The sequence below is a fragment of the Lissotriton helveticus genome, chromosome 9, assembly GCF_964261635.1.
Source record: "Lissotriton helveticus chromosome 9, aLisHel1.1, whole genome shotgun sequence".
NCBI lineage: Eukaryota > Metazoa > Chordata > Amphibia > Caudata > Salamandridae > Lissotriton > Lissotriton helveticus.
In genome coordinates this window covers 64963529-65107707 of record NC_136070.1, presented here as the reverse complement: position 1 = coordinate 65107707, position 144179 = coordinate 64963529, and the positions used below count along the sequence as shown (strand labels likewise).

Sequence of the window (144179 nt, the reverse complement as noted above, 5' to 3'; positions counted from 1 at the left end):
TTTTTTGTATATTATTTTTGGTGCGCTCCCGGGGCGCGGACAGGTGAACGCACGGGTAAGCGCAATCTTGCGGCCCGCCCCGGGCGCGTACTAATGCGCGTCCCGGAAGCGCTATTGCCGCGAACGAAAACAACATCGTGACGTATCGCGTAGCCGCCACGCCTTGCGTCATAAGACACGTATCGCGTAGCCGCGAGATGCGTCTTATGACGCACCGCGTAAGCGCCCCCGGAAGCGCATACGATCGCGCAACGTAAGCACCTCGATGCGCTTACGATACACGCCTGGGACGCGCCCCGGGGCGCGTAGCGTAAGCGCGTCAAACCATGTGACTTTAAAATAACACTTTTCATTGGTTCAGAACTTTTTTTTTTCCAAATTGTGTGAAACCCACCCATTTCTCTCACTATTGCTTTGTACTTGGAGAGAGCAAGAGCTGTTCTGTCTACTCTGTTTATCTCCTACTTTTCTGATCTCCAGCAATGGCTGCAAGAGAGTCATCCAGCAGTGATTCAGACGGATTTTTAGATGAGGACCCTCCTCAGCAAAAGAAAAAAACCCATTTCATCTGGAAATTTTACGACATCCCTGAAGGACAGAAAAAAGTCAACGCTCCCAAAGTAACCTGCAAAATATGTGGGAGTAGTTTATCCAGAGGCAATCCTCTGAAAAAATATAGTTTTGGGAATGCTAATTTGATCAGGCATGTGAAAAGAAGACACCCTAACAACTTTGCCAGGGAGAGTGTCAGAGAGCTGGCACGGAATGTACCCACAGATGGCGGCAGCACCTCCACTGGTGGAGCAACACCTTCGGGTCCAACCCGTGGAAGAATGGTCCCTAACATTCAGCCAGTGTTTGCAGGCATCAAATTTTTGTGCACGGAGTGTGACGAACTACTCTGCTATGGGGAGCAGAGTGTTGAACTCATTGCCCTAAAGAAACAGCAACACCGCTGCTCTTCCAGTCCCTAAATTTTCAAATTTTTTTGCTCCTGTTGAGCAGTTTTGGAATCCTTGTTTTTGTTTTTCCCTTGACAAAAATCCAAAAAAAATATAAAATTGTTTTAAAAAGTCTAAAAAAAATATAAAACAACAAAAACAAAAAAATATATATAAAACAACAAAATCAAAAAAAAGTTCTTTCAGAACTACCTCCAATTTATAAAAAGAAGCTTTTTTAAAAAAAAAAAAAGTCTGTCATTTTTTATCTCCATGGTACGCTCCCCCGTACGCTCCCCGGTGCGCGTACCGGGCTCTCCCCCCCGCGAAAATCGAATTTTTTTAAAAAAAAAATTTCACCCACGGGAGCGTTTTAAGGCCCCCACATCAAAAGTAGGGGGTCAGGGGGGTGTACCCTGCCCCCTTTTGCTCATTTCCCCCCTTTGATTCTTGCCACCTCTTGTGTCTCAATCCTACCGAGACACAAGATGGCGGCCGCTGCGGACTGTTTCGAATGTTTACAGACACCCGAGAACCAATCAGCTTGCCGTGCGCAAGTCGCGTGGCGCGCCTGGAGCGCTCCCCGGTACGCGTACCGGGCGCGGCTCTAGATATATATCTTTTTTTAAACCTAATTTACTCAAAATTCACAGGACCACATATCTTGAGACCTAGCAAAGGCACATCGGGCAAACAATATCTACAATTTTGCCAAGTTTCGTGGAAATCCATTCAGCCGTTTGAGCTAAAAGTGAGGCCAACCGCCCTATGGAAAATTGCATGGCAAAAACACGTTTTGGGACCCCCCTTTTTTCTCGGCCCCCCCTTGACGACCCCCCCCCCAAAAAATTCAGGGGCTGCTCAGAAACAAAATGTTCCATTTTCCTGAAAATTTCAGCCAATTCCGTCCACAAACGCCAAAGTTATTAGACATAGAATTTTCAAAAATCCCATAGAGAAAAAATCCTAACTATATATACCTACTGGCGACCGCCAGTAGGTAATATATATATATATATATATGTATATATATATATATATATATATATATACACACTCGATAAATTATAAAACCATAACAAATTAACTGCAAATTTTAGAAAAAACCAATTTAATTACACATAAAAAAGTAAACAGTATAAAAAAGAACATTTTACTAACCATACATTCCATATTACAAGCATTACTAATTAAAAATAATATCATATGAAATACAAAGAAACATCATTATAATATAAATGTAAACAAGACTATAAAATTGTAGGAATAATAATTATACTAGTCAGATTCCACTCTGTGCAACACTAGGGGAAGCTTTGGGCTCAGGAGGGGTAAAAATTACTATTCCCACTCAGGGTCGGACTGGCCATAGCGGGCACCGGGCGTTTCCCCGGTGGGCCGCTAGGGTGGGGGCCGATTTTGGGCCCCCGGGGGCAGTTTTTGTTACAGGGCCGTTTTTGGAGAATAGGTGCAAAATCGGCCCTGTAACAAAATCGGCCAAAACCGACCCTGGCAAACAGCTCGGCCGCTCCCAGGGGTGCCGGCCGAGCTCTTTGCCAGGGCCAGTTTTGGTTCCCAGTCCAGCCCTGTTCCCATTCCAGTCAGTGCAACAGTAGGGAAAGGGTTGGACTCAGGAGGGCTAAAAATGTACTATTCTCACTCCAGTCTGTGCTACAGTAGGGAAAGAGTTGGACTCATTGGGGTACAAATTACTACTCAGATTCCAGTCTGTGCAACAGTAGAGAAAGCGTTGGACTCAGGAGGGGTACAAATTACTATTCTTACTCCAGTTGGTGCAACAGTGTCAGGAACGAGTTTTCCTCAGGGCTTCCGTGATACTAGAAGGGTCCACCTCCAGGCAGCTCCAAGTCTGATTGCCGTTATGGCACAGACTATTAGAGTGGCCAAGTGGGGGAAAGGGTGTTGGGAAGGGGGACCGCAGGGAAGGTGATCTGTAACGAAATCAAAGCTATGAGTTAGACTAGCTATTTTCAAAGTGTACCTTAAAACCACTAAACAATGAATAACATATTCACCTGCAGGTTGTCGTAAAAGCTTTAGCGTGAAGTGAGATAGAGAAGCTATAAGACAAAACATGTGAATATTTATCAATGATGGGTCAGGATTACCACAGGCATTTACAGATTCTAACGTACAAGAATTGACCGATTCTACTAAACCTACCATAGCTTTATTCTCTTTCTTATTATATGGCGCACACCTCCCAGTTATAGCTGTATGGCAAGAAACACGAAGGACAACTGGTTATGACCACCTTCAAAGTACTATGTTACCATATTCCTGCTATGGAGCGGGACCAGCCACGCAACTTTATACATGCATAGTTTCCTTTATCAAAACTTCCTTTTCTTATTAATATACAAAGTCCGTTTTTTTAATAAGTTTGTAGCTTGGTTCACAAAATGTTCAAAAATGAGTATCCGAACGTTGTTCTACAAACGTTAGATTTTCAAGAAAAGAGAATTGGAAGTAAAGCTCTTACCCGGTAACAGCTGAGCGTTCTCTAATCCCCACTTGGATTGAGTTTGCATGAAATTATTCTTACTGCAAGTGGTCACGGTGTTGGAAAACCTCTGAATCGTGACCTCCAAAGCTGTAGACGCTGCCAAACTCCAGCAGCTTCCAAGCCCATGAAGCAGGAAGAGAATAACGAGCAGTCAATGAGGGGTGTGGCTCCTTTTCATAGAAGAGCCCCACCCATGATAGCCGCCACGTTCAGTGACATTCTGTAGGCGGGGTCAGATGACCATACTTGTGACAAACGGCAAGCAATGATAGGAGAAAGACTGTAATTTAGGGGGGGCATAACATATGTGTTTAGGACTGCTCAACACTTGGCACTTGTTGGGGGATACAATTAGCGTATTGGAGATGCATAATAGATACTCTCATCGGTACGCGACGACTAGCAATGTTAGTGATGACAACGCCACCAGTATCGTGCCATGAAAGAGGCACAATGCATTTTGCCACAGATAGGATGTGTCACAGCACATCTGTGCATGAGGGCGCAGCACTGACGATAAGAATCACTACCAGCTGCGGCAGAACCAACAGTGGCAGTGGTGCCCCTAGAGTAGCAGGCCATGGCAGTACTACCCCCTCCCAAGCGGACTCCAGGAGCAGGCTTACGAGGGTAGGAGCCATGGAACTGACGCACCAACCAGGGTGCATTTACGTTGTCAGCAGGCTCCCAGGAGTCATGTTCTGGTTCATAACCCTTCCAGGACACTAAATACCACCATCAGGACCCCGTCTGCAGAAATCCAAGATACAACGGACTTCGAATTTTTCCTGTCCATCAATCAACAAAGGTTCTGGTGGTGAGGTACACAGTTGCGTCACAGGTTTCAACAAAGAGGTATGAAAACCGGATTAATTTTAATTGCGGAGGCAGTTGCAATTTGTAAGTTACTGGATTGATTTGCTTGATCGCCACATATGCACAGATACATTTGGGATGAAAGGCCTTTTTGTGTTGAAAGTTGATATTTTTTGTAGAAAGCCATACCTTGTCTCCCACAACATACTGAGGACCAGGACTGCGAAGTTTGTCTGCTTTGGCCTTATATTTGGCTTTTGCCAAATCGAGCCGCTGAATTATTTGAGAATGCACATTCTGGATTTGTTTAATCCCTGTTGCGATGGATGGAACCAACATCTGATTATTGGGGAGGTAAATTGGCAAATAGTTTTGATGAAAACCCTACGTTGAGTAAAATGGGGATGTTTGTAAAGATGTATGGTGAGCTGTGTTGTAAGCTATTTCCGCTAACCAAAGCAATTGTACACTTGTGTCTTTTACAGAGCTGACATAACATCAAAGCTCCTGCTTTAAAGTCTGGTTAAGCCTTTCTGTTTGGCCATCTGTTTGTGGATGGTAACTTGTGGATAAAGCAGGTGAGATTTGTAGAGCTCGACACCATTGTGACCTAAATGTGGCGGTAAATTGGGTGTCACGGTCAGAGATGATCTTTTTTGGGATTCCGTATAAACGTACAACATGAAAAAGGAGTAAGTCAGCTAGCTCACCAGACGTAGGTATTTTTTTACTAGCCACAAAATGACCTAATTTAGAAAAACTGTCCACTATTACCAAGATACAAGTAGGACCTTGATCACAAGGCAACTCTGTAATGAAGTCTATTGAACAATGTTCCCATGGTCTTTGTGGAGTTTGTAAGGGTAATAATAAACCTTTATGTTTTCCATGATCACTTTTGTTGCGGGCACAAATTTCATATTCAGTAACCCATTTTTTGACGTCATGAGTTAGTGTGGGCCACCAAAAGTTTAGTTGGATTGCTGTTATTGTTCCAGGATGCCCGGAACATGGATGATTGTGATGCCAATCAAATACTGCCTTACATAATTGTTCTGTAGGTAAAAACAAAGCTTTTTCATGAAATGGCAAGTCTTGGATGATTTGTCGGTTAGCAGCTTGGTCTAACCAGGCCTTCCATGTTTGGCTAGGAAAATGGTCTCGTACTGAGTCTAGGAAATCTTCGGTTGAAACAATACTAATAACTTTTTCTGAGTCAATTATAGCCTGAGGTTTTTATGACAAGGGCAATAATTTTGTATCTTGTTGTGTCATTGCATCAGCTTTTTTATTCTCTGTACCTGGATGAAAGGTGACTATAAAATCATATTCTGAGAAAAAAGAGCATCCATCGTAGTTGACGTGACATTAATACTCAAGCTGTTTTCATAAATTGTAAATTGCGGTGGTCAGTAAACACTGTTATGGTATGCTTCGCTCCGAGTAAGTAGTGCCTCCATTCTTTAAATGAGTCTCTAATTGCCAACAATTCTTTTTCAGCAATGGTGTAATTCTTATCTGCTGGGGAGAGTTTCTTTGACATGAAGGCTACTGGATGCAATTGTTCTGTGGATACATGTCTATGTGACAAGATAGCTCCTATTGCGATTACTGAGGTATTTGCTTCGATAATGAATGGTTGTTCCGGATTCGGATGTACTAGAATGGGCCCCCATTGGAATTGAACATTTTTCCGTAGTAAATGAGTGATGGGTGCTATTGTTTGTGAGAAATGACCAATGAATCGCCTATAAAAGTTAGCAAAACTTAGGAAACATTGGACATCTCGTACTGTTTTTGGGTTAGGCCAATTAAGCACTGCTTGAATCTTCCTTTGAGCCATCTGGAATCCTCCAGGAGTTAATATCACACTGAGGAATTCCACCTGGGGACATGGAAGTCACATTTACTTAACACACAGTAAAGGGCATGGGTTTGTAAAGCTTCCAAAATTACTGTGACATGCCGTTCCGTCTATATAGACAATAACATATTTATCTGAAAATTCTTGTAAAATGTCGTTCAAGAAAAATTGAAATGCAGCAGGGGCATTGTAAAGTCCAAAAGGTATCATGGTATAATCACAAAAGCCCGTACCTGGGTTTAAACGCTGTTTTCCACTCATCTCCTGCTCTCATTCATACTAGGTGGTATGCACCATTCAGATCTAATTTTGTATAAACCACTTCAGATTTAACCTGCTATTAGAGAACCGGGATGAGTGGAAGCAGATATTTGCTTTTAACCATGATTTTGTTCATTGCTCTGTAATCAATACAGAGGCGCAGTTCGCCATTAGATTTCGCTACAAAAAATAAGGGAGAGGCTGCTGGAGACTTAGGGGCCCATTAGGATGGCGGGCTGATTGCCCCCGCCAGGCTGGCGGTGGCCACCGCCGGCCTGGCGGGGGCTATCCACCCGCCATCCTCTCCTGAATGCCCCCCCACCATATTAGTATGGTGGGGGAACCACGGCGGACGGAAAGACCGTCCACCGCTTTTCCGCCCAGTCGCCTTGCGGCCGGGGCGGAAAAGGTTTAATATGGTGTTGGTGTCTATTAGACACCGCCAGCCATAATACGATGGGCTATGCCAGATGCCTTTCCGTGGCGGCATCGCATGCGGTCTTAACTTTGGGGGCCCTCTGTGGGCCCCCAAAGTGAAGGAGGGGTGGGGGCATTTACATAAAGAAAGCGGCAGGCACCTGCCTGCCGCTTTGTTTATGTAAATGCGTCACATGCATGTTTAGCAATGTGGCGGGCGGGCGGTGCTGAGTGCACCGCCCGCCACAATGCTAAACATGAATGATGCGCCCACCACAGTGGCGGGCGCATCCTAATATCCCGCACGGGATCCCTGCCCTTATGGCGGGCGGTCCCAATCACCGATGGGATGGCGGGCAGACTAAGTCCGCTCGCCATACTAATGGACCCCTTAGATGGTGGGATAAAACCGTTGGCCAAATATTTGTCTAGATATTCTCTCAGGTGTTTGTTTTCTTATTCAGCCAAGGCATGAATGCGACTTTTGGGAATGACAGCACCTGGTAGTAACACAATTTGACAATCGTATGTCCGATGGGGTGGTAGAGTGTCCGCTTGTCGTTCATTAAACACTTCGTGGATTTATTCATATTGGGATGGCAAAGAGGTTTCTTTTTCTTCTGCTGTGGCCAATGCATGATCTTGAACTTTTCCTCCACAGGATGAAATAACACAGTTCTGTTTACAAAGGTTTGAGAGGTCCGTGATTTTTCGTTTAGTCCAATTCATTTGAGGGTTATGGAACTGTAACCATGGCATTTCTAGGATGAACCCGTACTGTGGGGCACTAATAAAATTGAAAGAGATTTTCTCCACATGTTGCATGTCAGCAACTTTTAATTCTAACTGCATGCCCACCGTTTGTTTCGTAATAGGGCCAGAGGTTAAGACACGACCATCTACAGTTTGCACTATTTCCTTTTTATTTTTTTGTATACAAGGTAATGATAAGGTCTGTGTGAGGGCGGCATCCACACAATTGCCTGTTGCCCCTGAATCAAGGAGAACAGTAATAGTTTGTTTGGTCTTAGATGGTATTAATAATGTCATTTCCAGAGTAAGATGAGCCACTCGATCACCAATAGTAGTACTCAAGGAGGGGATTTGCCAAGCACTCAAAATATTCCCCTTCATATCTTTTGAGTTAGTCAGTTTTCTGATGGAGTAGTTATGGTACTAATTGTCTTTGTAAATGAATTAGTTATTTTGCCTTCTGGTTTGTTTGGGCATTCCTTAACAAAATGGCAATTTTTGCCACTGTATAAGCATAGCCCATAGCGACGTCGCGTTTCTTTCTCTTCTTTTGTAAGAGCAGGGTGAACTGACCCAATTTCTATGAGTTCACTATGGGTGTCTTGTGTCTGGGTGTTCATAGTGGGTTTACTTCGTTCAAAACGATATCCAGTGCGCTCTGTACGACGCCGATCTCCTTTTCGTTCTGCTAATCTATGATCTAATCACAAGGTTAGGATGATAAGTTCTGTGCTTCCATGGGGTTGAGGATTTATGTGTGCTAAGATATCTTTCATGTTGTCTCATAACCCTTGATAATATATAGCAGTTCTTTTCAGATACTAGACGATTGAAACGTGTCAAGTAGGTAATTAAATCTTGATTGCCCTGATGTAATTCCAGCAGCTCTCGACCCGCCGAAAGAGTAGCTGCTCTTCTATCAAATATTTTTTCCTCAAACTCTTGGACAAAGGCCTTCCAAATGTACAAAATGGCATTATACCCACAAACCAATGGTACTGCCCGTGCAACAGCATCACCTATCAAAGAGGAAATCAAAAAAGCTACTCGAGACTGAGCATCCAGGAAAGAGGTCGGCCTACAGGTAAAATGTAGCTTAATTTGCATGAGAAAAATTTGAATTTTAGTGGGGTCACCAGAAAAACATTCAGGCGTGGCTAAGGGTATTTGAGGTGGAACGGTAACTGATATGGAAGTCAGAGTTATGCCACCCCCTGTAGCCCCTTGACTAGTTGTATGTATTACACTTAGATAATTTCCTAATGGAACATCAAAGAGGTTCCTTTCTGCCTTTTCTCGTATTTCTAGCTTCTGTTGTAACACAGAAACACTGTCTGCTAATACTGTGGTACATGCTTTGGAGTCTAATAACTCCTGTTGCACCTGTCCTAACACCTTGAGGATGTCATCTAACGTAGCCATTCTAGGATCAAGCAAACCGGGAGGAAAATAATCTGCGGGCTCGTTATTCTTTCAGGGACCAGTTTTCCTCAGGGCTTGCCTGGTGCTCGAAGGGTCTACCTTCAGGCAGCTCCAAGTCTGATTGCTGTTATGGCACAGACTATTAGAGTGGCCAGGTGGGGGAAAGGGTGTTTGGAAGGAGATCTGTAACAAAATCAAAGCTATGAGTTAGACTAGCTATTCTCAAAGTGGACCTTAAAACCACTAAACAATGAAAAACATATTCACCTGCAGGTTGTTGTCAAAGCTTTAGCGTGAAGTTCGAGAAGCTATAAGACAAAACGTGATAATTTATCAACGATGGGTCAGGTTTACCATAGGCATTTACAGATTCTATTGTACAAGAATTGAGCTATTCTACTAAACCTACCATAGCTTTATTCTTTTTCTTCTTATATGGCGCACAGCTCCCAGTTATAGCTGTGAGGCAAGAAACACAAAGGACAACTGGTTAAGACCGCCTCCACTGTACTATGTTACAATATTCCTTATATGGAGCGGGACCAGCCCTGCAACTTTATACATGCATAGTTTGCTTTATTAAAACTTCCTTTTCTTTTTAATATACAAAGTCAGTTTTTTGTATAAGTTTGTAGCTTGGTTCACGAAATGTTCTCCAAATGTCCAAAATTTATTGTCTGAACGTTGTTCTACAAACGTTAGATTTTCAAGAAAAGATAAATGGAATTGACGCTCTTACCTGGTAACAGCTGAGCATTTTCTAATCCCCACCTGGATCAAGTTTACATCAAATTATTCTTACTGCAAGTGGTCACGGTGTTGGACGACCTCCAAATTGTGACCTCCGAAGCTGTAGACGCCACCAGACTCCATCCACGTCCCAGCCCATGAAGCAGGAAGAGAATAACGAGCAGTCAATCAGGGGTGTGGCTCCTTTTTATGGAAGAGCCCCACCCAAGATGGCCGCCATGTTCGATAACGTTCTGTAGGTGGGGCCAGATGATGATACCTGTGACAAATAGACAAGCAATGATAGGAGAAAGACTGTAATTTAGGGGGGCATAACATATGTGTTTAGGACTGCTCAACACTTTGGCACTTGTTGGGGGATACAATAACCGTATTAGAGATGCATAGCATCTATGCTCTCATCGGTACCGGACGACTGGCAATGTTAGTGATGACAAAGCCACTAGTATCGTGCCATGAAAGAGGCGCAATGCATTTTGCCACAGATAAGATGTGTCACTGTACATCTGCGTATGAGGGCGCAGCGCTGACGATAAGAACCACTACCAGCTATGGCAGAAACAACTGTGGCAGTGGTGCCCTTAGAGTCGCAGCCCATGGCCGTGACAAACAGTAAGGAAAGCGTTGGACTCAGCAGGGGTAACATTTACCATTCCCACTCCTGTCTGTGCAACAGTAGAGAAAGCGCTAGCCTCAGGAGGGGTAAAAATTACTATTCCCACTCCAGTCGGTGCAACAGAAGGGAAAGTGTTGGATTGCGGAGGGATAAAATTGATTATTCCCACTCCAATCGGTGCAACACCAGGGAGAGCACTAGTCTCAGGAGGGGTAAAAATTACTATTCCCACTCCAGTCGGTGCAACAGTACGGAAAGCATTGGACTCAGAAGGGGTACAAATTACTATTCCCACTCCAGTCAGTGCAACAGTAGGGAAAGCGTTGGACTCAGGAGGAGTTACATTTACCATTCCCACTCCAGTCTGTGCAACAGTAGGGAAGGCACTGGACTCACGAGGGGTAACATTTACTAATCCCACCCTAGTCATTGCAACAATAGGGAATGTGTTGGATTACAGATGGGTGATATTTCCTATTCCCACTCTAGTCTGTGCAACTGTAGGGCAAGGGTTGGACAAAGGAGGGGTAAAGATTGACTATTCCTACTCGAGTCTGTGCAACACTAGGGAAAGTGTTGGACTCAGGAGGGGTAAAATCTACTATTCCCACTCTAGTCTGTGCAACAGTAGGGATAGTATTGGACTCAGAGGAGTACAAATTACAACTCCCACTCCAGATTGACTATTCCTACTCGAGTCTGTGCAACACTAGGGAAAGTGTTGGACTCAGGAGGGGTCAAATGTACTATTCCCTCTCCAGTCAGTGCAACAGTAGCGAAAGTGTTGGATTGCAGAGGGGTAAAAATCCCCACTCCAGTCAGTAGAACAGTAGGGAAAGTGTTGGACTCAGGAGGCATAACATTTTCTATTCCCACTCCAATCTGTGCAACAGTAGAGATAAGTTCACTTCAAACAAATTAAATATTTCAACAACTATGGGGAGAGGGGTTGGCCTAACGGCTAAGGCGCTCGACCTCGGACCTGGGGATCTGGGTTCGAGTCTCGGTAACGACGCCAAAAACCCCCTGTGATTGTGGGCAAATCACTTAATCTCCCCGTGCCTAAAAAAAAGAAAGTGTGTCCTCATGTAACGTAACTTGTGCTATGTAAAGCGCTCTGATAACTGATTCGGTTCGGTTCTAGTTCGCGCTATATAAAACTCTGCAAAAAAAAAAATAATAATAACTACATTAAATAACAAGAAATATAACGATTTAAATATAAACATATTTATCAATTTAAAAAAAATAAACAAATTACTTTTTAAATATAATGTTGAATAAATATTATACATTAAAACAAATATTATAACTATATTTAAAATACCACAGTATGTTCTAGCAATCATAACAACCAACACATTTATTGTTAATTACAATTAAAAACGATAACACAATTAACACATAACATAATAAAAAACACATGTTTTTAGTGAATGAATAACTATTTTTACATTTATTAGTGCTTAAATAACTTCCCACTCTTTATCTCTACAAACTACACAACACACACCTAAAACATATCTTTGATTTTATAAGGATTACACATTTTTTATAATTAATTATCAATTATACAATTAATATTATTTAACTAAAAAGAATTATATTTAATTAATTTCCCACCTTTATCTCTACAAACCCAACACCCCGCACCTAATATACAACTTACTAAATATCTTAATTAATAATTTGCATAATTATCAATTAAACAATTAATAGTAATTAACTAATAATACATTACTTTGATTTAATTAACATCCCACCTTTTACCCCTGCAAACCCAACAACCCGCACCTGATATATAACTTAAAAAAATTCTTAATTACACAATTTACATAATTAATTAATTATTAATAATTAATAATTAACAATATTTATTATATTTAATTTCCTTCCCACCCTTTACCCCTACAAAAACTAGAACCTGCACGAAAAATATGAATCAATTAAATTTATTACACAATTTACATAATTATCTATTAAATAATTAATAATATTTACAAACGTAATTATTAATTAATTATAATTAAATTACTCCCCACCCTATATCCGTACAAACCCCACAACCCTCTCCTAAAATGACTTTAAAAACGAATTACACAATTTATATAATTAATCAGCAATTAAATAATTAATATTGATAACAATTAATTATGGCCTTAAAGTATGGGGGGATCTCTTCTATGAGGGGGATTTGCTTTCATGGGAGCACCTCCAGCAACTCCAACAACAACACAGCAGCACTGGTCGATGCGATGACTAGCTTTGCCCTAACTCAAATAGTTAAACAAGATACACACGCAGCTGGTCATACGTTGGACAGGATCTTTACTTCCAGTCCTAGCATTAAAGTTGCCACAATACTGCCTGTTCCGTGTTCAGACCACAAAGCTATTCTGTTCTCGGTAAACATAGATCAGGGGCAGACAACGCACAGGAAGGAACATAAGCTGGTTACATATCAGGACTGGGCTAACATTGACGCCCCGTTGTTACAAGACATATTAGCAAAGAGTAAACCTGAACCAATATCTAATAGTAATGTAGCTATGGATAGACTCGGTGCCTGGATTGAATCAGCGGTTAATATTGCAGCCCCTACAAAATTGTTCACTTCCAGGAGGAAAAATTTGTCAGAACCGTGGTTCTCGGATTCATTAAGGGCACAAAAACAAACATGCCGAAGGGCCGAAATGAAATGGAGAACCAATTATGACCAAGGACAGAAAAGGTCTTACGTACAATCATTGGCCGACTACAAACAATTGATCATGAGGGAAAAAAACAAGTATTATACTAATTAAATTAATGAGACCAAGAATTCCAGTAGGGAGCTTTTCACCACAGTCAAAAAACTAGCGAACCTACCAACTGCAATACAAATAGAAAGCAGCATAGAGTTCTGCAAAACACTTGGGCAGTTCTTTGTTGTTGACAAAGTCACCTCAGTGTATAAACTTTTTAAGAATACCAATAAGTTTATGGAATCAGTTAAACAAGACACACAAGATCTGGACATTTCAAGTCCTAAATCTGGGTTCTGCTTCTTACCTCCCTCATCTGAACAAATCAACTTGGTAGTAAAGAAGATCAATTCCGGGGGACCAATGGACCCTTACCCACCCAAGGTGATGCACTTAATCTCGGAATTATTAAGTGAACAACTAAACATTGTGTTCACAGAAATAATTTGGTCAAGCTACTATCCAGATACGTGGAAGATAGCTTCAGTACTGCCACTCTTAAAAAAAGACAACTTGGACCCTAAGCAACCCAGTAGCTACCGTCCAATATCAAAAATCCTCTTGGGTCTTTGAAAAATTACTCAATAATCAACTATCAGAACATATTGCTGCGAATGAACTTCTGGGCCATTCGCAATATGGATTCCGAGAGGAGCACGGAACAGAAACTGCATTAGTTCTGGCAGCCGAGGGATTGAGGATGATTCTAGGTGCTGTAGGAAAGGCTGCCCTGCTTCTATTGGATCTCTCAGTGGCCTTCGATACCGTGAACCATGAGAAATTACTTGTACGCTTAGCAGAACTAGGGTTCCATGACTCTGCACTCATGCTAATGGCCTCCTTCTTAAGAGATAGGTCTTTCTCAGTAAAAGTAGGAGAATGTACGTCTGCCCGTTTTAAATCACCAGGTGGAGTACCTCAAGGATGATCCTTGAGCCCCACACTTTTTAATGTGTATGTCGCTCCCCTGGCAGATATCATACGGCAGTACGGCTTTACACCAGTGTCATACGCCGATGACACCCAAATAGTGGTGTCAGTCACTGGTAATGTTGAGGAAACAGCAAGGCGTTTTAATGAATGTATGGCACAGGTTGGTCATTGGATGCAGTCAAACTGCTTGAAGCTAAATGGGGAGAAAACCGAGGTGATGGTACTGGGAGCTGGGGCAGATTTTTCGTCGCCCAGATGTTGGCCGTATAATTTGGGTGATTGACCAAAACCAGTGAATAATGTTAAAAATCTGGGAGTCATTTTTGATAACAGACTGACTTTTAATGACCAGATAAATAACATTGCATCAACCATTTGGTATATATTGAAAATTATTAGAAAAGTCAGCCCATACATTCCTCAAGATTCATGCAAAATACTGGTGACGGCATTGGCTTTGGCCAGACTAGATTACAGAAATGCCTTATATTCAGGATTGCAATTCCAACACCTAGCAAAACTCCAGCGTTTGCAGAATGCTGCCGAAAGGATGGTGCTCATGATACCTAGATCGGAAACAGTAGGTCACAGATTGAATAGCCTTCACTGGCTTCCTATGGGGAAGAGGATTAGGTTTAAATCATTGTGTCTGGCTTAGAAAGCCTTGCATGGGATGGGACCACAATTCCTGAGAACCCATCTGAAGTGATATATGCCGGCTAGTAGTCTAAGGTCAGCCTACTCAAAAACTGTGGAAGTTCCTAAATTCAAGCAGATGAGGTGGAGAGGGAGAAGTTTCTTGTTACGTACTGTCAAGGACTGGAACCTACTCCCCATTACGATAAAATGCAGCCTGTCTCTCCTGCATTTCAGAAAACCGGTAAAAACATTGCTTTTTACCTGCTAAGACAATACATGTAAGCACAATTCCTCATTAAGCATTGGACGTAGCGCCAAGACACCCCAGGGCAATTGTGCTCTTTAGAAATAGCAAATCAAATCAAATCAAATCAAAGCCTGGTGAGGAACATGCACAACCTCCCTGTCTCCATCTGAGCGCCAAACTACGGTGCTCAGACCAATCACAACGCTGCATTGCAGCATTGTGATTGGCTCAGGGGAACCTGGAAGCCCGGGTGCTTCTCTCTACCGGTTGGGACTGGAGACAGAAAAAAGGAAGATGGAGGAGGACGGACAAGAGGCCGTGGCCGGTCGTTCCAGGTAAGTCTTTTGGGGAAAAAAACCAGCCCCTCCCCCGCCCGACCACCCCCATCCGGTAGAAACCGCTTCTGCTCAAGAGTTGAGTGATCATCCTCTATTACTACTCTTTATGAAGCCAACGTCATTAATGAAGAGCTTTCTTCCCCGCTGGTCTCCTCCCACATTGGTCATGGAGATTTATATTGCCCCGTAAGGACCAGATTAAGGATATTATTCAGACAGCTAGAGTCTCTGGTGCCAGCGGCAAAGATTAAATACCTATTACTGTAATAAAGCTGGAAGATCTCTGATTGGGCTGCTTGATTTATATATTGCCATCTCACCGGAACTGTTCCTACCTCATGGAGAAAAAGCATTATTTTCCTGCTACATAAGAAAGGTTTATCCAGTCTTCCTAGTAATCATAGGCAGATGACATAGCTTGATGCGATGGGGAAATGTTTCACCCACAGCATTTTGGATGATCCACAAAGTTGGGCAGATGACAATAACATTAAATCATGGGAACAGTTCAGTTTTAAAATGAATAGTTCCACTCTGGATAATATTACCGTTTTGCAGCTGATTTTGGAGAAATATGTGTTATTGCCGAGTATGCCTATCTATGCGGCACCTATCGACTTTTATACTGTGTTTGATCGCGTGGACCTACACTGTGGGGAAAGTTTTGATATCTGAAACTTCCTGAGCCTCTCCTAAAGTTACAATAGCACGTAACTCTTTTACTTGGTATCATGCTCTGCTTGGAAGCGAATATGGCCTATCCCCAAAAATATTAACGAATAATGGTCTTAAACAAGGTTGCTTATTAGCTCCTTTAATTTTGTCTCTGTATATTTAGGATTTACCTGTGGCTTTGAATGTAAATGGAGGAGATGCCACCGAAACAAGGCTCCCGCTTTATGGCTGTGTTGCTATATGCAGATGATGTCATGATTTTAGACCTTACTTCTAATGGTTTATAAAAACGGTTGGATTGCTTGCATAGTTATGCCGAGAGCTGTCACTTGAAAATTAACATAAAGAAGAGTAAAGTGATGACAAGATTAATTTGTACCTTTACTTGGAAAAAGATTTATTACTTATTTATCAGATAAGAATCCTATCTCTCATCTTCTGAATAAAACGATGGCTCATGTAAATGCCCTTTCTTCATTTTGTCGGCCTTCTGGACAAAGACATTTTAACCACTGAATTTCAGTATACAGTGAAAAGGATCCACCTACCCTGTTGTACACCATTGAAGTTACTGACAATACATACTGGACCTTCATTGATAAAATGGAGGGAAAAATATTTATCATTCCCACTTCACTGTGTGCAACAGTAGGGAAAGAGTTGGACTCATTGGGGTAAACTTCACCATTCCCACTACAGTCTGTGCAACAGTAGAGAAAGCGCTGGACTCAGGAGGGGTAAAAATTACTATTCCCACTTCAGTCGGTGCAACAGTAGGGAAAGTGATATATTACGGAGGGGTCAAATTGACTATTCCCACTCCAATCGGTGCAACAGTAGAGAAAGTGCTGGACTCAGGAGGGGTAAAAATTACTATTCCCATTCCAGTCGATGCAAGAGTACTGAAAGCATTGGACTCAGAAGGGGTACAAATTACTATTCCCACTCCAATCGGTGCAACAGTAGGGAAAGCGTTGGACTCAGGAGGAGTTAAATTTACTATTTCCACTCCAGTCTGTGCAACAGTAGGGAAAGCACTGGACTCAGGATAGGTAAAATGTACTGTTCCCACAGCAGTTAATGCAACAGTAGAGAAAGCGTTGGTCTCAGGAGTGGTACAAATTACTATTTCCACTCCAGTCTGTACAAAAGTATGGAAAGGGTAGGACTTGGGGGAGGGGAGGGGGTTAATTTCCTATTCCCACTTCAGTCTATGCAGTAGGGAAAGTGCTGGACTCAGGAGGGGTAAAACTTACTAATCCCACTCTAGTCATTGCAACAATAGGGAAAGTGTTGGATTGTAGAGGGGTAATATTTACTATTCCCACTCCAGTCTATGCAATAGTAGGGAAAGGGTTGGACTAAGGAGGGGTAAAGATTTACTATTCCCACTCGAGTCTGTGCAACAGTAGGGAAAGTGTTGGACTAAGGAGGGGTAAAATCTGCTATTCCCACTCCAGTCTGTGCAACAGTAGGGAAAGCACTCAAGAGGTGTAAAATGTACTAGTCACTCCCCAGTCAGTGCAACAGTATGGAAAGTGTTGGATTGCAGAGGGTTAAAAATTACTATTCCCACTCCAGTCTGGAAAGTAGGGAAGGTGTGGACTCATTGGGGTAAAAATCAGGGCAACGATAGGGAAGAAATTGGACTCAGGAGGGGTACAATTTACAATTTACTATTCCCACTCCAGTCGGTGCAACAGTAGGGAAAGGGTTGGACTCAGGAGGGTTAAAAATGTACCATTCCCACTTCAGTCTGTGCAACAATAGGGAAAGAGTTGGACTCATTGGGGTAAAAATTACTATTCCCACTCCAGTCAGTGCAACAATAGGGAAAACATTGAACTCATGGGGGGTACAAATTACTATTCCCACTCCAGTCGGTGCAATAGTAGGGAAAGCATTGGACTCAGGAGAGCTAAAATTTACTATTCTCATTCCAGTCAGTGCAACAGTAGGGAAAGTGTTGAATTGCAGAGGGGTACAAATTCCCACTCCAGTCAGTAGAACAGTATTTATTTATGACATTTAATTAAGAGCGAACAAATGCCCTTGTGCGTCTCGGCGCTGCGACTTCAGCAAACAATTCTCCAACTGATATTGTAAGGTTTACTGATTAAACAGCCAAGTCTTTAGCTGTTTACGAAATGACCAGAGAGAATGACTGGTCCTGATTGACTGAGGTAAGGTATTCCACAATTTTGGAGCCGTGACCAAGAACTGGCGATCTCCCCAAGAGACGGTCTTAGTGCGAGGCACCACTAGGTCGTTGAGAGTAGTGGATTGCAGTGATCTGGGGGGGCAGTAGGGAGTCAAATGTTCTTTAAGAAACTGAGGTCCCTGCTTATGCAGGGCCTTATATACGATACACAGGATTTTGAACTTGATCCGGCTTCTGATAGGGAGCCAGTGATAGTTTCTGATTGCATCAGCCGCAGACTTATGTTTAGGAATTCTGGCAAGAAGTCTTGCTGCCGCGTTTTGTATGGTCTGCATTATGTTGATTACCCTTTCTTGAGCATTGGCAAAAAGGCTGTTACAATAGTCTAATGAGGACAACACTAGGGAGCTTATCAGGGTTTTACCGGCACTGTCGGGAAGGAAGGGAATGATTTTCTTTACTAGGCGCAGTTTATGAAAGGCTGTGGACGCTATCTGGTTGGCATGAGTGACAAAATTGAGTTTGTCATCAAAGACTACTCCCAAGTTCCTTACTTTAGGGGCAGGTTTAGGCCGGGTTCCGAAAGACGTGGGCCACCAAGCGGGGGACCAACTTGGGGTTAGTTGTCCAAATATGACAACCTCTGTCTTCTCAGAATTGAGTTTTAGACAATTGGAGGCCATCCAATCTCCGATTGCCAGCATACCTTCTTTAAAGCTCTCGGCCACCCTTTCTCCATTGTTTTAGATGGCCAGGACTAACTGCGTGTCATCTGCATATGAAGTTAGGCTCATCCCGTGCGCTCTGATGATTTTGGCTAGGTCCGACACGTAGATATTAAAAAGTGTCGGACTCAGGGATGAATAACAAAAAGAACGTCTGAGGGTCAGGTTTAAATGAAGATGTGTGGAATGGAAGGTACTAAAGGGTTGGACGAAAGTGCATTAAGTGCAAATAAATAACACAATCCCACAATTGGGAAAAAAGTGCCCATCAGTTCCCAAACGGTTCCGCCCTAGTCATCATCTGGGTTCTCCTTACCCAGGAGAAAGTATATTCTGTATATACAAGTCACTTGATGTTATTGCGACTATTTAACTCTATGTAGATGGTACATGAGTTATGTGATGGGTTGAACCAAGGTTGTTTTGTTGTAGTAAATATGGGTAACTGTTTTGCAGTGCATAAATGTGAAGAAAACAAACGTGAGATATATAAAATTCGGTAGAGATTGAGTAGAAAAAGATTAATTTTAATGATTTCTCTCAACTCTCCCAATATTAAAAATGAGAAGTGTAAATTAACTGGCGGATTTAACAAAATATCCACCTGCAAGTAGGGTCAACATGTTTCAGCATCGGTGACTTCTAATGCGTCACTGCTTTCATCAGGACCTAGATCTATACTGCTACTGCAATAAAAGGAAAGGAATACCTGAATAATTGCAGGATATTCCTTATTCTTCTCCAACCTGTAGGGATAAGAGTACCATACAAGAACCATACATCAACATTACACATAAAAGAACAATAATGATTTGTCCAGATTATAAATGCCAATCACGTGCATTATCTTAATGAATATGGTAAAAATTGCCATTATCCCACTTCACCCTCGCTTACCTAATTGGTAGGAGGAAAAATCATCACCCCACCTGGCTGCAGCTCAGGTGTGTGGAGCACCGCTCTAGTAACAAGACAAAACAGAAACAGGACTCACATAGACATTTCTCAGGTGAAGACCAAATACTGAGCTAGAAGGCTCTCAGAAAAAATCTCATATCAGGTATTAAGAACGTACTTCCTCAGGGAGTAATACAATTGTTACTGCGCTTTCCTGCCAGTCAATTGATAGAAATGTACTGGTGCACTGTATTTGTTCTATCGCTATTTATCAATTTTTTTATATATATATTTTTTTTATTTTTATTTTTTTTTTGTTTTTTTGATTGACTGGTTGGCAATTGTGTTTGTCATGCAAGTTACCCAACTCTGTAATGCTAGCCATATCGAGTATTTTGGAACAGCCTTTGTAATTGGCTCCGAATATTGATAGGAGTGATACTTTAAGCAGAATTGTTATCCTGGTAGGGGGATCTTAGGGATCGTGTCAAGTCCGGTAATTACATGACCCTGATTTACGATCGCATACACAAGGGCACTATTGTCTATTTTCAACAAATTTAAGTTATTTCACTTAGAGGGGTAAAACTTTCCTCAAAGTGGCTAAAGTATACGGACAGAACCGTGAGAGGACTAACCTGTCCGTCGATGCACCTGGCGTCCCTCTGTGCTGACTGGGGGGGCGCCGGTGCCTGCATGTCCACCTTCCTTATTGTCTTTTCGGTCTGCATGATACCGCGTAGCTGCCGGGACCTCGTGAACGCGGGACTACGAAAACTCAAGGAATCATGGGAAACGTAGTTTCTCTAGTGACGTGTCAGGTATTTTGATCCCCTTTCGTGTTTATAGTAGAAGTAGTCGGGTCAGATACTATAAGTAAAATGAACTGAACTTAAAGAAAGTGCCGAAATAACCAAGGGTAGACTGGTATCCATTTCATTATAGCGGATACTTTCATGTCGCTAAACGGTCACGTGACTCGAGGACTACAGGAAATGCCAAACGATGGGAATTGTAGTTTACAGCGGCGTCTTTGATGGTGTTTGTCAATACGGCGCTGGTCTGCCAAAAATAAGAATAAAGATAAATGGTGCACTGAGGTGCAGAAATATATTTTATGTTTTATTCTTTATTTTTGGATTTATAGAGAGTACTTGGTGGAAAGAAGGCGATATTTCATAAAACAAGCCACTCCACTATTTGGGCAAAAACAGGTGTTTCGTTAATGCCTCTTCCACGTTCTCAGCGGGTTCAATAAAAATCAAAATCTGGTGGCGCTTAACAGATTGTGAGAGGCAATAACTCACAGAAGACTACTTGTCACCTACTAATATGAGTCTTACTGTGCGTTTTGTGTCATAAGCCAATTAGAGGGACATCCAAGGAATATCATCGTTGAGGCCCGCTTTGTCACTGTTCATTTTGTAGACCCATTTCTGTTCCTTTTTGAACAGATATTTTGCGACATCTACTACATGTCCCGGAATATTGGGTTGTTCGAGGACAGTCCATTTGAAATCACTCGGACCATGGCCAACCTCCAGAAAATGAGCTGTTAGTCTAGTAGCCTGCTTACGGCAACGTATCGTGCTCTTATGTTCGGATATTCTGAGTTTTATTTTCCGAGTGGTCATGCCAACATAATGTAGCTGGCACGGGCACGTGATCAAATAAATCAGATTATTGCTGTTGCAGTTGGTAAATTTTCTCTGCTGCCATACTCTGTTTGTGCCGATGTCAACTGTCAAAGATTTAGAAGTTTGTGGACAGGCCGCACATGTCCCACAGGGATGGTGGCCTCCCACTGCGGGTAGATCCCACAGGGTCCCAATCTGGCGAGCAGTCTTGTTTCTGGGTCGCGTGTGTACTAACTTATCTTTCAAGTTAGGACCTCTTTTAAAGGCAAATAGAGGACGCTCTATCTGGTCACCGCCGGTGTTCAGGATGGACCAGTGTTTTAAAACGATCTTCTGTACCAAGTTGGATTTTGTGCTAAACGTGATGACACAAGTAATTCTCTCTGTCTTGTCTTTTGCAGGACGTAATTCCAAAAGCGCTTCACGGTTGTTATTTGACGCACGTTTTTTTGCCTGCCGAATGATCTTTTTGGGATATCCTCTATTCTGCAGTTGATTTTCGAGATTTGAGGCATGTTTATCGAAAGTTGTTTTGCTCGAACAGTTCCTTTGTATCCTCAAGAATTGGCCAAAGGGTAAATTATTCCTCAATGACCGTGGATGGCAACTTTCAAAACTGAGAAGCGAATTACGGGCCATTGGCTTTGTATACAGTTCTGACTCTAGACCGGTGGGTGTTGCCAGAATCAAGAGGTCAAGGAAAGGCAATTGTGTCTTGCTGTATTCGATGGTGAACCGCAAAAATTGATTTTGTCTATTCAACCACTGATGAAAAAGAAGGAGGTCCTCAACTGTTCCATGCCACACTGCCAGGACATCATCGATGTAACGCTTCCACACGCGGAGCGAATGTTCGAAGGGATTCCCAGATGTCAAGACTATCTCCTGTTCAAAATTGTGTACATATAGATTTGCTAAGCTTGGCGCGAAAACGCTGCCCATGCTGGTCCCAGCAATTTGGAGATAAAGTGTGTCCTCGTATTTAAAATAGTTTTCTTTCATGGCAATTTCTGCCAAGCTCATGATAAAAGGTACAGGAGTGATGGATTCCGATTCATTCCGTTCCAGAAGTGCTCTCACTACTTCCAAGGTTTCGTTTTGTGGAATAGATGTGTATAATGATTCCACATCAAAGGAGACCAAGATGTCGGTGGAAGGATCAAATTCTACATCAGGCAGTAGTCTGAGAACATCATTGGTGTCCTGTAGGAACGTTGGCATCTTTTTGACCATCGGATTGAGGAAATGGTCCACGAAAGTCGAGAGGGGTTCTAAAAGAGACCCAATGCCTGATATTATCGGGCGTCCTGGTGGTGGTCGTTGAGGTTTATGAACCTTAGGTAAGGTGTAAAAATAAGGTATTGTAGGGTGGGTATTTCTTAGAAACGACGCTTCATGTGGAGTTATCCAGCCTTCAGTAGCCGCCTCTTCAACCAAATGGCCAATCATAGTTGTTAGTCTCTCAGTTGGATCAATTTGTAATGGAACATAAGATTTTGTATCTTGCAATTGACGCAAGCATTCTTTGTGGTACGATGTTTTATCCTGCGAGACAATGGCTCCACCTTTATCAGCCGGTTTTATTATAATTCCCTCGTTTGAGGTTAGGCTGCGAAGAGCATCTTGTTCCGTCTTTGGTAAGTTGACAAAAGACTTGGTTTGTGACTGAAAAAGGAGACGCATATCGTTTTCAACAGCATTTTCAAAAGTGATAACTTTCGCCGGTGTACTGGCGAAGGGTGGAACATAGGTCGAGGGTTTTCTCAATCCTGTGTTCTTGTCAATAATTTCGGAATTGTCCTCATTTTTATTTGCAAAGAAGTAATGCAATCTGATTTTTCTGAAAAACTTTGCCATTTCTGTTTTAGCGAGGAACAAGTCACCTTGTTGGGTAGTGACAAAGCCCAGACCTCTGTTCAGTAGGGTTTCTTCTTTCCCAGTCAGTGTATAAGAGCTCAAGTTAACTACGAGACTGTCTCGTTGCTGGTCCCTGCTCCCTCTTGCGGAATCTTCTTGCCGCTCCTCAGATCCATTGTTGGCGGCTGTGTCTGTGGTTGTGGACCCCAGTGTACCCGAGGATTCGATCCCTGTCTCCTCCGGCCTCTCGATCCCCGACCAAACCCTAAAAAAGGTTGCATGTTAGGGTCATATTGTGGAGGTCCAAACTGACCTACTTGTGGAGGGAATCCTGGTCCTCCATACATCCATGGATTAGGCTGGAACCATGGGGGTACTTGATTATAATTTTGATAGTTGTTCCTCCATGTTCTTCTGTTACCTCTGCCGCGATTCCGATTTGCTTGGCCACCAGTTGCTGAATTATCAGAGTCACTTGACAAGTCATCAGAGCTTGATGTGGCATAAGTTGAGCCTCCTTTTCGTCCATTTCGATTGAAAGGAGTAGGGACGTAAGAATCGCTTGTATAAGGATAAATTTTCTCAAGAGAAAACCTAGCCAGGTCCTTCTTACACTTATCCAACTTGGCAAAGAGTATGGTCTCTTTAAATTCTTTGTTTTGTTTATTGCTCTCATCTTGACTTGTCTTGAAAAGAGGACCTTTTATCGTTGCCTTTATTTGACCCTCTAAGAGCTGGATCTCGACCAATATTTTGGCCGCCGCTTTCTTTGCGGTTTTAATGATTAGGACTAACCAGTCCCGAATGCACCGCCAGGCTATCATGGACCAATCTTTTCAGAAGTCCTTGTCATCCAAGAATAGCCTGGGGGCATTGGTGACAATTAGGCCTGTTGGGGCACTATTGGTGCCGCGGAGGTATTCAGCCATTGTGATCCCATGAACACAAGTTCTGGAATGGCTCTTTTTGAGCATAAGGATTTTTACCCAACCTTCTGAATTTGTACTCACTGTTAATGGGATGTGTTCTAAAAGACTTGGATTCTCATCTAAGATGGATTGTACTTCTGCCTCCTCAAAGGCTAAACCCCAGTTAGTTGCCATTTTGTGACAAGAGCGTCACTGAGAGCCGAGACACCTGACAAAATGCTCAGTGCGAAGTCCGTGAATGCCTGAATTGTGTACCGCAGGCGCATTAAAGACACATACATAAGTCTTTAATTTCTAGAAAAGGACCCGCAGCTTGCGCTGTACATATATACCAAGAAACAAAACATGTGAAGAGGAGGATCCAGGGGCTAGATTAATGACCCTATCAGACATGTACCCCAATTATATACATCAATAACAAAAAGAACGTCTGAGGGTCAGGTTTAAATGAAGATGTGTGGAATGGAAGGTACTAAATGGTTGGACGAAAGTGCATTAAGTGCAAATAAATAACACAATCCCACAATTGGGAAAAAAGTGCCCATCAGTTCCCAAACGGTTCCGCCCTACTCATCATCTGGGCTCTCCTTACCCAGGAGAAAGTATATTCTGTATATACAAGTCACTTGATGTTATTGCGACTATTTAACTCTATGTAGATGGTACATGAGTTATGTGATGGGTTGAACCAAGGTTGTTTTGTTGTAGTAAATATGGGTAACTGTTTTGCAGTGCATAAATGTGAAGAAAACAAACGTGAGATATATAAAATTCGGTAGAGATTGAGTAGAAAAAGATTAATTTTAATGATTTCTCTCAACTCTCCCAATATTAAAAATGAGAAGTGTAAATTAACTGGCGGATTTAACAAAATATCCACCTGCAAGTAGGGTCAACATGTTTCAGCATCGGTGACTTCTAATGCGTCACTGCTTTCATCAGGACCTAGATCTATACTGCTACTGCAATAAAAGGAAAGGAATACCTGAATAATTGCGGGATATTCCTTATTCTTCTCCAACCTGTAGGGATAAGAGTACCATACAAGAACCACACATCAACATTACACATAAAAGAACAATAATGATTTGGCCAGATTATAAATGCCAATCACGTGCATTATCTTAATGAATATGGTAAAAATTGCCATTATCCCACTTCACCCTCGCTTACCTAATTGGTAGGAGGAAAAATCATCACCCCACCAGGCTGCAGCTCAGGTGTGTGGAGCACCGCTCTAGTAACAAGACAAAACAGAAACAGGACTCACATAGACATTTCTCAGGTGAAGACCAAATACTGAGCTAGAAGGGTCTCAGAAAAAATTTCATATCAGGTATTAAGAACGTACTTCCTCAGGGAGTAATAAAATTGTTACTGCGCTTTCCTGCCAGTCAATTGATAGAAATGTACTGGTGCACTGTATTTGTTCTATCGCTATTTATCAATTTTTTTTTTATATATATATATATATTTTTTTTGTTTTTTGTTTTTTTGATTGACTGGTTGGCAATTGTGTTTGTCATGAGCCTTGTGGGACCCCACATGGCAGAGACAGATTAGTCGATTGAAACGTTCCCAGGGTGACAGCCTGAGTTCTTCCTGACAAAAAGGAGGCCAATAGGTCTTTGGCTGCCTGTTGAATGCCCATGTTTTCGATACGATCGACCAAAATCGAATGGTCGACCGTGTCGAAAGCTGCAGATAGATCTAGTAGCACTAGTACTGCTGTTCCTCCTTGATCTCGAATGACTCTGATGTCATCCGCGGCTTTGATCAAGGCAGTTTCGGTGCCATGGAACTTACGGAACCCGAATTGGGTACTATCCAATTGATGATGTTCCTCAATGAATTCAGATAACTGCAAATCCATTGCTTTTTCTACAACTTTTGCCAGGAATGGGAGACTGGCTATCGGTCGATAGTTTTTCAACTCATCCTTATCTAGATGTGGTTTTTTCAGGAGTAGATTTAGGAGAGTTTTTTTATAAGTGTGTCTGGATAGATCCCTGATCTAAACATAGAGTTACAGATTTGAGTGATGACAGTTATCAAGGAGTCCATAACCGGGGGAAGAATTTTAAAAGGGCATGGGTCTAAGGCTGATCCAGATTTGATGGTAGTGATAATGTCAGCTGTTTGGGCCTCTGTAATGTCTCTGAACTGGGTGAATAAGGAGACAGGGGGTCTCGAGTTTGTAATATATATGGGATTCTTAGTATTGGAAGAGAAAGCTGAATAGATATCATTGACCTTTGTGAAGAAAAAATTAGCCAATGCATCACAAAGGGGTTGAGAGGGAGGGGGGTATAAATCGGGGGAGTTCCCTGCTAGCTGCTTGGTGATATCGTAGAGTTGTTTGTTAGAATTCTTAGCTTTCTCTATCTGTTCGCTAAAGTACTTCCTCTTAGCCTCGGTAATCATGGCTTTGTATTTAGCGAACATTTCCTTATAGCGGGTTTTACTTTCTTCGTTGTAAGACTTCCGCCAATGCCTCTCCCTATTCCTGCAAAGTTGTTTCTGATTCCTGAGGTCTTCAGTAAACCAAGGTGCTGAAGGGGTCAATCTGTTTCTGGTCACATATTTAAGAGGTACCAGTGAGTTTGTGGCAAGACCTAGCCAGTCCTGGAATTGCTTGGTGGCTATATTGGGATCAGTGGATAGTATAGGCTGAGTGCTGTCAAGTAAATGTTTTAGGCTTGAACTGTTTATATCTTTCCAGGCATGAAAAGGTTGGCGACTGGAAGAGGATACACTGGCAATTGGAGCTTCATTGGAGGTGATTGTGCCCAGAATTGCATGGTGGTCCGACCATGGGAGCGGGAGGATGTCAGTTATACGAATATCCTCTAGATTGGAAAAAATACCATCTAGGATGTGACCGCCGTCATGGGTGGGGGAATTAACCAATTGAGGGAGCCCGAGGGTTTCCATATCTGATAAGAGAGAGGACGTATCCCTGTCATCTGGTTTCCCTAAATGGAAATTGAAATCACCCAGTACCGTTAGTGATTCTTCAATTGCTAGGGTTTCCAAGATGGTACTTAGGTCACAGAGGAATCCTGAGCGAGCTCCTGGTGGCCTATATAGGAGCATTCCTCTGAAATTATGGGAGGGGGATAGATTAATAGCAAATTGCATGGCTTCACAAGAGCGTGAGGGAATTGGGAAAGTCCTGACTATATAAGTATCCCGAGCGATAATGGCTAACCCGCCCCCTCTTTTGCCCTGTCTGTCCTGTCGATAAACCTTGAAACCATTTGGGACCGCGATGACTAAGTCTGGGTCGGACGTGCTGTCCATCCACGTCTCAGTCATAAACAGTATATCTATATTTCTATCCCTAACCAAGTCCACTATGTCCTGTCTATGTTGTCCTAATGAACGGACATTAGTGAGTGCTATCAAGGTACTCTTTGGGATTTTCTTGTAATTAGAATTGGTTGATTTATTAACCAAAGGAATGATAGTAGGGAAAGTGTTGGACTCAGGAGGCATAACATTTTCTATTCCCACTCCAATCTGTGCAACAGTAGAGAGTAGTTCACTTCAAACAAATAAAATATTTCAGCAACTAAAATTAAATATCAAGAAATATACATATTTAAATATAAACATATTTATCAATTAAAACAAAATAAACAAATTACATTTTTATTACAATGTTTAATAAATAGTATGCATTAAAACAAAATAATATAACTATAATTAAATTACCACAGTATGTTCTAGAAATCATAACAACCAACAAATGTAATGTTATTTACAATTAAAAAGCATAACACAATTAACACATAACATAATAAATAACACGTTTTTAGTGAGTGAATAACTATTTTTACATCTATTTGTGCCTAAATAACTTCCCACTCTTTATCTCAACAAACTAAACACCACACACCTAAAACATATCTTTAAATTGATAAGGATTACATGTTTTTAATAATTAGTTATCAATTAAACAATAAAACAATTAATATTATTAAGCTAAAAATAAATTAAATATATTTAACTTCCCACCTTTATCCATACAAACCCAACAACCTACACCTAATATACAACTTACAATATATCTTAATTAATAATTTACATAATTAATTATCAATTAAACAATTAATAGTAATGAACTAATAATACATTAATTTGATTTAATTAACATCCCACCTTTTACCCCTGCCAACCCAACAACCCGCACCTGATATAATTATCAATTAAATAATTATTAATAATTAACAATAATTATTATAATATCAGCCAGACATATTCTGTCGGGGTGAGTGTCTGAAAAGTTTCAGCACTCCGTCCTTCATCTCCTTGTGTTTGCTTTGTTCGCCCTAAGTTGGCAGGGCATGCCCAGACGTGGGTCCCTTGCTCACTTTACTCCTTGAATCAAGCTAGCCTGGCTGATGAGGTCTGTTAGGCCAAAACCGGTCCCAGGATGCTTGTTTCTGGTCCAAGGAAGGCATGGCTTGGCAGTTCGGGCTGGACTGTTCCCATGAGGCACAGGGTCAAGACTGATTTGCATATAGCTGTCTGAACTAGGGTGGCACGGTGAGCTAAAGAAGGATGATGGATTCCACCCAGATCTGTGACTGGGGGTGAGTGTCTGAAAAGTTTCAGCGCTCCGTCCATCATCTCCTTGTGTGAGCCCCAAAGATGGCACGTCTCACTGCGGTGTGTCTGCGTTCCTGCAATTCTGCTGAACGGCTGCATTTCCTTGAAAAATGGTCAGTAGTAGCTGCAAACACCAGTGCTGAACCCTGAATTCCACATAAAATCAAAGGATGTTGCAGGAGATCCTCTTGTTGCAAACAGCTGCTCCTCTCTGCTTTACGGATGAAGGCAAAACAAAAACTTTAAAACCATGAATAATATTAAGTTATGCTCGCTTAGGTTAAAAAAAACAATGATTCCCAAATCGTCATAAAAATGTGTTAGTAAAACAGTCCATTAGAAGTAGCCAGGCAGCAGAACTGACTTAAACACTTTGTGAGAGCCAGGCAGTACAAGTGACTTAAACACTTAGTGGAATTTAGAACATGGGTAAAACAGAAACACAATGACATCCATTACATTGAGAATAACAAGCCACACGTTATGTTGACCCTGCAATGCACCTACGCTGTGCTAGAACACTCGACAACAAACATTCTACAGGGCAGTCTCAATATATACATTACTACAAATTTCCAACTCAGATGAAGGGAAATGCACATGATATTGTCTGTATGAATGCTCTCCACCAGCTCTCTGTTCCTCCACACATGCACAACAGATAGCCCTCCCCTCAGAGACTTCTAGCACATATCTCTTACATATTTTTTCACCAAGTCCCATTTTGTGAATGTACTGGCAGCTTGCTGTGCGCTGCCACCATTTTACTCTATTATTAACCCTTCCATGTTGTTGCCTAGCAACCATCTATGAGCAATACCCAGGTCTTTATTAATTATCCTGTTGCCTACCCCTAGTGAAAAGAGACTCCATCCCCAAGTGGTACAAAGGAAGTAAGTGTTGTTCGAATTAAAATCATAGTTTATAGTCATTTATCTCAGAAAAGCAAACAGAAAGTAGAGTTACTTACTTTTTAATCTACCTTTCAATCAAGGCAGGGTAGTCTCTTATAAATCCCCAGGTGATGGGCTAAATCTGTGCATGCACATGATGCCAGAATGTGCTTTTGCAATATAAGTTTTCAAATAAAAAAAAGACTTTCACGTGGAAAATGCCAGTAAGAGGCAAACGTGCCTCTCCCTTTTCTTCATAAAACAAAATTCAGTCAATTATATTAGTCACAATGAAGCACAGTTTAACAAAACGCCGCCCTAGCACTCTGTATTTTTAGAATGAAATAGGCAAAGGTGCTCATGCACCTAGTTTGGACAAGAGTGAACTTTGACCCTGTCAATTTAGAAAATCAGGGAACTGCCATACAAAAACATGCACAAAAGAATATCAGCTAGGTTGTTTTTGAATGTCATCTTGAGTAAGGATCTAACATGACCACAAGTGAAAGCTATGATCCTGGTCTACAGGGAGGCAGATGATGACATGTTTGTGAATTCAGAGCGAATACCCATGATGGAAAACTAGAAGCATAAGTAAGGAAAAAGGTCCTCCTTCATCGAGAAATTCACTCTTCTGGTCATAAATGAGAGAACAGAATAGTAAGCTGAACCCAACCCCTGAAATCTAGAGCCAGGAGCATCAAAGCAGGTTGCACTGGGGTGTCTGTCTTGGAGTCAGAGACTATGCAGTATGCTTACCCTAGGTATAAACTGATTTCCAAGTGGCAGTCATGCAATTGTCTGGAATACGTAAACTCCAAAAGATGGCCTGGATGTATCCAGTGAGGGTCTGTTGGCTTCCTGGTGGCAGGTTACAAAGTGGTGTAACAAAACTTGAGGGGGCCTCTCTGAAAAGTACATGGAGGCCCCCCCTTTGAACTCACTCAGGAGCTCTCAAACCAAGGTTCTGTGCTGAGGGCCCACCTGGAACTCGGGTCCACCCGCACTGCGGGGCCTTTGTTACACCACTGGCAAGAGGCTACAGGCTGTCTTGAGGAGGCTTGGCCTGTGTGACCAGCTCCATAATTAATTACGTGTCACTTGGACTGTATGTTTTTAGTTCTGTTTAAATAATAGCAAACAGATCTTTTCAGATCCAGTGGGTTTGATGGGTTTCTGCCAGAGTCAATGGTTTTGGGAATGTCAGAAGTTAAATAGTGTAACTGATATAACAAGCATTTACAATGCAATGGTTTCGCCTTTGGAAAAGTTAGAGCTATTGGCATTGTAAATGACAAAATTTGTATTTATGTGTTGGTTTTGAAAACAGATAAATAAATGGCATTGTCATTTACATTGCCATTAGCTTAATCTCTCCTTACAAGATGTATGTGCACTGTGGGGTTTCCAGGGCTGAGGCCCGCGAGCCCAGACACTCATTAAAACCCACAAGGCGTTTTCATGCAAATCAGGAGGCCTCGGCCACAGAACAGAGCTATCATTTCAGGGCCCGTTTTTAGGAGGCCGGCGTCACCCCACCCCGCTGACTATCTTAAGCTTGCAAAAAATAAAAGCGAAATCATAGATTTGAGACCCCCCTTCTGCTTCAGGAACAAAACCTTAGTCTATTCCACTGAAATGGGGAGGTTTTGTGTGTTGCAACCGGAAGAGCCGTGTGTCAAGCCGGGCCCTTCAAGGAGGCACAGGCCCGTGTGGCAGTGAGAGAGGGAGAAAGAGAGGAATAAAGTACCAGGCAAAGAAAAGCGCGAGAGGGGAGGCAGGAGAGAGAAGAGAACAGAATGATTGCAGGCAAACAAAGAGGGAAAAGAAGGAGTGGGAGAGAAAAAGGCAATAAAGAGAAGGCAAGGACGAAGTAAAATAACCAAAGAGGGTGAGAGAGGAAAAGCGGGCAGATCGCGATTGTAGAGACAGAGGGCAGAGAAGGGGCAGCGATGACAGATGAATGGAGATAGTGATGCACGCGGCAGGCAGTGCCGCCTTTGAACCAAGCTGTCTCAGCTAAGACAACATAGTGGTCTCCCCTCCTCTGCCAGGCCGCAGAGGACGGGAGAAAAACATCCCCTTCTGTACTTCTGGATACGTGTGCGGTGCGCAGCTTTTGAAGAGGCGAAACCTAAAAAGGGCTAGTCCGTGAGCTTGAGCTCGACACGCCATGTAAATAACCAATGGATGCGGTGCCCATGGTGATGGTTGCCAGGCTTATCAGGAACAGCACCTTGCATCCCTGTTGATCCCACATACATTGAATAACGACCAATCTGCCTATATGCAGGCTGCTATGCAGTTCATCTCAAAATACGTTCGGACTACTGTTTGTGCAGTATTCTATTTTTTTATTTATTTCTGCAGCCTTTTAAATGCTATGACATATATCCTGGCCTGTATTCATATTACCTAAAATGTATAAATAACACACGCAAATTAACTGTATTAAGTTTATCGACTTTGCACGGATTAAGGATAGCTCAGCTCTATCGATTATGTGGCTTAAAAATGCACCTTCTACACCAGCCGCTTTACACCAGGCGAGCCACACGCTCGCTGTAAGGTCCAATTATGCCAACCCCCAGTGCAGTCCTCTATATCGTGCGTCACTGCCTACCCGAAGGGGTGCCGCTAGGACAGCGAGTCTGCAAAGCAAAGCGGACCCTTACAATATCTCAACCCATCTGCTGCATCGTATCTGTCTCACCCGCCAGGGAAAGCAACCACGGCATACCATGCACCATCTGATCCTCGGCAGGCTGCCCGCAAACCGGTCAGGCCGGGCCCGACCCCCAACCTTGCGCCATCGCTGCATCTTAGGGTGGGGGGGTTGCTTTGATGAGGGGGTGGAACGCCCCACCGACCATGCGCATCGTCCCCTATGAAGACGGCGGAGCACTACCTCGTGCCATCTACGCTCGGGCCGCCCGGGCAAGCCTCCCCATAACCTCGGAGAAAACCACCTAAAGCGGCAACCACCAGTGATGTGACGCCTGTTAGGGAAGCGACACACCATCCCTGTGCTCCTCGCTGCACGGCCCCCACATGGGACACCAGCTCCCTTCCTCGGCCACACCACGTGCACCAAATCCCCACCGCAGAAGGTGGGGCTTGAAACAACGACCTCGATCATGAGTCGATGCCTACACGCAGAGCTACGCGACACAACAAAACAGTGTGAGTAGCCCAGCGGACACGGGCATGAACCAGCGGCCACAAGATCTGCAAGCCAGGTCAAAACCAATGAACTGGGCCACTGCAGGAATTACACACAACCCAGGCCCAGCCACCCTCCCCGCCCCAGCCTGCTATACAGGAGGGAAGTATGGGCTTGGGAAGCGTTGCTCCTTAACCCGAGAGAGAGGACTAACATCCATTACTCCTACGCATCATGCAGAGCTGGCAGCGAGAACACACGACCTCCAAACCCGGTACCTGCCACGACGCGAGACAACCAGTACAGTTGATCACTTCTCCCCCCATACTCCCTGCCACCCCGCGGTCCATCTCGCCCCTCCCAGGTGGGTAGCCAGAGGGGCCGGGGAGGGGGTAGGGGGTGTTGGGAGCTCACACGCAGGAGCCAGAACTGCTTGCTCTCCCCAGGTACAACCCGCTCCAGGCCCATAGCCACAATGCTGCTCCCACGCGCCAGTGTACACGACAGAGGCAGCGAGGCTACAGTCACAACCCCAGAAACAGGGGACACAAGGAGAGGAGGTGCGGGCCGGCCCATCGCTGTATACATCCAGCTGAGCCAGACACTCATGCAAGGCTAACCCCTGGCAATAAAAGCAAACCTCGAAATAGCAGAGGTTTGACACCCAGCCATTGGGGTACAAATCAGGGACTTCAAACGCCCGCCACAGCGATCATGCCCAAATCCCTGGCCACTCTTGATTCACCCGTCCCCGGCCTGAGGCGGAGCACAAGGGCGGGGGAAGAGTGGCTGGCTGTGCCCGGCCGGCCGGCGGAGCAAAACCCGGCCGCCGGGCGGAGCACAAGGGCGGAGCACAAGGGCGGGGAAGAGTGGCTGGCTGTGCCCGGCCGGACGGCGGAGCAAAACCCGGCCGCCGGGCGGAGCACAAGGGCGGGGTAAGAGTACAGGAAAGGCTAATAACCTTGGAAACACAGATTCCGAAAAAAGAATGTAAATAAACGAACATAGACCTATGCTGTCCCTGAGATGGAATTAAGAGTACAGCACTAATGCAATCTCCAAACAAACGAACAGCCAGGGAAGTAACCGCCGACAATAGCAGTCACACGGAGCACGGACAGCGGGAGGGGGGCGGGAACGGGCACACGAACAGCGGGAGGGGGGCAGGAACGGGCACACGGACAGCGGGAGGGGGGGCGGGAACGGAGAGCGGGACATCGCGCAACCCACCCCTGAAAACGACACTTTAAAAATGGCGAAAACAAAGCTTGAAAAAATAAATAAATAAACAACCGCCCACCGCCGCATGACGATCGCAAAGGGGCGGGATGAGTAAAAATCGCGGGAACGCCCACAAATCTGCTCGCAGAATGACGAGCAGATCTCTCTTCCAATGGCTAGCCTTCATTTATGGAGCTAGCCAATGGAAAGAGAGGGCGGGACAACACACACATACTGTAAACATTAGATTTCGCCTGCGCCGAAAAGCTGCGCGGTGCGCAGCTTTCGACGAGGCAAAACCTAAAAATCAGAGATAACGATTGGAAGAAAAGAAGGATGAGCCCATAAAGTAACTCTATTACAGTCAATCAATCAATCAGGATTCATAAAGCGCAGCTAGTCACCCAATAGGGTATATCCAGGCGGTTGCAGGTCCCATAGGCTTATTCGTACAACCAGGTCTTGAGGGCCATTCAAAATTTTGGAAGTGAGGTGATGGTGGTAAACTATTTAAGGTTCTTTGGTACACAAAGCTTGAAGCTCATGCCCGTTTAAGGTTTTAGAAACAGCAAGGCAACTTTCCAAAATAAGTGCCGCAATTCTGTTTTGTGCATAGACTCAAAAAGTTTACCAATTAATTTTGAGAGTGGTATGCATAGCTCTGTAGAGGGGGGGGCTACTAAATGGAGGAGAAACTGCTTGAGGCCTTATAGGAACATTTTAATCATTGGAATTGTAAGAAAATATATACAAGAATGACATTTATGAGGGCAGTAAAATTAACTCTAATAGTCGAGAACTCTTAGGTAGATATTGCTGTAAACAAAGATAAGGCAGTAGAGTTTCTTTCGGGTAAATTCTCATGTCCACTAGCTTCTCTGGACGCTTGATGCTGAAGGAATAGAAGACCTTGTTAGTACATTTACAATACAATTTTATTTATTGTTCCCTTTAAGAGTATTGTTCTCTTCTTAATGCCTTTGTCATACCAGTTACCTACCTGGGTTTTGAATCTAGAATAATGGGGCACTTGAGAGCTGGATGGCCTGCTTGATGGCTGGTACTGAGCTGTCTCTGCAAATAAATCTTTGGAACTGTACTTGGATTTGAGACTTATTTACAAAATGTGTCCTTTTACCCTGCACAGGACATTCTTTGGACGAAACTATGTGTGCAATGTTGCTGTTTTATGGGCATTTAACTATTCACTGAGGCCAGGAGTGTATCATATTTGAAATCTTTCAACATTGGCTATTCAAATTAGGGGTGGCAACGCTTTTGGAGAACATTTGTCTCATTCCTATTCTCAATCATACCTGTTTTACCCGCACCTGCATCATTTAAATTCGGCAGGCACAGCGCTTTTGGAATTCACTTGCGCTGATCTAAAATTAATCAACATTCTTCAAACGGCATCCAGGATTTGGTGTGCATTCCAATTTCGCAACTTCACATTGGAGACATCTAATTTTCCAACATCAGCAATGTCAACGTCAGTAACGTCAAGAACGTCAGCAACATCGTGACGCTTTCTCCTGCAACCTAGCAACCTTCTGGGCCTTGTGGGAAGTATCTTTTCCCACACAAATGATGTCAGAAATGATTATGACTTCTTTGATGATATACTGGAACTCCTCTTTATTCCCTCAAAAGATATTTGCCAAATGGTTCTAATGAGTCCCACAGAGCACAGTCTTACCAATCCAAAAGAGCTAAACAAGTAGCCACCCTCAAAACAGTAGACGACTTGTAGTAGAAGTTCTTGCTCATTGAATCTGTGCTCCTTCTTTGGAGGTGTTATGTGTTTGTTGATGTGGAGCTGAGAGCCCTGTACATTTTCCTTTTGGCAGCAACCACAAGCGAATCCCAGTGCCAGGCCTTGAATCCACTCTGCAAAAATGCGTGTCTCATTCCGCTCCACTAAATGTCTTCCCTTGTCTCCTATTGACTGGAGGCAGCAAAGGCAGGGTGTAAAGAAAATGACCACTACCAGAATGCTAGGAACCAACAGCAAACCCTTGCCTGTTGCTTTGTCTTTGAAGTCTCAGATACAATAGGTGTTTTGACTACATAAGTAAAGGTTTCAATATTGAGTTTCCTGATTACCCTGTCAGTAACTTTGTTGAAGGCTATTATGTCTTGTACATGAAAGATCTTGAATGGGAGGGTTTCTGGATTTACAGAGCCCACTAATCAGAATCTGAGGCCATGTTCATTGTCTAGATACATCTTCCTCGTGATTTATCCTTCAGTCATAGGGGTAGACCTTTCACTGCTCGTTGTCTTTCCAGAGGACATTCTCTCCTAGGACAATGTTCAGTAGAAAGGATTGAATTTCTGGGGTGCTTTTCTCCACAAAGTTCCTTTCTGTGATGATTGTCTCTTGGTTGTTCTTCCTTAGATCTTCTGTGGTGATGCTCAGAAGGTATTTCATCCATGCCTTTGTGTGCATGCTTCCTATGAGGGCTGTTCTTCCCACTGTGGCTGGGTTAAATCCGATACGATGGTAGAGAAGCTGCAGAAGTGGCACAACTGATCAGTGGAGCGAGAGGCAAGTTGTCATCCTTTTCGGCTTGGATAGGTATAAGCTTCTTAGTTGAATATTTTGGTGAGTCAGGAGACAGAGGGAGAAACCATTACTGACAGGGAAGTTCTCAACATCAAGATGTATCTGGAGCTAAAATGAATTTCAATTTTGAGCATGAGTAGGTCTCAACCTCTCAAAGTTGAGGAAATGCTTAATGTCAAACATGAATAGGAGAGGTGGTGATGTTGAGATTTGGAAGTTGATTCTCAGATAGTATCTGACATGGTACATTCAAGTGCAGAGGAGGGTCCCCCTGAAGAAAAGGATCCCGTAAGAGCAGCTTCAGAGCGTTTCCCACTCTCCGGGTTTGGCTAAGGCAAACAATCTTCTGCAGTGAAGCTCCTTCTATATGTAACTGCCCTATGACAGTCCAGAAAGTAGTTCACACAAATACAAACTGTGGCAGTCTGTCCTTCTTAGATGTTTCACTGCTGCATTAATAACTTCTGTCAAATAAAGCAGACCTAATGATGGGGAGGAGAGATGAGGTGAAAAATACCTTAACAATAAAAAAGAGCTCTGTAAAAAATGGAAAAGGTCGCAAGATATCCAAATTTGTTGCGTGAATACACAAAAAAACTATATTCATGATATGATCAGAGGGGTCCCATGATTACCCATTCTCTGACTTCTTACTCTTTTAAAATACAGTCCTAGTCATATGTATTTCATGACTAATTGATTTGGTTAATTGGATCATGTTTTATGATACAAATATAGAAAGTGTTGTCTGCAATAACATGGGTTCCTGTTAAAATTATGTTACATGTAAAAACATTTCTATTTCACGAGTGTATTTAAAAGTTGAGCCGCTCACCTGATCTTCACCACAGGTTGCACACTTATTGTTTAGGAACATCAGAGAGAGGACCAATTCTGGGTATGCTGACCCTCTCAGCTGAGCACCACCCCAGCTCATGCATCCACTGTTCAGGAATATCAGAGAGAACCCCAAGATGGAGAAAAGAAGCCCAAGGAAAGAAGCACCAATCCGGTAATCATACCCAGATTTTTGCAAATGCAGAAAGGAATGATGCAACTTCAAAGTCATTATGTTAATTGAGTTTGGGGCAAAGAAGGTTCTAGAAAACAAAACATCACCTTCAGAAATAAGCATTGGCAAAACCAACAGATCTTACCTTTGTGATCTATTGGCTTTGACAATGGTTTTTAGCCACACTGCATAGCGTAAAACATGTTGTGCAGGGTAGCTAAAGTTACATTTTGTTTAACGGCCGCAATAAAAGAGTGTGCTGGAAGATTCATCAACATTTGGTATAGACACCATTCAAATATTGAAGTGGATGATAAATGTCATATTAAGGATACACTTAGTTAAATGTATGATATATGCAATATTGAAATTGTAAAGTATTTTGCAAATATGTTAATATAAAAAATGAGTACTTTTTGATACACTTGAAGAAAAAGTTTTAAAACCCTTGTATTGAATAAAATACATTAAAAGCTTAACTTCTATGTTACAGAATACAAAATAAGAAAAAGGCCATAAAAAAGATGTGAGCTATTAAAGTTGGCTGGAAAATACATGGATTGGAATTCAAGGATTTGTACATCGAAGGAACGGTGCCTCCAAATGTACACTTCCTTTCCTTGGTTACCTGAAGCTCGGGCCAAGGTTTTAATGAACCGCACCTTCGCCAAGATGTTTTACGAAGGTGCCAGTGCTGTGCACTCACTTCCATGCCCATCAGTCAGCCTCATGCATTTTGGTTGACTCCTGCTGACGTCTACCCCAGACACAGTAGAATTCAGAAATGCCTCCACATTTTCTTCATTCGAGGCCTCATCTACCCGTTGCATGTGTGGACCTTCTGCTATGAGGACTAGGTGACGCATTCCACTTATTGCACGTGGGAATGGGGATTACAATCTGTTTCATGGCCATCTATATCTCAGGCATTACTAACCCAACTTTAGGCACGTTTACTCTTCCTCTACCTGTTCACTGCCACAGTCCAAGCACCTTATTGTCACAACACTACTTGTTTAGCATCCACTCCTCCCAGGTGCAGCCTGCTATCTTGCTCTTCGATGGTTCTCTGTGATTCAATTTCTGCCTGAAACATGGTCTGTTCATTGGAACGTAAGGTTTCCACAATGCTCGTCAAGGACAGCCATAAATGTCTGATGATCAACCATTGCAGCTGTGCAGAGGAACAACCAATGTAAATATTGAGCCCTGTTCTCTAAGGGTTTTGCATATTGTAATGATAATGTGCAACCAGCACTACCAGGCTGAACACTTATTCTCCTGCACCTAGCAAATATTGTAACACCTTTCTTATTTATTCCACAAACATGTGTTGGTAAACTTACCTTGCAAACAGGGTATGCAAACAACTGATAAATTGAGTTCCTAAGGCAACACCCTGTTTTCCCCTTTCGAAAAGAACTGTTTTCTATTTTGGGTCAAATCCTTGGATCTTAGACCAAATAACCTTTAAAAGTTACTGCCAAATAACTCTGAGGGAACACTCTTAGCTTATCTCAGGTTCTTTCTTGTTATATAGAGCAGCTCTATGGTATTGATGATCATGGTTTCAATTAGTATTTGTATTTATATATAGCATCCAAATACTCATGTGTCGCAAGGTGATCCTGGAGATGCAACCTGTCACTCGTCAACTGGAAATTCCATTCATGAATACAGCTGTAGTAATTGTATTTATTTTGTAATAGGTCGCACATGTATAACATACTTTTTCAATTTTATAAATACATTATATTTTTTTGATGCATCTTGAAGCGGTACCTAGTATGGCATTATTTGTGGTTTTAAAATAATAAACACACATTTATGCATTAATGCACCCGTATAATGAATAAAAAAAAAGAAACATTTTACAAACTTTTTTTAACAGTAAGCAATGGCTCCAAGGATCACTGCCTACTCCTGAAACATATTTTTATTAACATTCAGAAAGAGGAATGGAATACAAATCTAGTATATTCCACATAATTAATTGTTAAGGGGAGAGTTATTTAGAAAACGTAATAAGATAGTGTCAGTGCTTTCTTAATTCATCCTCTTTGTAGCTACTTTCTAGCAAAGTCGTAACCCATCAAATATTGCCTGGGATTGCCTGTCCTCCTCCAATTAAAATCCTGTTGCTCTTAAAGAATCTGTCATTTAATTAGGCTTCCTTTTCAGCCTATGTTATGTTATGTTAATTTTGTCTTTTATAGCGCACGGTTACTCAGAAAGAGTGTCCCGGCGCTTTATTGACAACCTGAGAAAGACAAACACAGCACAAAGATAAAGAAGACGGTGTCAGCAAAATAAAAGAGGGGATTCTAAAGGGCAAAAAGCCAGGTTTTAAGGCCCTTCCTGAAGGCCAGCAAATTCGGGGTGCTGCGCAGCCTAGAGACAATCAGATGTGCCAAGTTATTATGTTGTGTAAGCCAGTGGTTCTTAACCTGTGCTCTGGGGACTCAGGGGGTCCAGCACTGCTTAGACAAATATTATTAACAGATTTGTAAAGAGTACATGAATAAAGCAGCAAAATGTAAACTTTAAAATTCTTAACATTTCTGTAAATGTGAAGGAATTTAAAATTGGAGGCTAAAAATTAAGTTGGTATCCTCAGATTGATTCGTAGGACAAGAGCAAGTGCATCAAACAGAACATAGTATGGATGATGAGTTGCCTCCTTTGAATCTAGGAAAGCTTCAACCTTCCCATTAAAATAAAATAAAAATATTTTTTTAAATATCTGTTTGTGAATCAAAATAAAATATTTCAGCATTTGTGTATATGTTTGATGAATATTTGTTTCTGTAGTATTGTATTGTTTTGCGAATGTTGAAAATGCTTAAGGTGCGGTCCCCGGCTTCCTGAAATAATTACGTGGGGGTCCGCAGAAGTCAAGGGGTCCACAGAAGTCAAAGGTTAGGATCCACTAGTCTAAGAAATCCCTCCACACTTTCACTATCTTCATCTGAAGGACTATTTAAATACATTCACATTTCTCCTTTTCTGCAATATTACGCAACTCTATTATCCATTCTTAAAGCATGAAGGGGACTTATTCTTCAATTTAATTTACTTATCTAGCTGCTGATGTCCCAAAAAACAGAGGAGGTGATCTTGCCATTTCCAGATGGGTACCGGCTGTAGGAGCAATAACAGCAGGTGCATAGCAAGTGTAATTTTTGTCCTTCATTCGCCAAAGCCATGGGGAGAGAATGTGGCCTAACGGCTAGGGCGATCGACCTCGGAGCTGGGGAACAGGGTTTTAATCTCGCAGGGATGCTCAACATTCTGTGATTCTGGGCGAATCACTTAATCTCCCTGTGCCTAACAAAAATGAATGTGTCCATCTGTAACATAACTAGTGCTCATGTAAAGCCCTCTGATACCTTCGGGTCTAGATCGCGCTGTATGAAACTCCACCCAAAAAAACCAAACTGTGAATCTACCCCAGAAGACTCTAAATAAAGGGCAATCATTAATCATATCCTCCCACGTGCTGCATGAGCTCTGGTGCCCACCGCACATAGCCTGGCATCCAGGAATCAGCCATGACCTTTACAACTGTGCCAATAAGTCTGAAGGTTGAGAAGTATAGAGGGCATCTCATATTCGCCCACCGTAATATGGTGTTTATCTTAACACCTATGTGCTGAATTTCCTCTTTGTTCACATTTCTCTCATTTTCCCCTTGAGGTACCACTGCTCTACATAGAGACGGCACCCATCCTGCCTGGACTAACTCAAATAGGCTATTTTGTCCTCCTAGCACACTACCAATGGTCCCTCAGATAACCAGGTATCAATGCTGAAGTTGGAGATCCTTAAAAAAGAACCCTGCATTGACATTCTATACACATTTGGTAGTTTCCTAAAATGCCTTGAGTTAGCCTTCGAACATTATTGTACAACTGTTTGTGCCCAACCTTCCCCTCCTTACGAAATTTCAGATGGCATGCACAGGGAGTCAATAGGCATGAGAATTTATGCCAATCAGGAGTCTTCATAATCTTTGGCAAATCATGCCATGCACATTTTCTTTTCTTAATGTATTGAACTCACAACACGTTACAGGATAATACGAAGGTTTCATTTTATGTTTAACCCCCCCTCCCCCGACCTAAAAGCGAGGAAAAAGAAACAGACATATCTGGTGCCATACATTCGAACACTATGATAAAGTGAGCAGGTACAAAAAAATGAATAATCACAGATCAATTTAAAGGGAACGACCGAAACGCCTGCGCTAGCAAGCACAAGACAGGATGTACGACAAAGCAATCTATAACCCAACGCAGTCGCCCGCACACAGACCCCGCCCACCCATTGACGCCAGGATAGAAAAAGAAGTACGGTTACCAGATACTGGAATACATGCGAAATCAGGATAATACCCCAACGTTATGAAAAGAGAGCAAAAGGAAAGCATGAGATAAAGAAACCATAAAACTTAACTAACTAACAAAGCAATAGACCCATCCCCCCACCCTGCACCCCTGCATGTGGCTTTCGCCTAACCCCAACTAACAGCATGCCTGTCGCCCCGACTAACTAAACTACAAGAAGTAAAAGAAGAATGGAGGAGGAGAATGTCATACAAACTCCCGGTCACCTTTCCCTCCATCCTGAAACGAACAACCCCTGTCCAAGACCACAGAGTACTCCAAAATGTTTTATAGACAGAGCCAGACAGGGGAGACGTTGAATACCGCCCAACCTCCCGCAAGCATTACGTTAGCGAATCCCTTGTCCTCTAAAGCCCAGAAATCAGACCCAGACCAACAGTCTCATCCTTGACCCCTCCGATCTTTCATGCGGACTCTGTCCGGTAACACCATCACCGCCCCAGGAGAGTCAAAGTTCGTTGGAAGTTCAATTAAGATTAGTATGAGACCAGTCGAACACATTGAGTCTCTGCAAGCATCCGCCACCGGTATGATCTCCCTCACCGACATGCAGTCCAGATATCCTTTCCTCCGTAGATGTAAAAGAACCACAAGGGCGGGAAGGGACAGTAGTGACTTTCGGGTTTTGCTAGTCGTAGTCTCAAGGAGTGAAGAACCAGGTAGCTCCCCAATAATCGGCTGCGATGGTGAATGCAGCGATACCCCCAGAGAAACAATTCCGCAAATATTCTGCGAACAGGTCAATGGCATCAAAACTTTATCACGCACGGGGTCTCCATCCTCCTTTAATATGGGCATCGTGGGAGAATCAGTTTGATGAAAGTCATGCAATAGAATAGAGCCCAGACTCGGTCGCCCAGTTTCGATGTCACCAGCGATCATTTTATGGACAATGGTCTCCAGATACAATTGAAGTGCCCCGATGGCGACCATTACGGTCTTCAAGGACGGCTCACAGTTCGCCCGATCCGCCTACACTCGCTCGGTTCCAAGCATGGGCGTGTTCCTCAGAGAGCCGGGTCTCTCCGGGAGAAGAGGCACGAGCGGAGCGGACGGCAACGGAGGGTGCATTATCGGTCAGCAGTACGCCACCGCGAGCGAGGGCCCTGGCCCAGCAGACCCGGGAGGTGGCGACCGGGTCGCCGGGGACGGGGACTCATCCCCACAGCCACAGACGAAGCCTATCACCACTCCTTCAGTATAAACCAGACCAGACGCTCGCCACCAAAAACAGGTGAGGATAACCTCCACTGCAAGAGACCGGACCCTGTCTGAGTCCCACGGCCGATGTTATTCAACTGCAACCCGGCTGGGCATGTACTCGAGGCCCCGGCTCAGAAGCTGGGTTAGGCCGAGATCTTAAACACGACACAACTCCGTCAATCTGGGCGGTAAAAGTCTCGGGACCGCACCGTCAGATTCAGCAACAGTTCATCCACACGGGGGTCGGGCGTAAAATCAGGATATCTGGCAGGATCATCAAGCAGCAGACGGAGGTCGGCGGAGCCGGGAGCCTATGCGGCCATCTTTTTTATTTTTTTTATTTCTTTTTATTAAAACTTTTAACAACGTAAACAAAAAAGAAATAATCAAGGCAATACAGGCAATCGAATGGCGAAGCGTCCTGCGGGGAGGAAAGCATGCGATCATATTACAATTACTGACATTGCAGGATGGGAGGATTGAGGGATACAGCGAGTTCAGAGACAATCGAAGCAACATGATAGCAGGAATGTCGGGTCAAGGGGTGGGAGGGTCCGCCACCAATTGTGTAAGGGGGGCGTGCATATGTCTCCCCGGGTGGAGTTCCATTGACCCCAAGTTTTACCCCACTTGCGGGGCTTGCCACGGGCCACATACACCGTTTTCTCCCTGAACATACACCAGTCCATGTTCTCCTTCCACGCCAGAACTGTGGGTGGCCTCTGAGAGCCCCACAACTGGGCGATATCCCTCTTAGCGATCATATTGCCTAGGGTCACCCACTGAGTCTGCGACAAATCATAGTCATTCGGTTCCCACACATTCAACAAGCATCGTCTGGCTTCAGGCAACAACACGACACCCGTGACCTCTTCCATTACTGCATGCACTTGATTCCAGAAACTAACAACAGCCGGGCCTATGCGGCCATCTTGGTTGTTGCGTAGCTCCTCCTCGCCATGCACATTTTAAGTTTTCAGTAGTTCATATTTTCTGAGGGAGGATTTCCAACTACCTTTCAGGAAAAAATCTTTTGCATCTTTCATAAACCAAATTTGGACCTTTTGAATTATTCTTATTATAGCACCATTACACACCTTACCAGCAATCACAAACAAATATAAAAGAAAATCATGGCCACTAGATTATCAGCAGTGCTGGGGAGCCTGTAGATAAATATCAAGCACAATTGATACCAGGCAGAACCTTGTTTGTGCAAACTCGCTTTCATCTCAAAACGATATCCTATTTACACGCATAAAAAAGGACATTATCTTCTTAGATGCCGGTACTTGATTGGGTGAAATGGAACGTTTTGGGGGTTAAGTCCAGCAACAGCTGGAAGATCAATCTCTGTTTAACAGATCAATAGCATATATTTGTAGTTTATCTTTTACTACACCTGTCATTAGTGGAGAGGTAGGCAACAAAATATTTATGTCCAGAGGGAGAAGACAGGGCTGTCCACTATCTCCCCTTCTCTTCGGTCCGTATACTGAACTGAATTAAAATTATAAGTAACATCTTAATTCATAGCAACCTTCTCGTGTGCCCTAAAATGAAACCACCTTACCCAGATAATCTTTTTTTGCATTTCGCTTCTGAAAGAAGCTATTTAGATTAGGCAAAATATTTGATCTCGTATAACCAACATACTACAGAGGGGTGTTTGTTTTGGACAGAAATTGGCCTACTTCTGGAAGAACTGCGCCTCGTAATCAATGAATCCACAAAAGGTATTCTGAGCGTGGGGTGAGACTGGGTTCAAGAATGAGTGAAACTGTATAAACTAAATGTCACCACCTATGCAGCAAAATATAAGGACAATTGGAAAAATGTAAGATCCCTAGCCTTCATCTTTTATATGGATTACATTTAATTAAATTGATGATCCTTCCACAATGTCTTTTTGCAGTGCTATGCTTCTCAGCTAAGAGGTTCTTTTAGACATTAAACACTCTGAGCTCTAGATTTATTTGGCTTGGGAGTTGACTGGGCCATACCTGAGCTTGAACTATAATCTTTGAAGGGTGCCATAGGTTACCAGAAAAGTGGGATAGAGCCAGACTTATTGAGAGGCATGAAACTATTCACTATCTCTGGTACTTCAGCAAGCACTGAAGGGCATCCTATTGAGACATCAGAAAAATGATTACATACATCTGAATAATAAACTGAGCTAGAAATATTTTAAATATGTATAATTCTTTCTCCTTTTTTGTTAAAAATCTGTGTAGATAAATCTGTGAAACTTCCTTGGCAAACATATTTAAAATATATCCTGTTTCGATCACAAGTTCAGAGGTGGTTACAACTGCATAATATGACTCCTTTGTTTAAAAAGTTATTTGAGGAAAGAGTCTACAAGTGCCTTATAACAATTCTCCTAACTTCTAACACAGGGACACCTAGTTCTGACCTACAAGGGCCGAAACCACAATAATTAAACAGAATTATAAGGAATCATTTACATAGTCAGTGGTTATACTGAAAATCTAGATTAGAGCTAGTCCTTCTGGAATACCTTTCTCCCATTTCAAAACATTGGCTGCGTCATATTCCTGTACTCTTCCACGGCACCTCATATAAAGGAACAGTTGAATTTCTCCAGTCCTCCAGAGATGCAGCCATTGCAGAAGCTTGCATCTTACACCAGTAGTCTCCAAGGTGCAAAAAGCAAGAGTGAGCAGTGAGAGGCAGGTAAAAGGGACCAATTCAATTACTTTACTGATACTTTGAGGAAAATATCAATTAGTTTATGGCACAACATGTTGTGTGGTATGGCAAAATCAATGACTTTACAGAATATGCCAAGTTGATAGCTTGTTACCAAGTCAATCATTTTGCAGATTATCAGAAATTTATATTTTGAAGGCTGTCCCTGCTGTTCTTGAAATATTTGGTGGACTTGTTCTAGGACACAATGTGTCATGAGTATTTCAATGGTCAATTGTAGCGCAATACATTTGTGTACAGGGGTGTATACTGCTTGAGAGCAATAGAATTATTTGTTGTGTTGGGGAATTCATGCTGATTGTACCCATTACCTGTGGTAATTGTGCCAGCATTTCATAAGTGCAATGAAGAGGTTTGCAAGTGTGATTTCAATTTCAAGTTTTTTTTCATGTAACTTATACATTTCACGCTTCAAACTGACCTATCTCTTGGGGCCTCCAGGCCAAGTGCAGCGGGAAAATGGGGCCTGCTTGTCTTCCTAGATGATGGTGGTCGGTGTAATAACTGTTATATTCCATATTAACCATTCTGTGACAAAAAGGCTAGGAATTTTTAGGTATGAAAATTGGCAGGTGGTGGCATTAAAGAAAATGATATTACTTAAGCATATTGGCCGGGGGATGTCAAAAGAAATTATTAAGGGCCTGATTTAGAGTTTGGCGGACAGGATATCCTACACAAACGTGATGATATCCCGTCCGCCATATTAAAAATGCATTATATCCTATGGCACTTGTAATACGGCAGATGGCACATCAGCCATGTTTGTGAAGGAGTATCCCATCCGATGAGCTCTAAATCAGGCCCTAAATTACATGACCAAGATACTGGAGACTTAGAAATTGATGACATGTGACCGCTGACTCGGATGAAATTGAAAAACATGCACCCTGCACAACTGTAGATCCACTTGTTTGCTTTGCCCAGATATTCTTCATATAGAAGCATTTCTTAATATATTATTGTAGCATTCCCTCTAAATATATCACGATGGTGTCTATGTAATATCTCCTCAAACCTACCTTGTCCCAGTCCTTACTTTAATGAGGTGCTCACACATGATAAGCTTAAAAACTATATGTACATAAAATACCTCCAATAACCTCCCATTTTCTCCTCCAGACTCCACCCTTTCATCTGCAGCCTAAAGGGGAGGGAGACCACATCACATCCTGTTTTTTCTGTCCAGTTCACTAATCAGACAACATCATAGGTCATGGTTGGAACCTGTCCTTTTTTTTAGCAGTAAAGCGACTCCCTTAGAAGTTGCCTGAACTCTGCTTCTGAATTGGGGCTCGAATGTTGGATCACTATGCCACAGAAGATACTTCTGAGTGTTGCGGGCTTGCCTCAGAAAGCTGCATCGTTTCTTTCGAGAGTGCGTTGCCTTCTCTGTGGACCCTAGTGGTAAGTGTTGTGGAAGCTCCTGTTCTCTGAGCTGAGTATGGACCACTTCTGCAGGGTGGAGTTGAGCCATAAGGAAGGAGCCATTCATTCCTCTCTGTTTTCAGATCCTGGCACCTGATAAGTATGGTGGTAGCTCCCCGTGTATGAGCTAGGTATGGACGGCCTCTGTGAGGATGGGGAATGGCTGCAAGGAAGTGGCCACTGTTTTTTTTTTATATGTTTATTAGGTTTTATACAAAACAAACACAAGACTCAATACTGCTATGTTACAATATCAATAACACACTGTGTACAAAGGCTATTACCACCATGTGTCCTTCGGTCAGTGATCAGATATTGCCAGTGAAATCATATTTGCGTTCCTCGCTCCTCATTCCACCTATCTATAGCTCCATCCAGAACAATCCTGACAGTGCACAAGAATGTGGTGTATCGTCAGTGTGTACCCCTTGCTACACTTTTCAGTCTGTTTCGTGGTGGCAGCAGGTCACTAAAGTTTTCTGTTTGAGTGCTACAATATAGCATGTCTCACTACCACTGAGCTATTGTGGGAGGTGGAGGAAGTGGCCACTGTGTCCTTTATTTTTTCTAATAACCAGCTTTAGTAAGCAGTGCACATTCAAGTGGGGCACTATTGGAATGGCGTTCCTTCCTTTGAGTTAATTCAAAAACAGAAGAAATTGCCTCACCACTTCTACTTTATCATACACTTAAGGAAAAGTTGAGAACACTGTTTGTCGTACTCAACTAGGTATTTTTATTTATACCAATCACTTTTTGATTTCAAATTATATTTTGTCATAACAACCTACTTATGATCAGACAAACATATATATACACAATATACAATCAACATTTAGTGTGACTTATATACATAACGACATGTTATCACAACAAATAATATTCACTATTAGCAAAGAGATTTAGATACAAAAGCTTTTCACAACAGACAACAATATTTACAATATGATAAATGAAACACAAATTGACAAGTGAAAAAAGACTTTGTGCGAAACACAAAATTGGTGATGAAAAATTAGGAAAGGAACGTGAAAACAAATTCAAAATTAATTGTCAGTCAGCGAATGCTGCTATCCAAATTGTCCTTTCTAATTGGCCATTACCCAAGAAGAAAATTGATCTATTAAGCCAGTGGAACCTGAAGCCAATCACAGGACACCACAAGTGTGGCACCTGTGTTGTGTGCCCCAATACTATCGAGGGTGACGAGTTCCAACATGGAGCTACGAAATGGAGACACCGAGAATTTTCTAATTGTAAAACCAAAAACGTCGTGTATTTGGTGCAGTGCCCTTGCCACCAAATTTACATTGGCAAAACTACCCAACAAGTTAATACACGCATCTGCCAACACCGGTCTCGGATTAAAAACAAAATCACGACTGCCCCCATGGTGGAACATTTTCTGACTACCAAGCACGATGCCAATGAGCTAAGGTGGACGGTACTGTATACATTACGTCCATCAACGACCAACGCGGACTTGGACCGATTGCTCCTTAAAAAGGAAGCATACCTTATCTTAAAATTCAACAGTGTTCGCAAGGGCTTGAATAGTCTGTCTGAAATTGCGAGACTATAGACCAGTTGTGCCTCTAGTCCTAGTGCCTGGACTGGTCCGTCTCATTAGTTCCTCGGTTGATTCACTGCATGTAACTTAACTTTCTTTTCCATGCGCGGATAGAACTACAAGCCCCACAAACCACAGCGCACGGCGGTGTGCTTTTTGCCATGGCAACACCGGCAGCGTCCATCTTTGGATCCACACAGTATGCGGAAACGCTTTCCAAGCAAGACGGAGGTAAGCACCGCTCCCGCGGAGCCATGCCGCCCGCTTTTTGATCACTCTCGCGCCTCCGCGCATTCAGACTAACCCGGTTCCATTTGCCCACAGTAACCGGAGCCTGGGAAACATTGTACGCGCTGGCGTCTGAAGTCAGATTGATCCGTATGACCAGACCCCCCGCGCAGAGCGATCAAAAAAGAAAAAACAAAGGTACGTTTTTTCGACAACTAACTTTATGCTCTATGTACACACCAACTCCAGACACATATATTAATCCCGCACTGTTCTTGCACAGCGCCCGGACTCACCATTCAGTGCAAATTCGTGGAAGGATTAAATTCCAGTTCCAAAGGCGACTGCCCACGTTCAGCAACGAAGCAGCTGGCGGTATGTGCCTTTTTGCATTTCTGCATTTTTGAGTCCTCTCTTCAATCGACTTGGGCACTGTTTATGTTCTATCCGCGCTAATAGTAATCTACCCTATTGCAGGTAGTTCTGCCCCCCTGACTCCTTTAGGAGGAAATCCAGCCTGCACTCCCAACTATACCCCGAATCCGTTTCTGCTGAAGACCCGGTAGGTCCCCCTGCTGTATGTCACTATACAGGGAGCTCTGTCTTTTCAATTCCACAAACTGAAACGCTATCTTTTCTCTTTAAAATTCCACAGACAGAATAATTGTGCCCTGATGAGAATCCGGTACTTAATCACCAGGATTCGAAACGCGGCAGGCCAATTAGAAAGGACAATTTGGATAGCAGCATTCGCTGACTGACAATTAATTTTGAATTTGTTTTCACGTTCCTTTCCTAATTTTTCATCACCAATTTTGTGTTTCGCACAAAGTCTTTTTTCACTTGTCAATTTGTGTTTCATTTATCATATTGTAAATATTGTTGTCTGTTGTGAAAAGCTTTTGTATCTAAATCTCTTTGCTAATAGTGAATATTATTTGTTGTGATAACATGTCGTTATGTATATAAGTCACACTAAATGTTGATTGTATATTGTGTATATATATGTTTGTCTGATCATAAGTAGGTTGTTATGACAAAATATAATTTGAAATCAAAAAGTGATTGGTATAAATAAAAATACCTAGTTGAGTACGACAAACAGTGTTCTCAACTTTTCCTTAAGTGTATGATAAAGTAGAAGTGGTGAGGCAATTTCTTCTGTTTTTGATTTAATTGGGCCCAGCCTCCCCATTGTCCATCAGGGCCAAGCTCCCCTTGTGCCTCCTTCCTTTGAGTTAAGGAAGCCACTCCCTGCAAAGAGCCCATTTACTGCCTGATTCAACAGGACTGCTTGATTGGAGAAAGCAACAGGTGAACAATTCTTGGACATAAAATATGAGATTCACGGTTTTGTGTTGTGTGAAAAGTTTGACTTATCTTGCCTTTTCACTGAAGCATGAAATTGGGCACTTATGGGCAAAGAAGAAAATGAACGTAATCTGTCTGCCTGTCTCTTTGAAGTTTTTTTAAATTTTATAAATGACAAGAGGCAGTGAGTTAGTCGTCTAAGGGTCCTTCGGGCTCTGTATTTAGGTAGTACTTGTTTTGTTTCTTGTGCCTCTTCTGGTACATCATACTGTTCACAAAGCACAACCTCAAATACTCATTACTTACTACCTATGTTATTTTACACATGTAAGTCTTCACTTGCACTGATACATGACATAACCTAGTTTTAATGTTGTTCTTGTATTAATCTGAAGTGTTCATTAACCTTAATATACGCGCTATGCTTCATGATTCTCTTAGGCCATAAGACATTTTATTTATGTTGTACATTTGCACATTTTCTGCATCTCGTAGTGAAGAACAGCCTTGTTTCTGATATTAAAAATTAAAAGAGTGATTTATGAAAATAGTGAAATCATCAGTTTGTTTATGCATCTTTCATCAGAGCCTCAAGGACTCCTCACATTCTTCTCGGGAGAAGATCCCGCCTCCTGCTCATTAGTTAGTTTCTATCACGTGATCCTGGTCCAATTTACCTGTATTGGGAAAAAGTGTATAAAAACCTGTGCAAGTTAAATATAATTTAACAATAAATGCTCACACTGGATTTTGAGTGTATGCTGTGGCCCATTGGAATGACAATTATCAGTTTTCATTTTGCTAGGCTGCTTGCTATTTTTGCATAAACGCATGTTGGACTTTTAGCCGCCTTACTTGTTTTGTTTTATTTTACATACTCCAGCTGAAGAACATAAAACTTACATCTAAGAAGCATCATATGGAAGATAAGGAGAGTTCTTCCAGAAAGTGTCACAGAGGTGATCATTTTTTCCCATTATTCCTTTTGGTGTCATTAGAAGCGTTACAGTCACTTGTTACCTCCCTCTCTGTACTTCTCAAGGAGACCAGGAAGGTTACGGTGTGAAAGCACATGCCAGAGGATCTATGGTAATTGAGCAGATAACCCCACGCACCATCAATGCCTCGCATCCATTTCTGAAGCCTTCGACGTCATCATGGCCATCCCAGGAGTATGACGGGATGCTCTTCTGATCCTAAACCCATTCTCTGAGGCAAGTCTGTTCAGAAATCAGCTGTCTATGGTCTTCACATGTTTGACAGTAAATCTTCATCTGAGCTTTGAAGATCTTCCTAATGCAAGTTACACAGTGTTTCAACACTTAGGGGCCGATTCCGATCTCGGTCGGAAGGGCACCGAATCGGTTTCGGCATTAGCAGATCGGATTCGGAGGCTGAATTTCTGTCCGGTTCGTACACGGACGTCGAAGTACGATGCGAACAAGCGCGAAATCTCCGTCCGAATCGTTTACGGGTCTGAACCGCTCCGTACGTCTCGGCCGTAAGCTAACTGTGGCGCGCAATGGAGACGTTTCACGACCGAGCCAGTACGATGCTCGATTCGGACAGCCTGATCGAGTCGGAGCTTCGGGCTCGCAGTAGCTCCCGGAGATGGACTTTGGGGGTCTGCATCGGACCCCCTGTTACACGCAGCCTTATGGCTCGGACACAGGGGGAGACCCATGGGTCTCCCCAACACAAGCATGTATGGTGCAGATGGCACAGACGCGTACCCACTGTAGGGGGCGCACTTGTCGGCAACGTACCCATTCAGTCAATGGGAGCCCATGTACGCGTCGTAAGACCGGCTCCCATTGAATTCTATGGGAGTCCGACCGAACCGAGTCCGACAGCATACGGCCTGCAGGAGACCGGATCGGTCGGAAAAAAATCTGGATCTGGCACGGTTGGAGGGCTTTCCGACCCAGATCGGAATCGGCCCCTTACGAATTCACCCTCCTTCAAGTCGTTGTGTAAATTGGGAGACTCATGACTTTCATATGAGAAAGTAGAAGGATGCTGGCAAGGCTAACCTTCCCATATTTTTGACAAGAGTTTATTTTTTAGCCAAAGGTGAACTGGACCTGTAGCAGTCAAGATAGATCTAATGTTATCAAATCTAGCTGGCTGATCCATTATGGTATCTGAGGATGTCTTTGGTTTTGATTGCGTGGATAGAAGAATTGATGTTGCCCTTAAAAGAAGCTACACTTTTCTCCAACTGACTACAAGAGCCAGAATTAAATGAATGCAGTCTATGCTTTCCAGTCATTGGTCAGAAGATTCTAGGTGATTGCTACTGCTGCTCAAGTCATTAAAGACTATTCTAGCTTGCAAGCACATATGGAGTTGCAGGCAAAGTTTTTGTCTGACATAACTTGCGACCTTCAAAGGCATCTGCTTTTTCCACTTCCAGATATATTGCAGCACATCATCATAAATGTTTAGGAGATTGAGAGCCAGAAAGGGTGAAAAAGGCTAGTTTGTTGCATTTGCCTTTCCAGGGTTGTCAGCAATTTGGAACTCGTTGGCAGATCTTCTATGGCGAGCTTTTAAATCAAAAGAAAACTCAAGTCTTCAAAGATGAAAATGAGCAAGATTAAACTTTTTGAGCTTCCTTTAAAAACAATCGCCCTTAACGTCCTCGAACACCAGGCAAACACCAGTCCACCATTCAAAACCAGAGCAAACAACCTCTTCTAAACCCTAACAGTCCAGATAATGTCACCTCCACTTTTAGTGGGAGGTGATCAGGGCTTTTTCATAGACTTTTTAAAAATCCATTCAGATTCCAGAATTGTTTCAAGAGCTTGGCTTGGGAATCTAGTCTGTCAACAAGCTTTTCATGCAAGAAATTTCAGATCTAGCCCACAAATGAACCATTGTTCCAGTTTTGTGTTACCACCTACAAAGAACTTTAGATTGACCAAAATCTGAAAGGGCTCAATCAGTTTATAAAGTTCACAAAAAAAGGACTAACATAACTTTGGAAACCTTCCACCAAAGCATTCCGCTGATATCTCCTGTAGAATGTAAAACACCCACAAATGTTCAGGGCCTATACCTCCACATACCGATTCATCCAGACTGTCAGCAGTTTCTAAAAAAATGTGTTCAAGGTTTCCGCTGGCGGCTTCAGGCCCTCTCTTTCTAACTAACCTCAGCCCCAAGGATATTCAGTTCAGTTCAAAAACCTTTATTTCGGTCACTAAGACCTTAAAAGTATACAAAGATAAAAACCGTGACATTATATGTTAAAACATAGCAGACAGTAAAAGAAAGACACCTATTCCATCGGAGGCAAATTGGCTACACATGACAATATGACATTTGCATTGATAGCAGTAACATTGCTATATTGGGTGCAAAAGAAAAAGAGCAGTAATTGGGCAAAAGTACCAGCTAGCAGATCAATTCATTTAGTGTAGATCAACCAGTGCATACAACATGACAACAATTAATACAATAAATAATTAAAACTACACGAATTAGTTAAAACTACATTCCAGATAAAAAGTTTTAAAAGCTGTTTCCCATTATTACACAATAACAGAGTCTATGCAGTGGACGCTTGAATTGATGCTGTTAACTGCCTGTTGATTTTTGTTTGTTTTTCCTTTTCTAAAAATGCCCATCTCCTCCACCACATTGCATTTAGGAATCGAGAAACAGAAAAGACAATAGGCCTGGAGGTGTCGTGCTTCAGAACTCTAAATGCCACCTTACATTGCACAAACCCCAAGTTCCGGCACAATTGTATGAGCCAACACCGCCTTGCTGCTTTGTACCCGGGACAAAAGAATAAATCATGCAGCTCAGACTCCTCCTGGTGATTACATGCTGGACTCCCACGTTGGGGCAATCCAGCCCATTTGGAAGTGAAGGCCCGTAGGGTACTGTATCTGAACTGTACATATAATTTCCTAGCTGTCATCCAGGAAGGGTTCTCGTTTATACTCCTCTTTTACAGTGAGGAATTGTATAGTTGGACACCTAAATTCGGATTAACCTGAATGGCCTCCAATTTTTGGGTTCTGTAGGTTCTCAGTAATTCAGCTCGGGAGACTATGTAGCTAGTTTCTTCAGGATTACTCCAGAGGGTTGGTTTGCCTATCCTTACACATTCATCCCTTACATGCGCAAACCAAGGGATTTTGTTTATTACCCCTGGGTAGTCTAATAGCTCTTTGGCTTCTGCTTGGTACTCTACCAATTCTGGGGTCACCCACAGACTATGCCAAAAGGTTAAGGGTCGTAGAGCAACCTCATCTTCAATCGGACCTATACCTAAGTCTTACCGCAAAGGGGTTAGCGGGGTGCTAAGCGGGAGGCCCAAAATGTGTCTAAGGAAACTGTTTTCAACTTTCCTTAGGGGTGCAGAAGAACAGTGGCCCCAGAGTTCAGCCCCATACAACGTGGCTCCCCTCGCTTGTGCCCTATAAATCTCAATTGCAGGGCCAATAGGTTTGGCAATCGATTCCCTTAGCAATGTATCTATCCCCCCAGAAGTCTGGGCTAATTTTAGCTTAGCTTTTGCTATTTAGGGCCCCCAGTCCATTTTTTCAGTAAGGGTAACACCCAAATAGTCAAATACAGAAACCCTATCCAGTGCAATGCCATTTAGTTGGGGATTTAAGCGTGTTTTTTTGGGTGGGTTGACTACCATAAACTTGGTTTTTGTGGTATTAAACTCCAAGCCCCTGTTGTTACAGAAAATGACAAACCTGTCCACTATCCTCTGGATGCCCATCGGCGACTTGGACAACAAGAGAGTGTCATCAGCAAACATCAATGCTGGTACCTTTGAGTTTGCTAACTTGGGGGCATTGTTGTCCTGAACCTCTATGAGTTGGGCAATGAGTGCGTTGACAAAGAGGCAAAACAGGGTTAGTGCAAGGACACAACCCTGCCTCACTCCTTTGCCAACTGGGAGTCTGTTGGTTAATTGCCCCCCTTTGCCACATCTTACTTGAGCATAGGTGGCGTCATGCAGCTTAATAAGCATGCTAAGCAAGTAAGTGGGAATCCCCAGTTCTCTTAGTACCCCCCATAGTTTGATTCTGGGCACCAAATCAAAAGCCGTTTTCATGTCCACAAAAATCAAATAGAGGCTGCCACCCTCCATTGATACCATTTTCCAAACAATAAGTTGGAGTCTATGTATTTGGTCCACGGTAGAAGTGTTCTTCCTGAATCCGGCTTGATAGGGGCTTATGACATCATTCTCCTGCATCCAGCCCTGGATTCGATCTAAGAGTACTCGTGCAAACAGTTTCTGGGTGACATCGATGAAACTGATCGGTCTGTAGTTTGCAGGAAGTAGGGAAGAACCCTTTTTGAAGACTGGGACAATCTCTGCACCAGCCCAAGTATCAAGGATCGGCATGGCATTCATAATGGCACTAAATAGCCTCGCACAAATAGGGACCCCCAGATGGATGGTTCTTCCCTGAACAAATGCCCTGGTAGCCTGTCTTAACCAGGTGCTTTGCCTGCTGGAAGTTTCTCAATTGCCTTAGTGACCTCGAGAATGGTTATCCCGTCAGCCACCTCTTCAGCGTGCCTAGGCACAGTATCAGGTGAGTCCACTACCCAACCGAAGTCTGCTCCGAAGTCCTCTTGAGGAACGCTATGGTTACAGGAGTGTGGATCAGTGTCATCTTCTACTGTGTGCAATCCCCGAAAGTGATCAGCCCACATTTCTGCCAAAATATTCTGTTCAATTGCAGGGTTACCCTCCCTACTACCTGTTCTGACTATAGCCCAAAATTCTTTCATATCCCAGTTCAGTAGGGAGGTTTTGATGTCCTCCCATTTATTGCCTTCCCAAGACTGCTTCCCTTGACAAACAGCTTCTCTGTATAGAACCCTCCTAGTTTTAGTTAACGGGTTGTTCTTTGCTTTAATGGCCGCTTTCAACGCCCGTTTAGCCTTGCGGCAATTATCGTTAAACCACATGTGGGGTACCGTTTTTGCTTTTTTAGGGCGTACTACCGGGTAAAAAATATTGGCTAGTTTAATTGTCAGACTCTTATGGTGTGCTCCGACCTGTTTGATATGGGCTGGGTTACCCCAATCAGCGGGAATGCTACTAAGTTCCTGCAAGGCTGGTATTACTAATTCATAAAGAGCTCCCAGCTTCTCAGGTGTTTGTTTTATTACCCCACACTTGATTCTTCTCCTGTTGTTGGTGAGGAATAGCCTATTCTCCAGATGGGGAGTACTAGCGGGATAGAATACCTGAATCCGGAACCTTCCACGTCAGTGCCAGGGCATTATGATCACTTTCAAATCGTGGTATGACAGCAAAATCAAGAACCCTATGCCATGATCTGCACTCCACCAAAATATAATCTAAAAGGGAAGCTTGGCCGATTCTATTAAATGTCAATTTACCTGGCCTGTCAGAAGGTGCGCAGCCATTACAAGCTCTCAGTGAGTGATTTAAAAAAGTGGCATTTATTTGGAGTACCAAAGGGGACCATGTCTGAAACGGATGAACTTGTGGGTCTGGAATAGCCCACTGCAAGTCCTCCTCATTGGTGATCATATCATGTATGCCAGGAAGGGGTTCAAAATGACAATTTAGATCGCCCCCAACTATCTGCCTCAAATTAGGCAGCACCGTGGGGATAAAAGCGTTTAGATCATCAACATTTTTTATTCCTGGCTCAGACTTACAGGGCGGGAATAGACATTAATAATGGCAAACTTCAGTTTAGAGGGAAAGCTGAGCATTACACATTGAATGTCATTAGAGGAGGTGGTCAGAGGAGTGGGTAAACTGCCCACATGGGAGGCAACCCAAATAGATAGACCCCCGGACGGTCTACCCCTCTCTCTAGGGATAGCTGGAATATTAAATGTTATGAAGCCCACCCTTGCACAGTCATCTCTTGCCCAAGTCTCCTGGAACAAACAGGCATCAAACTGGTCCACAAAACGTCCCCATTCAGGGGAAGAAAGTTTACCCTTGATGCCAGCTACGTTCCAGGAGAGTATCTTCAGCTCACTACCTGGGATTGAGCCTCCTCCCAGAGAATCGGTGGAAGATTTGATTGTACTTAGACGGTTTATCCCCTTTACGGTGTTATTAGAAGGGGTAAAAAGATTAATGGGTCCCGGTGGGTAGGATGAGCCCACCGGCCCCGGTGGGTAAGATGAGCCTACCTGGCCCGTGCTCCCCTGGGTGGACGGAACAGTGACCCTCATTTCTATACCCATCTCCTCTGAGGGTGACCGCTTTAAGCTCCCCTGATCTAACTGCACACAACCTCTCTGGGGTTTCTGGATGCTCTCAGGATGACCCACGCCCCTTATACTTGCTGGTCGATCCACATCTTCCAGGGCCCCATATCGATTGTTTACAGGCAGATTAAAAAACAAGGGTCTGGTATATCTACGGCCAAGATTCTGTTTATCCTCCAATTGCCTTGCATGCCCCAAGGGAATATTTGCCCTACCAGGATTGAAACAGTGGGAATAGAAATATTCAAGCGGAAGAGCTCTCACCCCTTTGCGGGGATCCCCAGGGGTGGTTTTATAGTTTAATAGCATGCGTACAATCTTTTTATTTATTTTTTAATTAACAACCACACAATCTCCTAGATTGGATTTTTTGCTGGATCCCCCTACTCTCCGCACCAATAGAATTTCCACAGCCCTCTCATAGGGGAGATGTCTATGTGCTGCTAACCAAAATAGGCTCTTATTCCTAAATTCGAACTGCTTCTCCCTCTGGGAATCATTCAGAGGTGGGACCCCTGTCAGAACAATTACATAGGGTAATGATTCTGGGAGAAGGTTTATTATTGGCAGGACAGCATCTGCCTTCTTGCTCAGCTCTTCTCTTTTATTACTTGGCCCTGCTGCACTACTACTAGATTGGTGGGTGCTCTGTGTATTAACCAATGGGGGGATACTCTCATCCACACTGCGGACTGTCCTCAGCGTTGTATTTTAAGTCTGCTCTTGGTCTCGCTGTGTGGCAGGATAGTCAGGGATGGAACTGTGATCACGGTTAGTGATCTGCTGGGTATTAGAAGCTTGGGTGCAAGAAATCACCCGTTTGCCTGGGGGAGCCCTCATTTTGGGATCAGGGTCAGAGATTGAGCCTCCCTCCCTCGATGGAAGTTGTGTTGCGCTGGAACTGGCTTGCGTTTGCCTCGAACTCACCATAGATGTCAGGGAATTTAATTGATCGACTAAGGGGGCAACCTCTTGCTTGATCATGTCCCTGAGTCGGGTAAGTAAATTTGCCAGTACCGATTGGGCCCAGACTGGGTACTTAGGGTCTATACTAAGGGCTGGTATGGGTTCTATTATTGGGTTTTGATTAGGAAGATCTTCTACCCTCAAATCACTCCCTCTTTGCCTTCTTACTAATGGTTGCCCTCCCAACTGTTTGCTTGCTTTTCCCAATATTGCGGGTGGCTACACCCTCATCTCCCGTTCTTGTTGTAGCAGTCATGGCAATAACTTGGGGTGGGGAAGGCGGGGGAACATCTCCAATTAATGACAGCACTACAGAAGGAGTATTGGGACTGGGCAACTCCACTGTTGGCTAAAAAAAGTCAGGAGTAATTGACAACCGCCTTTCGGTGCGTTCAATTTCTGATGTAACAACACCTATGGCCCTTTGGAGCATCTTATCGATTGATGTTGGGGGTGGTGGGGAAGAAGAGTTAGTTTGGGCCCGAGGTTTTTTAGTGATACAAGTGCGTTTCCCCATATTAGGATAGGCAAGAGCACTCTGTTTTGAAAAAACCCTTTGTAGAGTCCAGCGAACCAAATAACAATAAACAGACACACGGGGCTAATGGGATGGACCCAAAAAATGTCAATTAAAGATAAGCATGCAGCATTTACAGTTAATAGCAGTGGGGAGAACACCAAAAGGTGACCAGTCTACTTGCGTGAGAAGGACTTAAAATAAAGTTCAATGGTGTCCTCAAAGGTGCTGCTCGTAGGGCAAAGCTGAAGTACAGGAAAATTCAAGGGGGTGGCCCTGCCCTGTCTCTTCCTGTCAATGACGGGCCCGCCCTTTGCCCAGGCTTTGCCCGTGCGCGGCCCGTGCGCGGCCCGCGTCGCGGGAATTCTGCAGCGCTTTTGAGCGCGTGATGGCTCCTTCCCCGCACCTGTGGCCACTCAGTGGAATCGCTGGGCACCCTGGGACTTGGAGTCCCACCAGGGTCAGCGCAGCTCGGTTCCAGGTGTTAGACACTGACCAGGAGTAGCGTTGCTAGCAGGCACTACACCATGGGACAAAGATCCCACCAGGGTGTTTCAGGCAGTGAGAATGGCCCCACACAAACAGCTTCACGGGACCTACTTTCTATTAATTATGTTTTTAGATTTCTTGTCCTTCTTAAAGTGGTAATTCTTCTTACCACTAAATACTGTAGACTGTTTGATTAATAGTTCTAGAAACAAATGTCTTTGAAGTATGTATCTCCATGTAATTAAAAGTGTGCAATAGCACTTAGTCTTTTTGGTTTCACAAGTTCGCAATAATCTCCTGTTTAATCTCTTTTGATTTCTTAAGTCCGCAAGCAAGAGACCTTTTGCCTTTTTTCTTAGAAATGAAAGTCGTTAAATAAATCACCTATTTGTAGTCACAAAGTAGCTCTTCTTCACAATTCAGAGGTCATGCATCCTTCCCTGGACCACTGGCTCATCCACTCCATGTGCAACAGAGGCGTCTCAGGACACAGTTAAAGTCTGCCAGCTTCTTGTCAATACAAAGCAGTCTCCTTTTTCAGTCCTGACCGACCTCTGCAATTTCTCTGAGCCAGGTTCAAGACAACAGAGGTATTTCATTTGTTTACCTTCCAGAACTGAGAGTGGCAATGTTGAGACTTCGACTATCCAGTCTTCTAGCCAGGGACTGGCTTCAAGTACTAGGAACCATGGTAAACTCCATATTTGAATGATTCTTGTTCAATAAATCTGCAATTTAGCTATGATCGGACTAACAGTTTAGTTTTTTTACTCTCTTTAGATATAGACCTCCAATGTATTTGTGTTTCCTCAGGCTCACCAGAACTTGGGCCTAATGGACACACATCTTACCCATTTTTGGCTTTCTTCCTCTCAGAAGTGAGCCCTTGGCAATTCCATTATCTGCTTTATTGAAAGATTTAATTTCGCTTTCCAGCCAGTGCCGGGGCTTACACGACACATTGGTGTCTGGTGCCAACTTATTTCGTGAATTTTCGCAGACCAGGATTATGTGTATCTAATAGAGAGGACCAATCTTCTTCTGTGTATACCTTTAACTAGTCCGCCAGTTCTCAAAAGTGCTTCTCAGTGTTGGGGTCTAGTGTAGGTCTGTCATCACAGTATTAGCAGGTGAGCCATTACTCCCTTGTATGAGCCATGATCTTACATATGTATGTACTAGAGATGTAACTAGTGGTTGTGTCTGCATGCCCAGGTCACATGATACACAGCGTATTAATTGTCTGTGTCACCAGTCTTGATTCTCTTCAAGACTTAATTGTGTTTCCAATCTTCAAAAGTGAGGACTGATTCCTTAAGTACTTACTGAAATGAAATGAAAAGGGGTTTTATTAAGCGCTACAGCTGCCCTGAGGCGTCCAGGCGCTAAGACTAAAAAACTAAAAGACGTGCCGTCAAGGAAAAAATAAAAAAATAAAAATACAGGGTCTAATTATTCAAAGAGAAAAGTCTTGAGCTGTTTACGAAAACTCAACAGATTAGAATTAGTTCTCAGATGCAAGGGGAGAGTATTCCACAACTTAAAGGCGTTGTAGGAAAAAGATCGACCTCCTGCTCTAGCTCTCTGAATCCTAGGGACCTTAGCCAGGGAGGCACATGATGAGCGGAGTGCTTTATTGGGTTGATAGGGTGAGATCAGGGAATGACTGATTTCTGGACCCGATTTCCAAAAAGCTTGGTGAGCAATACACATAGATTTAAATTTGACTCTCTCCCTAATGGGGAGCCAGTGCAAAGCTCTTAGCCCAGGCTTTATTGGGGTTCTATGTGAGATTCCAAGCAATGTGCGAGCTGCACAGTTTTGAGTCCGCTGGAGTTTTTGCAGACTATACTCTGGCACCCCTAAGTACAAGGCATTATTGAAATCAAGACGAGATTGAATAAGGCCCTGTATGACTATCTGCTTGGCCTCAAAAGGAAGAAGTGGCAGGATTTTTTTAATCATCCTAAGGAGGCCAAAGCTGGTTGCCGCCACCTTGGTAGCCTGTGTATTGAAGGTCAATGATTTGTCTAACCATACCCCCAGATTTTTGATGTCATCTCTGGGAGTGTGAGCTACGCCCATGCTCAAAGGCCACAACAGCTCCAGAGTGGAAGGCGCTGCCGGGTCCAGGAGCATAAGCTCCGTTTTATCGTCATTGGGCTTCAAACAGGACTTTGTCATCCAGCTCTTGACCTGTTCCAAGCATGTTGTTAGATTGGACTGTGATTGGAGGCCACTCTTCTGCACAAGGGAGACCACTAGCTGGGTGTCATCCGCATAGGTGATGATGTTAATACCATGCGGACGAACAATCCCAGCCAGCGGTCTCATATATGCATTAAAGAGCGTAGGGCTCAGTGAAGAGCCCTGTGGCACTCCACAGCCCAAAGGCTTGTTTGACGAGACAGATAAACCATCAAAGACCTGGAAGGTTCGATCAGTTAAAAAGGACTTGAACCAAACCAGGGCTTCTCCTGATATACCCAGGTCGAGGAGACGGTTTAGAAGGATTTTATGATTTACCGCATCAAAGGCGGCACTCAGATCAAGGAGGATCACTGCCACTGATCCTCCCCGATCCAAGGCCCGCCTCGCCTCCTCTGTTACGGCCAGCAAGGCAGTTTCCATCCCATGTTTGGGGCGGAAACCCGTCTGGGAGACATCAAGCAGGTGGTTACGCACGAGAAACTGAGTTAAAACGATGTTAATATGTTTCTCGAGGATCTTGGTAACCCAGGGAAGCAAGGAGATTGGGCGATAGTTGTTAGGGTTGCCCGGGTCAAGAGCGGGTTTCTTCAGCAATGCCCGTACCATGGCATGCTTCCAGGTCGATGGTACTGTCCCACTCACGATGGAAGAGTTCAACAACTCCATAAGTGTGGGAAGGATGGCTTTGTTGGCCAGAGCCAATGCGCCTGGAGAAGCAGGATCGCACGGGGAGCCAGATTTTATTTGAGGTACTAGAATCTCTAGTATTTCCAGGGTCAACAGAGGGAAGTGGTCTAGATTATTTTGAGGGGGGACTTCTGTTTCTAAGGCCAGATCAGGACTTTGAGTGGCTAATTCCACAGCTGGGTCTGGAAAGGAGAGATAAATTGTGTTGACTTTATGAAAAAAGAAGTCAGCCAGCTCATTGCATCGAGAGAGTAAGTTACAATTACCTGCCGAGGAAGATGGAAGCCTTGTCAGAGTTTTTACTATCTGATGTATCTCTTTAGGCTTAGACTTGGCCAATGTTATCTTTTCATTATAGTAGGCTGATTGTATGGTTTTTATTTCGGATTTATAGGTTCTAATGGCTTCCCTATAGGTAGCTTTATCCGTGAAATCATAAGTCATACGTCATTTTCTCTCCAATCTCTTACAGAGACCTTTTTTTCCCCTGAGCTCTTCCGTATACCAGGGCGCAGTTTTTTGCTGTGTTTTTGAGCCAGAGGTACGAAGAGGGAGTATGGAGTCCAAGGAGGTGGTAATCCAATTATTGTATAAGTTATTGTTAACAAGAGGATCACAGGAAAGGGAAGATCTAGTAGTAAGAAGCATATTGGACCAATTATCTACATGAAGTTTGGACTAATTTCGGGTTTTACGGGAGATGGGGGCAGGGGATGGAGATTTAGATGTAGTCCAGATAAAAGGAATCAAGAAATGATCTGTCCAGGGGAGACAGCTGATGGTGCCCACTTTGAGATGTTCACAGTTGCTAAAAATTGGGTCAAGAAGATGACCTTTGACATGAGTTGAAGATGGGACAAGTTGCTCCAATTGGATTGCAGCTAAACTAGCTATCATTTATGTGGCAGTGGTGTCTGAGATGTTATCGAAATGGACATTAAAATCTCCAAGTAGTGTAAAATTTGAGGGAGATGTAACCAGTTCAGCTGCAGCAGAAGGAAGGGCTGTTAGAAATTGTTTAATAGGTCCAGGGGGACGGTAAATGAGAATACCTGTGAAACTATTGTTCGGGGAAAATTCAATAACAAAGGGCATGCTTTCACAGTCAGCGATAGGCTCCGCCAAACAGCGACATACATAAGTGTCCTTGTAAATAATAGCAAGCCCTCCACCTTTCCCCTGAGGGCGATCTAAACAGGCTATCTGGTAGCCTGGTATGAGGGCTTACACCAAGTCAGGCTGAGAGTCTTGGGCCATCCAGGTTTCAGTCAAAAAGACTGCATCCGGAGTATGTTCATCCAACAGCAGGGATATTTCTAAACGGTGCTTTGGGAGGGACCTACAATTGAGAAGACACATGCGGTAATCCCTTGCGTCTGGCTTGGCTGATGAGCCGGCAAGCTCAGTCTTGCAATAAGGGCAGAGACGGAGGATCTCCAGGGGGTGAAGATGATGGCAACAACTTGTTAAAATAGGGGGGCGAAGCTGGTATAAGAAGTCCATGCTATACATCTTCCTCTGTCTCAATAAATGGGCAGGGGGGTGGCCCCTGGTCCCGTTCGGGCGCGGATGGGCGCAGACGGGCTTGCCTTTGGCGCGCCATCGGCGCGCCGCCGGCGCGCCCACTGCGCGGACGGGAAGACATGTGACTTTTATACGGTGTTGAGGAGGATGGGAGGCGTCCTGCAGCTAGACTGCAACCCCTTGTCCTCTCAAGATGGCGGCTGTGCGCCCCTGTCCCAGTCCCTCCACGTCAGCGCGTGATCGGCTGCGCAGGGGATCCGGGTATAAAGTGTGAACGCTCCACAAATGTTTTAAAAATACACCGCAAGTAAGTAGATCTACTTGCTGTGAACAGCGCAAATAATAATAAACAATGTACTCAGTGGTTTAAAAATCAGGGAAAGCAGATAGAGCCCCCGGCTTCCGCCTCAGGGGTTGAATAGGCACAATGTAAATCAGCGCGCTGCGGGTTTCACGCTGTTTAAATAACCCGGGAGGGCGGGAGGCGTCCTGCACCTAGACTGCAACCCCTTGTCCTCTCAAGATGGCGGCTGTGAGCCCCTGTCCCGGTCCCTCCACGTCAGCGCGTGATCGGCTGCGCAGGGGATCCGGGTATGAAGTGTGAACGCTCCACAAATGTTTTAAAAATACACCGCAAGTAAGTAGATCTACTTGCAGTGAACGGCGCATATAATAATAAACAATGCACTCAGTGGTTTAAAAATCAGGGACAGCAGATAGAGCCCCCGGCTTCCGCCTCAGGGGTTGAATAGGCACAATGTAAGTCTGTGAGAGTGATTCCTTTATTTACCCATTCTATCCAGTAAATGGTACATCTGTTTATTTTTACTTCTCATTGTTTCATGATGGGGCATTGGGGTGTATGTGTGGATTTATTTTCATGGATTTATGTACTGCCAGACAAGTTATTAGCAGGGAACTAGTTAAAGGATTCAGTTGGTGCTGGAGAGGTTTGTGGCTTCTATTGTGTAAGTGAGGCCTTTGCTTCCAGTTCAACCCAGAGGGAAGAAGTGTCGATACGCTCATAAGGTGAGTCATTTGGGATATGATGTACAGCTTATCCCTATCTGGGGAAATCTCAATCCTTTTGCCGCTGTGTGTTCATATAATTTGGAAGGTTTTACGTGCCATTGTACCCTGTGCCACTGCATTCTACTCTGCGCCACTTGCAACACTGTACTCTCTGCCACTGAATTCTACGCCACTCTACTGTGCACCACTCCACTCTGTGCCACTGCACTCTTCTATGCACCACTCTACTCTACTGCACTCTACGCCAATGACTCTATGCCACGCTGATCTACTATGCAACAGTGCACTCTATGACACTGCAGTCTACGCTGCTCTACTGTACTCTGCACCACTCTACTCTATGACACTGCACTCAACCCCACTCTACTATACACCACTGCACTCTTCGCCACTGCACCCTACACCACTTCAGTGTTGGCTACTCCACTCTACTCTATGACACTGCACTCAACCCCACTCTACTATACACCACTGCACTCTTCGCCACTGCACCCTACACCACTTCAGTGTTGGCTACTCCACTCTACTCTGCACCACCGTACTGTACGCCACTCTAATCTGCACCACTCTATACAACAGAACCCTACAGCATTGGTTTCCAACCTTTTGACTCCGGAGGACCCCCCGCTGAGTCACTACTGGAAGCCAGGGATCGCAAAGCAATTTGTACAATTTAAATTTAAAACATTAATTCACAAAAAATACACAAACAAGTACACACCAAACAAATACTCGAACTACAAAAGATGTTATTATTTAATAGTGAAAAAATATGCAAAGGGGGGCCTTGAAGTGCTCTCTTCCCAAAAACATTTGGGAAAAAAATGGTGCATTCTACAACATATTTGTCATTATATATTTAATTATATTAGCTTTTAAAGCATAGTAAATGATGACCTTACTGTGCACCAGGATGCAACAATCTTTGTTGGGGCTCTTCAATGATTCCCTCACTATCACCCTCCCAACAGTGCCTCTCTTCTCTCCATTGCCCCTCTCTCACATGTATTTCATTTGTTTTAGAGAACCTCCCAGATCAGTGTAGGGTGTCAGAGTACTTTACATCAAACACATACAGAGACAATGAATCATACACGTGTAAATCAGTGTATACAATATGTTACATAAGGTAAAGGGGACTACAAGGTGTAGAATTCAAATGTCATCCATACTGGTAGGCATTTTTTAAAAGTGCTTGGTCTACAGGAGCACAAACTCGGGATTCAGAACTTAACACAGTGGTTAGCATTCACATTAATAATAAGATTATTTTTTCTACCAGAACAAAACTTTTCTTGCAGCATCAGGATATTAAAAGACTGGGAAAAAACATAACTTACCAACTTGTATCATTCAGTTTGCACATGTCTCTTTGATGGCATTTCATAGCTCATTGTGCTAGATTAGGATTGTAACTTATGAACTGCACAGTAACAAAAGAATCTTTATGACAAAAGCAGTAACCCACCGAGCTATGCACATAAAATACTGTTCTTTAAAATGCATGGTACACAATCTATGCAGCAGGTGTATCAACCATCTGCCCTACCATAGATGAGTCAAAACTGCAACGAGACAAAACCCACATCTCTGTCCAGCAGGTACATTAATCACCGGAGTTATCGTGACAATTTTATTATTGCCCAAAAACTGCTGGTTATACAAGGAAAATTGAGGTTCTTTTTGAAACTGCTGCTTGCGGACCCCCTGGAAATGTGTCATGGACCCCTGGGAGTCTGCTGCGTACCACAGTTTGGGAACCGCTGCTCTACAGAGAAGCACTCAATGGCACTCTACTCTACACCACTGCACTTAACAACATTCTAATCTGCAACACTTCACTCTCCACCACTCTACTCTGCACTACTCTACACCACTACACTCTACACCTCTCTGATTTACTCTGCAGTACTACACTCTATCCCACTGAACTATATGCCACTTCATTCTATGCCTCACTTCTCTACTCTGCATCACTTTACAATATGCTACTGCACTGTACCCCAATCTACTATGCACGATTGCACTCTTCGAGCCTGCACTCTACACCACTGCAGTGTAGGCCACTCCACTCTACTCTGTAGATTCTGGGGAAATCACTTAATCTCCCTACGCCTAAATAAAACATGAATGTGTCCATCTGTAATGCAACTGGTGCTTATGTAAAGTGCTCTGATACCTTCGGGTCGAGTTCGCGCTATATAAGACTGCAAAAAAAAAAAACCTCTACTCTGAAACAATCTACTCCTACTCTACGCCACTGCAAACTATACCACTCTAGTCCACTCTGCGTGGACTAGAGGTTATGTTTATGTTAGGTGTTTTTATTGCAAACTGTTACCTTGGGGCATCCTGGCGCTAGCTCCAAAGAACAGAATTGTGGTAAATAAATAAATAATACCTCTCTTTTTGAATGCATAAATGATTAACAGATAGCTCAATAAATAAGAGTCAAGATTCGAGGTAGTAGGAGTTTTGCAGGTTTAATACAGCATAAGGACAGGAACAGGACAACCTGCACAGGAATAGGATGGCAGGGCCCGACAGCCCCTGGCAGCGCTGCCGGGTTCAGGATCGGGACAAGGGAAGGCAGGGATAATCTTTTAATAACAGTACGTGAGCATATATACATAACGCAAACACATAGCATTACATTGCAATAGGCGTAGCAGTGGGTGGAGCAGAAGGCATGACGCGTAGCAGTCGCGAAAGATAAGGGTGAAAATGGGTGTAACAGGGCGTATACATAGACATGTGATGCAAACGTAACAGAATATGTCATGAATGGGGCGGAACCCATGGAGGGGGCTACCTAAGGAGCCGGGACCTCTAACCTGGTGGTGCGCGCAAACTTGGCAATGACGTGTTACTAAGAGAAGCTGGGGGCTATGAACTCTGTGCTAGGAGCAGAGACTGAAGTCTGGAGAGTCAGAGCGACATGTACCTAAACCCTATCTAGTATCTGATGTTTAGAGAACATGTTGATAGAATCCAAAAGCTATCGGGGTAAGGGCCAACAGACTCTAAGGCTAGAGCATGCATTATTCTACATGTAGTGCGTGATGAGGAATATGAAATGACCATTAAATGCAGTATTTCTCTTATATGGAGACATGAAGGCTAGACAATGACGGAAACTATTGATGCGGTTCAGTAGCTTAGGAATGCAGAGAAGGAGGACTGAACTGATAACTGGAACCATAACATACTCTTGGCAGACTCAGAGGCAGAGCCAGGCTGAACCGGGCACTGCGAAGCAGGAAGTAAGTGAAGGGTCGAGGATACAGGTGGGGGCTGTGTCGCTCCTCAGCGAGGGCTCAGGAGACAGGAGCTGAATCTGATGTCCGGGCCCTTTTGAGGCCTAGAGACGGGGACTTTTCAATGAAATAACGTGCACACTGAGAAACGTGGCAACGTAGCTTTACATAGGCCTGATATTCGTAGTATTCACGAGAACTGGAAACTGGCATACTAGAGGTGGACACAACTATAATTGCGTCTTTAATCAAACATGGGGAATACATATGCATATTAATCATGCACACATAACATATGATGGAGGACGCGTAGGGACACAGAACATGGCAGAATTTACTTTTCCACATTCCCTCCTTGTCACTACGTTTCCATCAGGAAACATCAATATTCATGATACCATCTATCATTTCATACAGTATCATTTGCTCGTCTCGAATTGTCTTGGAACGGGATTTAGAACGGGGCTTGGGACTAGGAATACAAGAGGTAGCACAAATGCCGCAAATCGCAGGGCCACATTGTATACAGAGGCAGCAGCTGAATATGATCGCTACTGCAATACCTAGAAAGGACAATACTTTCCATCCCCAGGCGGAAATTATATTCCAGAACCAACCGGACCATGTCCAGGTGCCTGGATCTTGGTGTAACAGATGGGCAATTTTATGAAGTCTGGTTATAGCTGAATAAACAGACGGCGCGTTATTTGGAATGAAAATGCAGCAACTAGATCCGATGACTCTACAGGCCCCGCCCCTATCGGCCAGTATGACGTCAAGGACGAGACGATTTTGCAAAACTACAAATCTCATAGCAGATTGCTCTTCGGTTAAGTTACCTAGAGCAGAGGCAGTCTCATTCACTACAGCTTCAAGGGTTCTTGTTAACCTACGGATCAGCTTACTATTCTGGATAGGTCCTATAAAGAAGAAGAAACCTCTATTGAAATCTGTATACTGTTCTAGAGCAGTTTCAGTATAATCGACAATTGGGGACTCGATCTCCCTGCTATGTCTAATGTGTACTAGATGTGTGTTTCTATGATAATCAGATGGAGCTAGGAAAACTGGTGGCAGTAGGAAGGCAATGTAACAGGTTCCCTCCCAATCGAGGGGCAGACGAACATATGCAGTTTGACCACAAATAAAATAAGAATGACGTGAAGCTTTGAAAATAGATTTCCCACTGTCACTATAACTGATAATAGTAGTACAATCACTATGTCCTACATGTACGGAACCATTATTTCGGACACATAATTCGCCTTTGACTGGTAGTACTGAAATAGCAGGTAAGTCTGGAGTAGTATCAGACTGAACATTCAGGACCATGAAATTCGAAGAATAGTTACCTAAATTATACACTTCATTTTCTAGATCTAACCCTGTTCTGTGGGGGAGACCTTGCTTGTCAGGAAAACATGTACTGTTAAGAAAAGACATATCTGTTGAGGATGACGTTAACGTGGACCATGCTCCACACGAACCATTATGTGAAAAAGGATAAGGAAAGAGTGGCAGAACTCCCTTCGGCGTCTGGAAAGGGGGGAGTCGACCACACACCCAACAATTAGTGGCATTGCTGGTCTGGTGTGAGTAATGTAACATGCGGATAAAAGAATTATTTCGCATAGCGAGGCGGTAAGAGAGTTCATGAGGAGGCAGATCACTAAACGTGTGCTCTACTGTAACATTAGAAGACTTATTTCCATGGGAAACTGGGAAATACAGGTAAAATGCATAACTGGTGCAGGAAATCATAATACTGAGAAACAATATAAAACTCAGGAAAACGATACATCGGATTGAGTTTTGACTGACTCTCTCACTATGGGGGTCTATTTTATACATGTCTAACCGTTTCACCTAGGGGAGGACTTAGACAATCAAACTGGCTGACTTATTTTACTAGACCGGAGTTTCAACTTATACTCCTGTTGCGGAGTTTTCTCTAACAGGGGGGGTTCAGTAACATTGTTCTTTGCGGGACAGTCCTTAAGAATAGTACTTTGGCAACCCTTCAAATCCTGGGAAATGTTCTTTGAGACCGGTTTCAGTCCATAAAACTTCTTTATATGCGAAAGGTGCACCCAGCCTTTGCGTCCCTCCAACTTCACGGCTGTACGGGTGGCGAGGAGGACCTGTCGGGGCTCCTTCCAGCGAGGCTCCAGCGGACTTGATCGGTCGAAATTTCTCACTAAGACCATGGATCCGGGAACGATTTCATGCGGTGCCACCTCGGCATTGTCTGGAAATGCGGCGGCAACCTGTGAACGACAAGAGTTGAGGGCAGACATCAAGGAAGCTAGGTAATCTGTCAGCATATTACTTGAAACATCAGTAATACTTCGGGGTCTAGGTGTACCCCACATGTTAGGGGGGCGGCCGAATACGACCTCATACGGGGACAGACCTGATCTGGAATGTGCGACCATACGCATGTAAAACAAAGCAACTGGCAGAGCTATTAGCCAGTCTACACCTTTCTCTTGACAGACTTTTGCAATTCGAATTTTCAGGGTCTGATTGTGTCTCTCTACGAGACCGGCTGCTTCAGGATGGCGTACACAATGGAACTTCCACTGGTATCCTAACAGAAGGGAAACGTGTTTCATGAGTTCAGATGAGAATGGCTGGCCGTTATCAGAATATACGACTCTAGGGAGTCCATAACGGGGGAAGAACTCACGAACCAACTGCTTGGCAGTGGTCGCGGCTGTGTAATCTGGAACTGGATATGCTTCTGTCCACCTGGACAAAGCGCATACAACTACGAGGACATACTTGAAACCTCGACATCGCTCCATCTGAATATAATCCATTTGGAGGACTTCAAAAGGGTGGTCAGGGGGCTGGAATCCACCTTGTTCCACCGGGACACTTTTACCTGGATTAAACTGGCAACATATCATACAGGTACGGACTTTCTGCTTGGCTGCAGCTCGTAAATGCTTGTTGAACCAAATGTTCTGGATACTGTCTAACATAGCTTTTTCTCCTAAATGTGCTGGACTATGTGCGGTATTAATAATGACTTGAACCATAGAGTCGGGGAGAAACCATGTGGCTCTTCCCTTCGTCAACCATCCCTGATCTGTCTGGACCCCTCCTTGTTCGGACCATTTCTTGATTTCTTCAGGAGTAGCATGTAACTGTATGTCTATGACATCTTGTGTAGGGTCCTTAACTGTCATACATGTAGTCGGATCTGGAGTATGTGTCTGTGTCGGATTAACTGGAATGTCTGGAGTCTGTGCTGTAAGCTTGGCTGTGCGATCTGCTAGATCGTTACCTTGAGAAATAGCGTCAGTAACTTTCGTATGTGCTTTGCATTTCATGATAGCGATGGATGTCGGTAAATGTATTGCGTCTAACAGAGCTTGAATAAGGAGACCATGCTGAATCTTGGTTCCATGAGAAGTCATGAAACCTCTCTCCTGCCAGAGCACTCCGAAGTCGTGTACGACTCCAAATGCGTAGCGTGAATCTGTGTAAACATTAACTTTCAGGTTCTTGGCGTATATGCAGGCTTGTGTCAGAGCAACTAGCTCTGCCGCTTGAGCGGACAGAGTGTCAATGCGGTGTGTCTCTATAACTTCGGTGTCAGTAGTCACTGCATATGCGGCGACTAGTTCTCCTGTACTAGTTCTCATGCATGAACCATCCACATAAAGTGTCAGGTCGGGATCTGGTAATGGAATATCTGTCAGATCTTGTCTTGGTTTAGTCGTAATGTTGACTACTTCCACACAGTCATGTGTGGCAGGATTTGAATTAACTGATGGTAACAGTGTAGCAGGATTAAGGACGTTGCAGCGTCTGATTTCTATGTGTGGCTGGAATAGTGTCAATTCATAACCTGTTAAACGTGCAATTGTCAAGTGCTGAGTTTGTGTTCGGTTTAAAAGAACTTCCACAGAATGTGGAACTTGTACTGTCAGGGAGTGTCCTAATACTATGGAATCACTTTGTCTGATAGCTAGTGCTGTGGCGGCAACTGACTTGAGGCACGCAGGCAGAGCCTGGGCTACAGGATCTAATGTGCTCGAAAAATAAGCACAAGGCTTGTATTGTCCTGCTTGATCTTGTGTGAGGACGGATAATGCTGTACCTTCACGTTCAGTAACGAAAAGTGTAAAAGGCTTACTGTAGTTCGGTGTAGCTAGAACTGGAGCTTGGCATAAAGCTTTCTTTAACTCATTGAAACTAAGTGTATGTTCAGATGTCCAAGGGAGGACAGTCGATACGGCTGCCTCCTGTGTCGTTAACTGTATCAGTGGCTTAGCTAGAAACGCATACTGAGGAATCCATTGTCTGCAATAAGAAGTAAGGCCGATAAAAGCACGTACTTCCTTCTGGGTCTTGGGCTGAGGAAGACTCGCTATTAACTGAATACGGTCTGGTGTCAACTGCCTACCCCTCTTGGACAGTAAGTGTCCTAAGTAGACCACTTGCTGGACACAGAATTGAAGCTTCGAAGGGGACACCTAGTGCCCCATCTCGGCTAGGAAATACAAGACTGTAAGGGATGCTCGCTCGCAAGCACGTTCAGAACGGGCTGTGATCAGTAGATCATCGACATATTGGAGCAGGGCAGTGTCAGTTGGCATGTGAATGTTGTCTAGTTGTCTCTTAAGTGCTTGACTGTAAATACTAGGACTTTCTGTGAAACCTTGAGGAGCTCGTGTGAACATATAGCTCCTTCCATTTAAACAGAATCCGAAAAGAAACTGGCTGTCTGGATGAATGGGGACACTGAAAAATGCGTTCTTGAGGTCGATGACAGTAAAGAACGTGGCTTCGGAATCAATGGCTGTCAATAGGGATGAAATATCAGGGACAACTGGGTACTGAGGAATAATACATTTATTAAGTTCTCGTAGGTCAATCACTAATCGATATACTGGCGGTGCATTTGGATCAGTACGTTTCATGACTGGAATGATCGGAGAATTACATACGTTGGAGTCAGTCTCTACAATTACTCCTTGAGCTATAAGCTCGTCAATAATTTTGGATAAGGCTGCTACAGCCTCAGGTGGCAATCTGTACTGTCTGATTCGTGGTAACACTACACCTGGCTTGAGAGTCACACGATGGGGTGTGATTTGCATGTAACCTACATCAGTTGGACCTTGCGCCCATAGATGCTGCGGAACATTAGACAATCTCGGATCAAAATCTCGTAATACATAGTGACCTTTGAAGTCACGTAGGAACAATCGTATTCCCTCTGGGGAACAGCATATAACTGCACCTAACTCTTTCAGTGTTTTAATGCCTAATAGATTTTCTGGACATGACTTAGTAAGTAACAGATCAGTAGTGCGGGACAATGGACCTACTTCTAGAGTAACTGGCTTTGAAATTTCATTTACGATAGGCTTTCCTGAAAATCCAAGGGAAACATTTCTTGAGCCTGAGAGCGGAGCCCCTGGAACTTCGGCGTGACTAATTGTGGTCCTACTTGCCCCTGTATCAATCAGAAACTTTCTGTCTTTCCCCAATACTTGACTGTGAACATAGGGACCTTCTTGATCTACAGGTATCTCGATGAGAGGCAAGCCTACCTCCCTCTCTAGGCTGTTTCATGAATATGGTTGATACTCTGGATACTCTGACTGTGCATACTGGTACATCTGCTGTGTAACATGCTGTGTTGCAGCAATAGGCTGCGGTACAGTAACTGTCTGTTGTGCATTCTGTGGCTGAGGAGTCTGTGAAACTTGTTCTTGTCTAGGTGGACGTGGTCTTTCTTTGGTCTTACCGGTAGCTATGTTGTGTTTCAGAACTGCACACTCGTTTATAAAATGACCTGGCTGTTTACAATAATTGCAGTTCCCTTTAACGGGAGCTGCAGGATGACTGGCTTGATTCGGACCCCTCTTCTGGCTGTCTTGAGGAACAGATTGCGCAACTAGTACTTTCATTTTCGTGTCTTTCATACGTTTTCTCTCGTGATCTTGCTCTTCTCTGATTCTATTCTGGTGGTATTGGAGCATCTGTAACATCTGAGACGGGGTATTAGCTTGCCAGGTACTTTCGACTTTCAAAACTCGATTTTTAATTGGTGGACTTGAATTCTCTACTAGTTTAGTAACAAAGAGATGAGGGTATGACTCACTACTGGTCTTGAGGCCACTGTTGATGCTAAAACATTTCTCAAATCTAGAATAAAAATCACTAATGTCTTCGTCTTGTTTCTGTTTACAGGCTGAGATTGCATCCCAGTCTTCCTTTTTAGTTGTTAATAATCTGGGTAAAACTTGAATCAATAATTCAGGTAATTCTTTACATTTATCTCCAAGACCGGTACCTGGTACTCGTATCTTATCTTCAGCTTCTAGAACTGCCCAATCGATCTTTTTCTCTCCCACCTCCCAATCTTTTTCCTTGAGCTTTTCATACACCCCTGCGGGCAACAGAACCTTTAACATTTTAATTATATCTGGATACGTGTATTCTCCCATACGGAGCATGTCTTTTAATTCTCTATGGAACCCTGCTGGATCTTTATCATGACAGGGAATTAATTTTTTCATCTCTAGGAGTTCCATCTTTGTGATCGGAGTGTAAACAAACACTCGTTGCATTTCGCCACCCGTTCCTCTAACTGGGTGGACTTCTCGTAACGGATTCTGTCTGTCTATGTAAAAGGGTTTACTTTCTGGGGGTGAGACATGAACAAAATGCGGGTTCAGAAACGTTCTATATTTGTGGCGCTGTTCTAGGATGACACTAATTAAATCGGTACCTAGACCTTTCCATCTATACTGGAGTAACTCGTTCAGGATATCATGTAACGGACCTGGATCAGAGTGCTGACCCTCATACAGAGTAATGAGGTGCTGGATCATATACATACCCACCAGTCGCTGCTCGGCTGGGGGCAATTTCAGAAACATTTGTGCCACTATTTCGTCTGGAAAAGTGGTAGAATCAGTAATCCATCGGACTGCTGATCGGGCTAGTTCCTGTTCATGCATGGTACTTAACTCACTATAACCGATTCGCGATTTCAGAATGTGATCGGTAGCTTGAAATACTTGTTCTAGGGAACCTTGTTCTGGTGCTGGATGATGGAGAGTAGACTTGTGTTCTAGGCGTAAATGGCGATCTAGAAATCTAGATTTTCCTACATACGCTATTCTGGCGGGATTCTCGTCGTCCAACTCTTCAGTATCAGAGTTACTTTCTTTCTCGCTTACTTGTGCTGCTTTACGTTGTTCGTGTAACTTTATTATTTCTTTACGAATCTTCTTGTACATACTCTCCATAGCACCGATGGTCTTATGCTTACCCTCGGCTATACTATTACTCCACTTTGTCAGGGTTCTCATTTCGATCGGATCTTTGGACGGGTAATCTTGTTCCCTTATCAAACAATTGATCAGAAACTTTAATATCATGAGCTGGGTCTCAGCCTTTCTTTGCGACATGACATCACTAATACTTTCTGGATCATCCCCTGTACGGATGAAACGGTATATTCTGTCTAGATCTTCCTTCATATCCGGTAGGGTGACGAGATACTCGGCCACCTTTCTTACGCGTAATGAATATAAAACCATATCATCCTCGCCTGGGACTGGATCATAGCCGCATTCGGCAAGGGATTTTCTTATTTCTGCAACAGACTGATGTCTGGGCGTACGCTGTGACGCTTGTGCATGTAATTCGGCTAACGCTAAACGCTTGTGTGGCGGTGGGGTTTGAGGAGGACCTCCTCCTGCGGCCCCTAAACTAGAATCGTCAACTGAGGCTCTTCGTGCTGGCAGAGTGGGAAATTGAAATGCGGGCTGGACTGGTATGGCGGGCTGGACCTGGGGGACCGTAGCAGGTACTGCAAAGGGTGCCCCGGTGTCTGGAGGAGCGGGAAGTGCCTGATTTACAGGGACTGGTGGAGCGAGAACAGGATTTGCATATTCTGGGACTGTGTCGTCCAAATAGGACGAAATGAAAATATCAGCTGCGGTCGGTTTGTGACGTAGCTTGGTCGGAACTAGTGGTGGCGGAAAATTACTGGATGCCTCCGGGGTCGCTTTTGGCAAGCCCTCGGCAAGAAGAGGGTACATACCCTTAATGAGGGAATTCCTCTGTCTATCTGACTGTTCAGTTTTAACTCGTTCACCTATCTCGATTAATTCTTTTTCTTGGGCTCGTTCTAAGGATTCTCTACTTAATTCTGACTTTCTGATTTCTTTTTCGGTTCTTTTATGAGCTTCTTTGCGCCATAACTCGATGGCATCTTTCTGTGATTGTCTGGCTTTCTTTTTCCATAATGCCTCTTCTACTCTCATGATGCACTCGGCATCCCACGTACCTGATACGGGCCATCTATACTTTTCTTCCAACTCTTTGGTATACTCTACCCATAAATCTAGATACAATATGGCGCTTATGCCATGCTTCTGATACATAAAATGACCTGGACTGTCCCTAGGCGGGACAGGAACTGCTGCTTCCAGCAGACCTTTTCTGGTTTTTAACTGACGCAGTTTTGAAAAGAGTGGCATGACTGAACTATAATCTGGACACAATACAATACACAATAAACACGAAAATCACTTCGCACTCATACCACGACATTAAAATACATGAAGATCATTATGACATAACAGCTCGGACAGAATTTTACCTGGAATACTGAGAACAGAAACACAAGAATTTCTCGAGAACGGAACAGACTAGAGTTACTGGATGCACTGTTGAAACAGTACGGAACATACCGGTCCCATAAAGGGACGCGTCAAGACCCGTGTCCACCTAGGTGAACACTTCGTTTGTGGGTCTGTGTACCTCCAACCCACGGACCAGAGTCAATTTAGATTGACCCTGTCTAGATACTACCCCAGCGACGGTACTCACCGGGCAGCAAGAACGGAAGGCCTCGGACTGGTCTGGACTGCTACGATGACGGACGACGAACTTCGGACTTCAGTTACGGGTGGACCTCCGGATACCTCGGACCTTGGACTCTTGGCTTGGGCTCTGGTCGGGACTCGCCGCGTTCCTCCACCGCCTCGTCTGGATGCTGGACCGCCTCCTCCGTCTCCTCCGTGGGCCTGAGGGATACTTGGAAAAGTAAATTTCCCCGAAAGGGCCTAGTTGCTAAAAAGATGAGTTTTCAAAACCTTCCTGAATGCAAACAAGCCAGGGGCCGCAAGAATGAAGCGGGGGGAGGGTACCTCATTTCCAGCCTTGGCTGTGCTAATAACAAAGCTGATTCCGCCCCAGTTTGCTTTTTTAAATCTGGGACAACCAAGGTTCTACCGCCTGAAGATCGAAGGGCTCTGTTAGGTACATACCATGGGAACTTCTGTTTGAGATGAGCGGGGCCAATGTTGTGAAGAGCCTTGAACACAGGATTTGAAATTAATCCTGTTTCTAACTGGTAAACAATGAAATTCCTGGATTAATGACTTAACAGAACAAAATTTGGGAGTGCCAGAAAGGAGTCTGGCAGCTGCATTTTGCAGCAACAGCAGCTTCTTCACATGTTAATGCAGTTAAGTATGTGATTCGGCCTGACTCCAGATCCTCGCCTTACTAACAGACGCTCTCCTCCAATAAACTTTACTCAACTCTGACACTACAACACTACTCTACTCCACGACGCTCTACGCAACTCCCTCTGTGCCACTTTATGCCACCTTACTTAATTCTATATGACACTCTATTCCACTCTCTGCCACTCTACTCTATGCCACTAGAGTCTACTCTAAGTCACTCTACTCTACAACACTCTACTCCACATATGCCTTTCCACTCTCCTATACTACTCCACTCTATGCCACTCCACTCTACGACAATCTACTCTGCTCTACGCCACTCCACAACACTCTACGCAACACCTTCTGCTCCACTCTGTTCACAACACTCTGTTCTACGACACTGTACTGCACTCTGACACTCTACTCCATTCAACTCTATTTCACTCTACGCCCTTCTACTCTATAACATTCTACTCTTTCCACAATACTCCACAACACTCCTCGGCACTTCATAACACTCCTCTCTACTTCACTTTACGCAGGCACAAGTCCTTAAAAATTAAATGGGGGGGACTAACCTAATTAATCAGTATGCAAGTGGCATCATGGTGCGTGACATCACAGAGTTTGAGGCGCGTGACATCCGAGCACGTGACATCACAGGAAGTGGCATCACAAGAAGTGACATCAGATCTTAAGCCCTTACATATATGTTTAGCAGGTGTATCAGGGGTACATTTGAGTGCATTTCGAGTGTACATGTAAACCCTCCTGATTTAGGCAGAAGAGTCACAGTTTTGTAAGCTTCACATAAACCAATATTGCCTTTTGTCAGCGTAAAGCTTCCTCTAGCCATAGTGCTTTAAAAGAAAAAATAGTGATATTAAAATTATTAGAACACCTCCTCAGGGGTAGTAAGCGCTATATAAATGCTATTTATTTTGTGCAAATACTGGGAAAGATCAACACATCTGCCATTCTTACAGTGAATGCATATCTCCTAAACAGAGCCTGAACAAAGTGAAAAGCTGCCTCTCAAGTATGTGTCAAGTGCTAACCTCTGTTTCCCCTCTGCTGCATTTGCTTCTAGGTGTGAGGCTCCTATGTGCTGCCAGCCAAGAGACTGAAACAAAAGGAGGACTGATGACCCCTCAGATTCGGCCTTTGCTATGAGCCCAGCAGGAGTCAGAAAACCCTGTCCAGTCCCCGCCTGCACGTTGTTGCGATCGAAAGCAGATAACAACATGCAGGCGCTCCTGAATGTGTCCATGTGTTTGGAAATTACACCGGGATGAATTCAGCATCATTTTCAGTGGGGCCCAAATTCTTGATAGTGGGACAGCGTCCACCCTGTGAAAAAAGTGGGTGGACGCCGTCCACCCGCACGTACCCCCGACTCGTGCCCTGACTTTACAACACTCCACTCCAAGCCACTCTCCTTTGCCCTACTAAATGTTAGGCAGGCTAAACAGTAGCCAAGCTGGTGTACAACATGGCTAAAACATATTGGCAAAGCCAATAGGTCTTGCATACGTGAGATCTATTGGCTTTGCTAAAGCTTGTTCTCATTAGCCATTGGTAAAGTACCTGACCTACCATACACCTAACACAAAGGGTGATGGGAAGAATGTTTGCAATTTGTCTAACCAATGGCAATTGATTGGCTAGCATTCCAGTCTATCATTCATCTGCCCACCATGCCACCTCTGCTTGGACCCAATCATATGGAAATCGACCCTGCTCCACTAAGAACAGTCCAGCCCGAACTGCCAGGCCAGGTCCTTCCTAAACCTGAAAACAAGCAACCCAGGACTGGTTTCATCATGATTGGGGCTTTTCAGCCAGATGTAGCTTGGGACCAGTACTACAAAAAACATTTGATGGCCTCTCTGCATGAGCACCTACCTCAAAGAGACAGTTTCCTGTCTACCTACTCACTCCCACCCTTGCAATGCTCTGCCAGTCCTGGACTGGCCTGATAACCCTCGGGGCCTCAGAAGGAAGGAATGTTTTATTTTATTTATTTTTATTTTATGCGCTTTTATGTAGCGCGGACTTTACCCGAAGGTGTCAGAGCGCTTCACAACAGGAACAGTAATGATACATGAGGAGAAAATTACAAGTGAGCATGTTACAAAAGCAAACGATACGTTACATGAGGCAATAGTGACAATTGTGCATGTATCAAGAGCAAACAAAACACAATAGTTAGCAAACGATACGTTACATGAGGAAAAAAGTGACCTGTGTGCATGTTACAAAAGCGTACAAAGTACAAGTAGAGGTATAAAACTGCAATAAATGGCAGATACGCAAAACACAAGAACAAACATTACGTTACATGAGGCAATGGTCGCAATTGTGCATGTATCAAAAACAAACAAAATAGAAGAGGTAGCAAACGATTCATTACACGAGGAAGAGTGACGTGTGCATGTTACAAAAGAGTACACAATACAAGTAGAAGTATAATAGAAGAAGGCTCCTGAGTCGCCGGCCCCCAAGCCCCATTGCGGTAAACGTATGTTTTTTAAGTTTATGTTTAGAAACTATCACTGCTATTAAATACCACTCACTGCAGTGGTATAATCTAATCTACTAAAGTGAAAGGTTTTCTTATAACAAAATACATATTTGCTTGGTGCATGATTAACATGCTAAATATTTTCATGCTCGGCTCAGCTCTGGCTGTTAGGGCCGGTTGAGGCCCTGGGATGGGCTCTCCCGATCGCTTTGATGGCTTGCATTATGCAGACCTTCAAGAGGGAGTATAAATCCGGGTGCCATGCCGGTGACTGACGTAAGACAATTGGCAAACCATAGGCACGTGCGCTCCCGGGATCAACACACCCCCTGACAAACGCTTCCTCTACCAATCCCGAACCACGGTACTGCCTATGAGGCCATTAGCCAATCAACAGTTGACAGGAACTAGTCTAGCCAATACCGTAACGACCAGCGTTTCCCCTATCATCTCTAACCTACCACGTTTTCCACCACCCGTAGACTATCTCTCCTCCTTCCTGATTGGCTGTGAGCCATGGGCTCCCGACCCCGCAGCTGTGCTTGCTGTATATACGAGACCGTGGACCCCCTGTCAAAGAAAACAATAGCGGATTTTAAACGTTGAGTTCGAACGGCGCTGGGCGTTTTTGAACAGGCAGTCGTTCAGAGCGACCGTGCAGAAGGGGACAGGTAAAATATATAATTATTCGCCTCGACAGGCGTAGTAAGCGCTATGTATATTGAAACAATGCATACATGTGCACACCTGCAGGATCTGTTTACTAGTGGGTGCGACATCCCTCTTGCGTGCATGCATTGCCTTTTATTTATTTTTGTGTTTTTCTATAGCGCGAATTTGGGAAATGAGCATTAGTGCACGTGGTCTTGTTGTGGTGGCTGAACAAGATTCTTGTAGTGTTTATTTAACTGTTGCTTTGTTATCATTACACGCGCAGCATGTTCTCTGCACGCGCTGCCTGCCGGTGCACTATGACGTCAGGGTGTTCTACCTGATCACCGGCAGGCTGACAGTTGGGTGACAGTTGCTTGCCTCTGGCACTTGCGGTCAGACGTACCTTGGTGTCAGGTGTGTTACACTTAATAAAGAATCTTCTACTTACCGGCATTTTGTCATCTCTACAAGTGGCGACGAGGCGGAGAGCTTGACACCACAAGGAACCCACGGGAAATTATTTACGCGAAGTCGGCGTTGGGTACGTCCTGGTCCGTAATCACTTCGTTGGAATTCCATCTTTGGGAGTATGTCTTTGCGGAACAAAAGATTGATCTGCTGACCTTCCGACGTGTGAGACTGGTGAGGAGAAGTGAAACGCATAGCAGCGTTACTGTTCTCGAGATACATCTGTTTACCCTCGTTCGAATCACAGGCGATGGAAGCAGGAATTAAAGGGTGAGCCACAACTACCCTTTTGAATGTTTTATCCTGTGCGTGAATGAGGAAGTTTGTAGGACTGGAGAGTGTCTCGGGGGTTCCCGTTGTACACTGCCTGCAATTTTGAGTTCTGTTTGCTCCTCGTCCTCTCGCTGAATGCTGTTTGCGGAGACTGAAGGGCGGAACTTGTGAGGAGATGGTCTGCCTGTCTATTATTGCCTTCGCCTGCTGAGACGGCGTGTCAGTCTGAGACGGCGTGGAAGAGGGGCAGAAGAAAACGCTTGAGTGAGGAGCGCCTTCGTATGTGGAAATCGATGTGATTCCCGCCCTCCTGCGTATCTACACGGAAAGCCTGAATTCCTGTCAAGTTGGTTGGTGACGTCATTGGAACGCAGCGTGAGGCTACGTCGGCGACCATTTTTAACAGGGCTTTTCGTGTGTGTCATCTGCTGGTGATACGCACACCTATTAATTGAATGGGAAAGCTGTTTTCTTTGCGTCGAGGAGCAGATTCAAGGAAGATTTACCCTCTTAGCAATTAACTTTGCTTTCACAAGGAAGAGTGGCGTGTTATTACTACCGATGATGCGCACATCTGAGTTTGAGGATAACAATTAGACTTTACTGTTTAGAGACTGAAATAAACTGACAGTAAATTTCTGGTTAATAACTTTGTAGGATTTTCTACAGAATGGAATGGAAAATACACTATTCTAATTTATAAAGTGTCCTGAGGTTTGGTTCAGTTAGATAATATTGTAAAATATAATTATTCTTTCGCTATTTTGAAGAGTAGGTAACGTATAGGATGGCTACAGGTAATGTTTGGAATCTATCACCCCCACAACCTTTCATACCATCTACTGGGGATGATGCACTCAAATGGGAGGAGTGGAGGGAGTATTTTGAGAATTATTTATCTACTTTTGAGGGGGAAGAGGAGTTGACCCCGGAGAAGAAAAAGAGAATCCTACTTCACTGTCTGGGAGCAAAGGCGATGAAAATATATAATAAGATAAACAAGAAAACTAGGACTGGAGATGTTTATGAAAATGCATTAGAAGATTTGACTTTGTATTTCAAGCCTACCATCTCTATTTCTGTTAACAGATTCAAGTTTTTTCAACGCAAGCAAACACAGGAAGAATCTGTTGAAGATTATGTTGCTGCGTTGAAAAACTTAGCACTTACCTGTAGATTTGGGGCATTACATGATGAACTTATTCGTGACCAGGTCGTTATGAGATCCTCAAATAAACATGTACAGGAAAAATTGTGGGCTAAAGGTGAATTACCTTTGGAAGAAGTAGTTGAAATTGTAAAATGTACAGAATTAACAGGGAGATGTGCAAGAGCAGTATTACTAGAAGAAAAGTCCTCTGTTGAGGATAAATCTACTGTAGCAAAAGTCATAAGTTCTAAGAGGAGCTATGTAAAACCTGGTTCTGGATACGAAAAAGGTAAAGATACTGTCCATAAAAGTAAACTATCAGATGAGAGAAGATGTTATAGATGCGGCAGTAGATACCATTTAGCCAATGACAGGTCTTGTCCAGCAGTGAGGCAAAAATGTTCTAATTGCAGTATGGTAGGACATTTTGGTGTAATGTGTCCTAAGAAACAGAAGGGCAATACAAATGTAAAAGCGATAATTTCAGAGGAAGAAGAAAGGTTTACATCTTCAGATGAGGATGATATGAACTTATTTGTGTTAATTGTAGAAGACAAGCTAAACAAGAAAAAGAAACCTATCTGTGACATGAATATTGGTGGGGTTGATGTGTCCATTGTGGCAGATTCGGGCTCGCCATATACCATAGTGAATGAGGAAGTATGGATGGAGAAATTTGTACCGGTGATAGGGAAAAAATTATTGAAACCAGATATTTTTCCCAAATCGTTCAATTATCAACCCATTGAAATGCTAGGTTTTAGGGAACTCGAGTTCATATTTAAATCCCGTCAAGCATTTTGCAAACTGTACGTCTCCAAAGTGGGTCCATCCGTGTTAGGATGGATGGATCAGGGAGAATTGGGTATTATTCTAGATCCCAACAGTCCAGATCCTGTCCTCATTTTACAGACTGAAGAAGATTGTAACAATTTCTATAAGAAAAGGTTTCCTGGGGTATTTTCAGAGAACATTGGGAAGCTTAGAGGTTTCGTCCACGAAATAAAACTTAAGAGGGACGCCATACCCTGCATACACAAGTCTAGGAATATACCATTTTCTATCATTGGTGAAGTGGAAAATGAACTAAAAAAGTTGCAGAGGGAGGGAATTATTGAACCGGTGGAATCGGCAGAGTGGGTTTCGCCATTGGTGGTCGCGAGGAAGTCTAATGGCAAGCTTCGTCTTTGCATTGATCTTCGCGATTTGAATAACAACATTTTGGTAGATCAATTTCCCTTGCCAAAGATTAGTGAGATGCTGTCCCTTACAAATGGTGCTAAATGGTTTTCTACAATTGACCTAAGCTCCGCTTACCACCAGGTGGCATTGCATCCCAATAGCAGAAGTCTTACTACATTTGTGACCCCAATGGGGTGTTATAGATTCAAGAGAGTACCTTTTGGGCTGGCCTCTGCTGCGGCCATGTTTCAGAGATTAATGAGTGAACTCTTTAAAGGTGAAAAAGATTTATTGATTTTCCAGGACGACATCATGATAACAGGCAAAAGCAGAGGTGACCATGATGCCAAATTAAACAGGGTCCTAGGGTTGCTGGAACATCATGGGCTCACGGCAGATCTACGTAAATGCAAACTTGCTGCCAATAAGGTCACCTATTTAGGGCATGAAATTGATGGGAATGGTATAAGACCAAAAGAAGAGCTGCTGGCAGCAATTAGGGATGCGCCTTCACCCCAGAATAAAGATGAGGTGAGAGCATTCTTAGGGTTATCTGAATTCTATGCTAAGTTCGTGAGGAACTTTTCTTCTAAAACCTTACATTTAAGGGAACTCATTAAGCAAAAAAATAAATTTGAGTGGAATGCAGTTTGTGAAGAGGCGTTTAGAAGGATAAAGGAAGACATTTGTGGTGCTCCACCCCTTCAAGGATTTAACCCCTCCCTGAAGAGCATAGTTACCACAGACGCTAGCAACAAGGGGTTGGGTGCAGTTCTTTCGCAGGTCAATGGAGAGGGTAAAGAAGTTACCGTTGCTTTTGCCTCTCGGTCAATCACTCCCACGGAGGTGAGGTATTCCGTGATTGAGAGGGAGGCACTAGCGTGTGCGTGGGCACTTAACCATTTCAGACAATACATTTGGGGGTATAACATCACCCTTAGAAGCGATCACAAACCTTTGATAAAGGTGCTGTCCACAAAGGGTCTCCTGGTTGCTTCCCCCAGATTATCTAGGATTTCCATGAAATTGTTAGAGTATAACTATGAGGTTGAATACCTTCCTGGGGTGAGAAACAAGGTGGCAGACTGTCTAAGCCGTTTGCCCCTACCGTATGATGAAGAACAGGTTTCAGGTATAGACACTTTCTGTATTGCAAACATTCTGGAGGAGGTGCAGTGTATTTCGGTTGGGGAATGGGCAGGAATGATGGAAAAGGATGAAACTTTACTTGAAGTGAAAAAATACATAAGGGCGGGCTGGCCGGACAAGAGGAAAATACCAGCTCAATTACGTCCTTTTTGGGAACTCAGGAATGAACTGTCAGTGGAAGGTGAACTGATTTTAAGGAGTGGAAAGATGATTCCGCCTAGGGATTTACGTCCAAAACTCTTAGACATTTGCCATGAAGGACACCTTGGAATTGGTAAGACCAAGAGTAGAGTCAGAAATTCTTACTGGTGGCCAGGGTATGACTTGGATATTGAAAGAAGTGTAAGAAATTGTACGGCCTGCGAAAATTCAGATAAGACAAAACAGACTTTGAGACCACCTCTTCAACCACTATCTTGTCCAAACATGCCATGGGTCAGACTAGGTATAGATTTGTGTGGTCCGATTAGAGAAAGAGATGAACTGTTGTATCTGATTGTTCTTGTAGACCATTTCTCAAAGTGGCCAGAAGTAGAAGTGGTGCAGGAAGCTGATGCAAAAAGTGTTGTAGGGTTTTTGCGCAAACTTTTCCTGAGGGAGGGACTGCCAAAATGCATTGTTTCGGACAACGGCCCACAGTTCATTTCTAAAGAATTCAAGGAGTTTCTGAAGAAACATGGTATTGAGCACAAAACTACATCTGTGTACCATCCGGCTGGTAATGGTGCTGTAGAAAGGTTTAATCGAGTGATTAAAGGAATAATCCAACTGGCAAACCAGAATAACATGTCATGGAGGAAGCAAATAGTAAAGAATCTTTGGTCATTCCGAGTTACACCGTGTGTATCAACTGGCACCAGTCCTTTTGTACTTTTGAGAGGAAGGACACCAATCACAAAGGATAACATAAGTTGGGCCAAAACAGAAAGAGTCATGTGGTCTCCGGAAAAAATACAGGAAAATGTAAAAAAGTCGCAAGCAATTTGCAAGAAGTACTTTGACAGTAAACATGCTAGTAAGAGAATTAGCATTAAAGAAGGCGACTATGTGAGGGTAAAAAGTGCAAGGATCACCAGGAAGGGAAAAAGACAATACTCTCAACCTATGGAAGTAAAAAAAGTGTTTTGTAATTCAGCCCTCTTAAGCGATGGGAAGTCATGGCATTTTTCTGCTTTGTCCTTATGCAAGGAGGGAGGTGGAGAGTGTGTTTACGATTCTGTTATGGAAGACAATGAAGTTTCCTGTTCTCAGGACTACGATTGGATTCTGGACCGTGTTGGAGCTGAGGGGTCTCGACCAGAGGGTACCAACGTTGTATCTTTGGGTACATACGAGGTGTTTTCTGAGATTGAGGACAACTCAGGTACGTCACGGTTGGAAGACGGCAGTAGTGGTCAGAGCAAGGTAGCATTAGAGAAGTACAGGTGTCTGACCAACAGTGATATTGGGTCAGATTCCGAAGATTCTATTTATGAAGATGTCGCGTCACAGGACGACAGTTGTGAGGATGAACCCAGTGTAAGCCGATATGGAAGAGTAGTTAAGCCTCCAGCTAAATTACAAGATTACGTGTGTGATTAGCTGCGGGTTCTTCTCTTCCCATCTGCAATCACTCATGTTATCCATGGGTCCCCTTGTTGGTTAGGAAGGGAGATGTGTAGTGTTTATTTAACTGTTGCTTTGTTATCATTACACGCGCAGCATGTTCTCTGCACGCGCTGCCTGCCGGTGCACTATGACGTCAGGGTGTTCTACCTGATCACCGGCAGGCTGACAGTTGGGTGACAGTTGCTTGCCTCTGGCACTTGCGGTCAGACGTACCTTGGTGTCAGGTGTGTTACACTTAATAAAGAATCTTCTACTTACCGGCATTTTGTCATCTCTACAATTCTCTTGTTACCTTAACCGATGCATGCTCGCTATATGTGCATACACTTCCCAGAACGTTGTCGGACCACTTACTGATTACACTAGGTTTGAGGCCTGGCTCCTGCTACCTCGGACAGCGGTATTGGAGATTTAAAAGCGAGGCTCTAGTAGACCGCGTGTTCTGCAAAGAGGTAGAAGATCAAATAGAGTTCTCCTCTGAGAAAAATGGGCTCTCAATTGACGATAATGCGACTCTGGGATGCCTTCAAATCATAAATTAGATGCTTATGTATAACCTGGGAGTATGAGGTCTGACAGCTCTGTGCAAGAGGCTGGAAAAGGTGTTCAACTGGAATTGTGCATATAATTCGAGGTCTGTTAGCCACATTGAGGAGAGATGTATAGGAATTTGGAGAGGTAGTCAGGAAAGCATTAGCATTTCTTGGCTAATGAAGCAGGGCTGGAAGTTATGGGTAGGCAGGTCAGCCTGGGCACATGCTGGCCTGGCTCCTGCAAAATGAAATACGCAGGCAAGATATCCCAACCGTCACTCAACCAAGTGGTGAAATAGTGGTGGAGAATGTGGGCTTAAAGTGTTTGTAGACTATTCTAGACACCTCTATTCCATTCAGTTGAAACAATCGTGCAGCTGATTAGAAGCATTCTCAGCTGGGTGGCATTGCCATGGATTAAGTGGGAGATGCAAAAACACCTGAATGTATCCTATCATTGGGGGAAATAGCCAAGGTTATTTCTGATTGTGCAGAGGAGAATGCTTCTGGGCTGGTTGGGTTGCCTAGTACATTATATAAGAAAGCGCAGGCAAAGCTGATCCTACACTTACTGGCAATGTTCTAATAGGCCCTTGAGAAGTCCAGACTGTTGGTCATGACTAGAAAATCCTTGATAATTCTCCTTCGCAAAGCGGGTATGCTAGAGAACTTTCTCAAAGAAGTATGGATTGTAAAATCTTGCCCAGTGTTTTGGTTATTAGACTGCTTCTCCTGAAGCCTGTTCTAGCTCTGCCGGACCAGGCTGCTTTATTCTGGGGTTATCTATGTCCCTTGATTTGAAAAGGGTGTTTGCTCTGTTGGAATCCTTTACGTGATAGCCATAGAAACACTTTAAGGTCTTCTGAGAGAGGCATACTCCCACAGGGGACATAGGTTTTACGCACAAAGAGTACGGCTAAACATATATGCATGTGACATTCTGCGTTTTTTTCTAAAGGCCTTAGGTTAATCTGTGCCCTCAAATTGAAGCCATAACAGAATTCTTCCAATACTCTGGCTTGAACATAAATTGGGATAAGTCCAAGCTGATGTTGTTAGCTGACCATACTGCAGAGGTGGCTGGAGATTGGGGATTTAGGTGGGAGGTGGATAAAATAGCACACCTGGAGATAGCTATAAGTGGAGACATAAGTATGCTGTGGGAGAAGAACTGCAAGGTGTCCATGGGAGAGTTCTTAGCACTAGTAACATCACGGATCAAGCTACCGCTTTTTAAGTACAGCGCAAGCTGTCTAGTTGTGAAGGACATACTGTGGTTTACCAAAAACATAGAGGAGCTTGCAGCATGCCCGTTGCTTAGCATTGGGTGGCCTTGGTGTCACTCTACTGTGCCTGCTTCTTATTCGATGCCCTATCTTGTCTCTGTTCCTGCCATTGAGCATTGCCAATTTAGTTGTCTTTCCATTGCTCACTTTCAGGGAACTACTTATTTATTGTGTCTTATCTGGCTATAAGGATTCATGATGGTAGGAATTAATCTCTTTGTGGTATGAAACTGCAGTACTGGACAGTGCCAGGCTTGAAAGGAAAAGTAAGATAAAATGGGAACGTGATTTGGAAATTCATATCAAGCAGATTGACTCGAGTCACCTCTGCAGTCTGATGAAGGAGGATTCCTATTGCTACAAACATAAGTTAGCACACTTTAAATTCCTGCACCAAGTGTATTATACCCCAGAAAATTGAAGACAACATTATCCTGAAAAGCTGGGATGCTGCCCAGTTGCAAACAAGAAGGAACTGACATTGATCATTTGGCCTGGGGCGTCCACGAATATGCAACTTTGGAGGTGATGTGCATGAGAAAAATCACAGAAATAACTGAGATGGGATTACCCCTTGGTTCTGGTAGTAGGTTTGATTTGGAATTGGATAAGATTCACATACAGTTCGTCGGGGTGGCACTAGTGTTCGCTAAGCGGTATATTGCACTACTCTGGAGAAAGAACACATTCCCAGCAGCAAAAACATTGCTGTATCTAGCCATATGCAGTGAGCCGGAGGAAGCCTACATGGGGACCATTCTTAATCAATTCAGACCACAAGACATTTAGAAATCGTTCAAAGAATATATGAAAAATTACAGAAAGATGCAGATGCTAATGGAGGGGAGTGAAAGTGTGATGTGCACATCGTCAGTGTTTGTAGGCAAAGTATCTACGATGGGTTGAAAATATTTTTTTTGTGGTTGTATGTCATTGAGTAACCAAATGCTAAATAATATTATGCAAGTCAGCTGAACTTTGCTAATAATTAAAGGTTTAAAAAAATGATAACCATTGTTAGCATGATATGTTCTGACAGGAACCTTGTAGGGAGGGCAAGTGACTGGACTAAGCTATTGAGACACCAGTGATCATAAACCAGAGAAACTCCAGCAAATATTAATACATCTTTCATCTTGAATTTGCCATATGATTGGCTAATTCACATAACTAGCCAACCTTCCAGTTTGAAGGGAGAATATTATACCGAAGCTGTCTATTTATAAATATTGTATTAATGTTTGAATTACTTTTGCTAGGATTTGCATAATAAATTAAATCAGAGCTTATTGGAGAGATCATAATTTAACAAAACTATGAATCAGAGAATCAGAGCTGACAGATTTACTGAAAAGAAGTTTTGGTTCCTAAATATAATGAACTGATACAGTTGTTGCTCGTGAGTGTTAAAAATGTAAAGATGTGAGAGGCAAAATACAATCGGAACACCATTCCGGGTTTATTTAGTGATTGAATAACAGGTACATTGTTACTCAAATCAATTTTTTTTAGCTCTACTCACAATTCATTAAAAAAAAAACAATTAGAATTAGGATGTTATAACAGCAGCAGAGAAAGGTTATAAAGTTAGACAGAATGTTAAAGATGTTTCTTGTAGTTGAGGACATACCTGTTGTAACACGCCTGTAGAATTTACTTGCGTAATCTGCAGAAGAAATACCCAATCTGTGTTATGTTAGTAAAGATCAGATTCATATAAAGCTCAATATTGAGGAATGAAACATATACTCTGGCCCATCAATTCTCCAAGATCTCCTGGCCGGGGGCGAAATGAATATTGTCTTTTTCAAAACTGAACAAAAATTGTGGGACGATTTGTGAATATGTCTTGACAATGGAGCTTTCTTTGACCATTTGTAGTGCTGACTAAAATATTATTCACAAAGTCAGTTTTGAATCATTTACAAAAACATAAATGCCATTGATCCGTTTCTCGGAAGTTTGATGCAAGCATCCACCATAAGCAGAGACTTCAGTCATACCGAATTGGATTCATGAGACTTTCATTAGAGTTGAGATGTTGTTTTTTAGTGATTATGCAAAAAAAAAAAAAAGTAATTGAATCAGTTGGTGGTAAGATCTTGAGCAGAAATTAATAAAATGGCTTATTGTCTCTTGCTTGCTCTGTTATGATATGTGGCTTCATTTGCAAATGGCATGAGGAGGAGGACTCAGTGATATTTCTGGTTAGGACCCATAATGGACTAAAGAAAGGGGCATTCTAGTGTTCCTTCTTTTTAAATTGTATATTTGCTACGCTTGGTACTTTTCTCCTACCGAACACATTAGTAAAAAAAATCATGAATATATCTGTCCATTTTAACATTGGACTGCAGTACAGTGTAAAATTGATTTGACAGCAGTTAGGTAACAACATGCATCACATCCTTATATTCAGCCACTGTTCAATAATCCTAAAATAAATTATTCTGAAACTAGTGTTCTAAAAGATGCGTTTGACAAGCATGTGGGTTTGATGTGGAAGAATTAAGGTAATTGCTCATTTTGGGGTGAGCATGCGTTGCCTGTTCCTACATAGATTGTCTTACTTCAGTGTTTCAGTTGGTTTAAACACAGATATTGTGCCCTTGCTTTACAGCCAATGAGTGAATTGTACTTTACGTAAATTGTGTAGTCGTAGAGGCAATTGGAAGTCGAAAAGATAAGACTTCTCAAGAGAGGCAAAATGCTAGAATGCTGACACTATTTCCGAGGTAGTCTAACTTTGCTCAACCAAGGCGAGTAGAAGTATCCGTAGTGGTACAGAATGATTTGCAAGCTGCTATCTGATTTTGCTTAATGAAAGTCACTCTAAATACAATTTTTGCCAGCATTGTAACGAGGAATGGTTAATAAGCGATGCATTCACATTTCTGATCTTTGAGAATTTGTCGATTCTGAATGATTTGAGGGTAGATTTTGTTATGGGTCAATTGTCTCCGAAAAAAGCATTTAACGCAATTGGTTATCTAACAAACGTAGGAAATTAATTTTAGAGTGCAAGTGTGAAGCTGCAGAGGTGGGGAGTGCCTGAACTAAGCACATTTTAGTTCTAGCATTTAGCAACAATATTCCTTATGATTGTCCTTACCAACAGCAAGGAGGAAATCCATGCTCTTGAAATTCTCACAAGAATCTGTGTTTGATGGCGAGTGTGTGGCTGAAAATACCCAGTCCGAGAAGATTTTGTAGACGTCCAGCGAGCTCTTTAAGGCAAGAGAAGACGTTTCATTCTTCTGCCTTGAATTTACTAGCTTAGACCTTGTTCAGACCTCTCACATATTGACTAAGCTAAAATAAATGTAGTTTGGGTGACGTGTTAATTAATTTGGGGGCGGAAAGAAAGATAATAGCACATGGATGATCATTTAATCAAGATCCATGTTCAGAATTATTATTATATACAGTACAACAGGCTACCTACTTAGTAGATGTGTACTAGCGGTGATAAAGTAGATATATTCAGGGGAGATACTTCAGAAGTATCGACAGAACACACATTTTTGTACAGAAAAGGTTCTTAATGGAACAACTGACTTTGCAGCAAGTGTGGCACAGACCAAAAAAGGGGTCAACGTTTAACTTGAAAATATCTGGGGTAGGAAAGTGGGAAGCATTGGTTACAATTTAAGATCAGATACCATTTGTCAAGACTCTGTAGGAGATTGGGCTTTGGCGCTTACTTTTTAGAGCTCTCTTGTGGCATATCGATTAAAAAAAATTACAATAAAATAACATTAGGTTTTATTGAAGTGCAATAGGTCTAACTTTACATTATTTCAAATTTTCTTCTCCAGTGTTTAGGTAGCGGTGTAAGGAAATGCCCAAGCAAGCAACAGTTACATTGACCGCTGCTACTTTGGTTGGAGTTGCTGTTGGTTGCGTTGTCTTGTGGAAGGTATCCAAGCGCCGAAAAGAGCGGATTAGCCACAATACTAATCATCAGGTCACGGTTCAAGGGCCAGACGACGGGAAACAGAGTGCAGCAGAAGACCTCTCCGCAGTTCACTTACTGGAGAGGATACTCGGTTTTCAGCCCGTCATCGTTTCTCAGGAGGAGCAATGGGAGCAGGTCTGGCCTTTTCTGCAGCAGGAACTGGAGGAGGTCGCTGTCCTCGGTATGGACTGTGAGTGGGTAAGTTGGACAGTATGCAATTTAGAAAGTCTGCTGGTTGTCTACTGTAAATGTCTTCTTGATTTTTCTTTTAGTTCTTTTAAAGGTGCACTAGATGACACTCTGTACCCAGAAGGTGTTGGAGCAGTGTATTGTAATTATGACGATGGAGTAGTGTAGTTCTGAAGTGTCATTGCGTACATACCGTGATATCCAAGCCTTTAAGCAGAGGCAAATTAAATCCACATTTGTCATAAGTATTCTTCAGATTGCCAAGTCCGTTCGTATCAAAAGAGGCAATCTGGAGAATACTTATGACAAATGTGTATTTAATTTGCGTGTGCCTAAAGGCTTGGTTTTCTGATTATGAAACCTTAGGGTTTATTAGGGGATGTAGGGTTGACATTCTCCCCTTTTTAAAGCAACGCTGGAATAGAACTATTGCAATAGATACTAGTGCAGTGTGGGTGAGCACCAGGATTCCTAAATCACCCATTTTATGGGTCCATTACGTGCCTACAACACGCCACAATGTTTCCTGACAAGGTACGGTTCAGCGATATTGGAGGAATCTGGGTTTAAAGATGTAAGACCCAGCATGCAGAAAGGCTTGCAGACAATCCTACATTTATTTGATGGGTTCATTTCTTATGTACTGGTCCTACAGATGAGTGATGCAACTGCTCAGTAGAGCATAAAAGGCTCAATTAACAAGTAACCGACTGTCCGTGGCCTGTTGTGAAATGTTTGCCTTCATGACCAGAGGCGATTTCTCACAAATACCCTCCACTTCTGGACAATCCCATTTAGGAATATTCTATCCATTCTGAGAGCATATGGCACTCTTTAGACTTCCCTATTTCACCCAGACATTCACTCCTTCCTATTTCCTGACTGGATATAGGGACTCTACCTAAATGAATGTAGGAAGTATGTGACCTAACTATACTGATCAAAACTGAAACTACAAAGAGTACTGTGATGAATGAAGAAATTCCATGAAGGCCTGCTCCTTTAGTCGAGTTAAGTTCACAGGGAATAATCCATGTCATTGAAAGAGTGAAGACCTTGTGAGCGATGCACCCTGATGTTAGTTAACTTGCCGACACCCAAATATATCTGTTCCTTATTCTAAGCACAGGCTTTCAGGTAGTGTTCTAGACAGTTAATAAAAGCCAAAAAAGATAAAAATATTAAATGCAAAAATAAAGACTTAAAATCCTTTAGGTATATTTACATGTAGCTAATCTCACCATCCAGCATTAACCTTAAAATATATGAGCACTGGTGTTAGAAAAGTCGTTTACTAAGTTCTACAGTAGATGGGAAGTGTTTTTGAAACCTACATGTTTCATTCTTTATTTTTGTGGGCTTGATTTTCACACAGAATAGGCTGGTTGTAATGTTGAACAAAACTGCAGAAAGGAAGCCCAGTGTGCACATAGTAGCAGAACAAGGAATTAATTCCCAGCGGTAAAAGAGGTAGTGTGATGTGGACAAATGCTGATAACACATTTATGTTAGCCCCGCTCAAGAAGAGAGTTTTAGGGATCCAAGATCTCATGGTCAGAAATATAGGGTTCGATTATGGTTTGACTGCCGCTGTGGCATCTGATTTATGGTCTGCCCGCCGTTTTGAGAGTTTGGCGGGTTGCTGAATGGAAGACTGCCAGGACATCGCCAGCAATTTGCCAACCGCTTCAACGTTGGTCAGGTAAAAGCAGCTGTCATAGGGCAGTACAGAGACATTCACAGCCATCCGATTTACAATTTGGCTTTCCGATGAGCTGACCGTGGCAGTGGGACCGCCTGCTCACAATCGGCGTAATCGAAGGACTTGGGATGCATACTCGCCCATTTTCGTTTCCTCCGTTCAGCCATCGACATGGATACCTCCCTCCAGGGCTCCCCTTCATAGCCACATCTTGACCCTGAAGAATATGAACCTTTTGGCACAGAAATCCAGGAAAGTCAGTTTTGTACTATTTACCTATTGACTGGACTGGGCACATGTAGTCCAGATTCCAGCAATGAGAAAGTACTGGTAGTAGGTATTTTTTCACGTGTCATGCAGATGTGTACATTGCAGTAAAAAAATACACACCTGCATTGACACATGAAAAAATAGACACCGCCATCAGATTCACCGCCAGAGGGCGGGAGACCTCCGCAGCGGCGGTCTTCTTAGGACCGCACACTGCTGTGGTCCGGCGGTCGGCTGCCAAACTCGTAATCTGGCTCATAGTGCCTTTTGATTAAATGCCAATGATTCTTACTTCAGTGACACTTAGAGGACGTTATCTGAACATTAATTGTTGATGACTTGCAGACAGTGGATTCAGTGATAGCAGTGTTTTTCAAAGTTGGTCCAAGAGGTCCTTTGGGGAATTTAAGAATAATCATTACCTATCTAAAGTGAGTGCCAAATAGAATAATTAAATGTAAGTATATCTTGGCTCTTTTGTGGAAGCAGCTCTCAAATGTGCACTGTATGCCCCTCTGGCGCTTGGCTGGAAAGTCTTTCCAAATCGCTTAACTAGTATTTTATTCTGTATAGGAAATTTGCTTCCTTTCATTGGGTCCTCACTGTCTTCTAACCACATGGGATTTGTATTGGTTTTGTACATGGGGTGTCTTCTCGCTAGGTGAATTGCACACAACTTAGGGCTGGGCACGGATGTAGTATCTGTGTACCCACCTCCTTTAGGAACCCTTCTTTTGGCTTCATTAGCTATTACTTGTGGTAGTATTTTTATGCATTTTACTTACGACTGGGCAGCATCTTTCTTTTTCATTTACTTTACCTCTTTCAGGTTTTACCTGCTTTTAACTCTTCAGTTTGCGTCATTCCTCACTCTTAAATAAACTTCATGTGTATTCTCATAAAGGAGAAGCATCTCACAATAGTTTACTCCATGTGATACAATTATGCAAATGTTATGTGTATATTGACATAATCTAAAGTAGCAAACCTTTCTCATTATTTGGTAAGCTTCTCATCAGTCAGGTTGACACCTATCCTCCTGCTAACTACAATTTATTGTATACTTAAAAAATATATTATTAGCATTTTGCAGCATAATATCCACATAAATACAATCATAAATTTTCATTATAAGAGTAGTGGTTCACTGAAAAAATATCGACACCCAAAATATTGTGGTTAAAAATATCGATTACAATACAAAACAGGTGTGTGGGGGGTCGAGGGGAATCTTTTACGACCTGTCTGTTCATACCCCTACTGTCAATATATAATACACTGGTCTGTTCTTTTGTGTATTATATAGTTAAAAATATCGAGTCAAAATATTGAACACAAAAATATTGGAATCCAATACTTATAATTCAAATGATAAAAATATAATTGTACACTAATATCGAAAAATACATAAATATTGTTTTTTTAAATATATAATTAAAAATTGTAATTATTAAATATATTAATATGTAACAGTAATAGAATGTAAATTAGATATATTTAAGTAGTATAAAAAATATGTATAAATATATCATTATTTTAACACACGTTTATTTACAAATATATGTGAAACTTATTACAATTTTAAATAATTTTCATTTATATTATTTACCAATTTATTTTAAAATGTAATATTATAAAAAGTGTGGGTGGGTGTGTGTGTGTGTGTATATATATATATATATATATATATATATATATGTATGTATGTATGTATGTATATATATATATATATATATATATACTCACACACACAATACATTTAAAATAACAAATGCAGATTTTTTTAAAAACATGTACCAGTTTCATTACACATTAAAAAAGTAAACAAAATACACATTACTGTATTTACTGTATAAATATTGCTAATTAAGAACAATCATTTAAAATACACAAACATAATCATAATTTTAAACAATATAAACAAAGCTATACATTTTCTAGAAATAATACATATATTATTTCCACTCCAGTTTGTGCACAGTAGGGAAAGTGTGGACTCGGGTGGGGTAAAGTTTAATATTACTACTCCAGTTGGTAGAACAGTAGGGAAAGAATTGGACTCAGGAGAGGTAAACATGTACTATTTCCACTCCTGTCTGTGCAACAGTAGGGAAAGAGTTGGACTCAGAAGGGGTAAAATGTAATATTCCCACTCCAGTCTGTGTAACAGTAGAGAAAGGAATGGGAATAGTACATTTTACCCCTCCTGTCACCGCAACAGTAGGGAAAGTACTTCACCTAAAACATATACCTTTCGCTAAGATATCCTATTATATAAGCTCCTGCCTCGGTGTATGTTTTTCTGGCTGATTCGGGCGCCAAGACGCCATAGGGCATATGTGCAATATATAAAGCTATTCAATATCAATACCTTATTTTAATACAAGTATTTAAAAAAAATGTATAACACTATTCACATAACATTAAATATATACATTAAATAAACAATTAAAATAATTATACATATTTTAAATAATTAATATAATGAAAAAGTTGTTTATTAATTATTTCATTACGCTAGTCACACATTTAACATAGATATACATTCAAATGTTTTAATAATTGCACATTTACGTAATTACTTAAACATTAATTAATAATTTATCAATAACTAATAAGTAATTTAGTTACCTTCCCACCCTATCCCCCTACAAACCCAACAACCCACTCCTAAAAAATTACATAGAACAATATTTGCACAAATAATATACTTAATAATAAAATGAATAATGAATATTAATTAAAAATATTTAAATACATTTTACTTAATTATCTTCCCACATTGTATCCCTCAAACCTCACAACCCGCTATGACACTATAGATTACTATTTTAAAGTTAAATGTAAAAATATAAATAACTTAAAATTATAAACTAGATTTAAAAACATTACCAACAATTACACAAACAAAATAAAACATATACACGTAAAATATTATTTAAACACAGAAAGATATTTTAAAAACTATATTTCTTACCATAATCAATATTCTGGTCAGCAATATTTTTTACAACAATATTTTTGTGTCGTGATATTAAAAACTCAATATTTCTGTAACTCGATATTTTGTCTGAATTCCCTGGTTGTGCACGTGTTTGTGTGATTCACTTTTAAGATGAAGGAGGCTGGAGAAGGGAATGTGAAAGGGATATGAAAATGGTCTAGTTCCTGTTTATATTTGCTTCTCAGTTTGCCCATATTTTTTGCATTTCTTTAGACAACCTCTTCCTTATAGATTACCTTTTCAGTAGCCATACACTAGTCCATGTCTTTGTCCTAGTCCGATAATCATGGAGGTTCTTGGAGACACTTTCAAAAAGCTTTGGTGGATTTGATCGGGTATTCTGTAATATATGTATATAGACAGGGGTAATGCAGTCATTTTGTATATTGCCGCCCTTACCATTGGCAACAACAGGGGAGGTTCCGCCAGTGTTTTTCAAACTTCTTTCATAAGAGGTCCCGATTATCTGTGTGTGTGGGATCCTCTTATGTTACCCATTTCCCCTTGTAGTTGAAATGGCTATATTTTACTTTAAGGGACATTGGAACTTAGTTCTCTGGGATCCATCCTCCCTTTTGGAATATTAATGATTTCTTCTGAGTAGTTCTTATATCGAATAATTGCTTTAGCCTGGCCAAAACGTTTTCTGGGTCTGCTATATTTTTGGCAACGATTTGGTTTTTATTAAGCTTTGACAGCTTTGACATAGCAGGATAGAGACCAGAACAAGCAGCATATCTATGAGAAACATTGCAATTTCGGTACATGAAGCACAAGTATACAAGATACGGCAGCTTACCATCCATTTGAAAGGTAAATAACTGGTACCGTCAGGAGGTCTGTTTCGGCTTGTGTGTCGTTCTGTAGGCTTAAAAAAGCTGTGTACTAGCTCATATTAAGTTGTGTCAGAATCATTCTGTTGCCTGCTGCTGCTTAAAGTGTCCCTGTGGCTTATTGTCTCCCTGCTTGTCTCAGTAGGATGAGAGAAGCCCAATAGGTGGTAACGTACAGAGCATCTGCAACAAACGTGGAAGGCTGAGAATGGGATTGTGTTTAAAAATGGGGAAGGAGTAACTGGGGGGCAGGAGGGAGGGTGTAGGTGGACATGAGCGATGGTGGTAGAATAATGCTTAACAGAATTGGGGGTTTTACGGACCAGAGAATGTTGCATGGGAGGAGGGGGCCCGGGCTTGGGAACAGCCACTGGTCGGCGAGGAGTATGACCTCTGGCATATTTCAATGCAACAAGGGGGAAGAGGGTAATGTGAGGGCATTAGAGGTGAGGTTGAACTAGCAACCAAGAAGGTATATGGCAGTGCGAAGACAATGGCTGGGGTTGCTATAGGTCCCCGGAGTTATTCGGGAACTAGGAGCCGTGAAGCTTGGGATGGTGAGGGTGGGGAGTTCTTTTCAGCTAATTCATTGAATTCCATAAGCATAGTGTTCCAGGCTGTGACAATATGCCCCCAATCTGGGTCTGCTAGATATATATAATGTCATCTTCATATGATGAATTTCTTTCATCCCAATCCTCCTCCCAGGCCCATCCCCTCAGTTGGGCTTCTTTTTTTTGTGGAAGAGGTGTGTCGCAGCGGCCAGGGTGCCTGACTCCGGACTACAGGGTTCACGGTTCGATCCCCGGTGCCGGCGGCAGGTTAGCCCAGCACCATGTGACTCTGGACAATAGCTTGCTTAATCTTCCCGAGGGCCCACAGTGCCGGGACACCACTTCGGAGGTAGCTGTGCGCTTTACAAATACTGGTATTTCATTATTATTTCATTTTTAGTATCTCTTTGGCTAGGAGTTCTGTTGTGATGGCGATCAGCTTCGGGGATAATGGGGCATACTTGATGATTCCCTCTGGATATTGATATGTTCCTCGCCCAAGTCCCATTGATCCTTACTCTTGCCATGGTTTGTTTTGTAGAGCAATATACCCCAGACCTGGAATTTCTTTCAGGATCAGGAAGGTCCATGTAATGGATCAAATGCTTTATTGGTGTTCAATGACACCACAGCAATCTGCTCCTTTACTTTAGTAGCTGCTGCCAAAAGCTGCTTTAGCCCAATTAGTCTGCACATCTCACTCTGTTATTTCTTTACTTGACATAATTAGGTATTTTCACCAGGATTTCAGCAGTGATGTTGAGTGATTATGGTATGCATGCGTCTGTAGGATTTCCTTTTTTTGAATCCTTGCTAGTGTGGCAGATCCTAAGTCTGCTGACAGCACCCTCTGGAAACATGTCATGTAATTGCTTAATTATTGACTTTTTTTTGTCTCCATCTGGAGTATGTTGAGGCCAGGAATTTTCCAACTTGTAACTGTGTGTCTTTGCCCTCTCAATTATTATCCTAAGTAATTTCTTCCTCTAGTTTTTGTCTTTGCCCTTATACTGTCTTTTTTGGTGGGGCAATTTTGGATAAATTGTATTAACTCTACTAAACTTTGTGATGTTTTAGATTTATAGAAATCTTGTTGATGGTCCTCAAAGGTTAAGCTGCAACCAACTGCCATTAGCAACTCTCTTACATATCTTTGTTGTTTCTTGTGGCCATTTAACCACACCAGGAGTTTTCCAGCCTTCTCTCCGGTTTCATACAGGCTCCTCTGTCTACTGAGGTAATGTTTTAATAGCATCTGTAGTTTTCGCCTTGATTTAATCTCTCTTAGCCTGCATCAGTCTCCTCCCCCTCAGTGAGATGTTGTCTATAGTCTCTCTCTCTCTAGTTGCAATAATTCTTGCCCTACATTGTTAGTTGGCTTTATCCTTTCTCAGATATATCCCACTTCTCCTCATGTTAACTTCTCTCTCATCATGGATGTGTAAGCATTCCAGTGTGTTTCTGCACTTTCTACTGTGCCTGTGCTTTTGGAAAATGTGGTTTGTTTTCTGTGTCTGTAGTCAGATTTTATATATGCTCTGTCTGGGTCTGTAAGCCTCCATGATGTTATGTGTGTTCAATGTTACCATAAGTGGGCCTTGATCAAAGGTGCCCCTTGCTAGATATTTAGTATCCTAAATCTCTGAATTGGTTACTCTGTCCTTGAGTTGGAGTTGCGGGTGATTGAATAGTATGAATAACTGGTGTTATTATTATGTGTTCTCCAAATGCCACAAAGTCCCAAGGCTTTGGGCACGGTCTCAAAATTAAGCACATTTAAGTTTGCCCGTCTGCTTTTTAATTAATCTGTCTAGTATAAGTGCACATGAGAAGTCCAACAGCAGCCGCTCTTTGATTTGTATCATTTCAATCTGTAATTCCGGCGTACATAGACATTTATCATTTATATGTTTTCAACTTCCAACTGTCCCAAAACAGCCGGGTCTGTTCTTATTTTTGTTGAGTGGAATGTTACAGATTTTTTTAAAATATATATATATTTTTAATCTAGAATAGTCACTCATGTGATGCTTAAGATTTACATGTTTCGGGCAACCATACACAAAATGGAATATGCTACGACGACTTGAGCCTTGACAAAGGGGGCTTCCACGAAAAATGTGCTGGCCGTTTGTTTAGTATCGCCTGTAAACAATTGCTAATAAAGAAGTTTACAATAATATTAGTTCACTGCCTATCTTTACACTATGGACAAATTCAGAATATCAAACTTAGATGGAGATAATATGGATCTCCAGAGTGCGTTGGTGCCATCTTGATCCTGCATTGATATGGATGTTCTTCCCATAGATAGAAGAAGTACATTGGCATGAAACAATTATTTTGTCTCATCATTTGAGTCACATGTTTCTTCCTTGCATCCCCATTTGGTACCTATATCTTCTTTATGATAGTACCAGCTGATAATGCTTTCATCGGTTTCTTATATCTCGTGGGAGTTCATAACATGGTTTAGTGGTTTATTTGATGCAGGTGAGTCCTTACAGTCGGTGGTCTTTCTGTCTGCCGGTCCCTAGGAGTAGTCTGAGTCTATAGTTTTAGAGAGTGGGTCGTTTCATGATCAGGCAAAAGTTTCTTTTTTGTTAAGCATGGATTAGGAGTATGTTATTCTGTGGTATTTTCTTGTATGCCATCTGTTTTTTCTGTTTGCCGCTATGGTGGCTAGTACTTTTTTCCTTTCCCTTTGAGCGAATACTTTTCTTATGCCCATTCCTGTGCAACTTCTCGTCTCTCTCAAAAAATTGTTTTGATTTGAAAGATCACTTTCAGTCTGATGGAGAAATGGACACAAGGAGATGATGGACAGAGTGCTGAAACTTTTCAGGCACTCACCCCAAGTCACAGATCTGGGTTGAATCCATGATCGTTCTTTAGCTCATTTTGCCACTCCAGTTCAGACCGAGCATGTGCAAAACAGTCTTGACCCTGTGCCTCAGGGTAACAGTCCAGACCGAACTGCCAAGCCAGGTCTACCCTGGACCTGAATGAGCATCCTATGACTGGTTTTGGCGTAACACCCCTCATCAGCCAGGGTAGCTTGAATCCAGTGGCAAAGTGAGCAAGGGACCCACGGCTGGGCATACCCTGCCAACTTAGGGCGCACAAAGCAAACACAAGGAGATGATGGACAGAGCGCTGAAACTCTTCAGACACTCACTCCCCAGTCACAGATCTGGGTTGAATCCATCATCAGTCTTTAGCTCACTTTAGCTCACTTTGCCACCCCAGTTCAGACCGAGCCATGTGCAAAATAGTCTTGACCCTGTGCCTCAGGGTAACAGTCCAGACCGAACTGCCAAGCCAGGTCTACCCTGGACCTGAATGAGCATCCTATGACCGGTTTTGGGGTAACCCCCCTCATCAGCCAGGATAGCTTGAATCCAGTGGCAAAGGGAGCAAGGGACCCACGGCTGGGCATACCCTGCCAACTTAGGGCGCACAAAGCAAACACAAGGACAGAGCGCTGAAACTCTTCAGACACTCACCCCCCAGTCACAGATCTGGGTTGAATCCATCATCAGTCTTTAGCTCACTTTGCCACCCCATTTCAGACACAGCTATCTGCAAATCGACCTTAACCCTGTGCCTCACGGAGAACTGAAACCTATATCAGATATTCAATGCTGGGAGCTTTTGTTTCACCCCCATAAATTATTTCCTTTGTTGTTGTTGTACGACTCTGGTTTAGTCCAGGAAAACCTTAATGCATCGTGCCAATGGTTTATTTCTGTAGTTTAGTATATGTATTATCAGTGTCCTGGGTGGTGCTCCAGGAGGTCTTTTTGACACAGGGACTCCATTATTATGTATGAGATTTTTTAGGAGGGTAACTTTCCCTTTCTTTTTCTACAGGTCCCTTCCCAACTGCATTTCCGTAATACAGGACCTCTATGTGGCATGACTCCAGTAGACCTTTAATAATATTTCTACTAATGACTGAGTCGTCCACATGCAGGGTCCCGTGGGCCAGGTCTTATGCATCCCTACTCCTCCACTGTGAAGGGAATCTGAAGCTCGGGAACACTCTTATAGGGGCTGGGGGGATGTCTGTCATGATCCCATGACAGAGGTAGCCATCACCCAACCTTGCTTCAGTGGGGCTTCTCACCTCCATGGATCCTCCCCCGGATTCCCTCTCACTGTTACCCAGATCAATGTGTGTCGGAACAGCCTCCGATGGCCAGTCACTGCCGGACTTTCGATTGCTACTCCGGCTCTACTCCAGGCACCTTACTTGGGATCCCCTTTTACTGCTGTAAATGTAAATTGATACTTGTATAGCGCACTACTCACCCGCAAGGGTCTCCAGGCGCTTGTACGAATACCGCTGTGGAACCCATCCTGGCTTTCCCTGTGAGGTGTCCACTCCTGGGCACCCCCAAGGTGGAGGCCAGGCATCCTTAGCGTTGTGGGGGCCGTTGTGGAGATTAAGCAAGCTATTGCCCAGAGTTGCAGAGTGGGACTCCATGATTGGAATAGGCACCGAGGCGAGAATTATCAGGTCCGTGGAATTTTTGAGCCCAAGACCCACCGAGGCGGGGAATTGAACCCTGGTCCCGGGCTAGACCTCTGCATCAGGGTCTGCCGCTCTAACCATTGAGCCACTCTTCTCTCTTGCAGGAACATTTGGGACTACGACCTCCCCCGCCTAGAGTTTTCTATTGCTCACCGCTTCACTGTAGTGCTTCAGTACTTGTTCCCCATACCTCCACAGAGCCTGAACTGCATCTACCGCTAACATTTAGTGCTTGCTTCCTCAGGAGTAAGGCTGCCAATGATCCCATTGCATTCCCGGCTAGTGATGGGCTGCTGTCTTCAACTGGCACTGCGCAACAGCTGTCGCTCACTTCCTTGCTAAGTGTTTGCTCACCCCTGTGGCGTTCCTGGCTGCATGTACCTGGGTTCCTCTCCTCACAACACGGCCCCTTAACTGTCATCTTGTTCTCCATCAGGGCCCATGGCAGCAACGTTCCTCTAGCTTTTTGACTGTTTTGGTGAGACTGGGGTGTATAAAGTTCCCCACCAGGTCTTGTTTCATTGGGTAGGAGGCTGCAGGATCTCGGTGATGGTTCAAGAGCTCTACAGGTCTCTGGATGCCATATTGGCCATTCCTGCTCCGCTCCATTTCATATGTTTAACCCAACGTTCATGATCTAGATATTGTTTTCAGGTCTTACATTTATATACCTTTCATTGCCTTGTTGTCGGGGCCTGTAGTCCCTTCATGCTAACGCATGTTCCATTCTGGGCTGCAGATGGCGTCCGTAAGAATGCTGAGAGTTAGAGTTAATGGGTGTAATACATCGGATGGATGTGGCTTGTGTGACAGACATCTGTAAGTTCAGCCAGAAGATGAAAAGTTAGATGGTTTGTTGGTAGAAGATGTTGCATGATTTGCCCCAGTGCAGAGTGTGATGCAGACTAGGCATCGCCCCAAACCAGGCACGCAGCTTTGAAACCAGTTGGCCTCTGCTCAACAGAGGTGCATAAAGTGCTAGGAGGCTGTACGCTTTGTATAGCCTGAGGACTTGGGTCTGACTTGGAAGCAAAGAATGAACTATGGCTACTTTAGCAAGCCTGCTGCTCTCTCGAGTCAGGTTTCAGTTTTGTCCCTATTCCATATACACTGATTGAATGAAAATAGATATGCAACGTGTGTCTGTGTGTATGGTATTTGTGTAGTGCGATTCTAGTCAAAAAGGGCAGCGTAGTGCTGTACAGAGTCAAAGGTAAGCATGCAGTCAACGATTGATAGAGCAGATGGCGAGTTGTAGAACGTTTACTGCATTGTGACTTAGTGTACTTTAAAAGAGGTGTGTCTTCTACATTTTATTACATTGGAGCAGCGTTGGGGCGGTTCTTATGAATATGGGGATGTTGTTTCAGATCCTGGGTACAAAGATGGAAAATGCTTGTTGCCTGTTTTAGACTTCAGTCTGATTGTGGCCTGGCTGCATTTATGCTGAGAATCACCACAGACTGAGCTTGTACTTGAGATAAACCAGGGTGCTGGTGATGATGACTTTGTAAATGATGCAGGCTTGTGAAGCCAAAGGAGTTTCATCAGCATGGGGCTAATGGGATCTAATTTCTTCCGGCCCTGGATGAGACATGCTGCAGCATTTAGAATGCCCTTAAGGGGTGCCAGTGTGGACTATCGGAGACCATATAGCAGGGCATCACCAACATCCTGACAAGAGAGGATCCTGATAGGATAGCCTGAACAAAAGTTATGAAATCTATCCGGAAGAAATGATTTCATATTTTTAGAAGAAAGAGCTGGTAGCAGGCTGTCTTGTGTCTTTTTGGCACTGTGTTCCTTGAGGAGGAGGTGGTGTTCACGGTCATTCAAAGTGACTTGGCATTCAGTAAAAGTTGGGGTTCAAAGCAGTCCAGGTTCAGGTCTTTAAGCTAATCTGTACAATTTTTTGCTTGTATTTTGTCTTGGTGGTTCAGGAAGACACTGGACATGCAGTTCTGGATAAAGTGCAGGTAGTGCTTGAGGCGTAGCATGTCTGGAGCCTAGGAGACTTTCAGGCTGAGTTGTGTTTCATTGAAATATTGTTGAATGTTGATGCTATAATCTGTGAGGAGAGCCCTGAGAGGCTCAATGTAGAGGTTAAAGATGACAGAAGACTATATACAACCCTAAGGGACTCCACAGTTGATTGGTGCCCATGTGAACATACTGGTGTCAATTGAGAACCAGCGAAGGACATTGGATGCGAATCCCATTTGAGACGCCAGGCTGTGAATGAACGTTGAATAGTTTTCTGTGTTGAAGGAAGCGGAGAGGTCCAGCAATATAACGAGTCAGGGGTCATCTACATCTGTAGTCAGGAGGGCATATTCTACGATAGCTGTCTCCTTGCTGCAGTGTGGTCTGAAGTCAGATTGGTAGTCATACCCGAGATGGTTAGCATTAAAGTTATCTTGGAATTAAGTGTAGACTGATTTTTAGGTCTTGCCTACCAGACGGCGCAAACTGTTTGGGTGTGACAGATCTACTGTGAACTTATAGTGGTCTTACAAACCACCTGTTGCTTACCATTGGTGGGCATTATTGTCACACTCATTTGCTTACTTCTTATTTGATGGCTTGCCTTCTTCTTGTGTTTGTTCTTCTCTTGGTGCATAGCCTCCTTAACATTGCTTTGATTCTTTAATCTAGATCCATACACTGCTCACTGTTAGGAAGTAAACCTTTTTCTTTTTAGTTAAGCACTCCACGAGAGTGCATGTGTTTTCCATCTTTCTCTCTCGCTTCTCCCTCTGCCAAATACTCGCGGTTCTCTTTTGCTCATGTGCTGCTCCCTTTCTCTCTTGTGTACCTCCCCCTTCAAACTCCATCATGCTCTACTCTGTTTTGGTCTCTCCCTCAAGAGGTTCTAATCAGTCCTTTGTTGCTCTCTTTATTGCAATTTCTCCCCTCCTCCCTTGATCCACCCTCCCCACCTCCTTCTCCTTTGCATCTCCACCACTGCAGTCCTTTTTATATGTCTATTTTGAAAGGTGAAAAATCTTTTTCTATTTACTGATCGAAGTGGCGCCCACCATCTTGGAACGGAAAATAAAATAAGGAAAATGACACCCCACGTCACGCTGTAGGCATGACCACGCGTGCATGCACCTTGTTCATTCTTCCGTTTTTTTCCTGTGCTGAACAGCATTGGCAGAATGCATTGGCAAAGCCAATTTGTCCAAAAGGCAAGGCGTACTGGCTTTGCTAGTTCTTAGGCAATGATCTTGCCGTTGAAAAGTAGGTCAGTGATGGAGCGGTAGTTGGTGAGGTCATCGCGGTCTAATGTAGGTTTCTCCAGCAGTAGAAGCAGCTGGTCTGTGAGTGAAGGTTCAACCTGAAAAATAATTAGCTTTAATAGGAAATCACTAGCTTAAATGGGAAAGGGTTATTAAATCTTTTGTTATGAGTCTGGAAAGGAACTGGGATGCAAAGTGAAACACACCACAATTCGAGAGAAACAGGAGATCAGTAACCTAAGAGAGATCCTATTGTAGCTAAAGAAATGAAAGATGCTCCCCCAGATTGTAATTAAACTAAAATATGTTTCTGGTATTTATTAAAGGGGCTTTTATATACTTGAATCTTCTTTAACCCTTAGAGCCGATACTGCTGCTTAATGATGATGATATCTGAATGGTTGAAGGTGAAGAGCCCTGAGTCCCCTGCACCACAGCTTGCCTTGATGATTTATACATGAGAATGACCAAGGCCATGTGTTGACTCATGATTTTTGGGGGTAGGGTAGAACAAATCCCTTGCTGCCTGACAGAGAAGGAGGAGGATTTGGGGCTGCTGAGGATTTAGGGCTGCTGCTGACAGAAAGCAATGGATCCAAAAGCCTCACAGCGCTTCCACCGGTAGAAAACAGTTTGAGCTGTAATGAAGACTTTAATAAACAATCCTATTTATGTATTCTAGATTTATTAGCAGTGCTGGTCATCTAGGTATGGAATTTGCTGTAGAGAGATCAGTTTGTAAGCTGGAGAACTTAGGGTTGTATTTTGGTAGGGTTTTATTCATCCTCTTACCAGCATCTCACTTCTCCATGGGTGCTCCACAACCATCACCCATCGCTGTGAATAAAATGTGATGTCACAACAATGAAAATGCTAATTGTACCTAAGAACTTGGGATGGTTGGGGTAATGCGGATAAGTGAAGGTCCTGGCACTTCTGCACCAGGAACGTAAATGACAATAAGGTAAGAGAGGTGCTGAAGTCCTTTTTATTAAGGGACCCAACACCCCAGTGAGAGAGCTATGTGGGGGGTTGAATGACAAATTAATTGGATGGCAAAGTTACTGAATGGTAAAGAAGAAGAGAAAATAACGTCGCATGGGTGTGAGGATGGTTTGGCCTGTATGTCTGTAATCTGCCTGGGTCGAGGCATGCTAAAGAGACTCGTGAAGAGACAATTTGCTGTCATTTGAATTTAAAAGTTAATATCAAATCTTATCACTGTTAAAGAAAATAAGAGTCCTGGTGTTTGACTATCTTCAGTCTTATCTGAAGTTCACTGAGGCTGGTGCAAAGCTTTTAAAACTCTTAGTTAAACTGAGAGTACTTCCAACAGTAGTTTTGTGGAAGCTATAGCTGATACACCATGGCCATGCGACAGATTGATTCAGATACTTGTATTTGTCCAGAGGTTCATTTCCTAGCTAAGGTTGTGTTGAACTAAGTATATCTACATTTTGTAAGTGATGCCTTTACATTTTATATATATATATATATATATATATATATATATATATATATATATATATATATATATATTTTTTTTTATGCCTTTCACTTGCATTTGAATTGAATATTCCTCGTCTCGGTTGGCGATTAATTGAAATCTATAAGATGTCCCTTGTTTAAGACCTTTATTAATCTAATCTTTGCTTCGCTTGAAGGTGTCTGCAGAAGGAAGATCAAGCCCTGTCTCTCTACTCCAATTGGCATCCCATAGTGGGCGTTGTGTCCTTATTCGTTTGCCCCAACTGACCTCCGGCACCACACCCATCCCGAAAACTTTATTGAGTCTTTTGGCAGATGGCAGTGTCTTGAAAGTTGGAGTTGGATGTCGTGAGGATGCGTGTAAACTGCTTCACGACTACGGCCTCTCAGTCAACGGGACAGTAGACCTTCGGTACCTGGCTATGAGGAACAGGTTTGTGTTTGTACCATCTACAGAAACCGTCACAAAGTGAAAGGCCGGGAAACTGGTTTCAGCTTGTAAGTGCTCGGGTTGAGCATAGTGGAATCAAATTGAGTGAATTTGGAACTGTGACAAAGCGTAAAGTGAACTGAATGGTGGGCCGATTATTGTCTGATCCATGGTAATAGCTAGAGACAGGCTAGTATTTAAGAAAACATGAGATTTCCCAAAAGGTACCAACTCTGTAGGAATTTTAGGGCTGGGGCGCAGTCAGCTATGTATTAGGAGCGATTCTTGTGTTTTTTTCACTGTGGAAGTCTCACAGGGCACTGTGAGAAATGTGCTTATTAGTTGAGGGGGTAAATCCTCACCTCAGATAATAATCACAATTTTTGTCAGGGTGAACCCTTAAAGTCAATAAATTAACTTGAGAGCAGCCCCCTCGTAGCTTTGGTACAGAGAAAATAGGCTAAACTTAGAGGCAATGTGTTAAGTATTCATGCAGTACAGAAGCAGTAATTAAAGTCGAAATGTAAAACAATGAATATCCCAAAACAAATTGGAACCCATGGAGTGAAATTTAATAAACAAAATCACACCAATATTACAAACCTCCAATCTGTATGTACGTTTGTCCTCGAAGTCCGAATTCACCACAGGAGTATGTTTCTGAAGCAACCCCCAGGATCTCAGAGGAGCCAATTATGGATGGAAGGGCGTCCTCAGTTCCATCGCCCACCCTCTGGAACAGCTTCCATTTATTATTAAATGATTAAGGCCACAGGGTGGCAGACAGAGGCTAGTGGGGAAGGTCTAGTCAAGGTCCAGTTACCACTGGTCAGCTGGGCAATTGCAAGAAAAGGCTTCTTGTAGCTTGTTTTGTCCCGTTGACTTTAACAAGAGGTCAGCATTATGAGTTCACTTCTTTATCCTGGGTACAAGAGGGATAGCATGTCTAGCCATTTAGGCTCGTCTCAGGCAAAGCAGCAGGTTCAGTCCTTCTCCAGGCGTGTTCCGACGGTGCTCAGAGATGCCTCACATTAATGTCAACAAGAGGCTCATACTGATGGAGGCCAGTCTGTGGGGATGGGGGGGACACAACAGAGGTGCAAGCCTGGGTGTTAGCTACATCTGCTTGTGACAAGGTAGGGCTCTGCAATTAATCTAGTCCTTAGGCCCAGTTCATAGGCCATCCTGTCAAGAGCACCGCAACACTTTCTCACACCCACAGCCTTATGTCCCTGTCCTGCTAGCAATATCACACACAATAAACAAATAGTGAAATGCTAATTACTGGCTGACAGACGTGGGAGAACAAAATACATATTTAGCTTTCAGGGATATCGGGCAGAGAAAAGGTAATCTTATAAAGGTCATCTTTCCAAAAAAGTTATTACAAATCTCACTTCACCGGTGTATTGGGCTTATAATGCAAAATATAAAACAATCCAAAAAGCTACTACTTTCTTGCTGATAACATTCATTAAACTTAATATTGTATCCCAGTGCTTTTCTATGGAACAGCCAACCCTGCTACAGTGAATTAGTATATAGGGCTTTTTCACCATAATTACATGTTTAGCATTCATTTTTACATGTCCTACTTTTAAATACCGCACACCCTGCCCTAGGAGCAAAAAGGCCTACTTAGGGGTCACTTATAAATATTTAAAAGGAAGGTTAGGCCTGTCAAATGGAATTATTTTGATACATTGAATTTGCCATTAAAACCTGCCCAGTCAGGTTTATGGTGGCAGGCTAGCAGTCATGTTTGCATTTGTCACTGTTGTCGATGGCACAATTGGTCCTGCAGTCCACTTGTGACATTTAACTAATAGGCCATGGATACACCTTTGTACCATATATAAGGGACTTGTTAGAAAGTTAAATATGCCATTCAGGCATATACCAATTCTACCATGTTGAAAGAAGGAGTGCTTGGCAGAAACAAAATAGGGTGCACCTGTAGAGAGGGCAAATTTCCAACATGCATGAACTATATTGGTGTATTTCCCTCCGTGTAATCCCTGTCAGTGCTCCTGTTTTGTTTCACTTTTTTTTATCCTCCGCTGTCCTTTCTGTAAATCTTATTTCTGTGAATGACCGCAGGCAACGGGGACATGGTTTTTGGGGGATGGGAGGTAGTCCTGTGTAGCTGACTACCATCCGGAAACAAAACCGGGTATAGGTTCTCTGACCTGGATCCATATTGTGGCCCTTCTCCTTTCCTTGTCTTTTTAGCTTTCGGCTACCGTCCCACTGCGTAAGCAGTGGGTGAGCGGAGCCGAAATCTTTTGTTAGTAGTATGGGGGCCTGAACACGCCCCTCTTCTCCATTGGCTGGCCTCGTAAATGCTGGCCAGCCATTGGAGGAGAGGAGCGTCACTGAGTTCAGGGCCCGCCTTGACGCGATTCGGGGGCGTTTCCGTGTGTTTTTTAAGTCCCGCCCTCTCCTCTTCCCATTGGCTGGAATTTTACCTTCCAGCCAATGGGAAGGGGAGAGCACGAAAAACACACAAACACGCCCCCGAATCCCGCCCCCGAATCCCAAAATGATCTTGTTTTTTTTTTTAGACTGAGTTTGTGTGCGAGTCGTTCTTTCAGATCGAGGTTACTTTACAATAATTGTATTGAGCACCTCGCAGTCATATGCGGGGGACACGCCTGGTTCACAGAGGGGTGCTCCCCTGTGGAGTTCGTGTCGGTAGATGTAAATGAAAAATGACTTTGGAAGTTTAAGAGGCTGCTCCGTGCTGGAAGATTTGCAGTGCGGCAGGCGAGTCATCCAGCTGCCATAGGCGGGGCCGCGCCTCATTCTCACGGCGCTCAATTATGGAGTTCTGGTCGACATAGATGATTAAATAATGTCTTGGTAGGATGAAGGTTTACGCGCCGGAGTGGAGGCCACGCCTGGTTCGCAGAGCACGCTCCCCCATGGAGTGCGTGTCGGTTTACATATATATGAATCATGTCTTTTTAAGTTTAAGGGGCCGCGCCTTTCTGGAAGAAATGTGGCGGGGTGGGCGAGGCATCCAGCTGCCATAGGTGGGGGACGCGCCTCTTTCCCACAGCGGTGCGAGGCATTAAACAAAGTTGATGAGCACTGCGTTGCTAACTGTTATCTTTATGGCTAAAGCTGGTTCATATGTGCAGAACACTTTAAAATATTCCGTCTGAATGTGGCGCATAGCGAACTATTATGTACAGAATACCTTTAAAATATTCCGTCTAAACGTGTCCCAAAGCGCGCGGTGGTTTAAGGGGCCGCACCGGAGTGGGGGCTGTGCCGTTACAGGAGAGATGCAGCTCGCGGTGTGAGGCCTCCAGCTGCCACATGAGGGGGAGGCACCTCGCTCATCTGAGGTTGCTGCAAAAATGAGGAGCCGAGCCCTGGCTGGTGGGAGGGGCGGTAAATGTTTTTGCGGGGTGCCTCTTCACCTAAGACTAGGGACATAAAATCATGTTTCTCCTAATTCTCACTGGGGTGTAGGCATTACTATACTCGGGGTCAGGATTCACCCAGAATGGCAGAAGTTTGAAGAATGAGGTCTTTTCAATGAAGCGCTTGCTGTCATATTTTCGCTGTTCTTCTGCGCTGTAACTTCAGAGGTAGTGTGTTGTGGATTCCGTGTGATCACATGGGCGCCATCGGGTGACACTCTTTTGAAAAACATGTTTTCTCATACCCCGTTGCGTCTGGTTACTGTCTAATGTGCGCTACATTTATTTGAAAGGTGGGGTTTGTTTCACAGCCATATTTTACCCATTTAACTCCTCTGCACTTTGTAAATAGCAGGTGGTGTTTCCGTAGAGCGTACTCGTGTATACATAATAACTTTCATTCTGGGCCACACGTTGCTTTCAAGCACACTTTGGGATGCGATTCTACACCTACGCAGATGTGTATTGACACTGCTTCAATGAACTTATAGCAAGCGAAAGCAACATGAGCCTCTAGCCTTCCGGTATAAACAGCATTTATATACAGTTTGAAGTCTCCACAGTGCGTTCACTTGCTTAACCACTGCATTCACGAAGATTGTTATAGCGCCTTACTGGAGGTTTCCCTGTCTGTGAAGATGAAGGGGAACATGGTTGGCAAGGTGGATTTCTTGTAAAATGGGTTTCGGTAATTTTCTGCGCTAATTTGAAACAAAAGTTCAGCGTGGGTCAGTCTCCATTTAGCACTGGCACGTGAGCAGGATATTTTGTTGCTTGACTTCTTACCTAGTGGGTCACGTGTTCACTGGGGAGGCTGGTTACACTGGTCTGGGGGATTAGAACTTTTCTTTATTCAAGACTCGGGGACTATGGTCACAGTGTCCCACAGCTATTGCGGTATGATGAGTACTTAAGTTAGCGTGCTGACACAAACATCTAAAGGGGAGGAGCGGTTTGCGCAATCTGCATTCCCGCACTTCTAGCTTGGTTATTTAGGGGCACAAGAAGTAGCGCACGATTTTTCGATTACAGGTCCTTTTAGGCATCGTAGGGAATGGCCATTTTGTGCGGAACGGATGGGTCTGTGGGTTCTTTAGGCCTATGTAAGATGCCTGGAATTTTTAAATGGCACGCCGCACTTTGTGGGCAGCCAACCGTGTGTTTCAAGCGCAGTCTGGGTTTATTCATTTTAATGGTGTGTGAAGCACAGTTCTGGGTTAGTACTTCAACAAATGTAATGGCACTTCTATAGTGCATAATTAATCTTCCCCATGGGCTCATAAATCATTCTAGTTTACTTGATGCGTTATTATACGACAATGCTTATCCCCCTTTTTGTCTATATTTTACTGTGTGGGGAATTTTTAAATCTGGAGCATGGGCTAAGGTACGTACGAGTGTATGTCCACTAATGATTCCAAATGTACTAGTCAAGCCATCAACACGTTTTATCTAATAAATTAATTAAAACACTGGTTCTGTTGCTGGGTTGGGGGGATTAGTGGAGTAACGCATTCATGGCACAGCCCGGGGATCAACCTCTTGCTCACTGGTTCACCTCTTGTTCACGGATTCATTTCCCGGCCATGTACACTTAGCCCTCCCACTTGGCAGAGGCGGACAATATAACGCCATTCAGTTGGCCTTATTTATTCAGCGCCAACATGCCCCGTTGGGGCTTAAAGTGCACAGTGTAAATATGTCATGAATATATATGGGCTTCGGCAACCTGGTAGTGACCCCTTACCAGTTGGGATGGTGGTTTCAGCTCTCAGGCAAAACATTTCTTAGTGACCCCTTACCGGTTGGGATGGTTGTTTCAGCCCTCAGGCAAAACATTTCATGGTTGATATAATTTTGGCGTTCTCGTCCACATATGTCGGTGCAGTGTGCAACATAACCCATACAACAGGTGCAATTCCCACTGGGTACGCTTAGCCTTGCATCTTGCGGAGGGGGACAAATAGCACCATTCAGTTGGAAGAATAAGCATCTGGTTTTCACCACCAAGATGCCCTCCTCTTCGGGGGTGAAAGGACCCAAGCAAATACAAATGATACTCTATGTCAAGAATTATGGATTGATAACGGCAACCTGGTAGTAACCATTTGTCGGTTGGAATGGTGGATAGAATGGATAAGGGAACTAAAATGACTGAAGGGATACAGTTGGTTTGGACTGGTCATTTAAGCATTATTCAGCAATCTTGCTGTCCTCGGTACCAAATAAGTTCAGGCCCAGCGATGGTTCCGTTTACCTCGGGTACGGAGTTAGCCAAGGGTGGGTGGCACAGGGAAATCCCTGTTTTTAGGGTGTATCATTAATTCAGGGGGTGTACTTGGCTCTCAGTTGACCATTGCCTCCAGAGGTTAGTGTAAGAGCATTACCACACAGGAAGATGTCCTGCAATTGCTATATGGAACCTGCCTTCTTGCGGGACTGGACGGACAAGGAATGGGTCATGATCCTCGCTGGCCCAGTGAACATCCCCCGCAGCCCCCGTTTTAAAATCATACAATTTTATATCCTACACCGTGCATACCTCACCCCTAATAACATAAATAAATACTTCTCTGTAACTGACACTGCCTGCGGCCGCTGTTCCCTCATAGGCGCGGATCTCCTTCACATGCTATGGCTCTGCCCCGCCCTACAGCAGTATTGGGAAGGTGTGACTAAGATACTCAGACACTGTACTGGGGAACCTGTACCGAACACATGGGAAGCCTGTATACTGGGACTATATAAACGCACTCACCTAAATAGAGTCCAAGCTAGATTCTGGGACCTCGGACTTATCACGGCCAAACGACTGCTCACCAAGAGATGGAAGGCTGCCATACCCACTCACCTCCGACACTGGTGCTTGTCACTGACTAATTGGGCGCGCGCTGAACACTGTTCTACAGCGGGAGGAAACGGCGGGGCTCAGGAAGTTCCCCATTGCACACCAATGGGAGGGCATACTACACTCCTTCCTGCAGAAATGTGTGGAACAGGGAATCACGTGAAGACATATGCACTCCCAGTCCCCCCCCTTTCCTGATATGGCGCCACTCTGATTACACTTGACATTCCATATGACCTCCTATTGCCATCGGTCTCGGCACACTGTCTGACTGCGGTTTTTCATGTTTCATACTGCCACCACCCATCCCAATCCCGATGACTCGCCGCCACCTGACAACGGCGGTGACGGCCCGGGCAATACGCCGCGCCGTCGCACCCTCCGACCGCTCAGAAGACCCCCCCCACTAATGGCCTTGCTCCACGGACGACACGCGCTCCCCTGGGCCCCGGCCCCCCCCCCGCCTGCCTACCCCGCGAGACGCGGTTGGCATACTAACACGGGCTTCTACCTACCAGGCGCTATGGCGAACTCTACACACACCTACCCCATCCCACCTCCCGCGAAACCCTTGTCCCCCCTGTTTTATAGTTGGTTGTTGCTCTGAGTTCATCCTCTGTTAGACCATGTCCATACGCACACAACTCCATGCTTTATATCATTGCACGTCACAGGACACCCTCGGGTGTAGCGGCCGAGGAATGGACACCCCACATGGGCACTGAGGCGCAGTACACTTCTCCCCGCTGATGCGGACACACATGGAGGTTACACGCCCCATTCACCTTAAGTCGCTAAACACCCTCCATGCTCCTTCACACGATGATACGCCTGTCCTACTGCCGACCCTCATAGGAATACTCGCAACCGATAAGCATTGGTAGCGACGGACACGATCATCGTTACAGACACGGATAGGGGTAGTTTCAGCGCACCCACCTAGAACCACTGCAGCCATGCTGAAAAACCCATAGACCGCACACATGCTGAACACTGACGATGTACACGTCATGATGTAATGTGAAATGTTGTTATACGCTGCTGGACCCCAGGGTTGCCGGGCTTGAAGCTGTGTTTATTCTCTTGATATGCTCTGAACTCCGCTGACTGCAGCTGGCCCGACTGGGTTGTAAGCAATGCAGATGTGTACACTGTGCATTGGACGAATAAAGGTCTTTCTTAAAAATAAAAAAATAAAAAAAAATTAAAAAAAATGGAACCTGCCTTCTTCCTGGCATTAATCAACTGACGTACCCAGTGAGTGCCCATGCCCTACGGCTCCGCATTATCTCCACAGTTGATAGGCGCCCATGAGCTCTTCAGCGCGCCATCTGCTATCACCTATACTAATTGTAGTGCACATTTATACATGTGTTCACACACAACCTTTCCCTAATAAGCACCTTTGTTTTAGTTTGTGTGCACCCCATTCTGCCTAGTCCTCTCTACACTGCATCTTAACTATTGAAATTTCACTACACGCTGTGTTTTTCGACTATACACATTCATAGTAAAACAGTGATTTGTCTGCCTTCTGTTACTTTTGACCCTAAAATTTGGGTTTGGTACCACTTACCAATACCGAGTACCAGTGATGTTATAGACTTCTCTGGCATGTTTTGGTCTTCTCTTAGGAACGTGTGGGGGGGGGGGGCTCTGTGTGTGGCTCTGTGTGCGTGTGGCTGTGTGTGTGTGGGTGCAAATGCAATAGGTCTCGCATTTGCGAAAGATTAAGCTATGGACATTGTAAATGACAATGCCATTTATTTATCTGTTTTCAAATGTGTGGGTGCAAATGCAATAGGTCTCGCATTTGCGAAAGATTAAGCTATGGACATTGTAAATGACAATGCCATTTATTTATCTGTTTTCAAAACCAACACTTAAATAAACAATGTGTCATGTACAATGCCAATAGCTGTAACTTTGTCAAAGGCGAAACCGTTGCATTGTAAATGCTTGTTATTGTTGTTTTTATTAGTTAGGCAGGGCATTTCTCCTCTGTACCACTGCTACACTCCTAACAATGTTTTATCTTTTGGGGTAGAAGAACATGGGGTGAAGAGGCAGCAGATAGATCACTGGTGGTACATTGCCATTAGTAAGAGAAATCTCATGGCATCGAGAACTACTTATGGGTACCCAGCTCTTCTTGCTTCCTATTGGCCCTCCAGAGCTACAGGAAGATCTTATAGCCTGATGTTCTTGTAGGCCAGTCAGTCTTTAGGATAGCTGGTTCCATTATTTATTGCTATATTTCTGTCACTATCCTAATCAGGTTCATGATTCAAGGGATGCTGTTTGTGCAACCTTAGACGGATGAGGAAGCTTTGTAGCCTGGCAGCTTTTGCTGATTGTTTTCCTTTTTCGTTTTTAATTGACCTTTCCTTTGTTTGATCTATTGGTAAAGCTACCAAATGTGTTGGTAACGTGCGGACCCCGTACCACCATTTAAGAGGAATACAAGCACAGACGCTATAAAATGTTTTGTCTAATTTTATTGGCAGTACTAATTGGACACAGATCTTTTAGTTTATAATTGTATGTAGGAATAAGAAATGCGGGCCATTGTTTTCTGGAGTATACATGTATAATTGCATTATGGTACTCTGCATCTGGCCAGTCAACTTTTAACAGTGGCTCACGGTAGCGTCCAGCCCTTTGACACCATGGCTCGATATTATTGCGAGGCTTGTAGCTAAAAATTGAGTGCTTTCTTCTACTGTTGATCTTTTCCAATAGAGATGAATGAGAATCCAGAGAATAAATAGTGAAGAAATAGTTTAAAACAACCCTCTTTGACAAATCTTCATAACAAATTCATCTTTGGACAAAATGTTTCACCCTCAATCACTACCCTGACACTAATTCTACCCACAAACCACACACTTTCTCCACACATAACTCCAACGCAGTCCCTAGCTATTAAGCGAACATTGATTCAGTTTCCACAACCTTACCCCCACCCTGACAGTACCTCTTAAACTAGAGCTCACCTCTACCCCTCTTTATTACCTTTCTTTAAAGTGACAATAACAAATGAAATATGTAGTTTTGTTTCAATTTAAAACATCAACTAATAACTATATTTTCTTAATAGAGTTTTCTGCATAATCCTATTCAGGGGACCCAATTCCCTGACTGTTCTGGTCATGAACTAAACTAAATTAACTATGAAGGTATTTACCTAAGGAAGCCGTGCTTTAGTTTCTAGCTGTTTTATCACCAGTGTGGCCATAATGATTCTTGAAGCAAGGCGCAAACTACAACACAGGTAGACCCCTCACGGGCTGTTACCTGCCCAAAAGCTGCATGAGTTGCCAGGCCAGCGTAAACCAAGGCACTTGGCTTCATTTTGTGCTTTCACTGTACGGTTTCACTCCCAGGGTGTACTCATTGCTCGGTGTACTTCATGGCATCCATTGTTCTAGAGATTCGTCACCCTGCGCGGCCCTGCTCGCAGCTTTCAAGCTATGTACCCAAACTAGTGCCGTCTTTCTTGAGTACCCAGTATGTAGCCTTCACCACCTCATTCACTTGTAAGCACAGTTGCCAACTTGTTCCTTCTAATTCCGCAACGATTTCTTCTTTAGGATAAGACTCTGATGCCACTTCCTGGGCATCAGAATCTTATCCTTAAAACTGGCTCGAAGTTAGACGTCTTCACCAGCATTAAAGTATACTCCGTGGCCATCAGTTTGTCATACTTCCGAAAGTTTTTGTTTCCCACCTGGAGGGAGGGCCGGCTTTAAGTCTCTTCTGTTTTACCTTACCTCCAACAGGGCTCGAAAAATCCAAAAAATGGTACTAGTCCTGAAGGACTAGTACCTTAAAAAATATCCTCGACCTAACTGCAACCTACTTGACCTCCGTCTCTGAAAGCGCGGAGCAAATGTGACAAGATAACCAGATTTAAAGGCATCTTTATTGCTCATTAACTTTGTGAGCAATAAAAATGCATTTAAATCTTGTTATCTTGTCACATTTGCTCCGTTTTCACAGACAGAGGAGGAAAGTTTGTTTGTTTTCCTACTCGCCAGAAAGGGCGAGTAGGACCTAAAAACAGCTCGACCTTAAACCAGCTCGACCTTGTTAAATTTAGCTCGACTATGCGAGCGGTCGAGTGGAATTTTCGAGCCCTGTCTAAGTGAAATGATATCCTAGTGTCTGCTCCACAACTATTGTCCCACTGCAACAACAACTAGGGGATGGATGGATGGAATGCTTGAATTAATCTCAGCCAGTGGCAATCGCTCAGGGCTGCATCCCAGCACATCGTTTTTCACTGACCGTGCTACCATAGTTTGGACCCAGCTATCTGCAAATTAGTATTCTCCCTACTCCAGTGGAAACAGTCCAGTCTTTACTGCCAGGCCAGGTCCTCCCTGAACCGGAACACAAGCAACCTAGGAGTGGTTTGACTCTGATTATGATTCATCTGCCAGGTATAGCTTGATTCCAGTGGCGCAGTGAACATAGGACCCACTTCTGGGCATGCCGGTTGCACTTACGGAACCACTGCAACAACAACAAGGTGATAGATGGAATGCTTGAATCAATCTCAACCAATAGCCACCGCTCGGGTTGGCCTCCCCGTCCATCATTTTTGATGCCCAAAATATCTGCCCACAGCGCAATTGCGAAGGTCCGTAAATGTAAAATGAGAAGAGGAAAGCTACACTGACCTATGTAGAATTAATTGGACAATATTTTGCATCGTATACCGTGAAAAATATTTTGATATACAACTCTCATAGCTCAGGCAATGAAGGTGCGTTTTCCATAATTTTGTATTAAAACTTAAAAAAACTACATTCTTCCATTTGATTTGCTACTTTGTGATAGAAATAATTTATAATATTTTTTTTGTTCGAAGGAAGGACATGTTTCACAATGGACTCAGTCTGAAGTCCCTGTCGGAGAGTATCCTGAACTATACGCTTGACAAGTCTGTCTGGCTCCGATGCAGTGACTGGGAGGCGGAAGAATTAACCAGGGAGCAAGTAAGCATTTGCAGCAGGGCCGGACTGGTCTTTTGTTCGGTTGGTCATTTCCCTGGTGGGCTGGAGCCAGTGGGGGCTGGTTGTGAAAGCCAAGGGCTTTTCCTGTTAATGTCTCTCTTTGTTCAGCTCCCAGCATTAACTGCAGCAGGCACAGGGGTGTTCGGGACAGACGACCGAGGGTTAAAGAGTGAGCCAGTGATCTTAGAGGGGAATGAGACAGGAGATGGAGAGAGAATGGATGGATGGATGCGAAGAGAGAAATAGAGCGAGAAGAGTGAAGGAGAGGTGCTAGTTTGAGCACTTTTGCCAGGTCTTGCTTCGGTTTCCAGTCCGGTAGTGATTTGCAGTCAGCCTGCTCATTGATCAGGTTGCGACACATGCTTCAAATCCTGAGTGTGTGGTGCGATGGAGGCGAATGGTGCCTGCTCAAGGGCCAACTGTACCCTTATCCTTCCTTTTTAGGGTGGCTATGTTGGTGGGCAGGCCTGTTCAGAGGGTGTCCTAGTTCTTACATGAGCGCAGTTTATCGGAACAAGTTTACGTTCACCCTCCAAAGTATTTTGCAGTCCAGTGCATTTAAATGGAAAGTTCGTCCTAGAGCCCTGTTGTTTCTGAGGGTGGTTAGTGCCATAAGGCAAGGCCTTTATGTCGGTGGTCCGCACTCTAGTGCATAGATAGGGGAGGGCGCTTACTACCCCTAGTTTGAAGCATAGGCATACGTGGCATTGGGTGCCAGTCTTCTGCCCTAGTCCCAGTACATTGTTAATGGCAGTGTCACACTGAACACATGGGCATGCTCTTAACACAAGCTCGATGAAGCAGACTTTGTCCTTGCAACCTGGTCTTAATGCTATCGCACACGGCCTCCAGGGTAACTCAGTTTGAAACCCATTGTTATTGCTTAGGCACAGTGTGGCACCTGCTGGCTACAACCCTTTGTAAACATCCTGGACAACTAGCACTTTTTCTTCCTTTGTCAAACATGTTAAGGGGTATTGATGGAAACTCCACAAGCGTATACCGCCTATCTGAAGCCGGAACAACACCACAGTCTGGTTATGTACAGTTTAGGATCCTTGGGAACACAAGTGTTTTGCTCATTTGTCAAGATTCACTCCTATTCTTCCATAGTTAATGTTGTGAAATAAAGACCTGCACCTTTTCATGTTTACTTGGTCATTAACTAAGAACAGTGGGACCAATCAATAGACTCTTAAACGCAAAGAGACTGTTGAAGATTAGGAGCAGATCCAATTCAGCAGGGACGACCCAGAGAAAACACCCAGCCTTGGATGTTCCATATGTGTTTTATGGAGCCGTGTCAATCCATGCGACCTACTGCAGTATTAACATTGAGAGCCGGCAAATGGGCTTCAGCATATGCAGGTCGTGATCACGGCACAGGGACGTGTTACAAACAAATTGTAACCGAGTGCCAAGAATCATGGGTGTCTGGCGTCTGATTTCTCACTATGACGTTCTTTTCTCGAAGGGTTTACAATGGACTAATCATCTTCTTCAAGGAAACCTCAGACTGATGGACTGTGGAGAACGGTTGTATCCCAGATGTTGGCATGACCATGCAGCATGACCCCTTAAAAGGTTTATGGGTCTCTACAAGAGCTGCTAAACAGCATGATTATTCACTGCACAAGAGCTCTAGCACTGACATTTGAAATCAGGGCTTTAACTCCTAAGACCTCTTCCTGTGCTTGTTTCCATCAAAATAACATAATGAAGGCAAAGGCTGCACGGGTTTTACTCCTAAATGGCGCAGTACTCACCAAATCCCTCCGAAGACTGTAACACCAAACCCACTTGAGTGATCAGTCTGTACCAATGTGCAGGATCAGAGAAAAATAAGGAAATGGGGAGAGAGGGAACAATGAAACACAAAAAAAAATCCAGCAGAGTATGCTGAACTGCTATTGGCAATGTAAGTAGTACCATGTCTCCAGCAGAGAGGCAGCAGATTAGGCTTCCCTGAAGTGTGAAGGTCAGAATGCAACCAGTTTTCCAAAGGGGTTCTTCAATGAGAGCAAGGGAGAGGAAAAGACAGAGCCACCGCAAAGGGATTCTCAAGGAATGTACCTGTAAAAATGAATGAAACTAACAAACATGAAAACCCCTACAACTAAATGCTACGTATGTTAGGGTGAACCTTCTTCTTGATCCCAACACTACTGGGCCACTCCACTCTACGTGCGACGTCCTATCTTTTCCAAAAACTCAATGCTTCCGAACCCTCTCCGCTGCTCAGACTGTAAGAGATTCAAATAAAATTTCCCAAATTCTTTAACATTTCCGAAGTGAGGGTGCGCTGTAGCCATTTAAAGACTCTATGGTGTGGAGAATCTGCCCACACCCAAGGTTATAGCCTTCGTATATCTGTGAGATGGTGACAAAGAGAGGTCTCTGATTAAATTTTTAATGGGTGCCGCTTGATCTTGTTGTGCCACTGCCTCCATCTGCTAATGTTAAAGGAGGGTGAGACTTTCTGTCGAAGAAATAAAACAAATTCTTGAGTATGTGCACACATTGTCCCTTTGGACTTTGAGTAGCACCAAGACCAGTTAATATCTCTCTTCCTTCACCAAACGTTTGATAGCACTTATCAATTCTAACAGCTAAATCTGATACACCCAGATTAACACTAAGGAGGTGTTGGCATTACAGCCCACTAAGGAATTCTATGGTAGACCAAGAAAGAAGCTCTTACTAGTGTGGAAAAAATGGATAAGCAGCGTTCCCAGTGTCTCTGCCTAAGAAACAATTTCTAACAGCCTTGGCAGAGCAGAGCTTGCCTTATGGTTAATAAGTAGTGATAATATAGAGCTCAATTTTAGTACACTATTGTGTAGATGCGCAGACTAGAAGAGCAGCTCAGAGTAATCATGGATAAAGTTGAAGATGATTGTGGGTTTAGCAGAGGGTTTTGAAGTGGCACAGTTTAGCAGGAAGTCTATGTAGTGAATCAGAGATCCGAATGATAGGTTCCATGAGTGACTTTTGAGTTATCTGTTTGAGTATGCATCCGGATTACCTCTAGAGTGTAGATTTTCTATATATCTAGCAGAGTCATTCTGCTGCAGTGGTCCTCGGGGAATTGAATAGAGGATACATCAGACTAGGGGTTAGGGATCTAACTGATGCTCATAGGTTTGGGTTTCCATAAGTACCAATGGGTGAATTTGGTTTACAGCTGACAATGTGTGTATTCCATTAACCAGAGTGATGCGGAATCATTGGCGTTCCTTGGTATGCAGCTTTACTTCTCCAGCGGCAGACTTGCTCTTCAGGATGTTGACGGACACTTAGGGGCGGGCGCATGGTGATGTAGCCTGTTTTTCAATAATAGTTTCTTATCCACCCCCATTTCTGCAGATCTCTTATGCTGCCAAAGATGCCCAGATCTCCCTGGCCCTGTTCCTCCACCTGCTGTCTCCTTTGCTCACGTCAGCATCCACCGAAGGCAAAGAATCACCCAGGGCCAGGTTGTTGCAGAAGTGCCAAGGCTTGGTGGATGTGCCTTTCAAGGGTTGCAAATCCACTAGGGACCCCAGTGTTGAAACCGACCACCAGCAAAAAGGGAGGTCTAAAAAGTGTGGGACAAGCAGCCAGGATGCTTTGGGACAACAAAGCAAGGACCCCAGGAAACAGAAGCGAAAGCCACTGGGCGTGGGCTACTCAGCCAGGTAATCGGTGTCATGTGTCTGTCTATGTGAATCCAAAGATCTCAACTTCTACTTCTGCGCCTTTGTTCTCAGAAATTCCTATTGATGTGGTTTCCTTCTGAATGTTTTGACTAGTGAACACTATTTCTCTTCCTTTGAATGTCATCTATTAGACTACATGTGATCTTTCACAGAGCTGTCAATCATCACACACAGTTCTTTATGCAGAGGTTGATCACATAATTAGGGCATAAATATGTATTGAAAATATTTCTTTAGGTGTTTGATGTTGTAAAACAGAAATAGCAGTTACTTTTAAACCAGGTCCTCTGCAAGAAATTAACCATTACCAAATGGGACACATCATGTACTTGAGAGAGAATACCAGAACAGGATGGAGCCTACAGAAGGATGCAGCTGGGAAGCACCCAGTCACAAACTCTGCTTTTACTAAGGATTGTGTGCATTGCAGATGTGAATGTACACACTCAGGGTGGTGTATGCAGGCATACTCACTCCTCACCCTTTGCCGCATACCTGTGCTGGCCCTTCACCGTAGACTGAGTCTCTGCTCCCTCTGCATCATGAAACAGTGCCCTGGTCTCCTGAATTTAACTGCCCGCCATGTACATGTGTAAAAGAAACCTTGAACAATTCTTTGAATTTAATTCCCATATTTAATTTAGTGTCTCCTGTGTGGGTGTTCAGCCTGGAATTATTTTACTTAAGGAAAAATATATGGATCTTAATTTAATATAGCCGGCCAAACCAGAAAGATACAGTCTAGAACAGTGGTCTTCAAACGTCTTAATGCAGCACCCCCCATGTTAAAAAGAAAAATCATTGGGAGTCCCTCAATTTTTCACAATTATTTCTGTTTCCATATTTATGGTCCCTGGCCAGTCAATAGTCTGAGGCAGTCTGTATCTGAAGCCCCAGGTTCAGTTTGCAGCCCTCGATTTAAACTGATGTCTGGCAAACTAGGTAACAGGAAAGGTGGCACGAGTTGTTCAGTCTGTAATACACCCAAGCACCTTTCAACACAGAGTAAACATGAAAAAATACCATATAAATGAGTGTGTACCTCTATAGTTACATGTATGGCCTGTGGTGCACTCCACACATGGTTGTACAAAATGCAGTACACAAGCACCCCTAAACACAGCTTTCATCCCACTCCTCTCCTAATTTACTATTGGGCAACAGTCCGGTGTCTTCAACGCATAATACGTGAGCTACTAGTATCTCTTGAGCCATCTTCGAGTAGCTCGCGTGTGTGCAGGCCACCCTAATACATTAGACGCTTTTGCATGAACGCCATTTAGGGATTGCGACCCCTGGCTTGCCCTTTGCTACCCCTGACACAGCTTTTGTGACCCCTGGCCTCAGAGGTGGCAAAATCAGTGCCTGGAACACAGGGGCAGCGCTTCCTAATGGACCCTGGTTGAAGCTCCACTTGCCTGGTTTGTGTCAATTTTTTATTATACAAATAGTGAATATTATTTACTATTAGTGTCATAACAAATGGAGTACATTAGCTGGAATAGGAAACTATCTGGAAGCCAAGGTAAGTAAAAAATGCTGTTACATATATGTTGTATTCATGCTTGCGGGTGAATGTGTTTATGTGCACGAGCGTATCAATGTGCTAGTAAGTATAAGATGTTCATGAGGTTTTGCCTATTTAAATTAATATATGTATACTAAAGCTGAAAGCGTGTATTCGAGACTAAAATATGTGTATTTTCAGAACTCAGATGCTGCTGTTTGGAGAAAAATGGTTGAATTTCTAGTTTAATGTCTAGCTCAACCATTCCAACCACTGAGCTGGGTAACAATAAACATATGTTATTTCAGCTCCACTATACCCTTTTGGGTAAACAAGCTCTTTAGAAATACATATTACGTTCTGTTATATAAAATTATGTGGTGGTGGGAGACTTATTATTGCTTTAGTACATTTCAGCTCTGGCTGTTATGTTTTACCCTGATAGAGGTATTCCAATTTTATTTTTTACATTACTGCTGGCAGCCCTGTCTGATGCACTTAGGTGATCACTGATGATCATCTTGCATGGTACGGTCACTAATGTAAGCGTATCCAATGTGGTCACTATTAAAACACTAATATTAACAGCCCGGATGATTTTAATTAAATAGAAGTAGATCTTATTACAGAAAAGGTTGGAGACCTAACGTCCCATTCTCTCTGTAAGTTTTTTTTATCTGTTTTGTGTTCCTCTGCCTTGCACCCCATCCTGCTTTGTTCAGCGTCATCATTATTTTGTATTTATTTTGATGCAAGCATTCTGAATAATGTTACCCTCTGTCCTGAATCTAATGCTGCAATGTCTCCCACAGAAAGGCCCCCTTGTATGACAACTGTTTCCTGCATGCTCCGGATGGGGAGCCCTTGTGTACCTGCGATCGCAAGAAAGCCCAGTGGTACGTGGACAAGGGCATTGGAGGTAAGTACCTGTGGATTCATTGGTTGTCTTTCCATTCGGTGGATGTGACTGCCCAAGGCGGCGATAATGGGTACTCCTGCCCTAGAATACAGTTGGTAAAACCTAGAAAAGGGTGCATGGATCAGGGTGAATTTGTTTTCTGGGTTGTAGCTTCAAGTCCAAGTTTCAGATTTAAAGAATGGACTCGGATCAGGATGGGCTTTCTTGATCAGTTTTCTCCAGCTGTTATTGCTTTAATGTTAATTAACCTAAATGCAATCTGTAAATCAAGTTTTTCCAGTGCAGGCCCACTAGGGCTGGACCCATGTCAGATTTTCAGGTTAACAAATTAATATGCAAGTTTCCTGTTATTTCAGGACATATAGATTGATTTATTTTGTATATCCTGAGAGCGTGGATGGCTCTGGTCCTCCTAGATCTATGTTGGATACCCCTGCTATTATCTGTTGGCACTTTCGTGCCCACCGTTTATATTGCCTCCTGCAACACTTTTCATTGGTGATTGCAAAGGAGGACACATTTTTTTATTGAGTTTCTGCTTATAATGTTATTCCTTTCTCGTTGCAGCATCTGAGCTTCACTTAACGCTCTAGATTGCACATTAGTAATTCTCACTCTCTAAATTCTTAATTTTGCTTGAGTCTTAGACATGTTCATGAAGAGGATGGAGATACGTGTTGGCCCAAAGTTCTACCCTGGGGTTTCCTTCCACCCACTTTATGGAAATCCAGAATCCTGTGAGCAGCCTGCCAGCCTGCTCCTTAGCTTCTCCTTCCCAGGTCTCTGATCAGCTGCAGTGGCCAGTGAAAAAGAAAGAAGGACACTGCGAGTATCTAAGAGTATCTTGGCAGCGTCTCAGCCTCCTCCTCCTCTTATAGGACCCTCCTATGTGGGGCACCTCCCATTTCGCTGTTTGCTAGAATATCATTTGAAAAATAATATCTGACACAAATATCGCTGAGAAAATAACGTTTACCAAAATATAGATTTGCTACTACCTCCAATGAGGTGATTTTTTTTTAAGCAACGTTAGGACGCAGTATATTTCCATGCAATATTTTGGTACCATACCTCCCTTCTTCCCACTCCCTTTTCTCATCATGCCACAGGAATCTCACTCTTTCCTCAAGAAAGTTTCGGGGACTGATTGGCTAACTCACTCAGTGGGCGGTGGCTAACTCACTCAGTGGGCGGTTGTTGAATCTATCCTATTAATTGCTTGTCCCCCCCCCCCCTCCTCTTTCTGCCTCGTGGCTTTGGAGACATGGTGGCTGCTTCCAGGTATGACGCTCACCAGTTTTTCTTCCCTCTGGATGTGTTATGGGGTACTGGGTTGCTGAGATCATATTTGTGGACCGTGCCTGAAAGCGTGGCCCATCCAAAATGCAGTGCCATCCCACCTGCAAAAGTCGGCAAACTTTATTGACTGCTCTGATTCTCTGTAGCTCTGGTGACCTTAAGTGAGTTTGTGGAGAAGGTGGCTCAATAGTTAGAGCGGCAGACCCTGATGCAGAGGTCTGGCCTGGCTTCAGGGTTCAATTCCCGCCTCGGCGGCTCTTGGACTCAATTTCCCCGGACCTGATAATTCTCGCCTCGGTGCCTAGTCTAATCATGGGTCCCACTCTGTGACTCTGGGCAATAGCTTGCTTAATCTCCACAACGGCCCGCAGCACTTGGATGCCTGGCTTCACCTTGGGGGTGCCCAAGAGTGGACATTTCACAGGAAAGCCAGGACGGGTTCCACAGCGGTATGAATACAGCACTACGAGACCTCTGGGTAGAAGTGCGCTATATAAATACAAACACATTTACATTTACATCTGACCGTACGCTGGTGCCCCTCTGAGTGCTTTAATCTGATACCCAGAGACTGTTACACCTTCTCGCACTTTTCCCCCCAAACTTCTGCAAAATTCATTGAGTTGTGTTCTAAATAGAATCAGCCCTTAGCCTTAGGGTTCTTCTTCTAGGCAGGAAGTCCAGGCTCATTGATTTCCCCTCCCTCATTTCGTCTGGCTTCTTAGCCCTTTATAGTCTTGGATGTCCAGTGAGTCTAGGGATATTGAGCTCAATGTACTAAGTTTCCGGTTTGCTTCTCTTAAATAGCGACTCCGTAGGAATCACTATTTAAGAAATGCAAAACTATATGTACAAAATTAGCGATTCCCTAATGGGGATTCCTACATATTAGGAATCGCTATTAGGGAATTTCAAATCAGAAATGCCATTGCATTCCCGCCTATGGGCAAAATAGGAAATGGTTTGCATTTGAGAAATGCAAAGCCCAGGGTGCCTCTGGGCTTAAGACCCCCTGGAGGCACTCTGAATTTCCTAGTGCACATGTAAGCGCCCATGTGCGTATCATGTCACAATTAAAAAAAAAAGCATTTTTAATTCATCTTTTTATTTTGCACATGGTTACATCGATTTGAAGTCGATAGTAGTTGCATTTCCTAAATGCCCAATTTGCATTTAGGAAATGTTTTGTACATGTGCTTTCGGAACCGCAAATAGGTAATCCATATTAGCGATTCATAAATCTCGGTCGAAATTTGCAATTTCTACCGTATAGAAATGGTAAATTGCAATTGTTCTTGGCCCTTTGTTCATCTGGAAAGGCCTTTAACATTTTTAACTGTCCGAAATAACGATTCGGCCCGATAAGAAATGCTAAATGGCTTTGTACATGTGGCCCATTGCTCATTCACCCTCAAGTGCTATTCACCGTGAAGTGAAGTAACAATTTCTGTGCGAGGCCTTCCTCTTTGTAGGGTATCCTTCTGGTTTCTGGTATGAATCTTCTTGTTCAAGAGTTCTAATTATCACAAGTCTTTCTCTTGTGTTAAATTAGCCCAGCAGTTTTCTTTCTGTCTTCTGTTGCGGCACTTGGGTTTAATATCATCATCATAGGCATAGTTTAGTGTTTTCAACTTCAGTGGTAGCCAAAGCAAATGGGTAAATACTATGCAATGCAAATGTTATTTGGTTTCAGAAGGTCCAATCTGTGTTTCATTGGTTTATTATACTAGATGGACATTTCTGCACCATTAAAACCACCAACCTCAGTAGCTTATCAATATTATGATTAATATAAATAAAGTATTTGGCTTGAAAAATTCCCTTTACCTGCTATGTAGCAAATGTCCGTCCACCTCATCCTTGCTTGGTTGCCTGTATTATGAATTCACGCTTCGTCTGTGTCTAAGCGGCCAATACGAGAGAAGCTACTAGGTTACGGGGAAACAAAAATTGCATTTAATTATTTTAAAATATTTTTTACATGCATCATAGTCCGCCTCTTTTAATTTCCTTTAGAAGAGATTACTTGTTGTCAGCATAAAGCGTGTTGTTCTTGCCAAAGATCTGTCATTTCATCTAAAATAAATAATAATAAACAATCTGATTGGCGATTCCTACTAGCTAGTACCAGACACATTTAATCACAATATGCCTGGTATAATGGAAGATTTGTGTTCTGTCTACGCCCTATTCTACATGTTACTGCTCCGCTTACTTAAGTGGTGATGTGCGAGTGGAGTGGTTTGAATGTTGATAGTCAGTCAGTCAGTTGACAATCAGTTAGGTCTGGAGGCTAAGCAGATAATTTGCATATGATGGTGGATGTTGAGTGTTTTGGCGTCTGGTGGTGGGCATTTTTGCGTTTGGCGGTATGTGTGACATATGATATTGACTTTATAAGCTTATGAATGCTGGTGTGTTGGAGTATGGTGATGGGTGTGCTGACATTTGGTAGGCTGGGTGGATGTGCAATGGTTGGTGTGTTGGCATATGATTATGGCTTTGTAGGTGTATGGTGGTATGTGTAGTGGCCAATAATGGCGGTTGTTTGATAGGAAGTGGGTGTGTGGACCTATATTGTAGAATTCTTTTGTTGACACCTGATGGTGGATTTGTTTGTGTATGATGTTTGTGTGGGCAGATGATGGATGTGTTGACATAGGACAGTATGTGGGTTGGCATAGGACAGTGGGTTTGCTGGCACAAGACATTGTGTGTGTGTGCTAGCATATTATGTAGCTTTTGTGGATTTATAATGGCTGGTGTGGTGTGTTGGTGTTGTTGTTTGTATGGTGGTGGGTGTATTGACCTATGATGGGGGTTGTTTGCATAAATGAAGTAGGTGAGTGGATGTGTGATACTGTTTTTTTATGTATGTTTGCGGGTGTTTTGTAATATGTTGTAGTTTGTTTGGAAAATGATGGTAGGTGTGTTGGTGTATGATGTTGGTTGGGTGGGCTGTGGTTCGGGTGTGCACCCTGCCTTTATGCCTTGTTTCCGAGTGCCTGCCTTGTCTGTCCTTTGCAGCCTCTCTGTGACTCCATACCTCCTCTGTGTACCCACCTCCTATCCTACATCACCTGTTTCCCCTGCCTCTCTACCACCTCTGTGTACCCCCCTCCTCTGCAACCCCAGTGTTCTGGCCTTTCCTTCCAGTGGTGTTCCTCTTTGTGCCTCTCTAAACCCCATGCAGCCTGTGTGTGTAGTGTTCCACCTTGTTTTGTGTCAGCAGCCCACACCTGTGCCTTTAGCATCCAATTCATGTCCTGTCTGTGCCCCCTGCAGCCCCTCAGTGTTCTGCCCCTCTGCAACCCCTATTTGCTATTTTGCAACCCATTTGTTCCCATTGTGATGCATCAGGCCAGCCTCCGGGTTGTCTGTGGCCTGTCTCTTGGTTGTCTTTGGGATCATCTGGCTTATTCTCCTTGCTCTGCCTTTGATTGGTGCTTTTCTGGTGGTTGTCTTATGCTTGCTGCCTCCCCTTCTCTCTGCTTCTAGTGATGTGTACCTACTTCCGTTTGAATCTCAGTCTCGCACTTTTCCGAGTGCTCCTCTTGTCCACCAAATTTCATGACATTTCCTCAGAAAATTAAAAATTGTGTTCAGTATCATTCCATGTTATGTCTTTGTTCATTTAATTCATTACGGAATTTGAATCTATTCTATTTGTTGGGAATTGGAAAATCCTAAGGAAAAGAGCTAAGCGGTGAATGATCACACACCCCGTGACTTCTTTCTTCATTTGCACCCTACAGAGCTGATGAGCAGCGAACCATTCATCGTGAAACTGCGCTTCGAGCCATCTGGGCGCCCGGAGTCCGAGATAGACTACTACCTGACGGTCAAGGAGAACCTCTGCGTGGTGTGCGGCGCGAGAGAGTCCTACATCAGGTGGGTACATATGGTGAACGGTTCCTTCCAGTTGGAGTCGAGCTATGTTGAGCGTTTTAGGTAGTTCAGATCTAGGAAGTGTTATCTAACCATTGAATATAATATAAGGTCCTGGCTGGTTTCAGTTCCTCCCTCTTCTAGACTTAAAAAGAACTGAGATGCTCTTTTGGGTGTGAGTGATGTGCGCAAAGGTATGGGTTTTGATCATAAGGGTGAACACCTGTCAGTCCAACACTGAACACCCTCTGGCATTCTTCTACCTTCCAATGTCCCTTTGAATCAAAATATTTTTGGTCTATCCACTTTGTCATCTTTGTGGACAATGTCAACAGCGGCGGCAGTTCCCATTTGTGGACTTAGCATGATTACATTTTAGGCAATTTCACCAGCATTGAATATGGGAACTTAGAACCTGTTGAGCTGATTGAGTTATGGACCTTGTGTGTTCCGAGAGGCCTAGGACTACTCCAGGTGAATACCATATTGTAAAACAAATTTTTGTAATTAAATGTAAGTTTTGAAATAGTGCATGTACCAGAAAATCTCAGACCTTTACTTTCAGTAGGAAAACACCCACAGTACTAGATACATATCATGTCACTATAGTGATCTAAACACTCTTCAGCAACCGTGCAAGCATCTGTGATGAAATTCCAGCCCAGACTGAAGGCACAAGCACTTGGTGTGAAGTGAAGATTTCCAATATGGAACATTCCACTTTGCTTCATACCAAGGTAGCTCATTTATGTCATTACTAGTTATTAATTTGGACTAACCTATTATAGCCCAACAAGAGGTTTTTTTTCACTCTAGTGGTGCAAGTGTCCCTTTACCTTTAAAGTAGACACTTTTGATGCACCTGGTGTGTTTGATCATCTCTTCTAGAACACCCTAGGTGTGTATGTCTGCGATGGGTATTGCAGCACTCTGAACAATCCTTCAAGATAGATCAGGTTTTGGTGCATACTTCAGACAGACTTTTATGCTGCAATTAGAACATTGGAATGTTGGGAGGTCCATTGAAAACAATGGAGTGCTCCGGGCTTGTAATGGCTGGTATAAGCCTGGAGCTCCAACATTCCAATATTTCTTTGTTCACAGCTCTGGCTGTGAACAAAGGCTTCAGGGAGCCTGAGGGGATTCCAATCCCCTCGCGCTCCCATAAGGCTTTTTTTTTTTGTTAGAACATTCTGCCCTATAGTGACAGAATGTTCTAATAGCCTTATAGCCCTTCATTAGCTGGGCTATACCGGCTATTAAAGTCCCTCTCTCGGCTCGGGCCTTTAACGCTGGAGAGGGCCTTTAATAACCGGTATAGCCCTGTACGGCGGGCTATAAGGCTATAATAACGTGTAGTTGTCTTTGCGATCCTCTAAGGTGTCCTCTGTGTCTCCTGGTTTAGTTGGTTATCCACTGTGTTTCTGCGCAGTTTCATTTATAATATTACACCAGGACTGTAATTTGTGGGATTCATTTTGATACCTGCGTTTTGAAACCTTTTGTAGCTGACAGTCTGCTATAATTTAGAATTGTGACTATTTGAAAGGGAAAGAAGGGATCATTTCTTGCTTTGCTTCTCTTTAAAAAATTCAAGTAATAGACCTAATGAACAATAATTTGTAACAGAAAAAGCCTAGGACTGGAAGCCTCTAGTTGTTATGTTGTGTGTAGTTGTATAGCGCCCCATCGCCTTCAAGGGTATCCTGACGACCAGGAGTGAGGTAGCAAACTAGGTGAAGGAGAAATGTTAATCTGTGGTTTTCAAGTGAACGTTTGTGAATGAACATTGCTAGAAGTTTTTTTTATTTTACAGGAAGAATATTGTCCCCCATGAGTACAGGAAGCACTTCCCGATCCAGATGAAGGACCACAATTCCCATGACGTGCTGCTCCTCTGCACCGCGTGCCACGCTGTTTCTAACTATTACGACAACATTCTGAAGCAGCTATTGGCTAAGGAGTTTAATGCTCCCATTGGCTGCGAGGAAGGCGTTCGCCTTTTCGAGGACGTGGCGCGTCGGCAGGTGCGCTCGGGTGCCAGGGCCCTGCTGCATGCCGAGGGCCTGCCCGAGCAGAGGAAAGAGGAGCTGCTGGCAGGGGTCAAGGAGTTTTACAACACAGAGGAGGTGACAACGGAGTTACTGCAGGAAGCATCTGCCTTGGAAACACGGTATGTTACTCAATAGGAAAAGTGACACTGTTCAGAGTAGGGGAAAGTCATAAAACACCACATTTATTGTGCAGTTTTAGCTGCCCTCTCCCCTGAAGGCTGACTTAAGGACATTAATTTCCCTGTGATTGTACTCGTATAGGAAGTGGGTCTTGTTTACAGTGGGTCACCCTTGCAGATCTCTGATTCCACCTGGAAAGACAGTCCATGAAATTGCCTGTTTGTCTCCTAATATCCAACCTTTTCTTTCCATTTGTGCCCACTTATATTTTTACCTGACCTGCCACTTTCTATATTTTGGGAAATCAGTATTGTATAGGTTTTGAGATGTCCACTGCTTATTTAAGTAAAGGTGTTGTTTGATGGCCTCCTGCAGGTGAAGTCTTTCCCATCAGTTACTGATTTTGTGAAGTAATCAGAGGGACAACCACCTCGCTGAACTAAGACTGAAGTCAAGCCATAATAAGTAGGTTTGGACGCCCTATCTGCACTGATTTCGGTCCTGCAACCTCCAGAAAAAGAATGTACTATCTCTATTTAACTGCAGGGCTCGAAAAAAAAAAAAATGGTACTAGTCCTGCAGGACTAGTACCTTAAAAAATGTCCTTGACCTAACTGCAACCTACTTGACCTCCGTCTGTGAAAGCGGAGCAAATGTGACAAGATAACAAGATTTAAAGGCGTCCTTATTGCTCATTAACTTTGTGAGCAATAAAAATGCCTTTAAATCTGGTTATCTTGTCACATTTGCTCCGTTTTCAAAGGCAGAGGACAAAAGTTGGTTTATTTTCCTACTCTCCAGAAAGGGAGAGTAGGACTTAAAAACAGCACAACCTTGTTAAATTTAGCTCGACTATGCGAGCGGTCGAGTGGAATTTTCTAGCCCTGAACTAACAGAAACCTGTTTCTTGTTGGACTCTGTTCCTTGAAGAGCACAATTCAGGTAGCACTAGTAACTCCTGTTCCTGCCATGGATTATTCCATCACAAATGGCACAACAGTCTTCCTCCTTTGTCTTACAGGCCAGTTCTAAATGACAAGTGGACCAAGCATGGACTTCAAATTCAAATAGGAGATCTGCCATGGCACTGGTTGGCAGCACAAGCCCATTCCCTAAATATTGCCCACAATGCACATTCCCTCTCATATGGTTTTATGTAGTTCTACTCTAAGGGTATCTATGTAGCTTGGCAGCCATCTTCTGCCCGCCAGGTGCACCCACCACTGCCCATTTCACTTTATGCGTGTTCCAGTGCCTTCTGCTGGCACTTTCCCCAGGATTCCCCACTGGGCAGAGGAGACAGGGTCTGGAATGGATCCATTCACTAGAAAATGACATGGCAGGAAGCCGGACCAGTCCGCCCCTACCTTGGCAGGAAGCCGGGCCAGTCCGGCCCTACCTTGGCAGGAAGCCGGGCCAGTCCGGCCCCACCATGGCAGGAAGCCGGCCCAGTCCGGCCCCTCCATGGCAGGCAGCCGGGCCAGTCCGGCCCCTCCATGGCAGGCAGCCTGGCCAGTCCGGCCCCACCATGGCAGGAAGCCGGGCCAGTCCGGCCCCACCATGGCAGGAAGCCGGGCCAGTCCGGCCCCACCATGGCAGGAAGCCGGGCCAGTCCGGCCCCACCATGGCAGGAAGCCGGGCCAGTCCGGCCCTATCTTGGCAGAAAGCTGGGCTAGTCCGGCCATACCATGGCAGGAAGCCGGGCCAGTCAGAAACCGGTCCTAGGATGCTTGATTCCGGTCCAGGGAAGACATGGCTTGGCAGTTCGGTCTGGACTGTTCCTATGAGGCACAGGGTCTAGACTGATTTGCAAATGGCCATGTCTGAGCTGGGGTAGCTTGGTGAGCAAAATAACGATGTATTAAACCCAGATCTGTGACTGGGGTTGAATGTTTTGCCATTGTGCAACATTCCGTCCATCATCTTGTGTTTTTTGCCGTACCCACCATGGCAGGAAGCCGGGCCAGTCCGTACCCACCATGGCAGGAAGCTGGGCTAGTCCATACCCACCATGGCAGGAACCCGGGCCAATCCGGCCCCACCATGGCAGGAAGCTGGGTCAGTCCGGCCCCACCATGGCAGGAAGCTGGGCTAGTCCGGCCCCACCATGGTAGGAAGCTGGGCTAGTCCGGCCCCACCATGGTAGGAAGCTGGGCTAGTCCGGCCCCACCATGGTAGAAAGATTGGTCAGTCCGGCCCTACTCCCTCCTGAGTATATATTGTATGCTCCCTTTGGAGCCCTGGTCTGACAGGTGGCTTGGGCAGGTTTGGTAGCTGTGCTGTCCTCCAGTCACTAGTGTGAATACTTTTAGTTCACTTGAGCCGACTCAGACACACAACATTCCACATTCCCCGAGTACCAGAACTATTCTTGAAGTACCAGAACGACAATGTAAAATAAAATAAGATTGCAGGTTTGATGATACTTTCGGGTCTAGCTAGCGCTATATTAAACCTATAAATAAATACATCGTTTGTTTCCAGTTAAACCATTGGATTTGATTTTCATATTATATGCTGCCACCTTACTCAAAATTTAATATTTAGAAAGAATGTCTTTCTTTTGTTTCCTATGAGACATGGGTCTTGGAACAGGGTGGAAGGACCCGTGTCCTGCTGCAAAGCTTTCACTTTGAATTGTCGGGGAAACATTTTGCCCCTCACACCTGTACCTGACCCAGCTGAGGCAGTCCGAGTGGGCGTGTGCTGGTGCTTTACAATGTGCTGGTTGTTCATTCTAGTGCTTTGAGTCTGAGCTTGAGGCCACATTTTTTCCTAGATGGAAACTGCTATTGGTGATATTAAGGTTTTAGTGTCATGGGGCATTTGCTACTTTGGCTGTTACTTCCAAATTCCGATGGCAGCATTTTCATCCTCCAGATAGTTAACTTTTTAAGGCACCATTATCCATACTGGTATTTGAGATTTAAGTCTGTAACATGATGTAGACAAGGCTATGCCTTCTTCTGAGCATGTAAGGCCTCTGTTTTCTGTGCGGTAGCTCTGCTGTCTGAGCTTGCAAAACTTGTCTAACTTGAAAGGCAACTTTTATGTCTACGACCTGAGACTGCTAGATCTGTTAACAAGAATATTCGTATTCTGTGCCCCTTGGCTACATTATAAATCTTTTTACTGGATCTATTTTGAGGGGCATGTTGAAAAAAGGAAAGGCAAGGTTGGGTTCTTAAAGGAAGAAGCAGTTTGGAAAATAAGGGGACTTATCCAATTGTACGTCCATATCGTTCGAGCTTCCAAAAATGTATGCTGTTCCTAGTTTTCAAAGGTTTCCTGGGGGCGCAGCGGCTGATTGGCACACCATAAAGGTACCGGAGTAGCTCATAAAAGCCCCTTCAAAACTGCCTGCAAGCATTCTGACATTTTGAGTAATGTATTCTAAATGCTGTTCTGTGAAGTGCAAAATGTGGATCAATTTTTTTAAAGTTTGAGTTTGAGGACACCCCTTTTTAGGTCTCGCCTATTAATCCCGCAAGGGATAATAGGCGAGAGTATAGTGAGCAAACCAAGGTTCAAACCATCGCGGATTTCGTCCAGTTCGTGTGGTGCACTCGGGCGGAACGCGTGTCCACATCAAAGCAATCAGCCCCCCTCCCACAGGCATCTGAAGCTTCCCCCAGCATGCGCTCGGCCTCAGGCATTTCTCCTCCCCCGTAATTACTTTCACTTTCACGGCCGCGTCTCGCATTTCGCCCCCTGCTTTCACTTTTTTTTTTTTGCTCTCCTCCTCTCCTGTCGGACCATGCCTCCCTCCTCTCCTTCCGTACCGCAACCTCTCGTCCTTTTCAGCCCCACTCCTCCACTCTGTTTTCCTAAACCCTCCCTGCTCAGCTTTCTTCTCTCTTTCTCCCCGTCTCCACTTCCCCCACCAGCTTCTCCTGTTCGTAAACAAGCTTGGCACACACAACTCAGATGCCCCAGACTGGCGCGAAGTAATGCACAGCATTGCTTCAAGTTACTTCCTTTTCAAACTCCCGTGGGCATGATGCAAAAGTGCGCAAAGCCACCCAAGCAACCCTTAGCAATAAAACCTACACTGTCTCAGAGTGCTTTGAATTGGCCATCAGGCACCACGACACAGCACTATATACAACGAACAATATTGCCCATTATCTCTGTCCAACACTCCCATCATTTTCACTATGTCATTAAGATGCTACTGTACTATTTTCACTCATGTTGTTATTTTAATACTCTTCGCATGACTAATTTGATTAAAGATGAGCGCATCATCTTTGAAGTCATTTGCACAATTTGTTTAGCAAACTGCATTTCGTGAATGGGCCGTCTGCACTCCAGCCATCTGGTCTCCGCTTCCCTCCTTTCTCCGCGCCGCTTCCCTTCGCACTCCCGTCCTTTTCACCCACTCTCTGACTTTCATTCGACAATTCGGCTCCCCGCCCGCCTTTCCGCTCTTGTTTTCCACCGTTGCCTGGGGTTTATATTATCCCTGTCACACTTTCTCCATCTGCTGGTTCACTAGTCCCACAAACATAGAGAACTAGTCCTAACTCCTGGATGGTTTTAGTAAATAATAAAGCCGTTTTCCCTTCACTATGGATAGTTTTAAAAATGAATCTGAGCCAAAAGTGCCAACGATGAACATGTAGCTCTCGTACTTGCCTCGGCATCGGTTCCAGGCGTTGTTTTCAGTTCTCAGATTGCTGGGAGGCCCTGGGGTCAGAGCTACATATGGTATGAATTGAGACACATTTCTCCTGAACTTTCTTTCACACCCGCTAATATTTACGTTATGTGCCCTGGCTTCACGCGCTGCAGTGGCTGCGATGAACCCTTCTGTTCACCTGACCCCAGAGCGCCCCTTTATTGTAAAATCATCTCGATCCTAACTTTTCTTTGCAGCCACCCACCGTCGATTCCACGGCCCCACCACAGGCAAGGTTCAATATGTAAAAGGGTCCGAAACGAGCTTCGTAAGTCGAGTTTATAGGCTGAAATACCGCTTCAGGCACTGGTGAATTTAGGCACTCAACTCATCATACAATGCCCTCTGTCATTCATCCTTGCACTCATACACCCATTCATCTGCCCACTGACTCATTGTTGCCTCCGCTTACTCACCCATTAACAACACATACAAACTCAATAAGTGTATACACACACACATATCTATAAATTAAAAGGAAAAAAAAAAAAAATGGCACCTAAACTTGGCATGGGTATGCTTGCTATCAAATAATAAAGTTAAAAAGTTAAACACCGCAAAGAGTTACCATCCTGGAATGAAATTATATGTGTAATAATAAGCTGCCAACTCTTCCTGCATCCTGATTGTTGCTGCCAGTGGGGGAGTGAGCCCTGCCGCACCGCTGGGGAGTTTACTTCCCATGTTTGTGCCTTTCTGCCCTCTGCATCACCACATCATCACTCAGCGCTACCCCAGCATCACTCAGCACCACCACATTATCACTCAGCACCACCACATTATCACTCTGCACCACCACGGCATCATTCAGCACCACCACATTATCACTCAGCACCACCACATTATCACTCAGCACCACCACATTATCACTCAGCACCACCACACTATCACTCAGCACCACCACACTATCACTCAGCACCACCACACTATCACTCAGCACCACCACACTATCACTCAGCAACACCACACTATCACTCAGCACCACCAAATTATCACTCAGCACCACCACATTATCACTCGGCACCACCACATTATCACTCGGCACCACCACATTATCACTCGGCACCACCACATTATCACTCGGCACCACCACATTATCACTCGGCACCACCACATTATCACTCGGCACCACCACAGCACCACTCGGCACCACTCAGCACCACCAGAGCACCGCCACAGCACCAATCAGCACCACTCAGCGCAACCACAGCACCACTCGGCGCAACCTCAGCACCACTCAGCACCACCTCAGCATCACTCAGCACCACCTCAGCATCACTCAGCACCACCACAGCATCATTGGTTCAAATATGTTCTCTCAATGTTTCAAGCTTTATTACAAATGTCACAAAAAGATGTTAATATTTCACTTTTGTTCTTGGATTTTCGTCACAATAAAATACACTGAACATAATCTTCACAAAAGTTATTTACAAAAGTTTAAGCTATTGCCATTATAAATTACAATCACTTTTATTTAAGTATTAATTATTTATAAAAATTAAAAGCCATTGTTATTTGGAATATCAATACATCTAAGTCACGTAAATACAAAACATGTTGCATTACAAATGCTATAGGTGTCATATTTGCGAAAGTTATAACTATTGGCATTGTAAATGACAAAGCTATTAATTTAGCTATCTTCAAAAACAACACATAAATAAAAAAAATGGTAATTTACAAGACCAATAGCTCAGACTTTCCTAATGTGAGACCTATTGCATTGCAAATGCTTGTTGAACTTCTTGCTTCGCTCTGCAGTTGGGCACAGTCATCTTTGCCTCTAGTTTCCCATCTCCTCTGATGACCACCCATTTTGTCATAATGCGGTTTAATGCATCGTCCAGCTAGCTCTTTTCTTTATCCTATAGAGCCTGGGGTAGTTCCAATCTGCAGCCCTCACCTTTGTCTATGATGTGGCTGAGCATGAAAGAACTTGGCCAAGGCGTCTTTCTCGCAGTCATTGGAACCCATCGAGGCTGTCCTTGGCTGTTAAGATATTTTCTTGTCTCTCCTTGAGATGAGTAATTGCATGTTATGCCTTGCTAGTCATTACACCTTCAATTCTGATTATTCTAGAACATAATGCATAATTTTTTTTTTACTTGTGTTGCTAATGGTGTTCTTTTCCTCTTTTATAGAATCTGTAATGAAAGCTACGTACCCCATGGACTGAAAGTAGTGCAGGTCTGTGCCCAGGGTGCCCTGCCTGCCCTCATGGAGCTGGAGAAGCGATGGCGCCAGCACTTCTTGGACACTATGCAGCCCAAGCACCTGCCCCTGAGGTGGTCAGTCGACCACAACCACCAGAAACTGATGCGAAAGTTTGGAAACAGTTTAACAATTGAACTGTCGTGAAAGTCACAGCGGTACAACATTCTCACCATAGAATGTTTTTTGTTCTCTTTGGATGCCTGGCTTCTGACCGCCTTGAGAAGGCACAAGAAAGGTTCTAGAGATGTAATGGAACTCGTCAGCAGCGCGATTGCGAAGTCCAAAGACTGTCCTGAATCGACACCCATGGGTCGTTTTTATGCGAAAGGATGAAGTTGGGCATTTATTTTCTTCATTATTTATTTTCCATTGTACAAGATGAGTTTCATGATCATGTTTTTCACAGGCTATTATGTTATGTGCATCTGTGCCTTTGCAGAAGCAACATTGTAAATGCAGACTTGATACCATGGGGAAGGTTGAGCGGTTGGATTTTTTGATTTCCTTTTCAATTTATTCCAAACATGAAATTCTGATCCATTTGGAAACCTGAGTTGCAGGTTCAACTATTTACGTAGACTTGTTAGTCCTGAGTTGGAGCACATGGAGCCGAGCATTACAATAACTTGCATACTTTCTCCCTTCAAAAACTCTATGTGCCTTTGCCGGGTGTATAGAAGTCCATCGCAAGGCTACTGGTGGCTGCTTTAGCCACTGACTATCCAAGAGCAAGGATTCCTTGTTCCAGCACCTGTTGGAGATGGCTGAGAGCCCGACATGATACTAAACACTTCCTAGACTTTGAGACTGCAGTAGGCCTCAGCCTAACTCAGATAAGGGAGAACAACACTCCAGCCATAAAAAAAAATAGCATTATTTTTGAACGTGTCAGTATTGGGTATGAAATAATCCAGTTTGTCCTCGATGCCACCTTGTGATGCCACTAGATGCCTTGATCGCAAGTTGGCCTTCTCTGACAACCAGTACCGGCGGCAAAGGTTGGCGTTTCCAGGAGTGGGCATAAGTAATAGTCCCTGCAAGGGCTGGGTCTGTCTTAGGTGGATCCACCAATCAAGCAGTTTGTGTGATGAGCAAAGAATCTCACATATCCAGCCTCATGCAAAAATAACACTAATCTCCACACCCCAGTCATGGGTGTGACCCTGAGCCATTGCTGGGTTTTACCCATAAAACCTGTTTTTTCATGATCCTTCTGAATATAATAATACTATAGTAAATATCTCGAAACAGTAAGACAGAGTATTCAAATATAAGCTAAAGCTATATAGCATAGAGTGAGTAAAAACAGTTTGGAGAGTGGATAATTGGCACATAGTATTTTTTGTATGAGAAATCTAAGAAAAGTAGGGTTCCCGATATGTTTTACTCCTTTGTTTGCATGTGTTTGGAGGGCATAACTTTGGACAAGTGTGAGTGGAGGAGGGGGATGGGCATTTAACTCTATAGGCTGCAGACTATTTAAGTTTGCAGTATTATTTTGATGGGCATGTTGTCTGTTCCAGGAGAGGTTTGTTTGAGGTTCAGGAGTCTTTGGCTGGCATTCTACAGAATGTTTCCGTCCCAGTGTCACGCATTCTAGCATCCATTCACAAACAGGCTTGGCCGGTCTCATCTCATTATGTAGTTTAGCGACCACTTTCCTTGTCTGAGACATGCTGCTAAGTAGTATTTGGCCAATGTGGTTTCCATTGCCTTACTGCATTCCCCTTGTGAATTGTTTGAGCAGGAACAGTGGGGCTCAGGAAGGGAAGTCCATGTTATACTCCCTTCCCCAAGCAGGTATTTGCTCACAAGTGTCATTTGTGCTTTCCTTTTCTAGTGGTGCCTTACCTTTCAGAATCTGGTGATCACTTAAAAAATATTCACTTTCCACGAGCTCCTTTCTGGGTTTTCGCCCCGATAACCACATAAAAGATTAACATGATCACCTGGTCAGAAATGTTGGCCTGGCTGTGGTGCTCATGAAATTGTACTTGTTAGTAACATTTGCACAAAGTGCAAATTTTAACCCCTCCCATGCTTGTGACGGAACAGTTCCATCACGCCCCTCGGGTGGGCTGTGCTGGTGACGGAACGGTTCCGTCACGGCCCGCTCGCCGTGCCTGCGCGGCGCGAATTCCGCGCCTGCGCTGAGCGTTCTATTGAGCGGGCGGGGCCGTGACGGAACCGTTCCATCACAAGCACAGCTCACCCGAGGGCCGTGACGGAGCGGTTCCGTCACAAGCGCTGGAGAGCCGCGCGGCCCCCCCCCCCCCCCCGCACCTTAGCACTGTGGCGGAATAGCCGCTGCAGTGAAAGGGTTAAAATATTGAAGGTTTGTTTGAAAACAATGTTTCCAATAACAAGCCATTGTTCACCCAAAAAACCCTCCCCTCCTCACACCCCTTCCATAGCCCCCAAATATATGGCTGTCCATTGATTGAGACTTTTGGCCTAGGTGCTCTGGACATCATCCGCAGTCATGTGGTTTTGGAGAACCGTTATTTTCTGAGAGAGCTGAGCTTTTGTGGCCTCATTGGCTGCTGTATGATGAAAACATGTTCTCAATAGTGTTCCCTGGAAATGGCCTGCGTAGGGACTGGACGTATTATTGATTCTTGAAACCGTATTGACATATAAGTAAAATACCTACAAAAGTTGTATCTCGGCCACATTTAATATAAAAAAAGATCTCTGTAATCTACTCTTTTCTGTACCCAAAAAAATCAATTAAGATGTACGGATACGTCTAATTAAAAAAAAAAAATCAAATCCTTACTTTAAAAAAGACAAGTGGATCCCTTTTTTTCTAGTTCTCAAAATCACGAAGCTCCTTTGATAACAGTCTATTGTGGTTGTTACATCTATCTGAATAAAATAGTTTTGTGTTCTTTACATGGACACGGGTCCTTTGTTGTGCTTAAGAGTGGAGACTTGAAGATGAATAGAAGGGACCTTTAGGCCGTGTGTAAATGCCTTCTCAGTTAGTTTTTGGGTGATTTATTTTTGCCTGGGGACTTTATGTGGCAAACATTCAGCTTTGTAGATTCCCTGGGAAGGGCAGTGGGAGGGAAGGAACATTGGTAAATAATTACAAGCATTTGCAATGCAATAGGTCTCGCATTTGCAAGGGTTTGAGCTATTGGCATTGTAAATGACAATGCCTTTTATTTATGTGTTTTGAAAACCTGCAAAAGGTGTTAGCACACAACTTGTACTTATAGGGGCTTATTTACAAGCCTCTTGCACCGCCGGCGCATCACTTTTAAACCTTGCTTACAAGAAGAAAGTCTGGGAGTAAAAGAAGAGCAGTTACTGCCAGTCTTGCTTCTCGTAAGTTCCAGCTGTACAAAGTGCACATTTACGCACCGCTTGCAGGTTTCCAAAACACATAAATAAAAGGCATTGTCATTTACAATCCCAATAGCTCAAACTCTTGCAAATGCGAGGCGAGACCTACTGCATTTGTTATATTTGTTTTGTTTTACAGAGTTTTATAGAGCACGAACTTGACCCGAATTGGGTATCAGAGTG

General features: G+C 43.5%; 1 protein-coding gene across 4 annotated transcripts; it reads left to right on the top strand.

The window, feature by feature from the left end:
* The first annotated feature begins 80927 nt into the window (after positions 1-80927).
* Positions 80928-143540, top strand: EXD2 (exonuclease 3'-5' domain containing 2). 4 transcript variants are annotated; one of them, XR_013600835.1, is made up of 10 exons: positions 80930-81123; positions 92574-92911; positions 108709-108965; positions 120118-120244; positions 123629-123939; positions 126280-126386; positions 131441-131576; positions 133390-133746; positions 140573-142764; positions 142853-143540. XR_013600835.1 is itself a non-coding variant. In XM_078659459.1 (9 exons), the coding sequence occupies exons 2-9, from the start codon at positions 92597-92599 to the stop codon at positions 140787-140789; spliced, it is 1827 nt and encodes a 608-aa protein (XP_078515585.1). In that variant the 5' UTR covers positions 80930-81123; positions 92574-92596; the 3' UTR covers positions 140790-143540. The 4 variants fall into 4 exon arrangements, 3 of the variants coding, with proteins under 3 accessions (XP_078515587.1, XP_078515585.1, XP_078515586.1); XM_078659459.1 differs by having other exon boundaries at positions 140573-143540; XM_078659460.1 differs by lacking the exon at positions 80930-81123 and adding an exon at positions 81485-81844 and having other exon boundaries at positions 140573-143540.
* Positions 143541-144179: the final 639 nt, after the last annotated feature.

Excerpts from the sequence above, each read along its gene's own strand:
- EXD2 (XM_078659459.1), top strand. The coding sequence starts at position 92,597 with ATGCCCAAGCAAGCAACAGTTACATTGACCGCTGCTACTTTGGTTGGA. Across the intron at positions 92,912-108,708 it reads TCGGTATGGACTGTGAGTGG|GTGTCTGCAGAAGGAAGATC; the intron begins GTAAGTTGGACA and ends CTTCGCTTGAAG. Across the intron at positions 131,577-133,389 it reads GCGAGAGAGTCCTACATCAG|GAAGAATATTGTCCCCCATG; the intron begins GTGGGTACATAT and ends TTTATTTTACAG.